General features: G+C 42.7%; 4 pseudogenes; 1 reads left to right on the forward strand and 3 right to left on the reverse strand.

Moving 5' to 3' along the window:
• Window positions 1–393: 393 nt before the first annotated feature.
• On the reverse strand, window positions 394–24,322 carry LOC129082263 (annexin A2-like; annotated as a pseudogene).
• On the reverse strand, window positions 21,773–21,935 carry LOC129082398 (uncharacterized; annotated as a pseudogene).
• Window positions 24,323–47,214: 22,892 nt separating the features above from the next.
• On the forward strand, window positions 47,215–107,569 carry LOC129082264 (actin-related protein 2/3 complex subunit 1B-like; annotated as a pseudogene).
• A 13,115-nt stretch (window positions 107,570–120,684) lies between these two features.
• On the reverse strand, window positions 120,685–122,063 carry LOC129082361 (heterogeneous nuclear ribonucleoprotein K-like; annotated as a pseudogene).
• Window positions 122,064–144,179: the final 22,116 nt, after the last annotated feature.

Consider the following 144,179-nt stretch of genomic DNA (forward strand, 5'->3'; position numbering starts at 1 on the left):
AGCTTCAGGTTCTTTATTTATAAAGTAAGTGTCTCAGCATCCCTTTACGGTTTCCTTAGCCTTGCCTACACTTCCACTTGTAGTCCTTTCACTAAGTAGAAATTCAGTTTATTCATCTTTTTATGATACAGTACACAAGAGGCAAAGTGTTTCACGTCATAGGTTTCAGTTCCTACTCCTTGGAATGTGCATTTCCTTGGCTAAACGAGAGACTAGATGGGAAAGCCAGGCAATGTTGAGGCAACTGATGTAAGGACGGGGCAGGGGGCAATGCTAACGTCACCCTCACTGGGATGGGCACAGAACAGGCTATTAGTCCACAAGCTGATTTTCCAGAATTGTTCGCTGGGGGTATAGGAGCACCACTCGTGGACGCTGGAGCCATCATGGGCTTCAGTCGTCCCCACCACACAGGAACAGCAGTGCTTTCCGGTAGTCACCCTTGGTGTCTTGCTGAAGGTAGTAGTACAGGGACTTGCCATACCGCCTCTTGAATTCAGACCTAATTTTCAACACGTCTACTTCACTGCAGGAGACCGCAATTCTGGTCGGGTCCTCCTCTCGAGTCCCCCGCCCTTCATGGGGCACAATCGGTCAGCAAAACGCAGGGGTTTGTTTTGGATACACTGGACCAGGTGCAGGAAAGCATTTTCCAGGGTTCCCTTGACCTCCTTCTTGATGTTCCTCAACACGTCATAAGGGCTGGAGTTCTTATACCTTTCAATCACTTTCTGAAAGTGACACACCACACGGTCACGGTGCTGATCCACTTGGGAACGTCAGGCCCTTTTCACTCCTGCATCCTGGATATCCCGGGCACCTTGGTCAATCAGTTCATAATCAATGCCAGGGCCATCTCTGCTTTTCTATTTTCTGCGAGGGCAACCGTCAGCTTGCGGAAGTCACCAGAGGCTCTGGAAAGAACATCCTCTCCAGATCATTTCTTGTACATTTCTTTGTAGACTCTGTTAGTTTCTTGCAGCTCCTGACTGGTCCTGGAGCAGATGATCTCAATGAAAGAGTTCTCATCAGCCCCCAGCTCTTTCACGGAGGCCTTCAGCCGGGAAGCATCATACCGAGCAGGTGTTTTCAATGGGCCCCCAATCACCCTCTCCAGGTGGTCGGAGAAGGCTGACCTCAGTGCTGATGCCAAGTTCCTTTCTGTTCCTCCTCTGGTAGGAGAAGGCAATATACTGTCTCTGTTTGTTGCTGTGGTTGGTCCAACTGATGACGATGGCGACCTCATCCACACTTTTGATCTTGATGGCTGTTTCATTGTTCAAAGCATCCCGGCTGGCATTAAAGTTCATGTAGGCTTTGACTGACCCGTATGCATTTGGGGGTGTAGAGTGATCAGCCTCCAAGCTGAGCTCGCACAGATTGAAAAGTCTAAAATGGTCACTTGTGCCTCCGGCTTGGAAGCGTGATGCACTACAGTGGAGAAACCATTCAGAGGCAAAGTCCTGCTAGGTTGGGGTGTATTTGAGCTTTCCCACTGATGACAGGCATCCAGTCCAAGTGCACTGCTGGAAATGTTGCCCTGAATTTAGTCTTTGGAGTTGCCAGAAAGACTAATTCATACAGGTCTGAAGTTGGACTGCATAAAAAAATAGGTTACGATAACTGAGGGGGCGGGGGGTCTCATGAAAGTCTCTCCAGGCTTTATTTTCTCATCTGCAAACAATGGTGAGAGCATGGATGGTTTGGAAGTCTCCTTCCAATTCAAATGATATCACTCTTTGACACTACAATATAGTAGGGAGAAAAATTAAATACTTTTGGAGATAATGAATCTTGGACTTAGAATTGTCTCTCAGGAATGAAATTTTAAGTTTCTCACCTGACCCCTTAATGGCAGGGCCCACAACTTGTTCTGTGAAAGCTTAGATAGCAGGGCCTTTGGGCTTCTTGGGCCATGCCTTCTTGCACAACTTTTCGGCTCTGCTCTTGTGGGGAAAGCAGCCACGGAACCCCACCATTCTTCAAGGAGAAAGGATGAACTTAGCATTGGTCGGTCAGCGGGGAATGGACGAATTCCGTAACTGCTCTTACCCAGGAAGATAGATCCCACACCTTCTCAAGAGCTGTGGGCTGACAATGAAAATTAGCTCACACCCTTTCTTTCAATATAAATAAGTGTAAGTTTATCAGTTGTGGTTACAATATCACAGGAAGGTGATGCCTTAGAAAATGTCTTTCGAATGTGTGTAGCTAAAAGGAAACAAACCCATGGCGATTCGGGTAAGGCTGAAATGAGCACCTTCCCTCACCTGAATGATCCATGAGGATGAGCCCCTGTGTGACGCAGACACATTTGGCAAGAGCTTGACTCCCCGCCCACACTCCTTTTTGCTTTGACTTTGTGTTTTTAGTTTAGAAGTCGAGGAGAACAATGTGGCATTAGGGAGACTAAAACTGAAGGGAGAAATGCTTAGGATTTGAGACCTGTTCTTAGCAGATGAATGGCTCCATCCCACTTTCCCAGGAATCACTGAACAAGGATACAAACTTCGGCATCTCTTTCAACGCCTGCGCCTGTGCGCAATATATGCAGAAAGCTGTGCCTAGCGTGACTCGGTTCTTCTGTCATCTCCTGCCTCCTTCCAAGGGAACTGAAGAGAGCTAGAAAAATATAAAAGTGGGGGGGGGGGTACTTGGCTCCAAGCCAGAACGGAGGAATTAACATGGAGAAGGGGGAAAAACAAAACAAAACAAAACCAAACCTTGAGGACAAGCAGAAGTACTCCGACACCCACCACGCTATCTTTAATTTGAGTGCAGAAATATGTCAGTGCACTTAATTAACAATAAGAACGTTACAATAACATTAATAACATTAACAAGAAGATGACAGGAAAAGTATTTCCTCCGCATGAAATACGGGACCGGGAAAAATCAAGGTGAAATTTCAGATTGTATAAGCATTTGTGGGGCTAATGACTCACAGCAGGAGGTCCTTGGTCCTGTACATGAATTTGAGTGTTTCATCCTTTAACATTTTAAATTCTGCCTTGTAATCACCATGTGGTCCTCTGACACCTGTATAGTCATCTGTCACTTGAGCAGTGATTTATTTATTATACTCCAAAAAATATTTGCAGAGTGAATGATGATTGCTGTGTGAGTCTCAGAGCATCACCTCATGTCCCTGAAACCTAGAAACTCACAGAATAAAGATTTGCCACGGAGCAGACCTGCTGAACACCAGCTTCAGGACGAGACTCCGTGCTCATTAGCTTTCCCTAGTTTTGCACACATTGAACAAAAGCTTAGCCTAATTATGAAAAACTTAGGTAATCTCCTCGCCTGCAGCAGCCCTGAAAACTTGTCACCCCAGCAAACATTGGATTACTGTTCAGCCTGTCTACCTCAGCCAAACGAGGGGGGTCGGGGTCTCAGTTCCAGTCAAGCTGTCTCTGTGCTTATCCTTTTACATCATCGCAGCTCCGCACAACGGTCTAGTCGTGTCTCCTTTCATCCGCTGCTTTCTTGGAGTATGGGTTTGTGAGCATCAGGGATCTTTCTTGGCAAGACCCTAAGCACCTTGTGATTTTTAAAGTGGACACTGGGTCACCCGAAGAAGCAAATAAAATCTGGCCTCGTTTTGACAGCAAGATGTAGAGACAGCGGCCCACAAAAGTGGCCCAAGCAAGTCCCGTGCTTCTGTGTCAAGGAGAGGGGCAACCTCAGCTCGTTTCCTCCTGGACGTTCTTACCCGGGACTGCTTTGTCTCACCAAGAAAAGAAACTGCATTTGGCCATCGCCTTGTTCTGTGCTGCATTTATTTGCATAATTGAATTTCTTCATTTTCCTTTGAGGAAACGGGCAAGGAAGGTGGGGGAAGGAAGAAGGAGAAGAAACTGCATCACGTGTTGCCTCTTTCTCAAGATGCCAAGAAAGCAGGTCCTGCCAGGGAGGTAGGAAATTTAATCATGTGTGCGGACGGTAAGTGAGCCTCATCCATGGGCTAGTGTGGGGTCACGCTGCTTCTGGAAAAGGGGACAACCCCTTGAAAACATCACCTAAAAATAATATTTAGAACTTGCAGCGAAAGGTAGCTGGGTTGCCTCTACTGCTACTGGCAACAAGGACATGAGAAGCTCAAACAGAATGATCATCAGGTAGCCAGCGAGGAGAAGGGGAAAAACTGAAAGCCATCACCTCTGAAAAGTGATGGTCAGAGAAAGAAACTCAACAGCGGGCTTGGTTTGGGGAAGTTACCAACCTCGGAACACTTCCCCAAATAAGGGGGGAGCGGTGGGTGAGCTAAGCCTGAAGATTCTCTCGAATGTCCCTCTTCCCATACGTCACATGATATTGAGAAAAGGGAGTAAATGGGGAAAAGGTCCAAAGAACCTGAGAGAGGAGAAGCCCCTCTCTCTGACTGCAGGGGCAGGATGGGGAGGGGCAACCCAGGCCTCCAAGCCGCCACCATTTTGTTTGTTCAAGCTGGAGGGAAAGCAGAGAAAAAGAAAAGGTAGAATCACTATATTCACAGAGAGCCAATAATTCTCCCAGATCAGTAGACACCTAATAGAGAGGGGAAGAGGAAAAAGAAACAAAGCCATCCACTCCCTGGAAGAAGGAGTGGTGGGAAAGGAGGAAAGGAGGACAGGAGGCCTTGGGAGGGATGACGCTTCAGCCCCTTCCCGGGACGGGTGAACGGCAGGAACCAACGCAAATGGAGGCGGAGGCTCCCGAGGCCGGCGAAAGGAGGCGTGCCCAAGCCCGAGGGGCCAGTCCAAGGCCAGAAACGACTGTGGCACACGATTTAGCCAAATTGCAGAATATACAGGAGCCTGGGGAGAGTCTTCAGCACAGCTGAGCTGCCCCGTCTTGAAGTGGCCACACCCCAGGAAGGTGGGAGGACAGAGGGGTGGCCATGGCCAGGCCTCGGTGCCTGCTGGGTGTGGACGTGGGCAGCTTTCATGGCGGTGTGGGGACCCTGGCACCCATTTCAGAGGTTGCAGCTGCCTCAGCAAATAAGTGAGGTGGCAAAGTAGAGGCTTCTTCAGGCCCCTTTCTCCTCTTAAACCTTAAGAAAATGGCAAGGAAATTAGGAACAGAAATGGAGATTCCAGCTAAAATAAAATAAGAGAACGCCTCTAATGACAAACCTCTCTATAGGTGAAGTACGGCGGCTGAAGGCAGAGGGAAGTCAGAAGCCCTGAGACCATGACATGACCAGGCCTCACATGCAGCTCAAGGAGCAGAAATGGGTCAAAACAAGCCAGTGCTTACCCTACTGTGTCAACCAGTGAGGCCTGTTGAGTTTCACAGAAGAATCTGATGAGAAAACCTTAGAGGAAATGGCTGTAGATGTAGGTTCTTTGACCATTCAAATCCTATAGTGGCCGCTATGAGAAACAACAGAGACGAAGACCGGGTGGGAGAGCATTTTCTTTCTGGTTGCCATGGGAACACGATGAACAGAGGACAACCCAATACATACTGTGCTTATGTACAGTTTAATAACAGTCTCAGTTCCGAGTTTGCAAGATCTCTTAGGTTAGACGCTTCCCACCTTTCTGTTCTGGACCATCATTAAGAAATACACTCTCTCTCTCTCTCTCTCTCTCTCTCTCTCTCTCTCACACACACACACACACACACGCGCGCGTGCGTGCACACACGAATATGTTTGTATTACTAACAAAATATTCACTTAGAAATACATGTTCTTATTACATATGATGCATTCTGATGTTCTCTATATAATTCTATTCTACTTTATTTTTTAAATGCAGCTGTGGTGATAGGGCCCTAAGGTGATACCCTATGACTTCCACCTCTTGGTGTTCACACCTCTGTAAAATCTTTTCCCCTTGACTGAGGGCAGGACACTGCCTTGTCGGTGTCAAAAGTCCTTTCTGACAATAGAGTATGCTACTCTCATGGTTACAGTACCCTCTGTATGACTTTGGCTTTTCAGACTAGAGTGAGAGGGCCTCCTTGCTGGATTGGCAAAGTGAATGGCCACATTGAGCAAGCCCATGGGGCAGGGACTGCGGGGGACCTCTAGGACCCCAGGGCCGGCTTCTTTCAACAGCCAGCACATAGCAGGGCCCTCGGCCACCAAGCCAAGGAAGCCACCCCCACCCACTGCCTGAGTGAGCCTGGAAATAGATGCTTCTCCTGCTGGGCCCTCAGATGAGATTGGGGCCCCGACCAACGCCTGGACTGCAGCCTGTGAGACCCCAAGCAGAGGACCCAGCTAGGCTGTGCTCAGACTCCTGGCCCACGGAAGCTGTGAGATAGCAAAGGTGTGTTGTTTTAAGCTGCTAAGTCTGTGGTAATGGGCTACGCAGCAATAGAAATTGAATTCAGCAAGTCACAACCCACTAGATGGATTTCATGACCCATTCATGAGTTGCAACCTGCAAGCCGAAAGACATGGACTTACTCAAATGAAAGCTACAAATACTCTTGGAATCTGCAGGAATCATTTGGAATGTGACATGGTGACAACAGCAAATCTCAAGTATAGTTGTTGCAGGAAGTTGAACATACACACCTAAAGAAGAGAACAAAACTAAAGATGCACATGAGTATTCAAAACTCTGATTGTGTTGTTTTCCTGAAATAGAAGAATCAAATCTGCAGATCTTAAAAAATATCATTATATGGGGAAAATGATATAGAAAACTCATCATAGAGCCATACCTGGTAAAGTAATTGGACTTTCCAAATAAAGAAACAATAATTGGGGCACCCACTAAAAAAGATCAACTGTCTTAGAAGGAGTATGTTAATAAGACTTGACTCAGACATCTAACCCACCACAGCAGAGCCTGCCAGAAGCTCAGGGAAATCTCATGTTCTCTTCTTCCTGGGCACACAGCATTTCTACACTTCTTAATACAGCATGCAGATAGGCGGGTCTTCTTTTAGATCTGGCCAACAGTAACGTAGTGGGGGTGATGTGTGCTGTCTTGGGCATAGGCTTTTAAAGAAGCAGCTTTGCCCACCCCCTTCCCTTCCTTAAGCTCCCCTCTGCCAGCTAGACACAGGCAAAACCTAGGCACTTTGGGCTAGTGGGTCCACATTTCGAGAGAAGCCTGAGTCACTGAATTACCGTACGAAAGAGTGCTTCACTGGCAACCAGAAACATCCCCTCCATAGTATTTTATGAAAAGAAATACATTTTCCTATATGTGGGCCATAATATCGCTGGGGGCCCGTTTTTATAGGTATGAGCAACTAGGACATCAGCGTTCAACACTAGAAGAGAGTGAAGCTGTGCTCATAGAGAATCCAGGAAAGAAAGCATGACCCAAGAATTGTACAGAAAATACAGGCCATAGAGGAAGGACAAGTGTTTTTAAAGAAGCAGTACACAAGAAAGTTTTATATAAAGTAAGATGATGGAGCTGAGACCAAAGATGTTTGCCATATGATTAAGTGCTAATGGAAAAAACTTATTCACTTAGAAAGTCTCAGGTGGATGTTAGTAAAATTAGATATCCACCTACAAGGCAATGGAGTTGGACGCTTTTCCTACAGCATGTAAAACAATTAACTCAAAATGGATCAAAGACTTAAACCTAAGAGCTAAAACTATTAAACTCTTAAAAGAAAACATAAAGGGAAAGTTTCATGACATTAGGTTTGGCAATGATTTCTTGGATATGAAACCCAAAACACAGGCAACAAAAGAAAAAAAAATGGTAAATTTACCACATTAAAATGAAAATGTTCTGTGTATCAGAGATCACAGTCAACCAAGGGGAAAAGGCAACCTATGGAATGGCAGAAATTATTGCAGATCATGTTCTGAGAAGGGGTTAATATGTAAAGAACTCCTGCAATTCAAGAACAACAAATAGACAATGTGATTAATAACAGGCAAAGGACTTGAACAGGCATTTGTCTGATGAAGACTGGCAAAGAACCAATTAAGCACATGAAAAGATGCTCAGCGCCATTAATGACTAGGGAGATGCAAGTCAAAACCACAATGAGATACTGCCTCAGACCCATTCGGATGGCTGCTATAAAAAACAACAGCAGACCCCTAGGATACTAAGTGTTGGCATGGATGTGGAGAAATTGGAACCTTGTGCTGCACCGTTGATGGGAATGTAAAATGAAAATAGTATTGTGGTTCCTCAAAACAGTAAACACAGAATTACCATATGATCCAACAAATCATTTTCTCTTGATGTGTGTGTGTGTGTATATCTCCCAAAGAATCAAAAGCTGGATGTTGAAGAGATATTTGTACAGCCGTGTTGATAGCAGCATCACTCGCAATAGCCCAAAGCTGGAAGCAACCCAAGTGCCCTTCGTGGATAAATGGATAAACACAATGTGGTATATGCATACAATGGGATATTTATTCAGCCTTAAAAAGGGATTAAATTCTGACATGTGCTACAACATGAAGAACCTTGAGGACATTATGTTAAAAGAAATAAACCAGACTCAAAAAAAGACAAATACTGTACGATTTCACCTAGACGAGGTACCTAAAGCAGTCCCACTCATAGGAAGCAGAATGGTGGTTGCCAGGATCTGGGAGGAGGGAGAATGGGGATTGTTGTTTAATGGCTACAGATTTAAATTTTGCAAGATGAAAAAGGTTCTGGAGAATGCTTGCGCAACCATGTCAGTGTTTTTAACAGTACTGAATTGTACATTTAAGTATGGTTAAGATGGTATAATTTATGTTATGTGTACTTTACCATAGTTAAAAATAAGTTTTAAGAACTCAGATGGAATCCAAAAGCAAAACCCAATGTGCATATTACAGGTGAGACGGTTCTCAATACAGTAACCTAAATATTGAGCATAAAAGGCGGACAAAGACATACCAGGCGAAGGAAAACCGAGAAAGCAGAGGTTACAATGATACTATCAGAGAAGGTTGCATTCGGGACAAAGAGTAGTCGATGCGATAAAAGAAGGGCATTTATAAATGACAAGTTAAAGCCTAATGTAGCAAATAGCCCAGCATTGGACAGTGTTACCTAAATGCTATGAGAAATACAAGGAGACATAGACAGAAATACGTTGGAACTAGGAGGCTTCAGTTCCCTCCTCTGAGTCCGTGGTGAATCGAATAGGAAATTTGATAACAATTAAGTCTAAAAAGGCCAAACGGACTTAAAAAGTAAAGTAGATCTAATTGATTCGTGAAGAACCTAGCCACTGTGACAAAGAATATGTCTCTTGTGACTGATTAGAAGACAACCAAATTAGCCATATATTTGGCTAGTCAACCCGTTTGAAAGTTTCAGTTGCACCGTTCATAAATGAGATAATTGTACTAGTAAGAGCTTTCAATTTTTAAAGTAAATACAAAAAGTTTTAATTAATTTTTTTCCTGTGTTAGTATACATCTTTTGCATCCTTCTTTGAACAGTTTTGCCCTGAACCACAAAGATGGCCTCAGTAAAAGAAAACAAAGGCTACCCTTGGCTTTTTCTGATCTCAGGTCAATAAAATTAAAATTAACTAATATGATTAGGAAAATACTCTGCTACCTGTATATTTTTCTAAAATCTCTTGAATTACATTTGGGTCAAAGAAGAAATTATGATAAGTTATCTGGTTGACAGAATGGTACCAATGTTAGAGCTAAAGCTTTGCTCAAAAAAAATCCCTGGAGTCAAGTATTAATTTTAGCAAGCAAAAAAATAATGAAAATAAATAACTTAAGCATTCAAGTCAAGAAGTTGAGAAAAGAACAATATTTTAAAAACTAAGGAAAGGAGAAGTCGGAAAGCAATAAAAATAGGGGAAAATGGTGAAACTTGTGAATTTAAAATCAGCTAAAATATATAAAAGAATATTTGAATATCTAGCAAATAAACTAGGTTATTTCCTAGGGAAAACTATAAATGAAAACTGTTTTAACAGTATAAATACCCCAAGCATCAAAAAATAATGAGAGGATGGTTTCAAAAGGCTACCCCCCATGTTGAGGAAAGGACACAGATGTTTTCACAAATGAAGTCTACAGACCTCAGAGAACAGATAAACCAAAAGATATTTAAAAGCTTCCCAAAGGATAAGGAAAGAGAATAAAGGTTTATAAAGAAACATTTATAAAATAGAGGACAATGTAAAGTTGGGTGATTAGTAATGTCGTTGCAGGCATCAAGCTGTTTAATTATTTCAGTTATTACACAAAGAAATATATATATATATACACTTCCCGTAGCATTGTTCTAGTGATCCATAGGTTCAGTGTGAGTGTCTTGTTAATTACTAATGGGAAAACCAATAGAATCAATGTCCAACTGAAAAATGCCAGACACAGAAGTTAAAGCAACAAGTGGAGACAGCTGCACGAAGGTCAGTGGGCAAGGGGCCGTCGGACTTTGAGTCCCAGTTGTGCCCTCAGGGCCGGTGGGGACTCAGGTACTCAGTTTCTTCCTCTGTAGAATGAGCAGCAACATAATACATCTGCTTCAGAGTGTCAAGTCCTCAAAGCAGTGCCTGGCACACAGTAAGTATTTGTTAAAATGAGCTATTAGAGGAATGGGAATTGGAGCAGCCACTATGGAAAACAGTGTGGAGGTTCTGCAGAAGAGTAAAAATAGAACTACTTTATGACCCAGAAGTTCCACTTCTGGGTATTTATTCAAAGGAAACAAAAACAGTAACTCAAAAAGATACATATACCCCATGTTCATTGCAGCATTATTTACAATAGCCAAGATATGGAAACAGCCTAAATGACCCTGATGGATGAACAGATAAAGAAAATGTGATGATGGATGGATGGATGATAGATAGATATAAACATAGATAGATAGATAGATTAAATATATAAAATCTCCAATGGAATATTACTCAGCCACAGAAAAGAAGGAAATCTTGCCATCTGTAGCATCATGGATGGACCTACAGGGCATTATGCTAAGTAAAATAAGTCAGACAGAGAAAGACAAATAGTGTATGATCTCACTTATATTTGGACATTAAAACAGCAACAACGACACAAAAACCGCATTCCTAGAAATGGAGAAATGGGGTGTGTGAAATGGGTGAAGCTGGTCAAAATGTATAAACTTCTCATTATAAAATAAGTAAATGAGGGGATGCAGTGGACAGCATGGTGACTATAGTTAATTTTACAGATGTTTTTGGACCTACAGTGGGGTTACATCCTGAAAAACTCCTCATAAGTTGAAAATATCATAAGATGAAAATGCATGTAATACGCCTAACCTACCGAACACCGTAGCTTAGCCCGGCCTACCTTAAATATGCCCAAAACACTTACGTTGGCCTAAGTTTGGACAGAGCTGTCTCGCTGCTGCCACCCAAGATCCCCAAAAAGTATCGTACCGCATATCGCTGGCCTGGAAAAAGATCCAAATTCAAAATTTGAAGTGTGGTTTCTACTGAATGCACATCACTTTTACACCATTTGTTGTAGTCAAAAAAATCACAAGTCGAACCACCACAAGTCGGGGACCACAGTATACAGAGGTATACTGTGTTGTGTTGTATAGTACTCAAAAGTACCTGCTAAGTCTGTAGGTCTTAAAAGTTCTCAATCATCATCATCATCATCATCATCTAGTAAGGAGCCTTCTCAGTTTAGTCTATGCCTTCAGTGACCTCATTTTTTCCAACTGAAATTTAGAACAGGAGTGATACGCAAGCCACTACTGAGGACAAAAAGCTCTAAAAAAACAAGAACAAAACCAAAAAACCCCTGTGATTCCCCAGACATTTCTGAGGGGTATAGAAGCCACAGGCTGTATTGTACAGGAAGGATGCCTTGGACACCCCACGTTGTCTAGTGTCCACGTGTGTATATTCCCAGCCCCATCTCCCACCTCCCATCTCCCATTTTCCACTAAATATCCTGTGTCTCCAGGAAAGAGGAGAAAGAACAGGCAAGGTAAAACGCAAGTCTTCATCAGCTTTTTCAGTCATGATGTGGGTAGATTGTTCTGGAATAGAAGTGATTTCATGTTAACGATCCTCACCAGAACCCATGAGAGCCCATGTTCTGGCCCTGAAGTTTTAGAGTGTATAAACAGAATAAACCAAAGGGAACCCAACTGACAACATTCTTCTCCCTTATAACAGGTTAATATTTCCACGGAGAGCCCTGGAATTCACTGGAAGTCTATGCCTTTGCTTCCTATGGTGGCAAAGGGAGTCAAGCCCTAGTGAGGGACTCCTAAAGTGACAAATGGCTCTAAGATGGTGTCTGTCCAGCTGGGTGAACTTCCGCAGGGAGAAACACACCCGGCACACAAGTGAGGGCAAGGAGCCAGTTCCCAAATTATTGATGCAGAGATGGGACGGGGGCGGCAGAAGGGGGAAAGGTTGTAATGTGTCGGACTGCCAGCTTTCTGACTCCTCATAGCAGGCAGTATTAATTCCTCAGATTTGGGCACACGCAGGGAGAAGGCAGCCACTGGCCTGCAAGAAGCTTCTGAAGCTCCCTGCACCGTCCCTTCTACACAAGCAGGCACACTCAATTCTTTCCCTTTCTGTTTCGTCTTTCTTTTTAATTTAATTTAATTTATTATTAATTACTTGATTGGTTGGCTGAGAGTGCCAAATCCAATTGCGAGCGCTTTCTTCAAACACTCTCTTACAGAGATTTTCACACATACAGACAAGTAGGGAGAAGCATATGATGAATCCCCGCATACATAGCACTAGCTTCAGGCATTATCACCATTGCACGCCCTCTTGTTTTCTCCGTTCTCCACCCCGTTCCCCCCTGCTGCCCAAGGTTTTTTGGAGCATTTCAAGACAAATGCCACAATCTCATTCTTCAATATGTCGTATGTCTCTCTAAAAGATAAGCACTTTAATAAAACCTAACCAAATACGTTATCATACTTCCCCAAATTAACAGTAATTCCTTGGTACCATCTAATACCCAGTTTGTTTTTAAATGCCTCAAATAATGTTTTCTTGCAGTCATTTTGTTCAAATAGACTCCAGACAAGGTTCACCTGGTACATTTGGCTGAGAAGTCTCTTAAGCTCCTTCACCATGCCCTATTTTCCTCCTTCTTCCTGTGCTCATGCCATATGTCTGGCCTGCCCTTTCCCACAGCCTACTAGATCTTGCTGAGTTGCATCCTCACGGTTGTCAAAAGTTCAGAAAAAAATTTGAAAGTAAAACCAATGAATCACTGAAGTAGTAATCAGTAAAAGTTTACTGTGCACGCACCAAAAAGTTTTGCAAACTGGGAGCACTCAGGCCAGAATGAGTGCTCGGAGACGGAGTAACAAAGCTGCCTATATAGCGTGGAGACAGGGACTGTTTATTCTTCACAGTGGCTGGTCTCAACATTAGAATTTTCTTAAATGAAAGGGAATTAGTGATTCCCTCGTATCGACCAGGGGGAACAATTTGTTCATTATTCTATTTTTTCCTAAGATGTAGTTGACATGTAATATATTAGTTTTAGGCATACAACATAGTGATTCAGCATTTGTACACCTAACAAAGTGATTACCACACTAAGTCTAGTGACCATCTGTCACTGTACAAGGTTATTATGAGTCTATTGACTATATTCCCTATGTTGTACTTTACATCCTTGTGACTTATTTATTTTCTAACTGGGAATTTGTTCCTCTTATTTCTTTCACCTTTTTCACCCTTCCCTCACCTCCTTCACCCCTGGCAACCATGTTTGTTCTCTTTGTCTGTAAGTCTTTTTTTCTGTTTTGTTTTATGAAGTAAGTCAGACAGAGAAGGATAAATACTGTATGATTTCCCTTACACGTGGAATCCACAAAACAAAACAGAAGCAGACTCATAGACGGAGAGAACAAACTAGGGGGAACAGCTTAAGTTTCACTTATGATTTTCAAAGGCATGGGCAAGAAGTGAACCAGGTCAAATGAGCCTCATTTGTCTTGCAAAATAAGCTAAATTAAGATTTGCTTGTGTGACTAAACTGGTTTTGTCTAGTCAGGGAATTTTCAACTCTGGTTTCCCTTTTCTTCAGTTTTGACACACTGTGACACATTCCTTTCTTCCCGGAGCTCCTGTAAGCTGGTGTTGGGAGTGCGAGACTTGTTTAGACTTGGTTGGAACTTTTAGCATGAACATTCCACACTCAGTGCCGGTAGTTTCTCTTGCACTTCTAATGCCTTGCTAACCCAGCTTAAGTGGATTTGAGGTTGATCAGTTGCAGGTCAAGGTGTGGTCAGCCTGTTCCCCCAAATCAGCTTCGTGGTTTTAGCAATCATGTTTTGCCCAAATCTGTTTGTTCACTAGTGGTTGCAAAATGGAGGTTTTTTTATTTTGACTTTTTGTTCTGCATTTGTTAGGTAGAATTCTTTTATAATTATTTGGTTAAGCTGAAATACAGTCCGTAGAGGAAACACAGAGTAAATACTTTCTTCTCATCCTCCTCCTCTTTCTTCTCCTTCTTCTTGTTTGTTTATGAGGACTTTCATTTTTATTGTCATTATAAACACACAGAACTTTATGCATCTGCTTTACTTCAGTACATTTCACTTATTGTCAGGGTCACATCAATTGTCCTGTCTTTGCCTGTGAGATCGTCTCCAGGTTGGGTCCGGCCACAGCTCCTTGGTCTCTGGCAATATCTCTCTGTTGGGCCACAATACGATGTCTCCGGGTCATCTTGCACTGTACCTGACCCAGAACAGCCGTTCTCTAGAAGACTCGATTCCTTTTAAGGGAAAATTTGCATTTGGAGACCATAGTATGAGGTCAGAGGATGGGGAGTGTGTGCACTGTGGCTGCGTTGTCTTTGATTTTAGGCTTTGTGTTGGGGGATGGGGTGTGTGTTTAAGATCACATTATGAGCCAATACACACCAGTACAAAGCAAATGTTAAGTTTTTAGGGGGCTTACTTAAGCCCGATTATAAAGATGTATGCCTTCTCTGTTGTTGAAAATCTTGGTTCCTAAGGAATTTTACATAATTATGTATTTGATTTCTCTCTATGTGCATATGGATATACATGTACATGAGCATGTGTATACATATGTACATATATGTGCTTCCTTATACATATTTGTCCCTGTGGGTGGTTCAAAGAACAATATTAGTAGTGCTATGAAAAGTAAGAACCTACGATGAAAGAAAAGTTTGTTCACTGAATGGCAGGAACCCAGAGTGATGACAACTGACCTGAAGTGCATGAAGAGTTATCAGGAGGAGTTCAGTGGCAATGACCATGACAAAATCAAGAGGAATGGTTCCAAAGGAGGGTGGGTTGAGTATTTACCTGACTATGAGATTGCTCTGAAACTGTGTTCTTAGAGGACTCCCGTCAGTAGGATGTGTCACAATAGACAGTTATTGGTGTCCTGGGTTTTAGGTGAGAAGTGACAGAAGGATCTTTGCAGCTGCTTTATGCTTCTAGGGGGTTTTACACAGAATACGTTTGAGTTGGCTGTCTTGATTTTTAACTGCTTAGTTAACGAAGGTCCACGACTCCTTCTTTTTGACTTACGGTGGCAGGAAAGAAGTGAAAGTGAAACGATGATTGTAACTTTCCTAACATACCTCACTTTTTTCCTGGGTTAACCCTGGCTGTCAGTGGGCAGATCTGTGTTGTTTGTTTTGGGAAAACATGCGGAAGATCAAGCAGGATAAGGTCACTTTCCAGATTCACTGGTAGGCCTCGCCTGCGGCCTAAAACAGATATACCCTTCTCTCATTTAATTCCCACAGCTTCACAGCTCCAGGGGTAAGACTCCATCCTAAAGTGGGGAGTTAAAAAATGTTAAGTGACTTGCTCACCATCACTGCTAATAAGTGACAAGTGAGTTCCGGTCCTGTTTGTATCTTGCCTGTTCATGTCCCCACGCCCCAGCCACCTTGCCCTGAGCAAGGTAGGAGACATCCAAACCGGGGTGGACCTCAAAGTCAGAGGAGCCAGTTGACAACTGGGAGCACAGAAGCAAGGAGGGCCGGGCAGGCATTTCTCTACCCACATTGTCAACGCAGCACCTCACCGGACTCCGACTCAGACCATATCGATAGAACTGAAGCCATTGATGGAAGCCAGATTCTCAGGACTTCAGATACAAAACTGTCATTCTCAACTGAGAAGCCCCAGGTTTTATTAATACACATCTGTACGCTGTAAAAGTTTCATCTCACGGGCTTTGCCAAGTTTGATCAACTCACCCTAGCTCTAGTTCCTTCTGACTCATCTTTTTCTCATAAAATTAAAACTAAAGCAAGAAACGAATTCAAGATTTTAGTATTTCTCAAACTGTGAAAACCTTAGACTGCAAACATGGAAAAGTTAGTAATTTACTCAATTCAGAAATTTATCTGGAAACTGATATGTTCAGTGTCTGTGCTTGTCATCTTCCATGACAAACCCTTCCTGTTCACTTTGAAAACTTAACAATCTGCCAAAGCTTTATTTCCTGGGAAGTTAGAATGTTTGGGAAAGCAGCACTTTTCTTTTTCTCTTTTTTATTTAGTCACGCGTAAATGTTTTTTAAACGGGATATACTGTTAAAAAAAAGAAGAAGAAGAAAAGAAGGTATCTTTAACAAACTTGGGGCTGAAATCGGTGGGTCCCTTTCTCTCCCCATTTTTCTATACCTTTCATTAATTCCTCTTTGGAGGTGAAAGCAGGAGAAGGGGTAGAGAGCTCCATGTCACACAGGAGCCTCACTTCAGACTAGGACAGTCATGTATTCAGTCAGAGCCCCAAACAGACCCATGCCTGGCCCCGTAGGAAGAACTGGAATCCCTCTGTACCAGGGTCCTGAGTGGAAATCGGCAGCATGCGCGTGAGTGTGGCTGACTCAGCACCATCACCGGAGTCCAGAGCAAGGTCATTAACCAATGGTCTGGTTGGGAGCCATGTACCTGAGGGTCAAAGTGAGATTGCATCATTGGGAGACAACCACAACTCAGGGCACGTAAGAAGTAAAATTCCCACAGGAGATAAGCTTATCCTCAATAATTACATGAGAAAGTCCAGCGGTATGAAAAATAGAAGTCCTGGGTCTGTTGTGTACAGCCCACGGGTTGTGCACCACACCGTTGCAGGTATGTCATTCACATTGACCACAATCAAGTTGCAAAACCTTAGAACGTGCATTCTAGAGAAATCCGGGGAAGATATTCAGTCCTCACATTGATAAAGGAGGGAACGGCATCCATGGAACAGGACCATTCAAAATAAAACATATCATTGCAGCAAAAACAGAGGTGAGTATGAAAAAAATTAGATCTCTTGATAACTAAAGTCTCAGAATTTGGACTAAATAGAGGACAAATCCTTCAAGTGAGAGATTTAGTAATTGGGAGCACAGAAAATCTCCCATAACTGAGCAGACATGAAGAGATGGAAATTAGGGGGGAAAAGTTGAGATATGATATATGTTGAAAGAAACGTCTGAAGGGAAGTTGTATTCGTCAGGATTCTCCAGAGAAATAGAAGCAACAGGAAGAGATGGTGATAGATAGAGATAGAAATAGAGATAGAGATAGATAAGGGGGGAGAGAGAGAGAGAGAGAGAGAGGTGATAGAGATAGAGACAGAGACATAAAGGAGATTTACTCTTAGGAATTGGCTCATGTGATTATGGAGACTGAGAAGTCCCACGACTTATGCTCTGCAAGCGGAGATGCAGGAGAGCCTGTGATGTGATTCAGAGTCTGAAGGCCTGAAACCCTGGAGAACTGATGACACAAATCCCCGTGTGAGGGCAGGAGATGGCAGATGGCGAAGGCCCCAGCTCAGGCAGTGAGGCAAGAAAAAAGTGTACATTCCTTCTTCCTCTGCCTTTATTTCCATTTAAGCCCTTGACAGATTGGATGATGCCCACCCTCACTGGGGAGGGCAATGTGCTTTACTGAGTCCACTGATCCAAATGCTCATGTCACCCAGCAATACTCACAGACAAGCCCGGAAAAAGTACTTCCTCTGGGTGCCTCATGGCCAGTCAAGTTAATAAAAATAACGTCATGAAACCGAGTGCTGGAGAGGTGACAATTGAAGGGATGAAAGCTGAGATGTTTCCAAAATTGAGGAACATTAGTTTTTAGATTAAAAAGAAATTGTTTTACTTAATTTTAAATAATAATAATAACAATAACAATAATAATAGTAATAGTACATTCCTAACCAGGCCCATCATAGTAAAACTCCAGAACTCTAAAGACAAACAAAAATTTTGAAAGATACCAAGGGGAAGAGGGCAGGGGAAAATGTGAACTAATCTACAGTGATGACTAGAATGCAAAATGGCACAGCCACTCTGAAAAACAGTTTGGCAGTTTCTTAGGAGAGTCAATTTACAGTTACCATCTGTTCCAGTTGTTGGTAATTTCCCAAGAAAAGTGAAAATATATTTTTACACAAATGATCATAAAGGCTTCATTTATAACAACCAAGAACTGGAAACAACCCCAATGTCCTCCCACAGGTGAAGACGTAAACCGTTCTATATCCACAAGGTGAAATAGTACTCAGCAATAAATAAAAAGGAGCCATCCATACCTGTAGAACACCAGTGAATCTCTCAGGCATTCTGTCAAGTGAAAGAAGCCCTCTCAAAATATCACCCAGTGTATGACTCTTTTTATGTGACGTTCTGGAAAAGGCAAACTCACAAGGAATGGAGAAGCAGCACCGGTTGCCATAGGCCAGGGGAGGATGAGGGGTGACAGCAAAGGATCAACATGAGGGAGTTTGTTTTTATTTTATTTGTTGAACTGTTTCTGTATCATCACAATGTTCTTCTTCTTTTTCTAAAGATTTGATTTATTTATTTTTAGAGAGAGGGGAAGAGAGGAAGAAAGAGAGGGAGAGGGACATCGATGTGAAAGAGAAACATCGAGAAACAGCGATCGGTGGCTGCTCATAAGCACTTCGACCAGGGACTGAATCCGCAACCTAGGCATGCGCCCTGACCAGGAATCGAACCAGTGACCTTTCGCTTTGCAGGATGATGCCCAACCAACTGAGCCAGAGCTGTCCTGGATCCTGATTGTGATGGCATTTACACAAATCTGTTACAGAACCATAGACCATCCCCCGCCCCCTCCAAAAAAGGTCAATAGGTAAACTTAAAATTTAACGAATTTAAAAAGTTGAAGCTTCTTGAGTGTGTGTCACGATGGGAATACAATACTGGATGATTCAACTTAAAATCAGTAACGGATCGTTTTCTCCTTAATGACCCAGAAGTCACAGACCAGCTAATGGCCAAACAACTGCAAAGCACTAGCCTGGGGAGGAGAGGGTGGTTTTCTAAAAAATTATGTTTTCATGAATATTCACCACGCTAAGTACATGTGTAGAGGAAATATTTCTCACGTCCTCTGAATCTCTCAAGTAGCTGTGGCACTTTGAGGTGGTAACACTTTTTTAATTAAAATTTACTATGAAATGATAACGAGGAAATGGTACCATTCCCAGAAACTTTCTTAAAATGACATTATTAAGGATATTTCAATTTAATGAAATAGAAATTTATTTAAGCATATGAAAAGCAATAGAAATATCTTTGGACGTGAAAACCGAGGATTTGAAAGACATACTCTGTGCCTGAAATTGAATATGAGGAAAGATCAAATTTGCACATTTCATGACAAGCTACATAAGCACAGTTCATGGCATTACTGGTACAGCGTCAGTTGGGAGAGAGTGAACAAAATTTGTTAAACACACATGCTTCCAAGATGCTTCATTTGTTTGTTCATTTTTCACTTAGAACTTAACCAGGAATTTTTCAAAATTTAGTAAACAAATAAATGTGCAAAGCATTAGAATGAAAAGTCAGAGATGAGGAAGCATGAGGGAAAAAATCAGAAGGAGAAATACACTTTACTAAGAAAAGGGGGACTCCAATGAATGGTGGTGCTAAACTAGTAACAATAACTGAAGAATTAGATTATTATTATTATTATTATTATTTTTAAAAAGACTTTATTTTCTAGACTTTTAGCTTTAGATTCATAGCAAAATTGAGTAGAAATTACAGAGATTTCCTGTATGCCTCCTGTCCCACCCTCCAGATGCCCAGCTCCCCCGCCATCAACATTCTCCACCAGAGTGGTACATTTGTTCCAGTTGATGAGCCTATATCGACGCATCAGGATCGCCCAGAGTACACAGTTTATCTTAGGGCTCATTCTTGGTGTTGTACATTCCGTGTGTCTGGACAAATGCATAATGTCATCATAATATAATTCGGAGTATTTTCCCTGCCCTAAAAACCCTCTGTGCTCTGCCTAGTCATCTCTCTCTGTCCCATACCCCTGGCAACCACTGGTCTTTTTACTGCCTCCATACTTTTGCTTTCTCCACGATGCCATAGCACTGGAATCATACAGCACGTAGCCTTGTCAGACTGGCTTCTTTCTCTTGGTAACAAGCATTTAAGAAGTCCCCAAGTCTTTTCATGGCTGTATAGCTCAACTCTTCTTAGCACTGAATGTTTCATTGTTTGGCTGTACCACAGTTTATTTTTCCATTTACCTCCTGAAGGACTTGTTGGTTGCTTCCAAATTTTTGGTAATTGTGAACGAAGCCATGATAAACATTTGCGTGCAGGCGTTTTGTGTGGACGTAGGCTTTCAACTCCTTTGGGAAAACACTAAGGTGTGTGATTGCTGGATCATAGGGCAAGAGCATGCTTAGTTTTGTACGAAACAGCCAAACTGCCTTCCAAAGCGGTTGTACCATTTTGCCTTCCCACCAGCAAGTTCCTGTTGCTCCACAGCCTCACTAGTATTTGGTGGTGTGAGTGTTCTGGATTTTAGAACACTAGGTGTGAAGAGCAAGATTATCTTTAGCACTAGGATCAGGGCAGCATCCCAAGGGTATGGCATCAGAGTACTTGTTGTAATCTCTAAGACCGTTTTTATGATTAAATACCTGCACACATCTTTTTGTTTGGTGGAATAACTTGTTATGAAACTACGATCGACTCATGCCAATTTGAGATAAAATCATTTTTTTCACTATAAAATAATCAACGTTCTTTTATTACATGGAAATGAAATATTACAACAAAAGGTATTTTTTAAGAAACTCAATGTAAGTGCAATGTTGTTTCTTCTCAGTACCCTCTGTCCCTGAATGCAAGTATCACCACGTTACCAGACGGGGACTGCGCCCCAAGCCGGCGTGCTGCGGACACACCAGAAGTGCGTGGGTTCTTGACTTTGTGTAGGAGTGATTTTGTAACATGGGTCCAGGTGATTTTGAGAGTTTGTTTATTAAAGCTGGGGACAGTGAAAGAAAGGAAGGGCTTGAGGTAGAAGAAGCAACGGGAGAGAGAATGTCAGAGAAAAATGGGGCCTTGGGCACAGGTTCCAGAGGTCAGCCCGAGAGGAGCAGATGCTGCCCGCTGCCCGCTGCCCGCTTCCCCCGACCTGCTGCCCGCCTAGTCGCAAGTCGCCTGCGGTTCCTTACAGCTTTGGGGGGAAAAACAGCAGAGGCACAAGGCATAGGTGTGCTCTGGCAAGAGTGCCCCGTGAGTCCTTTCCTTGAGGCTTTTTATTTTTGTTTGGCCTGCTGGAATACTAGTGGAGGTCTCTAGGAACGGCCTTAATGGAATATTCATTAACTTTTCAGGGACCTTTCAATGTGTTGATTCATCAACATGTGTGTAGAGGATCAGGGTTATTTTTCTGGTTAGTTATATTTTTGAAGAATCTTATTGAAGGGGGCCCAAGGGCCGAGGCCAGTCTGCCCCAGGACGGCCTGGAACGTGCAGACCATTTGCTTCTGTGTGTCCTTGGTGAGAGAAGATAAAACCTTGTGATTCATTAGCAGGCTGTAAATTGCTCATATTGTTGGGTCTTGTTTACTTGTTTTGTTTCAGTTTCCTTATTCCACTTGTCAAAGAATTTTCCTAGCTTCTTACTATCCTGCCTCAACCACACCCCATATGCTATAGGAAAAAAAAAAAAGAAAAAGAAAACATAGTTAAACTGATAACAGATACTACATTTGATCTTAGCCAAAAGGCCAAGAAGCGATAGCACACACAATGTTGAGTAATGATTTTCCATGATGTTTTAGGGAGTTAAAAATGTAAGAAACCAAGGATGTTGTGATTAACCCATCAAGAGGTGTTGAGTCACTGTAAAGAGGGCCTTTGATTCACGGAAAAGGAGAAAGTACCAGGTATCCCATGACCAATAGGAGAAGTTTTCACTCATCTATTTTAGGAGGCAAGGTGATTCTTGGAAAAAGAGGCTTAAGCAGAAAACCCCTGAGGCCATCTGAAGCCGTTTCCTCTTCTGCAAAATAAAAAGAGGAAACTCAAGTTGATGATGGTACTCACTAGTTTGCTTCTCTGTCGCATAAATTTCCATAATTCCTTATGTAAAACCAGGTATGACGTGATTAAGATACTCAAGACAGTGAGACGGGGCCAGTCAAGCCTCAGGCACTGGTGTAGAGCACGCTAGCACTGGCCATGGGAATGGAGGATGCAGCACCTCGGGTCATCCACACACAGTAGGATGGAAACTAGAGACCCCCTTGAGGTGTCCCTTGGGCTGCTGATGTGCCTGGCTTTGTAGCCTGGTGTTTCAGCCCACCAGGCATCTCCTAAAAAATAAATATTCCAGTGTTCAGTGTTTGCATGTATTTCAGAGATAACCTGGATTCTGACTATAGTTTTTTCTGAGAAAGATTTGCTTCCTCATAATCAGAACTTCATCCTGTTATTGTCAAAACACTTTGGAGAAATTGTGTCAAATTTGGTGGGGCTTTTTTTTCCCATTTGCTTGTTTGTTTGTTTTTACAAAACCAGGCAAACTATGTAGAAGCCTTAGTTTCATCATGATCAGCTTCTAGAGTGTGTGTGAGGTCACTTCAATACAAGGAATGCTAACAAAAACAATGACTGCATCGTCTTATAGTTCCTCTTAACCCCTAAGCCCTATTAAAAATAATTGGAATTATTCTGAAATGTTTCCACTCCTATATAATGAACTTTTGACCAAGTAATTTCATGGCACTTAAATTAGATCAATACCAGTGAAGGTGAGTTTGCCCAATATGGTAGCCATGTTAATGGGACGCCAAGTGCCGCCGGAATCAATGAAGACCAGACGTAGTTCATCTCTGTGACCACGGTCGATTTCTCAGAGAAGGAAATCAAGATAAAATCATTTCCCAAAGCCACACACAGAGGTGGTTTTTGTTTAAAAAACGTACTAGTTTTCTGATATCAAAGCTTCAATTTCTCAAGACATTAATTTGACCTACTAAAAACACCCATGAATTTTAGATCTTAAGGTAAAAATGCTAACATTACAACATGTCACTGGGTCCAATCTATTTCATTACATTATTGATTCATAGGAAAAACAGGAGATTTATAAAATCTACCTAAGAGATTGACCAGACATCCCTTCTTCAGTCTCTGAAGTGTATCTGAGAGACCTATTAACTCCTGTCTGGTTAGAAAAATAAAAGTTTAAAACCTAAGGTTTTATTGTTACTTTAGAGAATCAAACCCTCTGTTTGAAATAAGAAAACTGAAAGCCATTCTAGAAAGGGTGTTTCACCTCCCCTGGGACAAATGTGAGTTTCTTTCAGCTGGAAATCATAATAAGCTGTGGTATGGGAAAGACAACCGTGCTTTCTTCCTTGAGAGACATCATGACCAGGACCAAGTGCCTCTCGCCTGGGGCCCACCGTCCTGCTCCAAAGCCTGGAATGTCCAGCTCATATGGCCACCCCAGGTTTCCTTTAAACTTCAACTTCTGAAATTGGCTTGGAAGTCTACAAATGAGGACACATATAGTTTGCTTTCTTCACAGAAGTTTCCCACATCTCCCAGTGAACAATGATCTAATCTACCTTTAAGTTTACTGGGTACATCTGAGGTTGATACTTTTGCCAGAGTCTAGTGACTCAGAGTCCATTTGCCAAAGTAACTAACGGCGTTTTGGGGTGTTGTTGGTGTTGTTGTTGTTTTGTTTCTACAAAGCATTAACAAATATAATACCAACAACCCCCAATCTAAGGCACATTGCTTCCCTTGAAGGGCTGTATTCGTTTAGCGCGGCAACGACGACAGATGGATCAGGGACAAAGCATTCGCCGGCAGCCTTCGCTGAACCCACTGAATATACCGTCACCTTTGGAGTCAGGGCAGATGCACTGGCAGGATCAAGAAAACAAAATGGAGTCACAGGTGGAGTCCACAACCCGGGGTGGGCCCAGCTCCTGGCCCTGAGACGGGGTCTTTATGATCCTCAGCGATTGGAACAGAGACAGGACAGAAGGGCCTGTCACACCTGCACGTCATCCTGAAAAACAACCCCCAGGCCTGCTCTTCCCCATCGCATGGCCGTGGTTCCGACGTTCCCCTGGAGCACCCCGAATCCCGGCACTTGCTCACTCGCCATCCTCGCACACTTCCTGGAGCTCCCTACCTTCCCAGTTATTCCTTCCTCTTCCCCCCTCATTTCCTATCTGTTCCGCTTGCCCAGTGGAACCTTTGAGTGGACACAAAAGGCACCCAGTACCATCCCAGTCCTCCTGGAGCCTAGAGACTAATTATTAATCAGAGAAATAAGGGCCCACATGCACACATGCCCCTCACTCTAGTGATGTTCCAAGTGAGACGATTTGCTAAGACATAGGTGAACAATACAGGTGTTCCCCTTATGTGTTGCTGCATAGAAACCACCCACACTGTGGGGCCTCAAGACACAGGAGGCACTTTACTATCATGCGCTATGGCTCTGGGCCCAGTGAGGCAGCTCTCAGACTGCTAGAGTCAGACGGTGGGTCTCTCCTTCCCTGACTCGTCTGCCTGCGGAGCTGGGAAGACTCCAAAGCCAGGCGCCCCAGTGTCCCCATACTCTGTGGTCTCTCCAGCATGGAGCAGCCTGCGGGGTGGCTGTACTTCTCAGGCAGCTGCCCAGGGCCCGCAGCCCGCATCCTAAGGCAGAGGTCAGGGTGATGCGTCCAGCACTTCCCAGCCTGGTCTCAGAAGTTTTGCAGCATATGTCCCACCATGTTCCCTTTGTCAAGGGGAAGGGACGTCGCAACTGCTGCAGACGCCTCACCTAACCAATGGTTGCATGACGACAAGGTGCCGGCAACCAGGCACCTTGAAGGGGAGGACTGGAAAGAGCATGGAGCTTGGATGGTGACTGTCATGCAGTACACCGAGTAGGGAAGCGTTACTGCCACCAGAGGAGGACAGGGAGCAACCAGCGCAGGTGCACACCTTACGAGGAACTCTGGTCACCTATTGCTATGCAGGAAGCTGCCAAACCGTAGAGGCTTAAAACAACCATGAGTTTATCGTGGTGATATTTTGCGGGCCAGCCCTGGGGCAGGGCTCAGCAGTCAGTCCCGCCTTGTGGTGTCGGGGCCAGGCAGTGGAGTCCACTGGTGGCAATGGCCCCCCTCACCAGCCTTGTGCTGGACCCTTCTCCACGAGGACACGTGGCCCAAGGGGGGCCCTGCCAGCTCCCTCACCTGGCACAGCATTGATTCTCACTCTTCATTGGTCAGAGCTCTCGTAGGCCAGCCCAGATTTCAAGGAAACAAAACCCACCTCTCCATAGGAGAGAGTTAAGGCGTCTACAGCTGCCCCCAATTTGCCATACAGAGTATATTGTTAAACGGGGAGGTTGGGCAGGTACTAACAGTGAGGACCCTACCTGGCTGGGTGAGTTTATTCTACTCGATACTCCTCAAATATCCCACTGGCTACACCCACTGACAGCCTGTCCACCTATAGACGAGCTTGGGAATAAACCCAAAGTTGAGTGAGAGCCCTGACTGGTGTGGCTCAGTGGACTGAGTGTAGGCCTGCGAACCATGAAGGTCGCCGGTTCAACTCCCATTCAGGGCACACGCCTGGGTTGCAGGCCAGGTCCCCAGTAGGGGGCGTGTGAGAGGCAACCGATGGATGTTTCTCTCCCACCTTGATGTTTCTCTCCCTCTCTTTCACCCTCCCTCCCCCTCCCTCCAAAAATAAATAAATAAAATCTTTAAAAAAATTATTTGCTGGAGAATAATCTAGGTTGCAGGTCCTTGCTTTTCCATCACTTTGACTACTTCTTGCCAGTCCCTTCTTAGAATGGAAGGACAGATAAAGTGCTTCCGAGACAAGGTAAAGCTAAAGGAGATCATCATTGCCAAGCCATCATTACATGAAATGTCAAAGGGACTCACTTAAGAAAAAGAAGACGATCAAAACTATGAACATTAAGAAGATGACAAATTCATAACTATCAGCAACTGAGTCTAAAAAAAGAAAAAACAAACGAAGTGAACAAGGAGAACAGGAACAGAATCATAGATACGGAAGACCATTTGGAGGGTTATCAGCTGGCAGCAGGAAGGGGGAGAATGAGGAAAAGGTGAAGGGATTAAAAAGCATCATAATTGGTAGGTACAAAATAGACAGGGGTGGGGGGCATATATAGAATAGTATAGGAAATGGAGAAGCCAAAGAATTTACACACACGACCCACGGACATGAACTAAGGGGGGAGTTGCTGGAAGGAACGGGAGTATGGGTGGAGGGGGGGCAAAGGGGGGAAAAACTGGGACAACGGTAATAGCATAATCATAAAATACACTTTAAAAAAGTATCGAAGTTGAGTGAGAAGCCACACTCAAAAGTTCAAGACATTTGTTTCCCGCAATATGGATATTTGTGTTACTAAGAAAGCAATATTTTAAGAGCTTGCCACTAGTAGAGTCAATATCTCAGGAGCCACGCTCACCCACGCCTTCCTCCCACCCCCAGGTCAGCGCTGGGGTTTCCTGAAGATGTGTTGTGGGTGGGAGCCCCCAGGATGACGGGCAGAGCGACAGAGCAGGCAGAGTCCTCAGAGTGCTGGCCTTGGATTTTAGGGGGTGCTTCTCAGGCAAGGAAATGCCAGGTGAACAGACGGACCTACCACCTGGAGGTGTCTCCCAGACCCATTACAAGCAGTATTTGTGTATTTGCAAAGTTTCACTTTATCTTTTCTTTTAAAAACTGTTCCTTTTTAAATAGTTTTTTAAAAAAAGATCCACACTCAAGGATATGGGTATTGATTTTAGGGAGAAAGGAAGAGAGAAGGAGAGAAAGAGAGGGAGAAACATCCATCGGTTGCCTTCAGTACCTGCCCCTACCAGGGATCGAACTTGAAATGCTTTGGTGTACAGGACGACGCTCCTACTAAGTGAGCCGCCTGGCCAGGACTGAAAAATGTTTTCCAATTACAAAGCTAACATGCGTTCATGAAGCATTTTCCAACAATTTTTAAAAGCATGAGAAAAATCCTGAAATCCCACCTAGCTGAAACAGCCACATGAACTTGTTGTTTTCTGCCCTCACATATAGATCTCCACGTATGTACCCACATTCCTCACTTGGCAAAAATAGGGTCATATCACAGTTCCCGTTTCTGTCACAGATGACTCTCCTTGTACTGGCCATTTTGGGGGTCCCTCCTTTAAACTCATTCTGGCCCGTTCTTCCCCACCCAGTAAGCCCATTTCTTTTTCCTCATGCCTATAATCTTATGCTCATACATTAAAACATTTCTGTGTTTCTATTTTTTATTTTGCCAAAAAGGATTAATATTTTACAAACTCTTCTGTATCTTGCTTTTCTCACTCACAGTTTGGAGATATCTCCTCCCCAGTGAGGCAGAACTCACGCATTCCTTGTGAAGGTCACATCATATTTTGCGGGCCGTATATCCCACAATTTAATTTAGCACTACCCAACTGATGGACAATCACTTCATTTTCAGGAATCTTGCCACGTGGTATTTGTTGAATGATGCGGCAATAAATATTCTTATGGTTGGTGTTTTTAATTTTATCGCCTAGAAGCTCAAGTGTGGCCTAGCTGTATTACAGGAATGAACGCATTTACTTTTAATGCTCACTGTCAGATGACTCTCCAAAGGGAAACAGCCATTCACAGCTGCACCAGCAGTGAGTGTAGAATATTCCCTTCTACACATTTCTATCACCAATAAAGATTGTCATTTTTGTAAATTCTCATATGCTAATTGTAGCATAAACTTGACAATAATTCATTTCTATTTTATAGTTATTTATATCTTTCACTTAGCCTTATTATCAAGTGTTATTTACATATTATGGCATTAATAATTTATCTTGAAGGTGCGTTGCAAATATTTTCTCAATTTAACATTGGTCTTTTGACTTCTTTGGTATCTTTTGTTATTTTTATGTGTGTGTATAAAGCAGGTATATATATTTTTGAAGCTTTATGAAGTCAGCCATGTCTCTCCAGAGTTGTCTGGGTTTTAGTATGGGCTTAAAGGTCTCGCTGACCCTGGCTTTACCCATGTTTTCCACATATTGTGTATTTTACTTGTCTCCACCTGTAACTGTGCACATGATATAAACAGGACCCAACCGTGTTTTCCCAGACAAATGACTTCTCCTCTGAGCCAAGGTCGCCTGTGTCATGCTAACTGCCAGTGACCAGCAGAACCTCCTCTGTCTCACAGCTGACTCTACCGCTCTCTGCTCCATTCCAGTGTCTTTACAACACTGCCCTGAGTGTTAACTATTTTCTCTTTAGAGTCCAAATCCTACATTGCAGTAGCAACGTGGCAGTCTCACCCCAAGCTTGTTCCCACTTTCTCCTGAGCACAGTGGTCCGTTCCCTTGATGGACAGGGATGACCTGGGAGGTCACGTGGGGTGATGGCAGCACCCGGGTCGGAGAACTGCTCACCTGCAGTCCACACCCTGATTTCTGTCTGAGGAGGCGATACACTTCTGGCTTCTGCACGTCTGAATTTCGGGGCTCTCTGCTACTGCAACCTAGCTCACTCTAATGCAAGTGCACCCAGGACCACACCAAACCAAAGGCAGAGGGGCAGACAGCAAGATGGAAACGCTCCTCCCCGCTAGGAGCTGTGTGCCCTGGGGGCATGACAGGAAAGCAGAGTGGCTGGCCTCGCCCAGCCCTGCTGGACACAACTCCAAGTTTTGCGGTTAGTTTGTCTGCGTTTTGAGAATTTTTATGAGTTTATCTGAGCCAAACTGATGACTTAACATCAGGGAGCAAGATCTCAAATGCTCCGGAGAATAACAGTTTTGCAGTTTCTTTGTTGTTGTTTTGCAAGTGGGAGTTTTAGCCAGACGGGTGATTGGGAGCCCATAGCAGCATGAGGAGCAGGCTGGCAGCAGCCCTTAACCTGGTGCTGGCTGCTCATCCCAGTCTCACATCCACATCTCACAGTGATGTGCTTCTCTCACCCTCCCTTGACCTATAACGTTCAAGTTCTTACAATTGGCTTTAAGCGATTCAATATAGGATGCACTGGCACTAACCCAACTCTCCTCCCACTTCCCAAGCTTCACAGACAAGGGCCCTCCAGGTCCACCTCCCTCCCGAAGCCTCACAAGCGCCCACGCGCACACAGAGATGCAGAGCTGTGGGGCGCCTGCCTTCACCACCACCTCCCTCCTCACTGCAGTCTTGGGCATTCGCCAGGTGGAGTCCCCCCATGAGGGCCCTGGACCTGCCTTCTGGCCTGTAGACACTGCTCTTCCTCTTCCAACCATGCCTCTGATCTATTCCTCAGCTTCCGAAAATAAATGGAATTTCGGGACCTACTCTTCACGTTGCCCTCCCGCTCTCTTCACGCTTGTGGATTTTTTCCTACAGCGTCAATTCTCCTGAACCGTCTCAGTAACAAGGTCAGCCAAGTGGTGTGTAGGACAGTGGCTCCCGAACATCAGAACGCTGGGGAGAGGACCCTTTGTCAACCTTTTCATCTCACGCACGTATAAACTAACTATAAAATTCTGCTGCACACCAAAAAAATATGTTATTTGCTGATCTGAAAACAAATATGTATAACTGTGATTCATTCACACTGGACAGCTATTGTTGTGTTGTCCAGTGTGACAACCGTTGTCATGTTTTATCTGAAGATCTAAAGGTAAAGAGTTCAGTGCCCCTTTTAAAAATTCTTGCGGCACGTCAGTTGAAAATCGCTGCTCTAGGGCATCCAGCCTCAGAACTGAGAGAAAATAAACTTCTGCTGTTTGAGTCCTCACTTCCCTTCTCTGGTGCTTGGTTACAGCAGTCCTAGGAAATCAGCACACCACTCTCCAGGAGTGTTTTTTTGTGTTATTTGAGAGCCCTCAGAACTGCTGGCTGAGCCTCAGCCCTGAGACACTCATTCCCCCATCAGGGAGACCAGCCTTCCCGATGCAAAGCCCCAACTCCTGTGCTTGTCTTTGCTTGAATGGGCAGCTGTAAAGCTTCTGCATAAGTGACACTTTAATAAAGTAATGGTTGTCTACAGATGGGTAGAGTCACTAATTTAACCTTGAAATAGACCATCCTCTGAAAGAGCGGCTTTGCCAGATTTCTACTCTGCGGGGGATTTTGCTACAGAGTGTTTCTCAGGTTCCCACTCTCCTTAGCTCTTCGGGTCCACAGGCAGATGAGCCCGTGTTTGTTAAGTCACTCCTCTTGGCACAGAAACAATTTAAGTGAATATACATCACTCTGGCCATTTGTCGCACACCCAGTGCCTGGGAGCCGGTGGGATGACTTGCAGGAGTTACAGGAGCTCCACCAGAACGGGGCTTTGTATGGAAGCTGTGACAGGTGGGAAGGAGGGGGCGGCAAGATCGGTCCCAGAGAGGGCGGCCCCGAGTGTGCGCACCCGGCACACTCTCCTTGGATGCTGAGGCGCCCCCCTCCCCATTACTGCTCCCCACAGGGCCACCCTCAGCTGCGTGCACAGCCCTCCACGGTGACCGACAGCCCAGAGTGTCACTCCCTCAGGGCCCTCACCGGCACAGGGCCCGTTGGAGGCTCAGGGGCCTTTCTCGTCACCTACTGTAGATGTGCCCCACACTCATGCAGCGAATACACACCATTTTCTTGCAAAGCCTCTTGATTTCTCCTTTATTTTCAAGTAGAGAATGATGTTGATAGTTTTGGACTTGTGCACAAATTTGTTATAATGCCATTGATTTCTTGCAGGATGGTGAAGAGGGTTTTTAAAAATGTCTTTTTAGGGGAGGGTGGGTTGTTTTTCTTAAAGGTTATGAGGCTCTTCACAAAACTTTCCGCAGCTTCTAAATTCCCGCTTTCTGTGCCCAGGGAAAAGATAACTTTGCTTAGGCACCTAAGGAAGGAGAAGTTCTTCTGCCTTTTTCCTGGGCAGGGTCTGCCCGCATTCCACAGGGACATCCAAGATTTGCTCAAAGATAGAGACGCCAGTTTCTGGTGGGGCAAAGAAACCGTTTATTGTGTTACAGGGAAGAGAAGGACAGAAGGAAGGAAAGAATGAGGGAAAGAAGGGAAGGAGGAAGGGAGGAGGGAGGGAGCAAGGGAGGAAGGGAACACGGATTGAGCACCTACCCAGTATGCTCAATCTGGGGCTATGCCCCTTGTACACCTTCTCTCATTTAACCCTCTCAACAGCAGCTTCTGCTTTATTCTTCTTCCTAGCACTGCTCAATCACTACCAGAAGCTTTATATAGTAATTAAAAAAGTCCTCTCCTCATCACCTCCAAATGTGAGCTCCATGAGGACAGGGACTCTGTCTGTTTCACTCCCTGCTATATCTCAAGCACCAGAACTTCCCAGAACACAGAAAACATTGAAAAAGTTTTACTAAAAGTTGTTATGACTTAGGTATTATCAACATCTTCCGATGCTTAGGAAACTGAGGTTTGGAGAAGTTACAAAACTATCTGTGATGGTTAAAATTTTACATGTCACCTTGGCTAGGCTACAGTGCCCCGTTATTTGGCCAAACTCCAGTCTATGTCACTGTGAATGTATATTTTAGAGGTGATTAACATTCGAGTCAGTAGATTTTGAGTAAATCTGATGGGCCTCCATAATACAGGTGGGCCTCATCCAATCAGTAGAAGGTCTTGAGAGCAAAGGCTGAGGTTTCCCTCCAAAAAGGAATTCTGCCTAAGACATAGAGATGCTGACTGAGTTTCCAAGCTGTTGCCCTGATGAATTGGGACTGAAGTCGGCAACATCTGCTCTTCCCTGAGCTTCCAGGTTGCTGGCCTGCTCGACAGGTTGTGGACTTGCCAGTGCCTACAATCATATGAGGCAATTCTTTGAAATTAATCTCTCTCTCTCTCTGTCTTTCTCTTTTGATTTATAGATAGATTAATATATGATAGATAGGTAGGTAGGTAGGTAGGTAGGTAGGTAGGTAGATAGACGGACAGGGCATGATATAGGCAGATATGGGTATAGTACAGGTGTAGGTATAGGTATAGATATCCTATTGGTTCTGTTTCTCTGGAGAACCCTTACTCTCACAGCTCATACACCCGTTCAACGTTAAGGGTAGACGAATGGTCGATTCAGTCCTTACGAGTATCATTCACTATATCTTAGAATTGAGGAAGCTAAGGCTCGGAGGGAAGAGACTTGGCCCAATTCTCGCAGCTGAAAAGAGTCAGGTTTTGCACAGAGGTGTGCACAATCGTTGAGCCTGATGTTCCTCACTGATCAACTGCTCACTCCCCTGGTAGGAACAGGTGCAAGCCCATCAGACTCCATCGCCGTGACCCTCCCAAAAATATCCTCACAAGCACCTTGAGAAGGGGAATCCACAGTCACAATGATAACGATGACTACGACAACTAGAGGCAGCATTTGCCACGCTCTGTCGCCCTCCAGACACCCTTCTGGCACTTTCTTCCCCACAGTGGGGCTGTGGGGCCGATCAGATGAACAGAACACGGCCTTTATCTAGAGGGGATGCAGAGGCTGTATCACTTGGCCAGGCTCACAGATGTCAGTTACATCTGGAGACTGAGTTCTTTGGATTTTCACTCCCAAGAAGCACAACAGATGATTCTTCTGTGGCCATGCTTGTCACCATCCACTCACACACGATCGGGACCCGATTAAGCGGGGAGGTTCGTCAGCTGCCATCATTGCTTTCGGGTCTCTAGATCACCAGGCTACCCCTGAACCCTCAGACCCTCACACCCCTCCAGCAGTTCGCCAGGTGTCCTGGAGTGCGTGGTGCTGAGGGAGAGGTGCATGGGGCCCCTATGTGTGGACATCACTCTCAGTGGCCTCTGTCGCTGGAGGATGGCCATCACCTGACCCCTCTGTAGAGGCTCTTCAGTGGGGCAGCTTTGAACCCAGACCTCACTCCACTGCCGTGCACAGACATGAGCCCTGGAACACTCAGGAGTTTCTGGGGAGCTCCACACACACGCACACGGTGCCTACCCGTTGTCCTGCCCATTGCCAGAAATGGCCTGGCAGAGAAGGCATGTTTCCTGCTGCCGAGGGCTGCTGTCTGTCTCAGAAACCCCATATTCAATGACCAGCGTGCTCTGGACCATGTAGAGGTAAGAACTTGTTGAGGACGCCACCTGGAACAGCCAAGCAGGGCACAAATCATGCTCAATGGCAAGATCAGCTCCAGGAGGGGGGATTGCAAAGAAATTTCATTTTTTTACTCAGAGCTTTCAATATTTTCTCGAGTATTTCTTAGTGGGCGAATGTCACTTTTATAATCAGAAAAGGCATTTAAGGATGTTTCTTTTAATTATCCTCCAAAACTGAATATTATCTTTCATATTATTTTTTGTCCTCACCCAAGGACATGCTTATTGATTCTTAGAGAGAGGGGAAAGGAGGGAGAGAGGGGGCGGGGAGAGAAACATCAGTGTGAGAGAGAAACATCGATCGGTTGCCTCTCGAACACGTCCTGACCAGGAACTGTACCTGCAACCCAAAGCATGTGCGCTGACTGGGAATCAACACCGCAGACCTGAGCCACACTGGCCAGGGCTCAGTATCATCTTTCTTTTTAAGCATTTATTCATCTGACAGGCCAGGTGAGGGAGAAACAGAAACACAGAGAGAATTTCTTTGAATTTACACATCTTCGAGCACTAGTAAGGCGATAGATTTTGCATAGGGTTATTAGCTTTTTGCATTTCTTCTTCTGTGACTTCCATATTCCTGCATTATCCCACCTTCTTCCTTGTTTCTCCTCTTCTGATCAAGGTGTAAAACCTACTTGTATAATAATGTCTTTACTCCTTTGTCCATCACGTACATTGCAAAGGTATCTTTGACTTTCAACTTTGTTCACGGTTTTACCTCGGGGCACACATCTTTATAGGGACAAATCTCGTAATCTTTCTGTTTGTGATTTTCGCACTCGTTGTCAGGCCCAGCAAGGTCTTCTGCACCCTGAAAGATCATGTGGATGTTGGTGTGTATGCTATTTTTCCTAGTTTTATGTTTGTATTTTACCACTTACGTATTTAAACCATTTCAGATTCATTTTGATGTAAAACATGAGACGCCGATCTTTTTCCCTAAAGGTTGACTAACTGTCACCATCATAGTAGGGTTACGGCTTTCCACTAATGTGAAATTCTCCTTCATTGTTTCAGAAAGTTTAATAGAGGAAAAAGATGGTGGAGGAGTGAATGGGAGTCACGCGGATCTCCTCCCAAGACCAGACTGGAATTGTGACTAAACAGTGGAGAGATCACCTGGAAAACAATGGAACGATAGCGGGAGAAGAGCCTTGGAGCTGCGGACAGACAGTGGAATCAACTTCCACACATCTGAACGGGTGAGAAGTGCGGTGGAGGCTCGAGAGGGTGGGCTGGGCACCCACGGGCACCAGCACCAGAGGGGCATTGAAACGGCCAGTTGGATCCCCCTCAGAAGAACAGGGTCTGAATCATAAACCGGGACCCCTAGACTTCAGCAGCTGAAACCAGGAAAACACACAGACAAGATGCAACCCCGAAAAGCTCAGGGGCACTCTCTGCCAGAGACAGGAGGCTGGAGATGCAAAGAGACATTTAAAGGGCCAATGTAAAAACTTGCAGTGGCAGATGCCTTCCTTGATCTCTGGGTAGAGGTGGCAGCAGAGTGGGCTGGTGCCTGAGGAAAGATTGGTGAGGAAAACTTTGTGGAGAGAACTGAGACGGTGGCCAGCGGAGCCCCGGTGATAACTCACCTCCCACTCTGCGGCTACCATCTCACTCAGGCAAAAGTGAATCAATTAACCTGCCTTTTGCGTGCTCTGCACACAGCTTGTGCCTGTGTGGGCTGGGGCCTGAGTGCAGATTGGCTGGAAGAAATAGAGGATCCCTGGCCAAAGGGGACACACAGCTGCATAGAGACCCTTGAGGAGAGACTGGAGACGGAGGGGCTGGGGAAAGAACTGGAGGATTTTCCGAGAAGCCGGGAGCAGACTCCCTCCCCATTCCTAGGCCCCATTTTGCACAGCCAGGCCACGCCCCCAGAGAGGCAGAAGCGGCCAGCCAGCCGCTAGTGCGGGACTACAAGGTGGTCCGCAGGAACAGAGGATCCCTGGCCAAAGGGGACACAGAGCTGCCCGAGGCCCTCGGGGGAGAGACTGGAGACGGGATTAACCAGAGAGTCCGGGAGCTGACTCCTTCCCTTACTGTAGTCTCCATTTTGGGTGGGCAGGCCACGCCCTCAAAGAGCCAAAAGCGGGAAAGCACACAATAGAAGACCCTAAACTGACCAGTGCCAGGACGCGCTGGCGGGCCAGCGAGGGCATGCGCGGGGGCAGACGAGGACACGCGCAAGTGAGCCAGCATGCGAGTGCAGCGCGGTCCACAGAAATAGTGGATCCCTGGCCAAAGGGGTCACAGAGCTGCCCAGAGACCCTCAAGGAGAGACTGGAGACAGAGGCTTTGGGGAGTCCCGGTGCTGACTCTTCTGCAGTCCAGGATCTCCATCTGGCTCAGGCACACTACTCCCCCGAGTGACAGCACCCTATAAGGGCACGACAGTCTCGCCATCAGGAGGCATGCTCTGCCCTGTGGTGCCTAAGCCTGACAGATGAGGACAGAGTGACCAGATTGACAATCACAGGAGACAGACACAAACAGTAGATTCTCGAAGGCTCAAATAAATGGCCCAAGGTCAGAAAGGGTCAACAACTGACACCATCAGAGGCAGACCCAGAAAGAAAAGTAACGAAAATAATAAATAAATAAAAAGGCCCGCCTACCACCATGGAAGTTTAATCCACAAAGTCAGGAAATCTAGATGGATCAACGGAAGTAGAAGGAAAAAAAAAAAGACTCTCACATATATGGGAAGAAAAAGAAGTTCCCCCCAAATGAGGGGAAAGGAGGAATCCCCACAGAGAGAGCTAAATGAAATAGAGGCAAGGGAACTATCAGATACTGAATTCAAAACAATGGCTTTAAGGAAACTCAATGAGCTCAGCCAGCTCAAAGATAAGTATGAGAAACTGCGGAGAAACTATGAGGAACTTACGGCAAACTATATCAACCTAGAAAAGGACATAGGAACTATCAAGAAGACACAAGAGGATATGAAGAATACTATTTCTGAATTGAAGAACACAGTAGAAGGAATCCAAAGCAGGCTGGATGAAGCTGAGAATCGAATCAGTGAGATGCAGGATAAGGTGGGAGAAAGCTCCCAGAAAGAACAAGAAATGGAAAAAAGACTCCAAAAGAATGAAGAGGCACTTAGGGAAATGCAGGACAACCGGAAACGCAATAATTTCCGCATAATAGGGATACCAGAAGGAGAAGAAGAGCAAGGGATACGGAAGCTCTTTGAAAAAGTCATGATGGAAAACTTCCCCAATTTGAGGAGAGAAAAAAATCTCATGGATCCAGGAGGCACAGAGGGCCCCACTCAAGAAGGACCCAAGGAGGTCCACTCCAAGATACATCATCATTAAAATGGCACTATCAAAGACAAAGAGAGAATGCTCAAGGCAGCAAGGGAGAAGGAGAAAGTAACATACAATTGTATGTCCCGATACAGCTGGGAGCTGACTTCTCAACAGAAACACTACAAGCCAGAAGGGAATGGCAACAAATATTCCAAGTGATGAAAAGCAAGGGCCTACAACCAAGGCTCCTCTACCCAGCAAGGCTCTCAACTGAAATAGAAGGGGAAATAAGGAGTTTCCCAGACAAAAGAAGGCTACAAGAATACGTCTCCACCAAACCAGCACTACAAGATATGCTAAAGGGACTGGTTTAAGAAGATGAAAGAAAAGAGTGAGAAAGAGAAAAACACAGGTACAAAGAGAAAAACTGAATAGCTTTCTATCAGTAATAACTCTCAATGTAAATGGACTAAATGCCCCAATCAAGAGACACAGGGTAGCTGAATGGATAAGAAAACATGACCCACACATATGCTGCCTACAAGAGACCCTCCTCAGAGCCAAAGACCTACACAGATTGAAAGTAAAGGGATGGAAAAAAATATTCCAAGCAAATGGGCAAGAGAAGAAAGCAAGGGTTGCAATACTTATATCAGACAAAATAGATTTCAAAACAAAGGCCATTGAAAGAGATGAGAGGGGTGCTTTATAATACTTAAAGGAAGAATCTATCAAGAAAACATAAACGTTGTAAACTTATATGCACCGAACATAGGAGCACCCAAGTATATAAGGGGAATCTTGGACGACTTCAAAAAAGATATAGACTGCAACACACTGATAGTAGGGAATTTCAACACCCACTCTCAAAAATGGACAGATCTTCCAAACAAAACATCAATAAGGATATCGTGGAGCTGAATGACGCACTGAATCAAATAGACTTAACTGACATATGTAGAACCTTACATCCCAAAGAAGAAAAATACACATTCTTTTTAAATGAGCATGGAAGATTTTCAAAGATAGACCACATGATAGGACACAAAGCAAGCCTCAGCAAATTCAGGAAAATTGAAATAACGCCAAACTTTTTCTCAGACCACAAGGGCTTGAAACTGGAAGTCACCCTCAAAGAGAAACTTCAAAAACTTGCAAACTCATGGAGACTGAACAGTAGACTATTAAATAATGAATGGGTCAATAATGAGATAAGAGAAGAAATGAAAAAGTTTCTGGACACAAATGAAAATGAACAGACAACAGTCCAAAACCCATGGGACACAGCAAAGGCGGTCCTGAGAGGGAAGTTCATAGCAATACAGGCCTACCTGAAAAGGATAGAAACATTTCAAATAAAAGACCTAACACTACAACGTCAAGAACTGGAGAAACAACAACAAATAAATCCCAGAGCAAGCAGAAGGAAGGAAATAGTCAAGATTAGAGCAGAACTGAATGACATAGAGACGAAAAGAACAATTCAAAGGACCGACCAATCCAGGATCTGGTTCTTTGAAAAGATAAATAAAATCGACAAGCCTTTAAGCAGACTCATCAAGACAAAAAGGGAGAGGACCCAAATTAATAATATCAGAAATGAAAGAGGAGAAATAACAACTGATACCAGAGAAATACAAAGGATTGTCAGAAACTACTATGAACAATTATATGCCAAGAAATTTGAAAACCTCGATGAAATGGACAGATTTCTAGGAGAGTATAATCTTCCAACACTGAAGGAGGAAGAAACAGAAAGCTTGAACAGACCGGTAACAGCTGGGGAAATTGAAGCAGTCATCAAGAAACTCCCGGCACACAAAAGCCCTGGGCCGGACGGTTTCACAGGAGAACTTTACAAAACATTTAAGGAAGAGCTAACCCCTGTCCTTCTCAGACTATTTCAAAAAGTCCAAGAGGAGGGAAGATGCCCAGACTCCTTTTATAAACCAGCGTCACCCTGATCCCAAAACCAGATAAAGACCCTACAAAAAAAGGAAACTACAGGCCAGTTTCACTGATGAACATAGATGCTAAAGTCCTCAACAAAATATTGGCAAACTGCATCCAGCAATACATTGCAAAGATCATCCGCCACGATCAAGTGGGATTCATCCCAGGGGTGCAGGGATGTTTCAATAGCTGCAAACCAATAAACATAATATATCACATACACAAAAAGAAAGGCAAAGACCACATGATCATCTCGATAGACGCAGACAAAGCATTGGATAATGTACAGCACCCATTTATTATCAAAACACTCAGCAAAATGGGAATACATGGGGCATTTCTCAACGTAATAAAGGCCATATATGAAACACCTACAGTCAACATCATATTCAACGGACAAAAACTAAAAGTTCCCACTAAGATTGGGAACATAACAAGGATGTCCGCTTTCACCACTTCTATTCAACATTGTATTGGAAGTCCTGGCCACAGAGACCAGACAAGAAAAAGAAATAAAAGGCATCCAAATAGGAAAGGAGGAAGTAAAACTATCATTGTTTGCAGATGACATGATAGTGTACATAGAAAATCCTGGAGACTCGACCAAAAAACTCCTCAACCTAATAAGTGAATTTGGCAAAACAGCAGGATACGAAGTCAATATTCAGAAATCAAACGCATTTTTGTACACCAGTAATGAAATATAAGAAGAAGAAATCAGAAAAAAGAATACCATTCGATATAGCAAGAGAAAAATAAAGTACCTAGGAATAAATTAACCAAAGAGGTAAAAGACCTGTACGCAGAAAACTATACAACATTGAAGGAAGAAATTAAGGAAGACGCAAATAAATAGAAGCGTATACTGTGCTCATGGATTGGAAGAATTAACATCATCAAAATGTCCATACTACCCAAAGCCATTTATAGATTCAACGCAATCCCTATTAAGATACAATGACGTATTTCACAGAAACAGGACAGAGATTTCAAAAATTTATATGGAACCATAAAAGACCCCGAATAGCTGCAGCAATTTTGAGAAAGAAAAACAAAGGAGGAGGGATCACAATACCAGACATCAAACTGTACTACAAAGCCACTATACTCGAAACAATCTGGTACTGGCACACGAACAGACCAGTGGAACAGAAGAGAAAGCCCAGAAATAAACCCAGGTGCGGATGGGCAACTAATATTTGACAAAGGGGGCAGAGCATCAAGTGGATTAATAGCCTCTTCAACAAATGGTGTTGGGAGAGCTGGACGGCTACATGCAAACAATTGAAATTGGATCATCAGCTGACACCATACACAAAAATAAACTCAAGATGGATAAAAGACTTAAATATAAGTTGCAACACCATAAAAGTCCTAGAGGAGAACTTTGGCAGGAAACTCTCAGATATCTCACACAGCAATTTTTTCACTGATATGTCTCCTAAAGCAAGGGACATAACGAAAAGAATAAACAAGGATAAACATTAAAATAAGTAGCTTCTGCACGGCGGAAGAAAACTTCGGCAAAATGAAAAGGGAGCCAACCGTATGGGAAAATATATTTGCTAATGATACATCAGATAGAGGTTTGATCTCCAAAATATATAAAGAACCCACACAACTCCACTCCAGGAAGACAAACAATCCAATCAAAAAATGGGCAAAGGACCTGGACAGATGCTTTTCTGAGGAAGAGATACAGAGGGCCCAGAGACATTTGAAAAGATGCTCGGCATCACTAGCCATCAGAGAAATGCAGATCAAAACCACCATGAGGTACCACCTCACACCAGTCAGAATGGCCATCATAAACAGATCACCAAACAACAGGTGCTGGCGAGGCTGTGGAGAAAAGGGAACCCTAGTCCACTGTTGGTGGGAATGCAGACTGGTGCAGCCCCTGTGGAAAGCAGTGTGGAATTTCCTCAAAAAGCTGAAAATGGAACTGCCTTTTGATCCAGTGATTCCCCTGCTGGGACTATACCCTAAGAATACCAAAACGCCAATTCAAAAGAACCTATGCACCCCAGTGTTCATAGCAGCACAATTGACAATAGCCAAGTGTTGGAAGCAACCTAAATGCCCATCAGTAGATGACTGGATCAAAAAAAGTGGTACATTTACACAATGGAATACCACGCAGCAGAGAGAAAAAAGAACTACTACACTTCGCAACAGCATGGATGGAGCTAGAGAGCATTATGCTAAGCAAGATAAGCCAGGGGGCGAAAGACAAATACCATATGATCTCACCTATAAGCAGAACCTAACCAACAAAATAAAGATGCAAGGAAAATCAGACCAGCAACACTGAGAGAAAAAGAAACCGACAGAGACAAGAGGGAAGGAGAGAGGGGTGGGCGGGGGAAAAGGAAGGGAAGGGGCAAGACAAGGAAGATATAGCAAGGACTCATGGACAAAGCCAAAGTGGGGAAGCATTGCAGGAGGGAGAGGGGCGAGGGGAGCAGGGGAACGTGGTGGGGGAAGGCGGAGACAAATGTATTTGGAAAAATAGATATATTAACTTAAAACATAAAATAAAATTATCAAAGGGGTATACAGCTAAAATTATTATACAGATAAAATTGAAAATATGAGAAAGAAATCTGTAGAAAGCAAGACCAGGCAACTATGGCAAAGAATCCAAAAAATTTATAAAGTTTGAAATGTAGTCATTGAAATAAAAATAAATCTCAATGGCTTGGTCAAACAGTAAAAAAAAAAAAAAAAAAAAGACAGAAAGGAAGGGAGGGAGGGAGGGAGGGAGGGAGGGAGGAAGGAAGAAAGAAAGGAAGAGAGAAAGGAAGAAAGAAAGGAAGAAAAAAAGAAGGAAGAAAGTGACTTTAATAAAGCCATACAAGTTTTGTGTGATTCTGAACTTCCTTGTTTGTCTCACTTATTTGTTGGTCCAGAAAAAGTACCATACTAATCATAATAAATTTTATTATGTATACTAAGTAGTTCCTAAGAAAAGTCACATTCTTTTGTTGTTGTTGTTGTTGTTGTTGTTGTTTTGAATTTCCAAGCTTTCTTCTATATTAATTTTTTTCTAAATTAATTCTAATTTAGAAAAAAATTCTAATTCTAATTCCAAGTTTCTCACTGGGTTACCTTGAGTGAGATATTAAACCTCTCTGTGCCTCAGCTTTTATGTATGAACCGTGGATAATGAGTAGCCATGTCATAGGATGACTGTGCAAATTAAAGGAATGAGTGTTGGTCAGTGTTTAGAATAATGCCTGGCACGAACTTTTGGACTTTTTGTGAAGTTCCGCTACATAAACTTTGATTTGCAAGTTTGTAATTTCTCAATTTACAAGCAGTAGTTAGGCTTCACATTCTTAAAGGGCATGCACTTCCATTTCAGTGAAAATTAATGGCTAAGAACACAGACTTTCCGACTACATGGTTGGGGTTCATTCCCAGCTCAGAAAGTTTCTCACTGGGTTACCTTGAGCGAGATATTAAGCCTCTCTGTGCCTCAGCTTTTATGTATGAACCGTGGATAATGAGTAGCCATGTCATAGGATGACTGTGCAAATTAAATGAATGAGTGTTGGTCAGTGTTTAGAATAATGCCTGGCACGTTCTTAATGGATGCTAACTTTTCCTATTTGTTACTTTCCTCCTAATATTTTGTAGCGTGCTCCATGTTCGCTCCACAGAAGAACACTGGAAGTGGTTGAATGAGTTACTATGGAGAGAAGACAGAGCAGCACGTGCCCCACAGTAAATACTCACTTATACTGTCTTTTTAACACCAAATGGTGGAGCTACCTCTTACTACCCCCTCCCTGTCACCCATCAGGACCATTCCGACTTGAGTAGTGTGGGAACAAAATACAGGAGAAACACTCCTTTGGGACAATGGCCCCCATTTCCTGGACACTAACCCCCACCACCTAGTTGCTTGTATTTCCAACCTCAGTTCAAGTCTCTTTGAGAATACATAGTCCTGGCGAAAGAGACACACGGCCCAGGAACTTCAGCTACTTCCTTTCATTTTAAGTTTCATCCCCGGCTAAGGCTGTGCTCTGCGAGTTTCCACTGGAATGGAGCTCTCCCACTTCATGAATCCACGTGTATAAACGTTGTAAGAGAAACACGCTGCAGCCTTTGCGTGCAGTTGTAGCTGCAACTCTTTTCACTACAGGAAAGTCACAGCATTAATCTTCAACCCAAGATCAACCAATTACAGCACTCGGTGAGTTAACGCTAGGTACCATAATCAGCACCAGAGTGCACATGCCTCCTGCCAGTCCTGTACAATTGCAAGTCTCCAGATCAAAGATATTTCCTGCTCCATGTTTGCTTCCCACTCATCTTCATTTGTAGCTTTTAAGGATTTGTTGGGCCCTGGCTGGTGTGGCTCAGTGGACTGAGTGCTGGCCTGCAAACCGAAAGGTCGCTGTCTTGATTCCCACTCGGAGAGCGTGCCTGGGTTGCAGGCCAGGTCCCCGGTTGGGAGCAAGCAAGGGACAACCCATCTACGTGCCTCTCGCACATCATTGTTTCTCTCCCTCTCTTTCTCCCTCCCTCCTCCCTCTCTAAACATAAATAAATAAGATCTTATTTTTAACAAAAGGATTTGTTGGAATATGGCTAATGAGCAAGAGCAGCCAGCCACGCACACCTGGACTGTCATGGATCTCAAGAAAGAGTTTCTCTTCCCATTCATTTCAAACAAAAATGAACAGAAATTCACACACACACGCAAAATTCTATGCATGCTAAAACTTGAAACTCTAAATTCTAATGGCAGCTGGTTCATGGATCAATGTGATCTTCGTTAAGTCAATCTTCCTAAACTTAATTTTCACTGTCTGAAAAGGGTCATAATAATAGTCTCACTGTGGTTTCGATACTTTATACATGAAAATACTTATGCAACCTCTGTCATTTCTCCATAAAGGTTGTATTAGTTAACTATGGCTATAGAACAAATTACCCCAAGGCTCATACAGTCTCTGAGTCCAATTATTTGAGAGTGGCTCACCTGGGCGGCTCTGGCTCAGTGTCTCTGATGAGGCTGAGGTCCAGCTGTCAGCTGGGGCTGCAGTCTCATCTGAAGGCTTAACTGGGGCCGGGGTCCACTTTGAAACTGTTGTCACCAGCCATCGGCACCTCACTGACTGTGCCCTGGAGGCCTTGGTTCCTCCCCACACGGGCCAACCTCTGGGGCTGCTCATGAAATGACAGCTGGCTTCCCCTGGTGCAAGTGAGTGGGGGCGGGGGCAGCACCACGACAGAAGTTACAGTGTTTCTCCTGACCTAATCATGTAAGTGACATGCCATCACTTACACCATATGCCAATAACCATGCAGACCCACCTGGGCCATGTCAGAGGGGACTCCACAGGGTATCAGAGCCAGGGGGTGGCGTCCATTGAGGGCCACCGTGGATGCTGTCTACCCCAAGTACCCTAGAAATATTTAGCTAGGTAGGAATAGGTAGGGAATAGCGACTAGTGTTGAAGAAAAATCAGAATCAGTTACATTTTGCAAAGTCTGACGTCAGCCACGACTCGCCCTAGCCTTTATCAGCAGCCAGGTCCTTCACAGTGTCCTGCTGCCTGCCCAGTGGGAGAACTTGATCGTTATTACCAGAGCCATGATCCCAGTGCTGTAGAAATGATGAAAACACACCCATATCCCCTGATCCAGAGAATCACTCAGGGTCCCCAGAGCCTTCTGATCAGCCCACCTGTGGCTTTGCTGACCACACCACCCATCCCAGTGAGCGCGGGTGAGCGGGGGGCGTCTGGCCTCTCAGGGATGGAAACCAGGGCTCTGACCACAGGAACGAGCCCTCAGATTGCCTGTTGATGACTGCCCAGGGCAAAACCGGCGTCACCTGGCCTGACTGGCGTCTCTTTCTGTGTTGCTGGGCAGGCATGCTAAGGGAGGTGGGGGGAAAGGTCTTGGGCCAAATAACACAGGAGACTTAAAAGCAATTTGGTTTAGACCTCAAGGATTTCCAGTCCTGTCTGAGAGAAAAGAATGCCCAATGGCCACACTGAGAGGGGAGGCAGTAAGGGAACCATTAGGAAAGCTAAGTTCTGCAGCACAGAAGACTGTCTTTGGACCTAAAATATGCCTCTGCACTGTCCTCTGTTTTCCTCTCGATCGTTTTTAAAATGAAGATTTCTTGTTCCAGGATGAGTCCTTAAATTCAACAGAGATTTTCAGAAGATCCTGGATTTTGAAATGACTGAAAGCTGAGAGATAATGTTATAAAAAATGCTCTGATTAAAAAAAAACAAAAACAAAAACAAAAACAACACTGTACTTGCCCCGTGTCTTCTTTGAAAATTCTAATATGAGAAAGTGAGGGCAACTGAAAATCAAGTCCAATAGGCTGCATGTCTCCAATGCCATGTTGAAATGTTCAGGGATGCGTGAGCAGTCTCATTCAGACCCACTCCTAACCTCGAGCTGCAGCAGAACCTTGTGGAGCCCTTTGTGGCCACACAGCTGAACGGAAGACACAATCTGCCTCAAATAAGTTCCCCTCTGCAGAGGCAGGTAAAACCACCCCCAAATAACTCACCCATGCTGAGGCGAGAAGTCAAGATGATCTGGGGATCCCAGGGGAGAAAGTATTAGTAGCTATCGGGAAGGTTCGTTTATCCTACCTCCATTTTGAGACCCGCTATGTGGCCAGCAGTGTGCCGGATGCAAAGGAAAAACTTCAGTCCCAGAGGAATGGTCCTTCATCCCGCAAAACTGACAGGAGGAGAACCCAGGATCACAGCGCCAGGACGTGCACAGGAGCAGATCCGTGTGGAGGGCGATGCAGTCGGATCACAGGGAAGCCAATTTTCTCTAAGGGGCTAATCAAGCTCTACAGAGGGCGTCGTGTCTGGAGGGAGTGCTGAAGGTGAGGCGAGGGTGCCAACTGGCCAGGGGCAGGGAGGATGTATAGGGAGAGCATTGCAGAAGTTGCTGCATGTACAGTGATGTGAAACATAACGCATCTCAGCATGTTCCAAGAATTACAAGGGCTTTACAGTTGTTGGATTTATAGAATCCAAGGGAGAAAGGCAGCCAGCAGAAGGGCTCATAGACATGTGAAGGATACGAATTCTTTCCTGCAGACAATGGGCCTCTACTGGAGTCAGGGAACAAACCTCTGAGAATTTGAACAAAGCTAAGGCCACACTTCCCAAAATGTTGCACACACAGATACAAGTTTGCCTACAATTTCAGAGGGGCTTTGGAGCCCTGGGCCGTGAGGACAAGAACCCCCCTGCCTCGGAACCCCAGAGACTCACTGCTGGAATTCAAGCTGCAGAAAGACTGCCAGACCCTCACTGCAGAACCTCGACCCAAGGGGCAGAATGGGGGCTGGTCACTGTGAACCAAAGCAGAAGCCAGTGGGAGGCTGGTGCACAAGTCTCCGCACTAGTGAGGGACGAGAGCCCAGCCCGCATCCAGCGCGATAACATTTCCTCACTTCTAACATGTCGAGTGCATTGCCGATTTAGTACCAGCTATTGGAGGGAGGAAAATAACAAAACGAAACAGAGAACTCCAGAGTAAATGCAGTTGTTTTGTAATCTAGTGTTTTTCATCGAGGATTTTTGGTTGGGGCAATGGAAAACAACTCTGATTACTTTAACTCATCCTGGTAGCCCCGGGTGTCTCCAAGAAATAATGGGGAGGCTTGCACACGAGACATGAGAGGGTGGGAATGGGCAGGAGCCCCGCGCACTCAGGCAGCTGGAGTCCTGTGCTGGGAAAGCCCTGTGTGGCCCCCACCCCCACGGCTCTCTTCCTTGGGAGTGCGTATTTTGTACTTGGATCCGGTCCCCTCCCCAGTGATGAGCAGCCCCAACCAACCTCCATGGAGTGGTGAAGAGCAGCGCCCTGAAACAAGGAAGGAGGGTGCAGCACCACTGTCAGAAAACATAAAAGTAAAAAAATAAAAAGACAGAATGATGGTAATTTAAAAACAACAGATTTGCACCAAAGTGACAAAAACACACATGAGCTCAGACCCTTACATTTTCTTCTTCTTCAGTCACAGTAGGAGATCACTAAATATTTGTTGAACTAGGTGCTGCTTCAGCAAATATTTAGTGATTGCCTACTATGCGCCAGGCTGCTGGGAATGACCGCAGTGAAAAAGTAAACAAAACCCCTGCCTGCTCCAGGCCTTGCGCCCCAGTGGAAGGTGGACTCACACATCTTCAGGGTCAGACTCTATAGATCCTGGTTGTTTCTGGCATTCACAGGTGTGTCTGGAGTTAAAGGATATTATCATAATCTACCCACGTTTTGGACCTCTTTGTCACCGTTAGGATCACCAGTACAGTGCTGAAGTCCATCAAAGAACCTCTAATTTCACCCATATTTCCTATTTAGTTGAGTCCAAAACCTCACTGTCTCTCTGTCCGACTACCTGTTGCTTGAAGTCACCTGGAGCTTCCTGAAGAGGGAATTGGCATGCCCAGGCAGAGTGCGAGTCAGGCATGGGAGACACACACGTCACTGTCCTCTACCTTCAATTCTGATACTGGGTGGTGCACACCCAGGCAGTCTTACATGCCGAACGTAACTTGCGATGATGCGTCGTAGTGTGACTTTTCAGCTAAAATCATGGACACCCGAATTTAAGTTTAACTCCATCTATTTGTGTCCCCACGAACACAAACGATGGAGCTGTTGCTCCCGCAATGACGCCACAATTCACCTCCTGGCTGGTGGCAGCATCTGGGTCTCAGAAATGTCAGATCGTGAACAATCGTGGGTCTTAGAATAGGCAGTGCAGCACAGTCAGGAAGTAGGTAGCCAGGAGAACGTATCAGGAACAGGCTGAGAGAAATGTTCAAGGGTGAGTCACATCGCGCTTCTCTTTTGGCCAAAGTCAGGTCGATAGAATCCCCATGTTTCCAGCCTCACAGAGCTGCAGGCATCGCAGAGCAGGGAAGTGAGCAGTCCTGCTCCGACAGCTTTCTCAGGCGCACCAGCACCCTGTGATGATTGGATGTGATGAGGCAAAGTGCACTCATCCCCCATCCTCCTGCTGAACCCACCGGGCCCCCAGCCAAGTGTCCAGACCTCGCGTCCCTTCCCTTCAAAGCCTGGCAGCCCCCAGCTCTGAGCACAGACTGAAGGAGGCACAGAGTGGCGGGAGGGGTCAGCCCGCCTGACCCAGGGATGAGGACTGTCTAGGGTTTCTGGGGGCCTGCGGAGTTCCGGAGGGCTAGGGCAAACTGCAGAGTAATCGGGGCGGCGGGAAGACTGAAATGCAAGAATAGTCCTCGTAGGCTCCCAGGACAGGCTCTGCAGACTGGAGGGGAGACATAGATGTTTGTCTGGTTGCATAGTTCAGGCGTGTGAACGTCAGACGCAAGAAATCTGCTCCTCAGTGTCTTTCCAGAAACTATGACCCCTGGTGCTCCCCCTCCTCTCCGCCAGACTTCCAATCTGTTCTTTATTATTTCACGTCACGTGCTTCTGGGGACTTTGTTAGAAACTCCGGTCCTGCCTTGTGCCCCAGTCACCCTGCAGTTAGTGTGTTCCTCTGAACGTCGCTGAATAAACTGCTCGTTGCTTTTAGGACTGGTCAGATGTTCTCCTTCTCCCTGCAGAGGAGAGCCCCAAACGGGCCCTGTCTGCACAACCTATCCACGCAGTGGGAAGTCCCACTGGCCATCCCTCTGCTCCTGGCCACATGGGTCTCCACTGCTCCCTGAAAAGGGCGCATTTCCCACCGTTCTAGAATTCTCGATTGCGTTTGCACCTGTACTTAGGAGGCCAGCCACTGTGCCCTGTGCTTCTCACACTGTTCCGACCAGCTGTTCCCAAGCAGGAGGGTTTCAGCGGGTGAGCGGTCCCCCCGCCACGCTTCCTTGGTGTGCAAGGTGGGCTGAGTCCCAGACCGACGTCCACGTGTTCCATGGGAGCTGGTGACACAGGAGCCACGCATAGGTGAGCTTGTCTGGGTCAGTTAGAGAGTGAGAGCACCAGCTGGACCACAGGAGGCGTCAGGAATCCATTGAGGGTGCACCTGCACTGGGGTGGCCTACCAGCCAGGGGAACGTGTGTGATGTGCTGCTTGTGAGGTGTGTCTCCTACCTGTGTGGCCCCTTCGACATGAGCCCCAGGCTCTGTCCTGCGTCCAGGAGGAGAATGCCAGGGGCTTGAGAACTTGGGAGGGGAAAAAAAGTTATGTCTTTGTTTTCACTGTTTTGTAACCATGTTTCCTTCCACTATGACTGTGGGTAACAAACCACAACAGCCTCTGTGCCACTTGGTGCTCTGTCAGCATTAGAGGTCTCAGTCGTGTCATCTCATCCTGAATCACTGTGTGAGCTCGTCACTGTTAACATTATAGACACCCTCAGACCCATTGCTCGGGCTTATTCGCTGTGTTAGTAAAGAAACAGCCATATTACCACACCACAAATCTGTGCCTTATCCTCTAAATGTGATTCTCAATAAAATGGACCTTCCCTGTGATCACAAGTTCTGTTTTAAGCATTATCCTGAAATGGGGTCATGCAGTGGCCTCCTACAATGTGCCCCCCATATTACTGGACCTCACCAGCCCAGCTCCACCTTCCAATTGCTTGGCAAGTACCTTGTGGGTCCATGAAAGGCCATGTGCCCATGAGCACAGGGGGCAGAAGGCGTGGGAGCCCTTCCCAAGGGTTGGGTTGCTGTAAACGGCGGCTGTCTCACCTCACCTCTTGGGTGGGTTTCCCTCCAGATTGATTTCCGCCCTCCCCCGGGCTGCACTACACCCCTGGCTACCCCCACCCATACAAGTGACCTCAATTTTCTGTCCCTCGGTCGGCTTTTGTAGGATGCAGACTTAGGGTGCGGGCTGCTCCAGGCTGCACGATCCCAAGCTCATGGCCATTAGCCTAAAATCTGACCTTTCTCCAGGGGTGTCCACGGCAGCATTTCTCCAACTGAAGTGGGGAGGGCATGATCTCAGAGGGTCACAGGTCCTCCATAAGGTCTCTAAAGACCGACAACATCATGTGGTTGATAATCTTTGAAAAAGTGTATTATTACGTCTTTGAATCATTTACTCGACCGCTGGTAACCTGGCGCCGTTAAGGAGAGGTCCCAGTGCCGCAGCTGCAGGTATGTTTATGATCGAGTTGTCCGGAGGCAATCATAACACAGATACAAAGTGCAACTGGTACATTCCAGCCAAGAGGAAACCAAAAAAAAAAACAAACAAAAAAAAACCCACCAAAAAAATCCCCCATAAAACCAGCAGGCTTGGAGAAGTCCTAGTAGAAAAAAATAAATAAACAATCGCATCATCACACAATCAGCACGGTTCAGGTGTGCAGGTTCAGAGCACACACCATTGCTACAAGGGCCACAGTGACCTCCAGGGCCACGGCTGAGTTAGAACAAACAGAACGTATTGCTTTTTCATTTTGTTTCTATTCAACTCACAGTTTTTATAGGGTTTCATTAGAACTAGTAGCATAAGGTGTTTTATCAAATTGGTACACATTTGTTCCAGTTATTATTGATGTGTAACAAATCACTTGACACTTGGCGCTTAGAACAGTCAGTCATCTTTGTTTCTTCTTCATTCTGTGTGTTGGGAATTCAGGAAAGGCTCCACTGGGCGGTTTCCAGTGCAGACCGGGAGTCATCCGAAGGCTCACCAGAGTCACACTTCCAAAACAGCACACTGGCCTGCTGACCGTGGGCTGGGAGTGGAGCCAGGGCCATCCGTTAGAACACCTAAAGTCACCTTCCCAGCACAGAAGACTCAGGCAGGTCCGATGGCAGCGGAATGGCATTTCTGACCCTGCATCCCCAGCGGCTGCTCCACTTCCACCCCCTCTCCCAGCCCACCCAGACTCAAGGGAGGGGCACTTATGTCGCATCTTCTTGGGAAGAGTGTCATAGAATTCAGGAGCCGTGTTTGAAAAGCTACAATATTCAATATTATAATAAACACAAGACAAGTCAACAATAGAGACCCTTGGAGGGGATGCTTACGTTACTCGACTTTGGAAGAACCTGGACTGGGGAACACAGGCAACTGACTGGAATCCTACAGTGTTCTGAAGGGCTGGATCTCCTATCTCCCAGTCCAGCTGAGGGTCAGCGAGCTGACCAGTTCTCTAGAAGGCTTCCGTGGGTCCTCTTAAACCTAAAACCGTGGGTGGGTCAGAGAGTGGCGGTGTAAAACAAACTGCATAGGAGGGGAAAGTCTTTCAGAACAAGTGTTTGGATTCCCCCTTTCAAAAAGGACATGGTCAAGAGGAAACTACAATACTCCAATAGTTTTCTAAAACTCTACAGTATATTCGATATTTTCACTTGATTTGTCTCATCTCGTTGTATTTCACCTCTAACTAAATGTATCACCAAAGTAGAAGCCACCACTTAAGGTATGCCTGAAAGACTCTGGGCAGAATCTTTCTTCTCTCATGCATAAGAAATTAGAGGGAGGAAAATTCATCAGAAAGAAAAAGAAAAAGAAAACTCACCAACTAAGAAACAAACAAACAAACAAACGAACAAGCAAGCAAACAAAATGTGCAGGATTATTTGGTTGGTTTAGTTTTCCTCCGTAAAATAGAAGACACGTTTTTCATTTTCACCACTAATTTTTTTGATTTGGGTGTTTTGAGTATGTGGGCTCTCTCCTGCTATTGGCTTCCAGTGGGTAGAGGCCAGGGGTGCTGCTAAACACATTTCAATGCATAAGACTGCCCCACAGCAAAGAATTATTTGGCCAAAATGTCAATAGTACCAAGAAACTTTGCAAACCACTTTAACATGTTCGATCAGTCACAGCACCTCCTCCATACACCGCACAAATCCTTTTTTGTGTTTCAGTTGCGTTTTTACCTTCCTTGAAATAATGAAGCCTAATACGGCAAAATTTTGCGTACTTTTTTTCCATCGTGAATCCTAAAATGGTTGCACAAAAATTCACCATTTTGATAAGCTTTTTTAAGCGCACTCTGAAATGACTGCTGTCACAGCACAATGTAACAAAGTTGTTTCAAATGAAGTTGAAGACAACTAGGCACTACTAGGGCCATCGTACTGAAAAAAACTAAACGAACTTTTTGGCCAACCCAATAAATGCACCCAGTCTAAGAAACCAGGGGTCAAGTGAGGACCGAAGTATTCAGACCACAGCCTACAGCAGAAGTGGCAAACTTTTCCTGTAAAGAGCAGGTCGTGAATATTTTAGGCTTTGCAGACCAGGCCTACCACTGCAAGAGCTAGAAGGAAAGGATGGGATCGAAAAGTCATTCACTTCTTTATCTAAGGAAGAAAACGCATCACCTGCCCCTGGCTTGCCAAGCCCTACTCTGAGATCGAGGACCCAGTGGACAATCATCACTGCCCAGGGGGTTCCCCTTCAAGCCAGGAGACAGATGGGGATGACGTTAAGGACCTTAAGGCCTCAGACCAGACAGGCTGTGATAAAGCAGCGACTTCATTCAAAGAGACTGGAAGCCTCCAACTCAGAGAGGAGCAGTGGCCACTTCCATTTACAGGGTGTGTGGAAGCTTGAAAGGGAATTAGGAAGGGAAGGCTGTGGTGGGAGTGGGGCAGGGGAGAATTCTGGGACTTTTGGAAGGTGGATCAGATGTGAGGCGAGTTGTTGATGTGGGAGAAAGGACGAGGGGAAAGAGAGGATGTGGAGGAGGGTGGGGAGGATTTCTGGAGAGAGGAGCTGAGTGGGGCTGTAGGGGCTTAGACCCAGAGTTCTTGGTGGGAGCTCAGAAGGTTCCAGATCAGTAACTCAGGGAAGACAGGGTGGGGCTGCAGAGGCAGAGAGGATGGCCACGCAGGGAGGGAGCACTGAGGACTCTTTTTGCACTGCTTCTGGGCTCCTGGGAAGAAGCCATTAAGGACATTGTGTAGCGACTAGGAAGGGGCCATGTTGGAGGTTTGGGGAGAGACAGAGGGGGGCACACAAAGAGTAAACACGATTGCCATATGCCATGGGGTGTGATGAGGCCACACCAGGATCATGGTCACTGTTATGAAACCAGCGTGTGGGTTGTATGTTCCTGAGAGCTGGAGAGCCAGGGGTTTCCAGGTGGAAATGACATGAGAGAGGAGAGAGGATGGCTGAGGTAGGAAGTGACATCATGGGCTGCATGTGTCTCTGAGTCTGGGTGAGGATCAGGTGGTCAGGAAGAGGCCGTCAGGGCATCTCTGTGAATTCGGAAATCCTAGGAACCAGGACAGGAGTTGTGTTGGAGAGCAGAGCATGTGCCAGGAAAGGGGGCACCGGCCCGGGGCTCTGAAGACAGCTGCAGCAAGGAGAGGATGATGTGGGGAGCATCCGTGATGACAGACTCACCACCGGAGGCTTTAGAGATTCTCTAAAGGAAGGGAATGGTCTAGAAACAGCATCGAGGAGTGAAGACACAGTTCCCACACCCAGGCTCTGTGGAGAGGGCAGAGGAAGGGTGTCCTCTGGGGCAGGAGCCACAGGGAAAGGGGACCTTCAGGCACAGTGCAAAAGCAGGGTTTGCACTCGCACTGTGTTAAGAGAATTCAAATAATTTATTATGATACTAAGAGCATCTGTTGATGTCTTCCTATAAACCCATAAAAATAACTTCACATATAGGCACTGGCCATGTTGCTTATTGCTGTGACAAAAAAGAAAAAAAATCTGACCCAGAAACATCTCTATACTGACCCATGGGATCCAATAGACCCTTGTGTCTTTACATTACATTAAATACGTTGGGTAAGTCCTTTTGGCAGGCAGCAAGTTTTATCCCACGTAGTGTGCTGTCCATTGGCCACTAACAGGAGTCATTTTGTTGTGGGAATGACCGGTTAAGTGAATTTGGGCAGAGAGGCAAAAGCCAATCATGAAATAGACTTTGCATGTGAAGGCGAGCCTGCTCCAAGACAGAGGAAAAAAATGTATAAAACGATTTGTGAGACAGCCTCGAAGGATACAATTATTATTCTTAAGTTTTTCACTTTGCCTTCAACCAAACAAGCATTTATTGACAAAGTATCCTGCATCAGGATGTAGGTAGAGCTCTGGAGCAAGGCATATTCCTCATCAAGATGTAATGTGGTTGCCCTGACCAGTGTGGCTCAGTTGACTGGGCATCGTCCCACGATGCCAAAAGTCACTGGTTCGATTCCCAGTCAGGGCACATGCCTGGGTCATGGGTTTGGTCCCTTGATGGGGTGCACACGGGAATGGGGTCCAACCGGTCAATGTTCCTCTCTCATGTTGATGTTTCTCTCTCCCCTTTTCTCCCTCCCTCCCTCTTTCTCTGAAAAAATAAATAAATACATTTTTAAAAGAAGTATAGTGTGGTGACTTCAACAGCAAAGATATGAACACAGTGTTGTGAGAACTTGGTAGAAGTCTGAGCTTCTACCAGGGGTAGGGCAGGATATTCCTAGGACCTTGGAAAAACCTAACAAGCTGTGTTAGTCAGCTTGGGCTGTGTAACAAGGCTCCACACACTGAGTGGCTTAGGCAGCAGACATCTATCGTCTCCCAGTCCCGGAGGCTGGAAGGTCCAAAATCAAGGGGTGGGCAGGGCTGGTTGCCCCTGAGGCCTCTCTCCCTGGTGTGTAGACTGCTGTGTTCTCTGCGTCTTCGTGTCGTCTTCCATTTCTGCGTGTCCATACCCTAATCTCCTCTTTTTATGACACCAGTGATATGTGAATAGGGCCCACACGGATGCCCTCATTTTAACTTAATTACCTCTTTAAACCCCCATCTCCAAATACAGTTAAATTTTGAGCTTTGGGGGTTGAAACTTCAGTGTGTGAATCTGGGGGGACATGTCAATCTGTGATGGCCAGTTGATTCCAAACCAACAGAAGTACTTGCACTGGCTGTTGGTCTGTTTCCTCCCTGTAGAGAAATCTCATGAGACACACACAGTGTTCTGCTCAGAGGTTGGGCCTTAAGAACGACGTCACAGAAGGATGATCCAAGCAGTATTTTCCAACCTGCAGGGCACAGCCACTCGTGGATCCCGAAATTAAAGTAAGTTAGTAGGTTAACAGCCACCTTTTCTAATGGAACCTAACAGGACAGAATAAATCAGAAGAGAAAGATAAGGAGATGAGACGAGATGTAGTACAGTAATGGCAAATATTGTGTCATCTGACTTTCACTGCAGCGTTTTGCATGTCGACACGCATGGGGGTTCATGCATGCTGCGTGTGTACAAATGGACCCCGGTGTGGAATGTTTTCCTTTTTTCGCTGTGGCTTGTGTTGGAAGATGTTTTTGAAGCTCTCTACACTGTGTGAACTTGAAAGCATATTGATTCTGCCTTTTAATGTATATATATGGATCTTGGTTTCTTATCTGTTCAGCTACCCAATGTGTTTTGGTTGGAGCATTTAAACCTTTTACATTTCAGGTGATTATTGATAGATATGTATTTACTCACATTTTTTTTTTTTAGTTTTTTTTTAATTAATTTATTTACTTTTTAAATACATTTGTCTCTGCCTTCCCCCCACCTCTTTCCCTTGCCCCCTCCCACCTTCCCTCCCTCAGCTCTTCCCCTTTGGTTTTGTCCATGAGTCCTTGCTATATGTTCCTTGACTTTCCCCTTCCCTTCCCTTTCCCTGCCCCCCGCTTCACTGTTGTCTCTGTTGATTTCTTTTCCTTTCAGTGTTGCTGGTCATATTTGCCTTGCTTCTTTGCATTATTGGTTAGGTTCCGCTTATAGGTGAGATCATATGGTATTTGTCTTTCGCCCCCTGGCTTATTTCGCTTAGCATGATGCTCTCCAGTTCCATCCATGCTGTTGCGAAGTTTAGTACTTCTTTTTTCTTTCTGCTGCGTAGTATTCCATTGTGTATATGTACCATCATTTTTTGATCCAATCATCTACTGATGGGCATTTAGGTTGCTTCCAACACTTGGCTATTGTAAATTGTGCTGCTATGAACATTGGGGTGCATAGGTTCTTTTGTATTGGCGTTTTGGTGTTCTCAGGGTATAGTCCCAGCAGGGGAATCGCTGGATCAAAAGGCAGTTCCATTTTCAGCTTTCTGAGGAAATTCCACACTGCTTTCCATAGTGGCTGCACCAGTCTGCATTCCCACCAACAGTGGACTAGAGTTCCCTTTTCTCCACAGCCTCACCAGCACCTGTTGTTTGTGGATCTGTTTATGATGGCCATTCTGACCGGTGTGAGGTGGTACTTCATGGTGGTTTTGATCTGCATTTCTCTAATGGCTAGTGATGCAGAGCATCCTTTCAAATGCCTCTGGGCCCTCTGTATCTCCTCCTTAGAAAAGCATCTGCCCAGGTCCTTTGCCCATTTTTTGATTGGATCGTTTGTCTTCTTGGAGTCAAGTCGAGTGAGTTCTTTGTATATCTTGGAGATCAAACCTCTATCTGATGTATCATTAGCAAATATATTTTCCCAAATGGTTGGCTCCCTTTTCATTTTGCTGATGTTTTCTTTAGCCGTGCAGAAGCTTCTTATTTTGATGAGGTCCCACTTGTTTATTCTTTCCTTTATGTCCCTTGCTTTAGGAGACATATCAGTGAAAAAATTGCTGCGTGGGATATCTGAGAGTTTCCTGCCAATGTTCTCCTCGAGGACTTTGATGGTGTTGCGACTTATATTGAAGTCTTTTATCCATCTTGAGTTTATTTTTGTGTATGGTGTCAGCTGATGATCCAATTTCAATTTTTGGCATGTAGCCATCCAGCTCTCCCAACACCATTTGTTGAAGAGGCTGTTATTGCTCCATTTTATGCTTCTGCCCCCTTTGTCAAATATTAGATGTCCATAGAGACCTGGGCTTATTTCTGGGCTTTCTATTCTGTTCCACTTTTCTGTGGGTCTGTTCTTGTGCCAGTACCAGATTGTTTTGAGTATAGTGGCTTAGTAGTAGAGTTTGATGTCCGGTATTGTGATCCCTCCTACTTTGTATTTCTTTCTCAAAATTGCTGCAGCTATTCGAGGTCGTTTATGGTTCCACATAAATTTTTGAAATGTCTGTTGTATTTCTGTGAAATACGTCATTGGTATCTTAATAGGGATTGCGTTGAATCTATAAATTGCTTTTGGTAGTATGGACATTTTAAGGATATTAATTCTTCCAATCCATGTGCACGGTATATGCTTCCATTTCTTTGTGTCTTCCTTAATTTCTTCCTTCAATGTTGTATAGTTTTCTACGTACAGGTCTTTTACCTCTTTGGTTAATTTATTCCTAGGTACTTTATTTTTCTCTTGCTATATCGAATGGTATATTTTTCCTGATTTCTTCTTCTCCTATTGCATTGCTGGTGTACAAAAACGCCTTTGATTTCTGAATGTTGACTTTGTATCCTGCTGTTTTGCCAAATTCACTTATTAGGTTGAGGAGTTTTTTGGTAGAGTCTACAGGGTTCTCTATGTACACTATCATGTCATCTGCAAACAATGATAGTTTTACTTCCTCCTTTCCTATTTGGATGCCTTTTATCTCTTTCTCTTGTCTGACCACTGTGGCTAGGACTTCCAATATGATGTTGAAAAGAAGCGGTGAGAGCGGACATCCTCGTCGTGTTCCCGATCTTAGTGGGAAAGCTTTCAGTTTTTGCCCGTTGAGTATGATATTGGCTGTAGGTTTTTCATATATGGCCTTTATTACGTTGAGGAATGCCCCATTTATTCCCATTTTGCTGAGTGTTTTGATCATAAATGGGTGCTGTACCTTGTCAAATGCTTTTTCTGCATCTATCGAGATGATCATGTGGTTTTTGTCTTTTCTTTGATTTATGTGGTGTATCACATTTACTGATTTGCATATATTGAACCATCCCTGCATCCCTGGGATGAATCCCACTTGATCGTGATGGATAATCTTTTGAATGTATTGCTGGATGCGGTTTGCCAATATTTTGTTGAGGATTTTAGCATCTATGTTCATCAGCGAAATTGGCCTGTAGTTTTCTTTCTTTGTAGGGGCTTTATCTGGTTTTCGGATCAGGGTGATGCTGGCCTCATAGAAGGAGTCTGGCAGTCTTCCCTCCTCTTGGATTTTTTGGAATAGTCTGAGAAGGACAGGGGTTAGCTCTTCCTTAAATGTTTTGTAAAATTCTCCTGGGAAACCGTCTGGCCCTGGACTTTTGTGTGCTGGGAGTTTCTTGATGACTGCTTCAATTTCCCCAACTGTTATCGGTCTGTTCAAGCTTTCTGTTTCTTCCTCCTTCAGTGTTGGAAGATTATACTTTTCTAAAAATTTGTCCATTTCATCAAGATTTTCAAATTTCTTGGCATATAATTGTTCATAATAGTTTCTGATGATCATTTGTATTTCTGTGGTATCAGTTGTTATTTCTCCTCTTTCATTTCTGATATTATTAATTTGGGTCCTCTCCCTTTTTTTCTTGATGAGTCTGCTTAAAGGTTTGTCCACTTTATGAATCTTTTCAAAGAACCAGCTTCTGGATTGGTTGATCCTCTGAATTGTTCTTTTTGTCTCTATGTCATTCAGTTCTGCTCTAATCTTGACTATTTCCTTCCTTCTACTTGCTCTGGGATTTATTTGTTGTTGTTTCTCCAGTTCTTCAAGTTGTAGTGTTAGGTCTTTTATTTGAAATGTTTCTATCTTTTTAAGGTAAGCCTGTATTGCTATGAACTTCCCTCTCAGGACCGCCTTTGCTGTGTCCCATAGGTTTTGGACAGTTGTCTGTTCATTTTCATTTGTTTCCAGAAATTTTTTTATTTCTTCTCTTATCTCATTATTGACCCATTCATTGTTTAATAGTGTACTGTTCAGTCTCCATGAGTTTCCAAGTTTGTGAAGTTTCTCTTTGAGTTTGATTTCGAGTTTCAAGGCCTTGTGGTCTGAGAAAAAGTTTGGTATTATTTCAATTTTCCTGAATTTACTGAGGCTTGCTTTGTGTCCTATCATGTGGTCTATCTTTGAAAAACTGCCATGAGCATTTGAAAAGAATGTGTATTTTTCTTCTTTGGGATGTAAGATTCTATATGTCAGTTAAGTCTCTTTGATTCAGTGTTTCATTCAGCGCCACGATATGTTTATTAATGTTTTGTTTGGAAGATCTGTCCATTTTTGACAGTGGGGTGTTGAAACCCCCTACTATCAGTGTGTTGCTATCTATATCTTTTTTGAAGTCATCCAACAATTTCCTTATAAACTTGGGGGCTCCTATATTGGGAGCATATAAGTTTACAATGTTGATGTCTTCTTGATAGATTCTTCCTTTAAGTATGATAAAGTGCCCCTCTGGGTCTCTCTTTATGGCCTTTGCTTTGAAATCGACTTTGTCTGATACAAGTATGGCAACGCCAGCCTTTTTCTCATGTCCATTTGCTTGGAATATTATTTTCCATCCCTTTACTTTCAATCTGTGTAGGTCTTTTGCTCTGAGGTGGGTCTCTTGTAGGCAGCATATGTGTGGGTCATGTTTTCTTATCCATTCAGCTACCCTGTGTCTTTTGATTGGGGCATTGAGTCCATTCACATTGAGAGATATTACTGATAGAAACTTACTCATCTTTTCTCTTTGTACTTGTGTTCCTCTCTGTCTCATTCTTTTCCTTCATCTGCTTAAACCAGTCCCCTTAGCATATCTTGGAGTGCTGGTTTGGTAGAGATGTATTCTTTTAGCTTTCTTTTGTCTGGGAAACTCCGTATTTCTCCTTCTATTTTAATGGAGAGCCTAGCTGGGTAGAGCAGCCTTGGCTGTAGGCCCTTGCTTTTCATGGCTTGGAATATTTGTTGCCATTCCCTTCTGGCCTGTAGTGTTTCTGTTGAGAAGTCAGCTCCTAGGTGTATTGGGGCCCCCTTGTATGTTACTTTCTCCTTCTCCCTTGCTGCCTTCAGGATTCTCTCTTTGCCTTTGACATTTGCCATTTTAATGATGATGTGTCTTGGAGTGGACCTCCTTGGGTCCTTCTTGAGTGGGGTCCTCTGTGCCTCCTGGATCCATGAGAGCCTTTCTCTCCTCAAATTAGGGAAATTTTCCATCATTACTTTTTCGAGGAGGTTCTCTATTCCTTGCTCCTCTTCTTCTCCTTCTGGTATCCCTATTATGCGGAAATTATTGCGTTTCAGGTTGTCCTGCATTTCCCTAAATGCTTCTTCATTCTTTTTGAGCCGTTTTTCCATTTCTTGTTCTTTCTGGGAGCTTTTTTCTACCTTGTCCTCCATCTCACTGATTCGATCCTCAGCTTCATCCAGCCTGCTTTGGATTCCTTCTACTGTGTTCTTCAATTCAGAAATGGTATTCTTCATATCCTCTTCTGTCCTCTTGATAGTTTCTATGTCCTTTTCCAGGCTGATATAGTTTGCTGTAAGATCCTGATAGTTTCTCTGCAGTTTCTCATAGTTCTCTTTGAGCTGGCTGAGCTCATTGAGCTTCCTTAGAACCATTGTTTTAAATTCCATATCTGATAGTTCCCTTGCCTCTATTTCATTTAGCTCTCTCTGTGGGGAGTCCCCTTTTCAACTCATTTGGGGAGAACTTCTTTTTCTTCCCATTTTTGTGAGAGTCTGTTAAGTATTTTTGTCCTTTACTTTTCTTTCTGGGCTTGCCTCTGATGATGTCAGTTGTTGACCCTATAGGGCCTTGGGTTGTTTGTTTGAGCCTTTCAGGAGTCTAATGCCTGTGTCTGACTCCTGCTTGGAGCAACTCTGTGACCCCTTCGGTCAGGGCTGGGCTATTTTTTGGGATCTCTCTGCACTCTCAGGAGAGCTCCTTGAGCACGTTCCCAGCGCGGCAGGGTCCCCCACCTGCCTGGGGTTGCATGTGTTTGCCCCAGACCAGGGGGCTTATTCGCGACCTCCCGTGCTCATCTGACCTCCCTGGCACTCGAGCTTCGCGGCACTGGTCAGTTTAAGGTCTTCTATTGTGTGTTTTCCCCGCTTTTGGCTCTTTGGGTGCGTTGCTTGCCCTCGCCAAATGGGGACTACGGAAATGGGAGGAAATCAGCTCTCCGGTTAATCCTGTTTCTGGTCTCTCCTCCAGGGATTCTGGGCAGCTCTACTTATTTTGTGGGCTGCTCCGCAATCGCGACGGGTAGGTCAATTTATGCCTGCCCTTGCCCCTCTGTGCAATCCCTCGCAGGCCGTATGGGTGCCAGTCTGTGTGAGGCCTTGCCAGCAGGTGCAAGCGTTCGCCAGCCTGCGTGGGTCACACACACGCTCGCCAACCCTCGCCAGTCACTCGGCGCAAGTGTGCGCGCCTGCTCTGGGTGTTTTGGGGGTGTCTATGTTTGCTTTTCGGCTTTTGGCTCTTTGGGGGTGTGGCCTCTTCCCGCGCAATGGAGACTTCGGCAAGGAGAAGGAGTCAGGACTCCCTGGTTCCTCCTCCCGTTCTTTCCCCAATGCCTCCGTTTCTAGTCTCCCCTCAGGGGCCTCTGGACAGTTCTGTGACCCCTTCGGCGGAGGATCCAACCCCTGTGCGGACTGCGTTTCAATCACAGGCAGTCTGGTTCATGCGCGCCCCGCTTCTGCCTCTTTGGGGTCGCGCCTTTCCAGCCCACAATGGAGACTACCGAACAGGGAGGGAGTCGGGACTCCCCGGTTCCTCCTCCCGTTCTTTCCCCAACGCCACTGTCTCCAGTCTCTCCTCAAGGCTCTCCCAGCCAGTCTGCACTCAGCCCCGCAGCTCACAGGCGCACAAGCTGTGTGCGGAACGCACAAAAGGCAGGTTAATTGATTCCCTTATGCCTGAGCGAGATGGTAACTGCAGAGTGGGAAGTGCGTTATCACCCGGGCTCCACCGGCCGCAGTGTCAGTTCTCTTCACAAAGTTTTCCTCACCAGTCTTTTCCCAGGCACCAGCCCACCCTGCTGCCGCCTGTACCCAGCGATCAAGGAGGGTGGCTGCCGCTGCAACTTTTGCGTTTGCCCTTTAAATGTCTTTTTGCATCCCCAGCCACTTGTCTCTGGCAGAGAGTGCCCCTAAGCTTTTTGGGGTCGCGTTTTGTCTGTATTTTCTCGGCTTTAGCTGCTGTAGTTTAGGGGTTCCTGTTTATGATTCAGACCCCATTCTTCTCGGGGGGACGCTAACTGGCCGTTTCAATGTCCCTCTGGTGCCAGTGCCCGTGCGCACCCAGTCCACGCTCTCGAGCCTCCACCGCAAATCTCACCCGTTGGGATGTGTGAGAGTCGAATCCGCTGTCTGTGGCACCAAGGCTCCTCTCCCACTATCGCTCCACTGCTTTCCAGGTGATTACTCCATTATTTAGTTGCAATTCCAGTTTGGTTTTGGGAGGAGGTCAACGTGACTCCCTTTCACTCCTCCACCATCTTTTTCTCTCTATTTACTCACATTTTATTGTTAGATGATTTTCCTCCTTTTTTTTTCTTTCTCCTTTTTTCTTCTTCTTCATAAATCAAGCCCCTTAATATTTTTTGAGGTGTTAGTTTGGTGTTAACAAGCTCCTTTATCATTTATTAGTCTAGGATGCTCCCCAATATTCCTTCGATTTTAAATGATAGCCTTGCTGGATAAAATAACCTTAGTTGTAGGTCCTTGCATTTCATCACCTTGAATATTTCATACCAATCCGTTCTGGCCGGAAATGTTTCTGTTGAGAAATCAGATGACAGTCTAACTGGTGCTTCCTTGTTTGTCACTACCTGATTTTCTCTTGCAACTTTTAGGGTTCTTTCCTTGTCTTTAATCCTTGCCATGTTAATTATAATGTGTCTCAGTGTGGGCCTCACTGGGTTCAACTTGTTAGGGACTCTCTGACCTTTCTGGACTTGTGTGTCTTTTTACTTCACCAGATTAGAGAAGTTTTTGGTCATCACTTCTTCAAACAGATCCTCAATCCCTTGCTTGCTCTCTTTTCCTTCTGGTAGTACGATGATGCTGATGTTCTTATGTTTCATGTTGCCCAAAATGTTTCTTAAGCACTCCTCATTTTTTAAAGTTATTTTTTCTTTTTGCTGCTCTGCCTGGATGCTTTTTCTACTTTGTCTTCTAAATCACTGGTTTGATCCTCTGCTTCATCTAATCTACTGCTATTTTCCTTTCCTGTGTAGTATTTATTTCAGATATTGCATTCTTTATTTCTAACTGGTCCTTTTTTATGGTTTCTATGTCTTTTTTCAAGCTGTTTAGTATCCTCATAATCATTGTTTTAAACTCTCTATATGATAAATTGTTTGCCTCCATTTCATCTAGCTCTTCTGGAGAATTCTCTTGTTCTTTCATTTCAGGTCTGTTTCTTTGTCTTCCCATTTTGGCTGCTTCTTTGTATTTGTTTTTATGTATTAGGTATATCTGCAAAGACCCTGGTGTAGGCCTTTGTCAGATGCTGCTTGTGACTGGCCCTGGGCAACCTGTTTGGAGCTATCAGAGATCTGCAATATGTGGTTCCCTCTTCTGAACCTGTTTGTGTGCAGAAAGCACCGCATTGAAATGTAAAAGAAACAGATGGACTTGGTTTTAATACTATATTTCATTTAACCCAAAATATTCAAAATATCATTATTTTGACATGCAATTGACACAGTAAAGTTCAATAAGATTTTTTTTTTCATAAGAAGCCCTCAAACTCTGATGTGTATTATATACTTATAGCACATATCAAAGTCAGCAAGTTACAGTGCAAGTTCTTTGTAGCCACATGTGACCAGCAGCTACCAGGCATGGGTGCCACCTCAAGGATGGGCTCTGTTTGTAGACTGTCACACACCAGGCCAAGTATGCTGCTGATCAACTGGAGGCTCAGATGATGGGTTCTAACAGGCCTTGGATGTGTCTTTGTTGTTGAAGCTATTATAAAAGCATGTACATTACATATCAGAGTGACATGCAATATGAAAGGGGAAATCCAGAGTCCCATCAGCTTGAAACAAGACTGTTTAATGTGTGTTTCCTTCCTCTAGAGCCATGAGGGAAGGCTCCTGTACAGGAGGACCTTTGTACCTGAAGATGGGAGTATCTGTCTGAAAATGGTCATGTCAACACAGGTTCCACACCCCTCTGCAGCATATACAGATCTTTGGACAAGTCCACCCTTGTGACCTGTTTGAGTTCTGTGTAATAGCAAATTATTTTCTGAATGTTTGTGCAACTGAGAGAAGGGAGAAAGCAACTCAAAGTTTATTGGTCCTTGGCTTTGTCTGCCACAACAACTGGGATCTCAGTCTAGATGCTTCTTTTATCCAGGCCCTGTGTGCAAAAACATGAAGTGGGTGAAATGCATAATGTCTTGGGTGAGCCCCTTTCTGGTGACGTGATTAGAACTGTCCACAGATAACATTAATCTAGGTGAAATCAGTTCTATTGGTGCCTTTGACTGGTTAGGATTTTAGGAAGCATTCCTTTCTTTTGAGAATTCATTCCTAAGGTACAGGGCATAGGATTCCTGAATAGGGTATTTGGGAATTATCTCACACAAATTATTTTAGAAATGCTGTTTTAAATAATCTGCAATTTCTAGTATTAAGAAAGCTTGTTATATCTCTCCCCAACCCACCAAAATTTGTGTTTATGAAATGAATGTAAGCCAGTAAGGAAGGAGGAAGCAGAAAGCTAGATTCTATAGGACAAAAAGGACACATGCATTTGAAGAACACACATACATGGATGCTCATGAGCACTTTTAATGGGGATGCTAATGGACATATTGGTAGCTGCTGTCAACGTAAAAAACATTCAGGCCTGTAGAGTTTTGTGAGTTTATTTGAGCCAAACTGACAATTGCCAGGAAGCAAAATCTCAATGGATTGAGAAATGCTCCATGGAATGGCAGTTTAGCGCCTTATTTTATACATTACAAACAAAAGAAAAGGCAATACTGGCTGGTGTGGTTTGGTGAATTGAGCACCGGTCTGCAAACCAAAAGGCTGATGGTTTGATTCCCAGTCAGGGCACATGACTGGGTTGCAGGCCAGGTCCTTTGTGAAGTATGTGAGAGGCAACTGGTTGATGTTTCTCTCCCTTTCTCCCACTCTTCCCCTATCTCTAAAAATAAAATAAAATCTAAAAAGAAAAAAGAGAGGGCATAAGGAGATTATTGGAAATCCACTGGTGATAGATTAGGAAGGTGGGAAAAAGAAAAGAAACTTCTGGGATTGGGTAAAAAGTAAAATGACAGAAACTTACTTTTACACGGGTGGGTACGGGATAGTGAATGGTCAACAATTAACATGATAACAGTAACAATGAGGGAATTTGTGGTCTGCCTCCTGGTGCAGTACCTGTGCTTTGAGGGATCCCCAAAAACAAAATTTGACATTCCAAAGATATGTTATCATAGATGCAAAAAAGACAATAGACAGGCTCAGTTAAGGTAAAAACTGACTTTTGTTAGGGGAAAAGTACCAGCCAGGAATATGACTACCCACCATGAATTGCTTTTAGTTAGAAAATTTTAATTTCAGACTATTCTATATTGTTACTTTAGTTCTCTGAGTTCGTAAGGCTGCCACACAGGCCCCCCTGAGCTTGTCAGATTTCACATGTGGGCACTTTTCTTCCACACAGCCATTAACCTCAGTCACACAAGGCCACTGCATGTGCACTTAATGGCAGTAAGTAATGCTTTAGGGGCCTAATAGCCCAGCTCCCTAGTGACCTTCCATGACACAGAGAAGTGATGGACATATGAAAAAATAAGTGTTGTATGGAAAATTTAGAAGATGGTATTAGTGACCTGTATACTTGCTGAAAATACAGATTTGGGGCCCAAACCAGGAAACTCTTACTTGAGCAACCACTGTGGATTGAAGTGAAACTTCCAGTACCAAGGAGAAAGAGAAGGAATTTGGGGTTCTGTGTGCTCCCTGCTTCTCACAGATCCCAGCTGTCTCTCTGTCCTTAACATCAAGGAGGACAGGGGTAGATCTGGGAAAAGGCAGATGTGTTTTCTGTTTCTTGACTGTGAGTTTTCCTGACCCTAGATTTCAGAGTCACCCTTCTGATGGCAAATAAGGACTACTTTTCTTCCTGGGCATCTGTCAGTCATTATTTAATTAAGCACATTGGGAATGCATCAGCACATTGTGAAAGTCTTAAAGGGAAAAATACTTCAGTGGATTTTAGTCTCTATGAAGTGATCATCCATGTATCAGGTTGTCTGTGAATGAGGACGTGCTGCATTCCTCTCTCTTGTAGTTTAAAATATGATGTAATCAGAACATGGACAAAGACATAAATACATTTTCACAGTGGATGTGTTACAGGTGGCAAATAGGCACATAAAAAGATGTTTATCAGAGAGATGCTAATTAAAACCACAATGAGATATCACTTCACACCAGTAAGAATGGCCATGATAAACAAATCAACAAACAAGTGCTGGTGGGGTTGTGGAGGAAAGGGAACCCTAGTACATTATTGGTGGGAATGCAGACTAGTGCAACCACGCTGGAAAACCGTACGGAATTTCCTCAAAAACCTAATAACGGAACTGCCTTTTGATCCAGAGATTCTACTGCTGGGATTACACCCTAAGAATCCTGAAACATCAATTCAAAAGAGCCTATGCACCCCTCTGTTTGTAGCGGAGTTTTTTACAATAGCCAAGTGCTGGAAACAGCCTAAGTGCCCGAAACAGCTTAAGTGCCCATCAGTAAATGAGTGGATTGAAAAACTGTGGTACATTTATACAATGGAATACTATTCAGTAGAAGAAAAGAAGGAACTCCTATCCTTCGCCACAGCATGAATGGAACTGGAGAGTATTACAGTAAGTGAAATAAGCCAGGTGGCAAGAGACAAATACCATATGATCTCACATAAAAGAGGAACCTAATGAACAAAACAAACAAATGAGCAAAATAGAACCGAAGACATGGAAACAAGGAACAGACTGACAGGGACCAGAGGGGAGAGGGGTGGAGGATAAGAGAGGAAAGAAGGAGAAGGGCCTAGTTAAATAAAAAGTATAAATGACCCATGGACATGGACAATAGGGTGGAGATTGACTGTGGGAATGGGGGTGGGTGGTTGAGGCAGGGGAGAACAACAGGGGAAAATTAGGACAACTGTAATAGAACAACAATAATAAAAAAATATGCTTAATGCCATTTGCTATGAGGAAAATTCAAATTAAAACCACAGTAGAGTGTCACTACAGACCAACAGAATGACTAAAATAAAAAATATTGACAACACCAAATGCTGGTGAAGATGTAGAGAAATTTAATCTCGCCTACATGCTAGTGGGCATTACTATGGAAAACAGTTTGGCAGTTTTTACAAAACTAAACATGTGCTCTGGCCAAATAGCTCAGTTGATTAGAATGTTGTCCCAATGTAACCATGCAAACTGGGATTTGGCTGCTTGTCACCCTTATATGTGACCCAATAATTTGTGAAGGAAACAGGTTTTTCTTAACAGGGTTCCAACTTTAAGGCGGATGACAGCACTCCTGCTCTGAGACTTTCTCTTCCATGAGACCCAGAACTTCTCTTGCTATCCAAAAGACTACATGCCAAAATCATGCCCAGAAGTTCCCCGTTTCCTTATCTGTCCTTAAGCCAGTTGCACAAACGGATCTCCATCCTCTCTGGCATGTGCACTTACGGGTTTCAAAGTTGCCATCTCTTTGAAGCAGCTCTGTCTTTCAGGACCTGGGGTGTGTTGCCCTCAGTCTTGATGTAGTGGTCCAGAATCCATGTGCCGTGCTGCACTGGATCATGGTGTCTCAGAGGCTGGAGCCCAGGGAGGCATGTCTCAGCAAGGGACCCTGCCTCCGGCAGTGGGCTTCTGTCCATGCAGGGTCTAAGCTTCTAGTGGGCCAGGTGTCTGCCTTGTCCCATGAACACTCCTGTCCATGTAGGAAGCAGGGCCAGAGGCCCAGAATGTCAAAATACCAAAAGCCCAGAAAGAGAGCTTGCACCAATCCCCAAAGCCCCATACCAAGAGGGTGATTTCTCCATACCAAGTACCTGTACCGAGAAAGCAAGCCTTTCTACAACTTTGCTTTTAAAATGCCCTCCCAAAATCCCACATGCACAGGAAGCCAGCTTTTCCTAAAGTGCGTCAGTGTCAGCCATTTCTCTCAGTTCCCCAGTGTCTTTGACCTTTTTTCAGTTGCCATCTTTAGTCAGGGCAAAAGCTTCCAAGCCATGCGCACGCAAGCATCTGTTTGTCCAGAGTAGGGCATCTTGCCCCCACAGCTTGCACAGGTGCTATATGAGCTTCCCCCTACAACCTGCTAGGTCAGGAGGGGCTCTGTCACCACACTTCTCACAGTCATTTGTCTTTGTTTACAGTTTTTCCTGGCAGCAGCCTCCTCCTGCAACCTCCTTCTTAGGGAAGGCATGGGCTGCATTAATCTGCCTTTGTTATGCAATGTGCTTTAAGCACCGTGTCTTATGCTCCATTGGCTCCTCCCTGCTTTGGAGAAGGTGTGGTATTTTTAATCTGCTATCTGGGCAGCCTTATTTCCCCCTTGCCTCTTTGCAGGATTTGGAGGTAGGGTTCCCCTGTTTTCCAGGGGCCTCTTGTCCAACCTACCCCTTACACTAATATGCCAAGGTGGCTGGTTTAATACCTGGTCAGGGCACATACAAGAATCAACCAGTGAATGCATTCCCTCTCTCCCTCTCTTTCTTTCAAATCAATAAATAAAAACAAAATTAAAAAAAAAACAAACTAAACATACAATTACTATATGATCAAGCAAGTAAACACTTCAATATTTATCCCAGAGAAGTGGAGATTGATGTTCACACAAAGCCTACATTAAAATCTTCACAGTAGCTTTTTTTATAACAGCCAAACACTAGGAACAACCCAGATAGTCTTCAGAGAGTGAATGGTTACACAAAGCCTGGTGCCTCCTTACCGTGGAACATTGCTCAGCAGTCAAAAGAACTATTGGTTTATGCAACAAATTACAAGGGAGTTCCACTGAGTGAAAAAAAAAAAATCCAAACTCAAAAAGTTACATACCACATGCTTCCATTTGTATATCATTCTTGAAATAACAAAATCACAGAGATGGAGACCAGACTAGTGAAGTTGAGTGAGTACCCAGGGTTAGGGACTGGTATGGGAGAGAGAGGCAAATTCACATTAATACAAGGGGGCCTGAAAGTAATAGAAATGTTCCGTATCTTGACTGTGTGGATGTCCATCTCCTGGCTGTGATGTCATCCTGCTTTTGTAAGATGTCGTTTTCGGGAGAAACTGAATAAAGGGTATTCACTGCATTAATTCTTATAACTGCATGTGAGTTTACAATTTTCTCTAAATAAAAGGTTAATTTAATATGATAAGGTGTCACTATTTTACACACTGTAGACCCACATTTATACTATTTGCTTACCTCTGCAGGCATTCAAATTTCTGAATTCTTCTAAATGACAACTAAATGGCCAAATGATTAATTGACCATTTAAAAGAGGTTATTACTTAATATTTTTTTTCCTTTTTACCTCACTGAATTATTTCCTCTTATATATATCACCAAGGATATAGATTTGGAAGTACTGTATAACTTTAAAAAAAATATGTAAGGATCATTAACAATTAGGAATTGAGACTCTGAAATGGTTTTGCTAAACCTTTTATCATAGAATGGCTAAGGAGGAAAAGTAGGTGGGTACCATGGGCAATAAGACCTAAAGGTTGGAAAGAGACTGTCACCTAAATGAAGCAATGACAGTAAATGAAATATTCCAAGTAAGCAAGATTGTGCTCAATGATGATGCCTTCAATTTGCAAGCAAGTACCATTAGGGAGTCAAGGATTGAAGTCTTTAGGCTCACACAGATAGAAGACAAAGAGTAAAAGCCAAGTCTGCAAGTAAGGAGAATCACAGCCTAAAATGCTATCTTCCTTGTCATCTTTCCTAATGAACATAAAAGACCAAAGTCAAAAATAAATCCACAGGCAATGAATTGAGCAAGCCATCTCTACAGCTGAACTGACCTAAGGAGCTCCAAGTGAATAACAAATGAATAATGAAACACTTGAAAGGCTAAGACATTTGTATAATTATGGAACCTGCTGAGAAAGGAACAGTTGTAATGAAAGCCACAGGGAAAATGTAAAACAGAGCATTGTGGGTAATCTTCTAATCACACATTTTAACAAGAGAAAAGCCCTTTCAGGCTTGTTCCTTTTATTCCCCTGGAAACTCAGGGTTGAATTTCCAAAAAGCAAAATTATTAAAATCAATGAATATTCTTTAGAATTTGTCTCTACTCATTTGGAAAGACAAATGAAGGATAAAAGTAATAAAGTTCTATAGTTTTCTGTAAGGGATGTCCTGAGCTTGGAGCACTTTCTGATCTAGAAACTAATATTATTACACTTAACAAGTCAATGGTCTCAGGCCTCTCCCTGATTTCCTGGGATGGTTCTACCCTCATTTGTTCATGGCCATCATTTATGCTTCTCACCAGCTCGACTGAGTTACTCATTCACAGCTTCAGGTAGTGCTTAAATTGTCTGCCATCTAATGCAAAGTACCAGGGATGAGCACTGGTTCCTCACCTTTGTTCTTGACACCCCATCTCCTTCATGAAAACAATTTTAACTGAGGAGAAACATGATAGCAAACCTGCACCATTTTCTTTCTCTGTGAGTCACCACAATACCTCCTTTATCTTTCTCCTTTTCCCAGTTAGCTATAGATTCCTGCAAAATAAACCCCAAAATCAGTATTAGAAGCAATATTCTCTTTACTATGTCCTTTGAATTCTGCAGCCAGAAATGGAATCAGGGCCCTGAGAGAATGGCTTGTTTGCCCCATGGGGTCTGGGATCCCTACTAAGGGGACTCAAATGCAGAGTGGAATCACCAGAAAGTTTCTTAACTCACTCATTCTGTGCCTGTACTTGGGTGACAGGAAGGCTGGACTCAGCCAGGCCAGGAGCCCCTGCATGTAACTTCTCTCTGGACCTGGGGCTTCATACTAGCATGACCACCTCAGGTTGGGTGGACTTCTTACCCAAGGGCCCAGGCTCTGTGAATATCTAGTAAAAAAAAAAAAAAAAAAGCTGAAGCTGCATGACCTTCTACTGCCAGTATCAGAAGTCTCACATGTTCCCCTCCACCACATTCTATGGGTCAAAACAGCAACAATCCTTTTGGATGCACAGGGAGGGCCATAGACTGCACCAGTGGGTGTAGGAGGAGCTGCAAAGCATTTGCACCAATTTTTAAAACTTCCACACCTCTCAGAGGTGCTCTGGGTTTGACCTCCTGCACCCCTTTGGACCTGTAGTTCTTTCCTTCTTACCACCACCCTATTCCAGACCATCATCTCCCACCTGGATGACCTTGATACCCTCACTGCTCTCCCCCAACACACTCTTATTCTCTGCTCAGCCATAACTTATTCTCCACCTAGCACCTGGGTAATCATGAAAACCCAAGTTTACTTACCAGCCTTCAACACCTCAGAGGTTAAGAGTCCATATGTAGGTCCTCAAAGCCCTGTGTGGTTTATTCTCTGATGACATATCTTGTCATCCAACCCTGAGCTGCCTCTCCTTCCTGAATGCCTTGAGGCCTTTGCATAGGCTGGTTTCTCTGCCTTGAATACTCTTCCTTGCAGGCTCCACTCACCTGCACCCAGAAACGCCCTACTTATAATTCAGCTCTCAGCCTAACACCACTGTCACCCAGAGGACTTCTCCACCCCCAGAGTGAGTCTGAGCCCCTGTGATGTGTTCTTACAATACCGTTTTTTTCCTTCCTCTCTCCTCATTGAATCCATGCCTCTGTAATGTGACTTTGCAGATTACTCCAACAAGAGGTTGAGTCTACACAATGGACTTGGCCATGGATTTGCTTTGGCCAATGGGGTATTAAAAAACATAATACAGCCCTGGCTGGTGTGGCTCAGTGGATTGAGTGCCAGCCTCCAAACCAAAGGTCACTGGTTCAATTCTCATTCAGGGCACATGCCTGGGATGTGGGTCAGATCCCAAGTTAGGGGCATGTGAGAGGCAACCAATTGATGTTTCTCTCTCACATCAATGTTTCTCTCCCTCTCTGTCTCCCTCTCTTCTGGTCTCTCTAAAAATAAATAAATAAAATCTTTAAAAGAAAAAAATCCATAATACAGGAAGAAGTTTGAAAGGTGTGTGTACATCGGGTTTGCTCTCTTGCTGAGACTGGAACCCCAAGGCCACCAACTTGAACCAGCTTGCTGCATGCCAGGAGGTCACAGGGAGAAGAACTGAGGCTTTTTGTGTCATAGTTCGAGGTCATCCTGCATCAGCCAGCTGTTACCCTGCCCTCTGATTGATCCCAAACACGGGAGAGAGCTGAGCAGACACCAAGCAAGATGGCCCAGGCTCAGTAATCAGATGCAGGAATCAGAGGTTTGTGGTTTGGAACTACCACACATTGGGGGAAGCTAATGGATATGCATGTACTTTGATACTTTATAACAGGAGCAGTCTCACCAGACTTGAGCTTCATAAAGGCAGAGGCCAGGTGAACTCAGCTCACCATCTCCAGTGTTGTAAACATTTGTGTTTACAACAGCCTCTGACACAATGTAGACTCTCAATACTGATTTATTGTTGTGTTGCAGCCTCCGTAGGCTGAGCAGGTCCACTTGAGAATCAGGTAGACGGAAGAAGATGTGTGGAGTCTTGGGGATGCTTGACATGCCTTTATTGGGGAATGTCACACAGGCCACAAGCCCAGGTCTATGTTGGCACCCCAACTCTCTCTCTCTCTCCCTCCCTCTCTCTCTCTCCCCTTCTGTGTGTGTGTGTGTGTGTGTGTGTGTGTGTGTGTGTGAGAGTGAGAGAGAGAGAGAGAGAGAGAGAGAGAGAGAGAGAAATCCCTACCTCCTTGAGTACTAGCACAAACAAAGCCAGCTTCAGGCCAAAAAGTGAAGTAACCTGGCATGACCTGTGCGTGTGAGCCTACTCAAAGCTACAGGGCAGTTATTGCACCCAGGCTCAAAACTGTGAGAACACTGCTTTATCTGACTCCTTCAAGGTTGTGAGAAGCTGTTCCCCCTAATTACCCAAGCACCTGGGTAATTAGGAGGAAGCCAAACTGCCTCCACTTACCCTACAATTTTTAAACAAATTAAGTGAACAAGTCATTGCCTCCACCATAGAGACAAAATTGTCTGGGTTTCCAATTATTAAAAACAGGCTTTATGTTGTTTCTTTTTTTGTTTGTTTTTCGCACTCTCTTTCCAAGTTCTCCTTGGGTCACTTTCTAAAGTATGGAATATTCCTTTTCAAAGCAGCCCAACCTCCCCAGTATTTCTGCTCTGGCTCCCTGCCCCTCCTGTTGGGTGTCTATGTTGTCCCATTAAGCACCAACTGTGATGCCAGGCTGTGGGAAGAGCAGCAAGTAACCTGATGTGACTCTTTCCTCAGGGAACACACAAGTCCTAAAAAGACCAGAGGGCTGCCGCAAAGGTAGCCTCCCAACAATCTCCCACATTTTTTTCAGCCTTTGGTAAAATAGAGTGAGCCCACTAGAGTTAGAAGGAAGCAATGGCATCTGCATGACTTGGTAACAGCATGCACTGCAGAGGACCAGGGAACTTTCTGGGGTGACAGCAACATCCTGAATCTCCACTATACTGGTGATTACACAAGTGCACATATTCGTCAAAACTTAGAATAGGTGCAATTCATTGTACATAAAGTACTCTAAGTAAAGGTGACTTGTAGAGCCTCCATGTAGCCCTTCTCTCTTTCTGGGTCCCTCTGTGCTAGCTGTGCTCCATGTCCTCCAGGTTGAAGCACATGGAAGGATGAGGGGAAGGTGGTGACAGCTTGCTAACTCAGAGTAGCTCGTGGGGGTGCTATAGAACTACCCCTCAGCTGGTCTGTTCTGACTGCCATGCTCCCAGGGGCAGCAGTATCCCCCCAGCCCACTGTGTCCCAAAACTCCAAAGACCCTGTAGAGTGTCCCTCAGCATGAGTAATGACAGGCTTACAGCACATGTTGTTTCAAAGACATCGGTCTCTCAAGATTTTGCAACCTTCTTCCTTCCTGATCCTGCTGTGAAACTCTCTGTAAATCTTACTTTGCCTGGTAACTCCCTTGGGGATGCAGCTCTGTGGGGCCCTGGAGGTGAAAAAATGCTGGTATCCCATTTTAAACGATGACTGTCCTTGTGGTGTCTGGCTTCAAGTGTCCAGCTCTTGTTTGTCATACTTTTGCTTTATACCACCTGCTGTCCACTCCTGTGAAAATAGCAGCCAAATCTTCCTTTGGTAATGAATTTTCCCCCAAATCAATCATTGTGGTTATAGAAAAGATGACTCCAAAGAAAAATTCAGAGAGCAGCAGGACCTGGTCTGAGGGGCAAGAGGTTGCCTTTGCAGGTATCCAAAGGAGAAATTCTAGCAAAAGGACCATTATGGACTGAATTGTGTTCCCCCCAAATTCATATGTGGAATTTGTGACTACACTGGGGGATGGGACCTTTAAGAAGTTAATTAAGGTTAAGTGAGGTCTAGCAGTGGAGCCCTGATATGATAGGACTGATGCATTAGAAGAACAATAGACACAACATCCTCTCTGCTATGTGAGAACACAACAAGGAGGTGACCGCCTGCAAGCCCCACCATGGTAACGCCCTGATCTCAGACTTCTAAACTCCAGGACTATGAAAAATAAATGTGCATTATTTAAGCCACTTAGCCTGTGAGATTTTGTTAGAGCAGTGCCAGCCAACTGAGATAGAGAACAGGCCAACCAGTGCCAAAGCCCCTGAGGTCATAGCATAAGGGGCAAGCAATGTCATCACAAAGGCCATAGCCAGGTGACCCTCATAAGGATGTCATGATGGGCTTTTATTCCTAGACAGGAGGTGTAGGTAGGTTTTGATGAGAGCAGGACACTCTTACCTACATTTATAAGAACCCCTTGGTACTAGAAGCAGGAAGGAAGACCTGTAGGTACCTGGGCAGTGCTGGAAGGGCTGTGAGGTGGGAGGCTGGTTTTGGTCTCAGAGTGGAGGCCTATTCTAAAGGGATGGGGTCTGAGGTATGAGGGAAGAAATGGACACAAGGTTGACACAGCTCTCATCCTGAACAACTGGTAGGTTGGAGGTGTCACACACTGATCGAGAAAGGCTAGGGAGAAGTGTGTTTGCAGGGGACCCATATGTTTGGGTCTCTGTGACAGGTTCAGGTAGAGATTCTCAAGGAAGCTCTTGGGCATGAGTCTGTGGGGTGCTGAGGGGTCTGGCAGATTTAGGGGTTTCAGTTTGCATTTCGATTAAGTCTAGGGTCCTGAGGCTAGGTCAGGGTATTGTGGCTGTACCAGCAAAGGTGGCTGAGAGGAAGCAGATGGAAGGATGGAGAGTGAAGAGTGGGGTCAGAGAACCCAGCCAAGTGGGCTCTGGAAAGAGCAGGTAGTAATGACAGCATCTTGTGTTTTCATGGGATTGAGTCTTGGGTGCTGTTATAGGCTGAGATGTGTCCCCAAAATTCATAAGTTGATGTCCTAAGAATGGGACTATTTGGGGGATAGGGTCTTCTCAGAGAGGATTAAGATAAAATGAGGTCACTAGTGTGACCCTAATACAACATGACTGGTAACCTTATAAAAAGAAGATACAAATGCACAGAAGGGAGACCATGTGAGGAAACAGAGAGAAGACGATCTTTTTTGTGCAAATGACCCCTTGGTTGCTGGCTTGAAAGGGCAGTTTCAGTGGCCTGGTGGGACCTGGGCCCTACCTGGAGGGGGATAGACACTGGCGATGGAGATATCTAACAGAATGTTCTAGGTTCTAGGGGGGTAGGGGAAAGCAGAGTGAAAGAACCACTTTCACCAGACTGGCAACCTCTATGCCACCTGCAGGCTCCTGCAGGGATGTGGAGAAATGTTGTGAGCATATGTTCACAATATTGTCTTTCCTATAAGTCAGACTGGCAACTGCTTCGCTAGCTGCCTAGTGAGCAGCCCAGCACCAAAGAATAGATAAGAGTCACACAAGGTAACTATCCCGTTCACCCAGCTTTTATTGAATTCAGGTTCATTCAAAGTAGAACATCAAAGTACATTAATATTCTACTTACATTCTAACAATCTAAGAGAAATATAACACACACAGAGCAACCAATGGGGGATAATGAACCTGAGTCTCAGAGTTTCGGGCAGCAGGTCTGGGAGACAGTACAGTGGGCAAGGAAGCTGTCAGAATGTTGCAAGGAAAAGCTGGTCTCATAGGTAGGAGAGGGTACTGTCTGGATCCAGCGAAGCAGAGCCTCCAGTGGCCAGTGCCAGGGGAGATCAGTGTGGCATGGAGCAGCACTCTGGTGTGTGGAGCCCAGCTGTCTCAGAAGTGGCCTGGAGCCTGTCTGTCATATCCTTAAGGGTGATGTAGTCTACATCCTGAGTTTCTTGATAAGTAACTTGGTTCTGCTGATGGCAAGTGGGGAATTTCCCCAAGATCCTATCTATGGGTGGTCCCACTCTGCAGACATGGCAGTTCTGGTCACGTGTATGGATATCTTCAGCATGTCTCCTTGCCAGATGTGTCTGGAGTGATTTAGGTAGTATCCTTCTTGAACCAAAGTGTCATGGCTCACTAGTGGCCATCTTGGTTGACTGACTGAAGTCATTACTTTTGTATATTTTATCCTATCTTGATGGGACCAACACCGTTTTACTGGTTCTGCTCTCCACAAAGATGCAGGGACTTCAGGCTCAGGGGTGGTCCAGAGCCCACAGGCAAGGCGAGAGGATGGGTTCGGCATGGAGGGGCATCTGTGGAAGTATTCTGTTCATAGCTTCTTTTTCTTCTGTGGCGGAGGAAGCAATGTTATCTGTGAGGATGAGAGAGTTGGTTGAGGAAGCTGAGAATTAGCGCAGATATAATGTTGGAGAAACAGGGAGAAAACTAAGGAACTGAGGAAGGGCCACCAGGAGAGATCTAGTCTGAACATACAATGACAAGGGAGGTTGGGTGGGGGAATACCTTGGCCTCTAGATGCAGATGGATAGGAGATGAGTCAGGACCAGTGTCCTCAGAATGGAGTGTTGTGCCCGGGGGCGGGGGACAGAGGGGAGGCACATCAGGACCTGAGAAAGATGCTAAATTGGCTGATGACCAACCATGAGCCTCAGAGGGCTCTGGGAGGAGCTGCAGGGTCTGAGCTGGGCTCAGAATTCTAGGAGCAAGAAATAGCAGGCTTCTCTCTAGCTTGGCTCAAGAGTAGAAAAGAATAATACAGGGCTTGTAATTACACCATATTGCAATGTAAATGGGCGTTTAGTTACTGCAAATTTTTCTCCATGCACATGCAACAAGCAAAGTGTTTCAAGGTGGGAAAGGAGGGAGGGGAATACTTGCACTTTGAGGGAGGAGAGTGAAGCATAGAAAATCAGCTAAGATTGGGAAGGCTCCCCCTTGGCCACTAATGGAACCAAAGTTGCTGAAATAGTTCCACTTCACAAAAACAAATCAACAGAGACATGGATGTGTGCTTTGACATGATATAACTCTCAGATTTAAGAGCCATTGATTGTATCAGAAGAAAGAAGAAGGAAAATGATCAGAGCTTCATTTTCCTCTGAGTGCCACACTCTGGGTATCTGGCATAAGATGGTAGAATGAAATTTCCCACTTTCCTCCTTGCCCTCAGTAAAATCACCCAAATGAGAATAAATCCATGAGGTGTGGGAGAGGGAACAGAGCAGAGGGAGAAGACCATCAGCCTTTGAAGACTTTAACAGATTTCAGGAAGATGGAAGGTGGTGCACACTTGCCCACAAGTTAGAGGATACAGGCAGATCCTACAGGATGGGGGTAAGGGTGGGGGCAGGGCAGGAGGCCAAACCTGGACTTGTGGAACTTCTTTAATGAGTGAGTATATGCTTCAGCCTCACTGCCTCTCTGCAGAAACTTGAGCAAGTTTCCCCTGGCCCAAAACCCCAAGACTCTTCTCCAAAGAAGTCTAAGGACTGTCCCAGATGTGAGCAATGGCACCCAGTATCACCCTCCCCACTTGGCCATTTGGGGATTCTAACCCAAATCCTGTCCCCTCCAAGCACAAGGAGTTCCAGTGAGCTTTCCTGTTCAAGGGGAGAAACTAGTGGAAATCAGAACAGCAAACACAACAACAAAGGAAACCCATCCCAGCCATATGCACATTCAACCAATCCTGTGAAGGAAATGGAACACCAGCCTACAACTGAGCTGGGAAGGGGCTATTTCTACACAGTTATGATCATGCTTATTTGCTGTGTGTTGAATCCACTTCTAGACAAAAACCAGAAAATACATACCTGGCAAGGAGAACAGACTAAAGGATGTTTCCTTTGCTGATATAAAATTAAATGTATATTTGGGTGAAAGGAATGTTCTAAATCTGCACTGGAGTGATGGTTACACACCTCTATAAATTTATAAAAAATAATTATATTGTACACTGACAGTAGGTGAATTTTATGATATGTAAACCATACCAGCTGTGAAAATAAAAAAAAAAATCTATTACTAAAAAAAAAAAAAATACATGCCTAACTAGAAGAATGTGGGATTCATATGGTAGGGAAAAAGACAGAGGGAAAGGTAGGGATGCCCATACCCACCTGTTTCAGCAATTACTACAACAGAATGACAAATTCAAGTTTAAGCATACTGTTTAAAGCTCAGTAGTTAACCTAAAGAAAACTGATTGTAAACATATTACCACAGCAATCTAGAGGAAAAGATTGGGGAATAAATCAGGTAAACTTTTATGTTTTATAATGGAAAGTCATCACAAAAGGAATCAAGTTTGAAAAATAAACTGAGTATATTATTTCTTATTTAAAATTTTGAGTTTTGGAAGTAACCACCAGAAAAAATAAAAACAGTAATGGTTAAAGTTTTGCCTTTAGGAAATTCATATGCATATCTGGATTGAATAATAGTTGGTATTACCACAGCAGTAAGGATGTTGAAAATGATGTATCACATTCTTACTGCCCTGATATGTGCACAGTTCACATGTGCATGGTTGTGCATGTGCTTTCCTGTGAGATTCATAAAATGAAAAAGAAAACTAGCCTTAAGACAAAATTACAAAGAACGCCAATATATATTTATAGGGACCAGTGACATGGAATATTTTTTTAAAGAAACATTAAAATTGGATTACCTGAAATGATTTATATTTACCAAAATAGTTGTTCCAGGTCATACTACTTTTATACCTCAAATATCTTTAAATCTCTATGACTTTTATTGTTTAATCTGCTGCTAAAGGTCTTGTAAAACTAAACTTTAAAACTTTTAAATGTGGCTTTAAAAACAATCCACATCCAAGTGCATCAAAAAAAAAGTTGAATTTTATAAATGCTATAATAATTCCTGCTTCAATAGTGAACCAAAGGACCTTTCATTAATATTTCATTTCATGTACTGAATCATGAAATTAGTTACCTTGAGTCCTTGGATATTCCTGAAAATAAAAACAGAATTACTTCAAGATGGCGGAGGAGAGAGTGGAAGTCACACTGACCTCCTCCCAGGAACAATCTGGAATTACAACTAAATTGTAGAGAAATCACCTGGAAAGCAACTGAACAATAGCAACAGAGAAGCCTTAAAACCTCGGACAGACACAGGAACCAGCTTTGGCACAACCTAACTGGTAATGAGTGCTGTAGAGTCTTGAGAAGGTGGAATAGGCACCCATGGGAGGCAGTGCCAGAGGGATATTGAAATAGCCAGTTGGATCCCCATGAGAAGAGCAGAGTCTAAACCATAAGCAGGGACCTCCAGCCTACATTATCAGAGCCCAATAAGCACTCAGATAGCAGCAAGCTGTGAAATGTGGCAGGGGGCTCTCTGCCAGAGACAAGTGGCTAAAGATGCAAAGAGCCATTTAAAGGACCAACACAAAAATTTGTAATGGCAGCTGCTTACTGTGGGCTCCCATGGAGGCAGGGGCAGAGTAGGCTGGAGCCACATGAGGAGAGACTGGAGAAGGAGGCATTAGGGAAAGATCTAAGAAAGTGGACTGCAGGTTCCCAGTATTAACTCAACCCCCATTCCGAAGCTGCAATCTTGCTCCAGCAGACCACTCCCCAAAGCAGCAGCAGTGTGAAAGAACACAATAGCCACGCTTTCAGTATGCTGGGCCCCATGCTGGTGTTGCACAGGCCTAGGTGCTGAGTACAGAACAGCAGTCATAGATAGTACATCCCTGGTTAAAGTGGACACAGAGTGGTCTAGAGACGCACAAGGAGAATCTGGCAACAGAGGTATTGGGAGAGAACTGAGGGAATAGCCAAGGGGATTCTGGTACTGATTCCTCCCCAGTATGTCAGCAGCTATCTTGCTCAGGCAGACCATTCTTATGAGTGGCAGCAGCATGAAAGGACATGATAGCCATACCCCCAAGGAGAAACTCTGTCCCACCCTGACTGTTGAGGGCACAGTGACTAGATTAACAACTGGAGGAGACAGAAACAGACAGTAGATGCCTGAAAGTCTCTTAAAGACTGCCTAAGGTCAGATGGGGTCAACAGCTGACACCATCAGAGGCAGATCCAGAAAGAAAGAAGAAAAGAAAACAGCAGTCTCCAAAACAGCTCCTGGATTGGTTGATCTTTTGAAATGTTCTTTTCGTCTCTATGTCATTCAGTTCTGCTCTAATCTTGACTCCTTCCTTCTACTTGCTCTGGGATTTATTTGTTGTTGTTTCTCCAGTTCTTGAAGTTGTACTGCTAGATCTTTTATTTGAAATGTTTCTATCTTTTTTAGGTAGGCCTGTATTGCTATGAACTTCCCTCTCAGGACCGCCTTTGCTGTGTCCCATAGGTTTTGGACTGTTGTCTGTTCATTTTCATTTGTTTCCAGAAACTTTTTGATTTCTTCTCTTATCTCATTATTGACTCACTCATTGTTTAATAGTCTACTGTTCAGTCTTCATGAGTTTGCAAGTTTTTGAAGTTTCTCTTTGAGGTTGATTTCCAGTTTCAAGCCCTTGTGGTTTGAAAAAAAGTTTGGCGTTATTTCAATTTTTCTGAATTTGCTGAGGCTTGCTTTGTGTCCTATCATGTGGTCTATCTTTGAAAAACTTCCATGCTCATTTAAAAAGAATGTGTATTTTGCGTCTTTGGGATGTAAGGTTCTACATATGTCAGTTAAGTCTATTTGATTCAGTGCGTCATTCAGCTCCACAATATCCTTATTGATGTTTTGTTTGGAAGATCTGTCCATTTTTGACAGTGGGGTGTTGAAATCCCCTACTATCAGTGTGTTGCTGTCTATATCTTTTTTGAAGTCATCCAAGATTCTCCTTATATACTTGGGGGCTCCTATGTTCGATGCATATAAGTTTACAATGTTTATGTCTTCTTGATAGATTCTTCCTTTAAGTATTATAAAGTGCCCCTCTCATCTCTTTCAATGGCCTTTGTTTTGAAATCTATTTTGTCTGATATAAGTATTGCAACCCCTGCTTTCTTCTTTTGCCCATTTGCTTGGAATATTTTTTTCCATCCCTTTACTTTCAATCTGTGTAGGTCTTTGGCTCTGAGGAGGGTCTCTTGTAGGCAGCATATGTGTGGGTCATGTTTTCTTATCCATTCAGCTACCCTGTGTCTCTTGATTGGGGCATTTAGTCCATTTACATTGAGAGTTATTACTGATAGAAAGCTATTCAGTTTTTCTCTTTGTACCTGTGTTTTTCTCTTTCTCACTCTTTTCTTTCATCTTCTTAAACCAGTCCCTTTAGCATATCTTGTAGTGCTGGTTTGGTGGAGACGTATTCTTGTAGCCTTCTTTTGTCTGGGAAACTCCTTATTTCCCCTTCTATTTCAGTTGAGAGCCTTGCTGGGTAGAGGAGCCTTGGTTGTAGGCCCTTGCTTTTCATCACTTGGAATATTTGTTGCCATTCCCTTCTGGCTTGTAGTGTTTCTGTTGAGAAGTCAGCTCCCAGCTGTATCGGGACATACAATTGTATGTTACTTTCTCCTTCTCCCTTGCTGCCTTCAGGATTCTCTCTTTGTCTTTGATAGTGCCATTTTAATGATGATGTATCTTGGAGTGGACCTCCTTGGGTCCTTCTTGAGTGGGGCCCTCTGCCTCCTGGATCCATGAGACTTTTTCTCTCCTCAAATTGGGGAAGTTTTCCATCATGACTTTTTCAAAGAGGTTCTGTATCCCTTGCTCCTCTTCTTTTCCTTCTGGTATCCCTATTATGCGGAAATTATTGCGTTTCAGGTTGTCCTGCATTTCCTTAAGTGCCTCTTCATTCTTTTGGAGTCTTTTTTCCATTTCTTGTTCTTTCTGGGAGCTTTCTCCTACCATATCCTGCATCTCACTGATTCGATTCTCAGCTTCATCCAGCCTGCTTTTGATTCTTTCTACTGTGTTCTTCAATTCAGAAATAGTATTCTTCATATTCTCTTGTGTCTTCTTGATAGTTTCTATGTCCTTTTCCAGGTTGATATACTTTGCTGTAAGATCCTGATAGTTTCTCTGCAGTTTCTCATAGTTATCTTTGAGCTGGCTGAGCTTATTGAGCTTCCTTAGAATCATTGTTTTGAATTCAATATCTGATAGTTCCTGTGCCTCTATTTCATTTAGCTCTCTCTGTGGGGAGTCCCCTTTTCAACTCATTTGGGGGGAACTTATTTTTCTTCCCATTTTTGTGAGAGTCTGTTAAGTAATTTATTCATTTATTTATTTATTTTAGCTTCTGCTTCAATTGGACTGTCTAGAGTTCCTAACTTTGTGGATTAAACTTCAATGGTAGTAGGCAGGTCTTTTTATTTATTTATTATTTATTTATTTTTCTTTACTTTTCTCTCTGGACCTGCCTCTGATGATATCAGTTGTTGACCCTATATGACCTTGGGTCATTTGTTTGAGTTTCCCAGGAGTTTATTGTCTATATCTGACTCTTGTTTTGGGCAGCTGTGTGACCCCTTCGGCCATGGATCCACTATTTCTGTAGGTCGTTCTGCACTTTCACTCCAGCTCCTTGAGTGTGTTCCCCAGCCTGGCAGAATCCCCCCCGCCCATGCCTGGGCACACGCATGCTTGCTCCAGCCCAGGGGTGCTTATTCGTCCGACCTCGCGCACTCGTCTGGCACCAGTGCCTGGTGGGCGCCCCTGCACTGGTCAGTTTATGGTCTTCTATTGTGTGTTTTCCCTGCTTTTGGCTCTTCGAGGGCGTTGCCTGCCCACACAAAATGGAGGCTAAGGAAATTAGGGGAAATCAGCTCTGGGACTCTCCGGTTAATCCTGTCTCCAGTCTCTCCTCCAGGGTCTCTGGGCAGCTCTTTGACCTCTTTGGCCCAGGATCCACTATTTCTGCAGACCACCCTGCACTCAGGGTGTGCCTGCGCTGCTTTACCCCTGCCCTTGCCGACCTGTGCACTCCCTTGCAGGCTCCCTCCTGGGCACCAGCCCGCGTGGTCATGGGTCCACACACGCACTCGCCAACCCTTGCTGGACACTTGGTGCGTGTGTGTGCGCGCCTGTACTGGGTGGTTTTGTGCTGTCTATTGTGTGCTTTTCAGCTTTTGGCTCTTTGGGGGTGTGGCCTGCCCACGCTCAATGGAGACTATGGAAAGGGGAAGGAGTTGGAACTCCCCGGTTCCTCCTCCTGTTCTTTCTCCAATGCCTCTGTTTCCAGTCTCTCCTCAGGGGTCTCTGGGCAGTTCTGTGACCCCTTTGGCCAGGAATCCACTATTTCTGTGGACTGCGTTGTATTCGCATGCCATCTGGCTCCTGCGTGCCCGCTTCTGCCTCTTTGGGGACGCACCCTGACTGTGCAAAATGGAGACTACGGAATGGGGAGGCAGTCGGGATTCCCCGGTTCCTCCTCCTGTTCTGTCCCCAACGCCTCCGTGTCCAGTCTCTCCTCAAGGTTCTCTATGCAGCTGTGTGACCCTTTTGGCCAGGGATCCTCTATTTCTTCCAGCTTGTCTGCACTTAGCCCCCCAGCTCACAGGCGCACAAGCTGTGTGTAGAGCACACAAAAAGTAGGTTAATTGATTCCCTTATGCCTCAGTGAGATGGTAGCTGCAGAGTGGGAAGTGAGTTATCACCAGCGCTCCACTGGTCACTGTTTCAGTTCTCTTCACAAAGTTTTCCTCACCAATCTTTTCCCAGGCACCAGCCTACTCTGCTGCAGCCTCTACCCAGAGATGAAGGAGGGTAGTTGCCACTGCAAATTTTTGCTTTGGCCCTTTATATGTCTCTTTGCATCCCCAGCCACCTGTCTCTTGCAGAGAATGCCCCTAAGCTTTTCGGGGTTGCATTTTGTTTGTGTGTTTTCCTGGTTTCAACTGCCGTAGTCTAGGGGTCCCTGTTTATGGTTCAGACCTTGTTCTTCTCAGGGGGATCCAACTGGCCATTTCTGGTGCTGGTGCCCGTGGGTGCCCAGCCCACCCTCTTGAGCCTCCACCTCACTTCTCACCCCTTGGGATGTATGAGAGTTGAATCCACTTTCTGTCCGTGGCTCCAAGGTTCCTTTACATCTATTGTTCCATTGTTTTCCAGGTGATTTCTCCACTATTTAGTCACAATTCCAGTTTGGTCTTGGGAGGAGGTCAGCGTGACTCCCATTCACTCCTCCGCCATCTTCAAAATCTCCGCCTCGTGTGCTGTCCCATTGGGGGCCAATGGCCCCTGCCTCGCATCCTCAAAGAGCACCTGCAGCAACAGTGGCCAGATCCAAGCCTGCCACTGCCGTCACTTAGAGCTGCTCATAATAGAGACGCTCACCGGATGTTTCCCAGGCACCCACAGGGGTCTCAAAGTCCATTTTGAAATAATAGTTTGGAAGATAAGACTTGAACCTCAAAATCATTCATTCTAAGTACCAAAATTCAAATTTTATCATAAACAATTTGTTATATAAGTTTTTCCACAAGGAAGATGGTAGGGTCCTTCCAGAAGCTAAGTTGTAGTAGAAATAAATGCTTGCCAGTTGTGTGAACTCCCAGCTACACATACAAACATACTTCACACCAATGAGTGTAGCCAGCAGTCAGAAGGTGGACTGAAGTTAAGGTGTGTTTACGAAAAAAATATTGACTTTGCCATTTGTCCAGGAACCTGAAACTAACTGACTTAATAAAAGATACTTAGTCTTAGAGCAAATGAGAGCCAATTTTACTTCAATGTTTACACTGAGTCACTCTCAGTACAAGTGTCTGTTCTGTTCAAAATTTTATAAAGACCAGACACAATGGCACAACATCTGACGATAGAGACTAGTTTGTTTTTATTTAATTCTAAATATGGGGATACCCAAGGGTCCTTATTTTAAAGAAAGCAGTAGTCTTGCAAAGTCTAATAGACGATTTGTGTTTAGAAAGCATGAAAAAAATGTGGATTTTACCAAAAATAACTGTCACCCACCCCACAGAAACTATTTTCCACCTGTCCTGAAAGACAACATACAACAGAATTCTTTTTTTGAAGTGGGGACAGCCCTTCTATAAGACAGTGGTCCCAAGATATGTCATTCATTCCTTCACTGGTCACACCTTAAATTCAAATTTCTGGGTCTTTATCAATTTTACATTAAGTCGTGGGGAATTGCTATTTCAAAGCTATTCAGCTACATATAAAATGTATTACAACTGTATTTTTGTGTCTGCATTGCAATAAGGATGCCCTGATTTTTTAAAAAAAGAAAGAAAACAAGTAAACAAAAAACTCCACTTGCCCTTGCCCAGCATCCAAAGAAGGCAGAGGAATGGAGCTTCAACTTGGAAATGCATGCTCAACCATCCCAGCATCTGTCCTTCATTCTCCTGTTTGTTTTGAATTCACCTTCTGCCTTTGCTTGCTGCATGGTATTGGATAGGTTAAGTTGCCTTTATGACCTTTACTTCTCATCTGTAAAGAGAAATAATGCACCTCCTTGTGTGGTGAGAAGAGAGATGCTGGCACTGTATACCGCATCCTCAGGATACTCCATGAATGGAGTTATGATCGTTAAAGTAATGGTTCCTCGAGACATAAAACTCTCTCATTCATTACCTCTGATATTAAGTACACTCCATGCACCACAAAGCAGTCAGGTCATCTAGAGTATTGACTGATGTCCCAGGAAAAGTTTCAACATGGGGTTCCCTACCATATAGAATTTTTCCAATAAGCAAATACTTGATTTATGTGGATGCTCTTTTTGAAAGATCGCCCTGTGTCTTTCCCCCTATGGCTAATTTTTTGTCAACTTGGCTGAGCCATGAGTACCCAGATGTTCAGTTAAACATGATCTGGGTGTGTCTGTGAGGGTTTTTCTGGTTTAGATAAACCAGAAAATCAGGTTACACTCCCCAATGTGGATGGGCCTCATCGAATAAGTTGAAGGTCTGCATGAAGCAAAAAGCCAGAGGAAGAGAGAATTTTTCTCTCTCCACTTGATTGTCTTCCAGCCAGCACACTGGTCTTGTTCTGCCTTCAAATTTGGACTCAGACTAAAACTACACCATTAGCTTTCCTGGATCTTTAGCTTGCCTACTGCATGTCTTGGGACTTCTCAGTCTCAAAATCACATAAACCAATTTCTTATAATAAATCTCTTTCTTTTTATATATCTTATTGTTTCTGTCTCTCTGGAGAACCCTGATTAATAAAGAGGAATAATATGTATTAATTTTAAATACTTAGAATACCAAAAAGGTTATGAAAAAATCACCTATAATCTCAATTCTCAGAAATAACCAGAAACATTTTATTACATTCCCAACCTTTTTTCTATACATAATTGAACAATATCATAATATACAGTTTTGTAATCTTTCACATTATTAAATTTTTAAATGATAGATAATTTTTATTTTTAAAAAATGCACAAGTGATACAGGAAAAAAAAACACAAAGAAGAACATAAATATTATCCTAACCCAACCAGACTAAAGCAATTCTAATTAGCACTGGGAGAACAATTCTATGTGTGCCTAAATGTAGGTAGAAGAAAAGAAAACTTTTTGAAAACATAGGATTATGTTATGCATGAAATTTTTAAATAAAAATGTCAGATTTAAATTTTTTTGAATTTAATAGAAAATAAAACTAAAGTAAAATTTCAGAAGTTTCTTAATCAAATAAATTTCTTAAATAAATGATTAATCTGAAGATGAAAATGTATACTATTAGAGATTGAGGATGTATTTTAGTTGCAATTCTTTTTTTGCAAACCTCAGAAAACAAATGGAGACTTAAGCAGAAAGAGCTATTTTTCAGAATGTGCAGAGGCGAGGGCAGGCCAGACACAGAAGTTAGGGGCCCTGCCATGCCTCTACTGTCAACCCATTACCAGTGGCAGATGAACTCAGCTACTCCACAGAAGCAAATTTCTGTAGAAATTAAATCTGTAAAAAAGAAAACATTTATTTCCATTAAGCCCACAATGAGATTACATTTAGATGAAGGATATGGGCTCATTTCTCTGACATATTTTAGTTGAATTATCTCTCCTCTTATATAAAGAAAGAAGAAGAAAGAAAGAAGGAAAGAAAGAAGGAAGGAAGGAAGGAAGGAAAGAAAGGAAAGAAAGAAAGAAAGAAAGAAAGAAAGAAAGAAAGAAAGAAAGAAAGAAAGAAAGAAAGAAAGAAAGAAAGAAAGAAAGAAAAAGAAAGAAAGAAAGAGGAAGGAAAGAAGGGAAAGGAAAGGAAAGGGAAGGAAAGAAAAAAAGAAAAGAAAAGAAAGAAAGAAAGAAAGAAAGAAAGAAAGAAAGAAAGAAAGAAAGAAAGAAAGAAAGAAAGAAAGAAAGAAAGGAAGGAAAGAAAGAAAGAAAGAAAGAAAGGAAAGAAAGAAAGAAAGAAAGAAAGAAAGAAAGAAAGAAAGAAAGAAAGAAAGAAAGAAAGAAAGAAAGAAAGAAAGAAAGAAAGAAAGAAAGAAAGAAAGAAAGAAAGAAAGAAAGAAAGAAAGAAAAATGGGTGTGGAACAAGGTTCAGAGTGGGGTGTAGTCTGGGAGGCCCCAGGGCCCCCAACAAGCCTAGCCTGGGGGCTGGGAAAAGCAGCAGGACAGAGATTGAGTTATTCTGCATGTCAATAGCAGGCTAGTTTAAGAGTCTGCCTGGGCCAAGGGGATGGGTGTGACTTTGACCTGTGATGTAGTTGGGAGGTAACACCCACCCCCCCTTACAGCACCTGCAGGAGTGCTTGGAGATGGTTCACTCCACACCATGGGGCCACACATGCCTGGACTAACTATGGCAGCCAAGAAGGCAGAAAATATGGGAGTGCTAGCAGGTGTAGCTGCATGTGGGAGGACTGGGAAATGGGGTCACAGAGGAGGTCCCAGGCTAGGATTTAAACAAAAAGGTGGGTCACCATTTAGGACAGAGACAATGTGGGATCCTTTCAGGGCCATGTTGAAAGGACTCTCGCTGGCCACCTAGGAGAAGGTACCATGATGTTTTGGATTAAGAACTGGAGATTGTGGTGACACAGCTGAAGGTGCTGGGAACTGTGGGAGGTCTGTCCAGCCAAGCCATGATGACTGGGAGGAACTGGGAGAAGTGAGCTTTGGACTTCTGTTTTTTTTCTTCTGGAAGGCAGTACTTTTGACTTGCATGATCTGAAATTGGTCTGACTGGGCAAAGGAGGGAGGGCAGGATTGTGTGTTTGTGGGTGCATCTTTGTTTCTAAAGGGAGTGAGATATAACAGCAGAATTCCGCCATTATTCTAAACCTGTATAACTTTGAATTAAATAGTTCCTTTCCTTTTTATCAAACTCTGGCATTGAGGATCACAGTCCTTAATACCGCGGCAGTCAAAGAAGAACCATAGAAGTTTTGTTTTTTCAGACCCTAGAGCAAGTGGGTGTTTCTGTAACACTGAAACTCTAATTAGGACAAATTTTCATCTAGGTCACAACTGGAGCATATTACTTTTAGTGTCTGGGAAGTCAATTTCTATTTTATAATGAGAAATATTACAAAAATTTCTTGAAACTTTGACAATGTTTCTCTCTCTCTCTCTTTCTTTCTTCTTTCTCTCTTTTTCTTATTTTTGGAGTACTTCATAGAGCTGTTACTTTATTTATAAGCAGGCGATATTTAGCACTTTGAACAGAGTTTGAAATATTGGCTCTTGGCTCTTGAAAAAGGCATGAAGCTTAGGAATGAGATGCCAAAACTTAAATATTTGTTGGGTGTCCCCTCAAATGATTATAAAGGGATGCTTTAAGGGCCTTTGAGAAAAAGAAGCCACACAGAGGGGGCTGAGCATGAGAACCTGGTCCCTCTGCTGGTGTGTAGGGTCTACAGTAAGGTGGAGCCTCCTCAGCAGGAATCAGGAGGGTCTTCTAAGAGGTTTCTATTTCTAGCTCCTGTTACAAGATTGAATTCTAGGCATCTTGATTCACGGGGAAGTACTTGAGAAAACTTAGGCAAGTGGATGAGAGATACTGCTGGATTCAGTGTAGCCTCCTACAGCACATTCTTTATGCCTGAATGTCCACTTCCCTATACCCTAGGGAAGGTTGGGGCCCCTCAGGGTGGATTTTCTAAGTGGCTAAAGCCACCATAGTTCAGTGCTGAGAACACCAGATACAGCACAGTCCGTCTTCCCAGAAACAGGCATTATCCTCTTCTCCTCTGCTTTAAAGATGCTCAGCCAACTCTGGATGTGACAGGCAACACTGAGACCACAAAACCAAAACAGGACACTAATTTGTTATTTCCTGGTCAGTTTTGATTTTCATTCCTTTCACCACCATTCTCTTAAAGAGGTGAAGTTTTCCTTCATTCTGCCCAGTCCTCCAAGAAGCCACATGAAAAAGAGATGATTCAGTCAGAGAAGGGTTGAAATAGGGCCCTGCCACACCTGTGGCCCCCAAGGATTTCCACAAAAGGCTCAGGATCCTATCTCAGGACTTAAAATTTAGGGGCTTTTTTCTCTCTATGAGCAAGCATTTCTTAGAACAAGCTAACATTGTAGATGAAAAATGGAGGTACATATGAAAATTTCCTTTTTTTCTTTTTTTCTTTCTTTCTTCTGTTACAGAAACATTTGCCACCCCCTGTACATGGGGGCCTTTTGTTACTCTGGGTTCTTTATGCCCAGAAATATTTACAGAATATAACCTACCTCCATTTTTCTGTATAGCATATTCACCAAATATTATATGGTCTTTGGACACCAAACACCCTGAATCAATAATTCAATCAGAAAAAATCAAGATGGTAGAGGAGTGGAAGTCACACCAACCTCCTCCCAGGATGAAGGTGAAATTACAGCTAAATTGTGGAGCAATCACCTGGAATGAACAATTGAACAAAAGTGAGAGAGGAGCCTTTTAACCTTGGTCAGACAGAAGAATTGGCTTCAGCACAATCTAACTGGTAGGAGTGCAGTAGAGACTTGAGAAGGTGGGTGGTCTCCCATGGGTGGCAGCACCAGAAGGATATGGAAACGGCAAGTTGGATCCCTCTGAGAAGAGCAGAGTCTAAACCATAAATAGGGATCTCCAGTCTACAGCACCAGAGCCCCAAAAATTGCACAGATAAGAGCCAGCAAAAGGCGGCAGGGTTGCTCTCTACCAGAGATGGGCAGCTGGAGAAGCAAAGAGCCTTTTAAAGGGCCAACACATAAGTTTTTGTTTTCAGCCACTTACCCTGGTCTCCTGAAAAGGCAGAGACAGAGTGGGCTGGAGACATCTGAGGAGAAACTGAGGAAGGAGGCTTTGGGGAGAGAACTGAGAGAGTAGCTGAGAGGATCCTGGTGCTACTCACCCCCCATATGGCAGCAGCTATATTGCTCAAGCAGACCACTCTGCTGAGAAGCAGCAGCATGAGAGGACCTAATAACCCTGCCACCAGGAGGCTCTGCCTAGGCCCAGTAGTGCTAAAATCAATGGCTGAGTGTGGAATGGCAGCCACAGATAGTAGATCCATGACTAAAGGGGTCACAGAGTGTTCTAGAAACACTGGAAGAGAAACTGGAGATGGAGACTTTGGGGAGAGAATGGAGAGAGTAGCTGGTGGGATCCCGGTGCTAACTACTCCCCACGGCAGCAACCAACTGGCTCAGGCAGATCATTCCCCTGAGTGGAAGCAGCATGAGAGGACCTAATAACCCCGCCCCCAGAAGGGACTCTGCACCTCCCTCTGGTGTCTCTAAGCCAGCCAGCTGAGTGCAGAGTGACTAGATTTACAGCTGAAGGAGACAGCCACAGACAGTAGGTTCCTGGAAGTCTCAAACAGACTGCCTAAGGTCAGACAGGGACAACATCTGACATCGTAAGAGGCAGATCCAGAAGGGAAAAAAACCCAGCAGTCTCCTACCATAAAAGTTCACACCACAAAGTCAGGAAATCTAGGCAGATCAATCTAAGAAGCAGAAGCAAAAAAGAAGAGGCTCACAAAAAATGGGAAGACAAAGATACACCACCCAACTGAAGGGAAAGGAGGAATCCCCAGAAAGAGAACTAAATGAAATAGAGGCAAGTAAACTATCAGATATTGAGTTCAAAACAATAGTTCTAAGGAAGCTCAATGAGCTCAGTGAGCTCAGAGAGAATTACAAAAAAACTACAGAGAAACTACGAGGAATTTACTGCAAACTATATCAGCAAGAAAAAGGACATAGAAACTATCAATAAGGGGCAAGAAGAAATGAAGAATACAATTTCAGAATTGAAGAACATAGTGGAAGGAATTGAAAGCAGACTCGATGAAGCTGAGGATCAATAAACGAGCTGGAAGATAAGGTAGAAAAAAGCTCCCAGAAAGAGCAAGAAAATGAAAAAAGACTCAAAATGAATGAAGAGGCATTGGAGGAAATACAGGACAACCTGAAATGTAATAATATCCATATAATAGCGATACCAGAAGGAGAAGAAGAGGAGCAAGGGATAGAGAACCAGTTTGCAAAAGTCATAATGAAAAAATTCCTGAATTGGAGGAGAGAAAAAGTCACACAAGTCCAGGAAGCACAGAGGATACCATTCAAGAGGAACCCAGGGAGGCCCACTCCAAGACACATCATCATTAAAATGGCAAATATCAAAGACAAACAGAGAATCCTAAAGCAAGCTAGGGAGAAACCAGTAGTAACATACAAGGGAGCCCTGATAGGGCTAGCAGCTGACTTCTCAACAAAAACAGTACAAGCCCGAAGGGAATGGCAAGAAATATTCCAAGCAATGGAAAGCAAAGGCCTGCAACCAAGACTGCTCTATCCAGCAAGGTTTTCAATTAAATGGAAGGAGAAATAAGGAGCTTCTCAGACATAAGAAGGCTAAAAGGATACTCCTCCACCAAACCAGCATTGCAAAATATGTTAAAGGGACTGCCTTAAGAAGAAGAAGAAAAAGAATCTATGAATACCCAGTTCCTTTCACAGTTGCCAATACTTGATATTACCAATATTTTTAAATTCTTATTAATCTGATTGTACCAATGTTGTATTTTAATTGTTCCTTTAATATTTGTTGAAACTAAACTTGTTTTTGTATATTTCTTACCTATTTCTATTATTTTTTTAAAAAAGCTTTGAATGACTTTTTGGTATTTTTTTATATCCATTTTTTGATGAAAGGTTTGTAGAATTATTTTCCTAAAAACAAAAAATAAAAAACTATTAACTCTTTTATAGATGTGTTGCAAATACTTTCCTATTCTATTCCTTGTCCTTTAACTTTTTTTCATGAATATTACTGTATAGTCTTAAATATTTAAAATAGTCATATTTTCAATATTTTACTTTATAGCTCTGGGTTTGAATATGTTACTTCAGGGTAAGAAAAATATTAGTTTGTATTTTTTCCTAAAACTCCTTAGATTCTACATATTGATTTTTAACTCATCTGAATATTTGTTGTATAATGTGTGAAATAGGGTTCAATTTCTGAAGAATAAAGAAATTGTATTCTTCATTTTATTTCAAGGAAGAATAGCCCATGCATCTTATGTTGAATAAGACTTATTTTCCCCATTGATTTGAAATATCAATTTAATCATATATTACATTGTTAAAATTATAGAGATACACATACACACACACACACATTGTTAATCATATAATACATTGTCTGCACTGATGTCATGTTCTTTTAATTGCTGAGACTTTATAATGATTTTAAATTTTTTAATATTTTATAATTGACTTTGGCATTTAAAACAATATAAAATCAATCTGCATTTAAAAAAGAAAAATTAAGAAAGAAAGAAAGAAAGAAAGAAAGGAAAGAAGGAAGAAAGGAAAAAGAAAGGAAGGAAGAAAGAAAGGAAGGAAGAAAGATGGAACTCCTATCTTTTGTAACAACATGGATGGAATGGGAGAATATTATGCTAAATGAAATAAACCAGCTGGTGAAAGACAAATACCATATGATCTCACCAAAAGTACAATCTATTCAACAAAGTAAATTAATGAACAAAATAAACCACAAGCAAGGAATCTTGGAGCAGGCTGAAAGTGACCAGAGGGGATGGGGAAGGACGAAAATGGTGGAAAGAAGGAGAAAGAACTAAACAAAGAACATGTATGAATGACTCATGGACATGGACAACAGAGTGGGAATTGACTCTGGGAGCACAGGGCAGGGTGGAATGGGTGGTGAGGGCAAAGGGGGAAAAATTGAGACAACTGCAATGGAATAAACATATTTTAAAATAAAATTTAAAAAAACTTTTTAAAAAGCAAAAAAGAAATTCAATCAAAGGACAATCTGTTACCTAAATTATGTTGAAAAAACTGGACAACCACATGCAAAACAATGAAACTGGATCACTATCATACACTTTACACAAAAATTAACTCAAAATGGATCAAACTCTTATAAGAACACCTAGGTGGGTTAAGCTCCTTGACATCAGTCTTTAAGATGACTTTTTGGATTTGAAAACAAAAAAGCAATAAGAGCAAAAATAAGCAAGTGAACTATAACACACTAAAAAGCTTCTGCACAGTAAAGGAAACCATCAGCAAAATGAGAAGGCAACCTACAGAATGGGAGAAAACTTTTGTAAATCATATATCCTCTAAGGGGTTAATATTCAAAATACATAAAAAATTCATCAGCTATACAGCTCAATATCACAAATAATCTAATTAAAAATGGGCAAAGGATCTGAAGAGAGATTTTTCTAAAGAAGACATACTATGGCCAACAAATGCATGAAAAGGTGCTCAGACATTACTAATCGTCATGAAAATACAATAAAAACCACAATAACTTCCAGTCAGGATAGTGGTATAGGCAGACATGGCTCACCTCATCCAACCACCTGTAAATCACAACTAAAATATAGAGCAACCATCACTCAGAATATTCAGAAATCAAGTTGAATGGAAGTCTGACAGCTATGGAATTAAAGAAACCACATCCATCCAGTCTTGTAGGAGGGGCAGAAATGCAGAATGAGGGGTCCCACATCCACATGCAGTGGATAAATATTTGGGAGGGATATCATGGGAGTGAGGAGTCCCAGCCCTACACCAGGGCCCACAACCCAGGGTTCCATTGCCAGGAAAATATGTACCCACAACTTCTGGCTTCCAAAACCAGTGGGGTTGAGTCAGAGAAAGAAACTTCTGGAGTCCCAAGCAATTCCTCTTAAAGAGCCCACACATGGACTTACACAGACTCACTTCCTATGAGCTACGGCACCAGGGAAATAGTTTGAAAGGCACTAGTGGCAACAGGGAGAAACTGAAGTGTTTGGAGAGCACAGACCATTGTCCCTTTTCTGAACCCTTCCCCCATAGAGTCCCAGAGCTGGCAGACAGGTGCCATATCTGAGACTCCATCAACCTGGCTAACACTGTTTGCCCCGCCTTGGAGATCACCAGAGATTCTGACCCACCCAACTTACAGGCCCACTCAAGCTTCTTTTCTATAGGAATGGCTGGTCTTGGTTCATGCTTCATAAATCCTCTCAAACAAGCAACAGCCAACCTCAGTAAGCCCCCATCCCCTATACCTCTTGCTAAGTGATCCCAGGCCTGGCACTAGCAGCAGCCATCCTAGATTCACACCTTGGCTTCACCCAGGAATCTGCAAGCCCAGCACAAGGAGCATCCATCTCAAATTGCTTTATAGCACAGGCAGGTGGCCCCAGGCAAAACAGGTGGGGCCTGCATCATCCAGGAAACCCTAGAGCCTGCACACCCAATGGACGACTACAGACCATGTCAGAACAGCACCATGCTGCCCCACACAGCTGAACCTTCATGGAAGGTGGAGGAGGGTGGTCAGTGGTAACAGCCAATCCTTGTAGCTGCCTCTCCTGGTTAAATCCCTCCCATTGACCTGCCAACAGCAACTAAGGCTCAACCAGAACATGAGAGTATACAAAAAGGGCACACCTCAAGTATCCGGCTTGGGTAATATGGAGAGGCTGTGCCACTGGACCCTACAGGACACCTACTACATTAAGCCACACAACCAAGATACAGAGTCAAAGCAGCTATACTTAATACATAGAAACAAATACAGGAGGGCTGCCAAAATGAGGAGACGAAGAAACATGGCCCAAATGAAAGAACAGATCAAAACTCCAGAAAAAGCTAAATGAAATGAAGACAAACAATCTATCAGATGCAGAGCTCAAAACACTGATTATAAGGATGCTCAAGGAACTTAAGGAGGACCTTAACAGCATAAAAAAGATCTAGTCAGAAAGTAAGGATACACTAATTGAAATAAAGAACAATTTATAGGGAAACAACAGAAGAGTGGATTTAACCAAGAATCAAATCAATGATTTGGAATATAATGAAGCTTAAAAAGAACCAATCAGAAGAAACAAGAAGAAAACAAGAAGGAAAAAGAATTCAAAAAATAAGAGGATAGTGTAAGCAGCCCCTGGGGCAATTACAAGTGTTCCAACATTTACATCATAGGGATGCCAGAAGAAGAGGAACAAGAAATTGGAAATCTATTTGAAAAAAATAATGAAAGAAAACTCCTAATTTGGTGAAAGAAATAGACATGCAAGTCCAGGAAGCACAGAGAGTCCCAAACAAGATGGATGCCAAGAGGCCCACACCAAGACACATCATAAGTAAAATGACAAAGGTTAAAGACAAAGAGAGAATCTTAAAAGCAGTAATAGGAAAGCAGTTAGTTACCTACAGGGGAATTGCCATAAGATGGTCAGCTGATTTCTGAAAAGAAACTTTGGACGCCAGAAGGGATTGTCAAGGATTATTCAACTCCATGACAAGCAGGGACTTACAGCTAAGATTGCTATATCCAGCTAAGATATCATTTAGAATTGAAGTGAGGACCAGGAGCTTCCCAGCCAAGAAAAATCTAAAGGAGTTCATCATCACCAAACCAATATTATGTGAACTGTTAAAGGGACTTACTTAAGAAAAAAAGATCAAAACTATGAACAATAAAATGGCAATAAATACATATCTACCAATAATTGAACCTAAAAAACAAACTAAGCAAACAAGAACAAAGACAGAGTCATGGATTTGGAGAGTGTTTTAATGTTTACCAGATGGGGTGTGCGGTAATGAGTGAAGAGGTGAGGGGATTAATAAGTACAAATGGGTAGTTACAGAATAGCCACAGGGATATAAAGTATAGTATGGGAAATGGAATAGTGAAACCACCTACACACATGACCCATTGATATGAACAATCGTGTGGGGATTGTCTGAGGGAGTGGGGGGTGCTAAGTGGAGGCAGGCAAAAGGGAGCAATTGGAACAACTGCAATAGCGTAATCAATAAAATATAATTTTAAAAAATTAAAAAATAAATTTAATTTTATTTAATTGTATTTAAGTTAAATATATTTATGTTTATTTATTAAACTATAAAAAACACAATAACATGCCACCTCACACTTGTTAGAATGACTTTTATTAAAAAAAGAAAAAAAAGAAAGATGCATTGGCAAGGATGTGGAGAAAAGAGAACCCTTGTGCACTGTTGATGGGAATATAAAGTGGTGTAACCATGATGGGGAAGCAGTGTGGAGATTTTTAAAAAAATTAATAATAGACTTACCATATGATCCAGCAATTCTGCTTCTGGGTATTTATCTGAAGAAAATGAAATCACTAACCTAAAAGATATTTGCACCCTGATGTTTATGGCAGCATTATTTACAATAGCCAAAATATGGAAATAATCTAAGTGTCTATTAATAGAAGAATGGATAAAGAAGATGAGGTATATACATGTAGTGGAATAGGATTCAGCCATGAGAAAGAAGGAAATCCTGCTATTTGAGACAACATGAATGGACCTTGAGGGCATTGTGCTAAGAAATAAACAAGAAAGAGGAAGACAAATACTGTATGATTTCATTTATATATGGAATTTTTAAAAAAAATGAACTCAGGAATACAAAGAACAGATTGGTGGTTGCCAGAGGTAGTGGGTTGGGGGTGGGTAAAGTAAGGAGGTAAAAAGGTACAAATTTCCAGTTATGAAATAAATGTTATGAGGATATAGTGTACAGCATGGTAACTATAGTTAAATACTGTATTGTATATTTGAAAACTTCTAAGAGTAGATCTTAAAAGTTCTCATCACAAAAAAAAAAATGTATGTGTGGAGATGAATGCTAACTAGACTTATTGTGGTAATCACTTCAATATATGTGTATATCAAATCACTATGTTGTACACCTAAAACTAATATAATGTTATATCTCAATTTAAAAAACAATAGCAATTAAATCAGCCTTGGTTGTTTAGTTATTGTCTGTCATAAACAATATGACATTCCATTTCTGTGCCTCTTGTATCTAAGGTTTTGTCTTTTAACAGTAAGTAGCTCCACAGGGCTCAGAGTCCAACCTGGAATTAAAACAAAGCACATTCTTTGACATTTTTTTAGCTTGGGGTTCTCCTTTACTTTGAATTGAATGGCTCTTGATGACTATGTACATGTGGAGGCATGGAACCAGAGGCAAAACATGGAACAAGCCATTTTTGAGGGTCTGATGAATGCACTTGTGAACTTGAGCAAGCTGGTATGCTGGTCAGGGTATGCACAATTAACCTCTGTCCGACTTAGCCATAAGCAATTAACAAATGCCTAATAGATAAATAGTTTTCATTTGAGGGACATCTTTACATAATCCCTGAATGGACTCAGAAGCCACTCGTGAAAAGGCACAGGAAATGTAAGTGAGAGAATGGACAAAGAATTGGACAAGAAGTTACAAGAACCAGGTACACAGAGGATGACTGTGAGGGTCACAGACAACTTCCTTCAGTTGCACAAATCACCTACCAATCTTGCATACAAAGCTTTATGGTCAATAACTGTTTCTTCCTTTCAGAATTTCACACACATGCTTTGTGACCCCCTTCCAGACTTCTAAACTCGCCCCTGAGTAGGTGCCAGGACAGCTGATCAGCATATGCCCGGTGTTGTCCGCTGTTTAAGGTTCACACCAGTACACCTGAGACCTACATCCCTCCATGATGGTGTGTGACTTTTATAGTAAAAGAAATAATAGTATAAAAAATGAAAATATAAAAACAAAAAATAAGAAGAAATAATAATATAATGCTTGGCTGAAATGTCTGTATTCCAGAAATGTGCTGTTTCATGGTACATTTTAATAACAAGAGTGATCAAAGAGATTACTATGTGCCCAACATGACATTTATGCTCCTTTGGGAGAACCTTGGTGGGGGGTGCGGGGAGGCCATAGTGATGCTCTCAAGTCTACCTTAACGTGAACAAAAAGTAATACTTTCAGGTAATAGTGGTAACCAGAACAAATCTTAACCCAAAGTGCTATGAGGTACATAAGGACAGAGATGAGGAGGAAGTGAGAGCACATTAGCTGGCAAATGCTATAATGGGACCATTGTCCTCCTCCCCAATGACATCTTATATTTCAATTCTTTCATTAGATACAAGATGAAAATCCAACTACATTTGTCTGTTCAATTTGGATAACCTAGCACTCAGATTCAGAAATAGAGTCAGTAGTTATAAAAGGGACTGAGAGAGATAAAAATGAGGAGGAATATAAAGAAATAAGACTTTTTGAGTTCATCGTGGGAGATGCTGGAACAGGGTTTTTGACTTAGACAAAGTCTCTATGCCAGTGGTTCCCAAACCTTGGCATGCTTCAGAATCCTCTGGAAGTAGAGCAGTCAGATCAAATATAGGACCCCCATTAATTTTGAATTTTGGATAAACAATAAACCATTGCTTTGGTATAAGTATGTTCCATGAGATATTTGGGGTATACTTATACTAAAAATTATTCATTCCATATCTAAAATTCAAATTTAACTGTGTCCTGCACTTTTATTTGCTCTACCTTGCAACACTACCTCGAGGGCCTGTTTAAACACTGAGTGGCAGGCCCCACAATCAGGTTCCTGATTCGGTGGATCTGGGGTGGGGCCCAGGAATCTGCATTTGCAGGACATTCCCAGTTGATGCTCATGCGGCTGGTCCAGGATGCACTTTAGGAATAGCTGCCACAAAGGTCCTCTTGGTGGTGATGCTGTTTCTGCATCTTTGGCACCCATGCCCCAGACCACTCACAGGAAGGATGCTTCCTGATCCTGCTGTTCACCCGCTGCCACTTCACCTCTCTGCCTTCCTGGGAAGCCTGCTTGCCTCTGTTTTCAGGCAGAAACACTGTGTGCTCCTGTGAATTAAGATGCAAAGAACTCATTATACCATGAGGGGCCGCAGTTCTAAACATGTCTGTGCTCACTGGAGTGCTCAGTACAAAAGCACTAACAGGGAGGTTTGACGGTTTACAGACAGTTCGAATACAGTCCTGCCCACAGGTGCAGGCACACAAGAATTCTGTTCCAGGGAACTCTGCAGTGTTTGCTACATATGAGCTTTCTCATACTGCAGGAAACACCACTGGTTTTTAATCAAAGACATTGTGTCTCATCAGCAACAGTGATGTAGCTGCTGCTAAACATTTTAAATTTAATATCATCTTGTTCATTAGAAGTAGAATGCCTATAAAGGACTCTCATTCCCCTAAATAACCAAAAATACCCTACATGAGTAGTTAACAACTGACTGGAGTTTGTCCCCTTTGGGCGGCAGGGCACCTGGTACGGTTGCTGAGTCATGAACTCACTTTCTGGCAGAGGCTTCTTCAGGTCACTCCCATCTAGAAACTGTGTGTATTAGTTTTGTAAGGCTGCCATAACACCCTGCTCTCTATACCCCACCCCTGCCAAATTCATGTATTGTGACTGTATTTGGAGATACTGTTTTTACAAAGATAATTAATGCAATGTGAAGTCATTAAGGTGGGCTCCACTCATATATGACTGGTGTCCTTATATGATGAGATTAGGACACAGACATGCACAGAGAGACAACCATGTGAAGACACAGAGAGAAGATGGCTGTCTGCAAGCCAAGGAGAGAGGCCTCAGGAGAAGCCAGCACTGCTGACACCTTGATCTCGAACTTCCAACCTCCAGACTGTGAGGAAATAAACTTCTAATGTTTGAACACCCAGTCTGTTTTATTTGTTACACCAACCTAAGCTGACTAACACTTTGGGAATGCAGGTTTTCTTTTACAAGGAAGACTGAGTAACACCTATACCCTAAGTATGACAATTAAAATGTAGGATTCCAGCCCTGGCTGAGTAACTCAGTTGGTTAGATCTTCGTCCCAATACACCAAAGTTGTGGGTTCAATCCCTGGTCAGGGCACATACAAGAATCAACCAATGAATGCATAAATAAGTGGAACAACAAATCGATGTTGCCCTTTCTCTCTCTTTCTCCCTCCCTTCCTCTCCCTCTCTTTCTAAAATCAGTAAATAAAAAGATGTAGAATTCCATTTAAAATTCACCTGTGACTGTGAATTTAAGGTTGTCTTTCTCAACACATTTTACTGTCTGATCCTTTGATTCTTCTCTCCCTCCAACCAGAGACCACAAAAAAGCTCACATCTGAGGGGTGGACCCTGGGGGTGCTTAGTGAGCAAGGATTGTCCAAAAAGTCACTACTGCTTCTGCAGGCTCTGAATGTGCCAAGAATCTTCCTTAAAGATGATCTGCTTTTTAACTCATTATTTTTATTCCTCCTAGTAACATGCAAAATTTATTTCTCCTCACCTTGGCATTGATAAAAGGCAATATTCTTTGCATAATTTGAAGTATGATAAAACATGCAAAAAAAGATTTCTGATAAACATTCCTTGCTAATTGTTTAGAAATCTTGTATCAAAATAATTTTACATTTATTTCCATGCCTTTTATTTTCTCTAGTAGATTTTTTTTCTCCACAAAGGTGCATTATTTTTTAAAAATATATTTTATTGATTATGCTATTACAGTTGTCCCATTTTTTTCTCTCCTTTATTCCCCTCCACCCTGCACCCCTGTTCCCACAGGAATCCCCCCAACTTAGTTCATGTCCATGGGTTGTACATATAAGTTCTCTGACTTCTCCATTTCCTATACTATTCTTAACCTCCCACTGTCTATTTTGTACCTACTATTTATGCTTCTTATTCCCTGTACATTTCCCCCATTCTCCCCTCACTGCTTCATCTCCATTTCAGTGATTCTCTTCCTGTTCTAGGTGTTTGCTTAGTTTGTCTTTGTTTTTCTTTAGGTTCAGTTGTTGATAGTTGTGAGTTTGTTGTCATTTTACTGTTCACAGTTTTTGATCTTTTTCTTAGACAAATCCCTTTAACATTTCATATAATAAGGGCTTGGTGATGATGAACTCCTTTAACACGACCTTATCTGGGAAGCACTTTAACTGCCTTTCCATTCTAAATAATAGCTTTGCTGAATAGAGAGATCTTGGATGTAGGTCCTTGTCTTTCATGACTTTGAATACTTCTTTCCAACCGCTTCTTGCCTGTGAGGTTTCCTTTGAGAAATCAGCTCATAGTCTTATGGGAAATCCTTTGTAGGTAACATTCTCCTTTCTCTTGCTGCTTTTAAGATTCTCTCCTTATTTTTAATCTTGGATAATGTCATTATGATGTGCCTTGGTGTGTGCTCCCTTGATCAGAGAGTCTTTGGGACTCTCTGAGTTTCCTGGATCTCCTGGAAGTCTATTTCCTTTGCCAGACTGAGGATGTTCTCCTTCATTATTTTTTGAAATAAGTTTTCGATTTCTTGCTCTTCCTCTTCTCCTTCTGGCACCCCTGTGATTCGGATGTTGGAATGTTTAAAGTTATCTCAGAGGTTCCTAAGTCACTCTTCATTTTTTTGACCTCTAGTTTCTTCATTTTGTTCTGGTTCAAAGTTTTTCTCTTCTTTCTGCTCTCAATCTTTGACTTGAGTCCTGGTTTCCTTCCCTTTCCTGTTGGTTCCCTGTATATTTTTCTTTATTTCATTTGCATTGCCTTCACTTTTTCCTCTATTTTGCAACCATACTCAACCATTTCTGTGAGCATCCCGATTACCAGTGTTTTGAACTTTGCATTTGGTAGGTTGGCTTTCGCTTCATCTTTTTTGGAGCTTTGATCTGTTTTTTCATTTGGGCCATATTTCTTTGTCTGAGCATGCCTGTTATAATGGAAGGGGTGGAGACTTATGTATTGGCTAGGGCAGGGCAACCCAGGTTGCTGCACTGGGGCGCTGTATGTGGGGGCAGGGTTCCAGGGTGAACAATACTGCTTGCTCAGCTCTTGGCCGGCTTTCAGTTACTTCCTCCAATACCCACAAGCAAATTGGGCTCTTCTAGTGCTGATTCCTGGGTGGGTGAGTTTATGTATGTTCTAGGACCTTGTGGGTCTCTCCAATGAACTCTCTTGTGAGGCTGGGAGTTTCTCCTGCAGCCACAACACCCACAGATTTTTACAGCCAGAGATTTTGAGGCTTTCTTTTCCCGCACTGGAACCCTGGATTGTGCAGTCTGTTGTGCTCCCTGGCTGTTCCTTGCAATGTATCTGCATGTAAATGTGGGACTGCCTGGTCCACCAGTTGCCACCTGCCACACATCCTCTCTACCCTCGCTGGCTGTCTCCACCCTGGCTTCCCATCTCCATCCTCCCTACTGGTCTGGATGCATGTTTCTTCTTTAACTTCTTGGTTGTCAGACATACATACAGTTTGATTTTTCTGGCAGTTCTGGCTATTTTTTGTTTTTAAATTTGTTGTTCTCCTTATTTTGGTTGTGCGAGGAGGCAAAGTGTATCTACCTACACTTCCATCTTGGCTGGAAGTTGAGGGTTTATTCACAAGGGTACATTCTTGATAATTGCTTCCTCCATGCTGCTGCACAACTACTAGAAGTCATTGATTTAATTTATAATATAATTATATAGCTTGTACCAAACATTTAATATTTTTGTACAGAAATTCACAGGGTATATAAATAATCAGATCCATCACAAACTTTTAGAAAATTTTGATCATGCAGTCTTCTATGTAGTTAATAAGTATTTTACTTGTAATTCTCACTTTTAATGATCACATTGACTTGCTTCATTAAAAGCTACAATTTAATTATATTAATTTACTCTAATATATAGTTACATTTTGTTAGCTTTCTTTCTCCCCAAATAGTAAACATTTTCTTTTAACATAGCTGAGACATGCAAACTCTTATGCTTATTTTGCTGGCAGTTGAAAGTATAATTTAAACAAAAATAGCTCACATTGCACTATGCAAAAAATAAGGAGGACAGATGGTTAAGAAATTAATATCACAAGTAAATGCATCCTCTATGGACTCTGACAGGTTGGAATAATAAGAAAGAAAAAATATGACCCTTTCATATTCCTCAGCTCTATTTTGCATATGCTGGTCACATTGGCACCAAATGGTCTCTAAATACAAAGACTTGTAGTTCATTACTGCTTTATTCATTACCAGTTTGTTCCATTTAAAATTTTATTACATTTGAGGTCTGAAATACTACAGCAGAAGTTGAGTCATGACAATTTAAGGAAAAGGTCCTACTACAAAGGAAAAGTATCAATGGGCAGTGAGGAGGGTACCTGTTGCACAGGTGGCCACTGCCCAGCAAGAGGAAGAGCTGGACCTGACAGCCAGTCAGTAGGCTTTCCCACTGAGCCACCTGGCAGAGAGGCTCTGGAATAGACAGATGAGAGGCTTTGAGGCCTTGGTGGAAGCATCATCATCTGCAGCAGCTGCAGCAACTCCACCTGGGAACTTCTTAAAATGTAAATTCTCAGGTGCCACAAATGCTGTTGGATCAGAAACTGTGGTGATTTTCTGCCATACGATCTTTGGCTTTACTTCCTTGTGTTTATGCTGAGACCAGAATCAGTAGGTTGTTGCAGGATTATAGGACATGTAGCACATGCATGAGGGAGAACCCTCACCCATCCACCCCAAAGAATCGAAGAGACCATATCCAACCATTTCCCTCCAAACTGTATATTGATTACTTGGCCAGGGTAATCTTTGACTTCCAATTTGAAATAGGAGTCTCATGACTGCAAAATGACTCCAGAACAATAGTTTTTAAGTGTGTTGCCACTAGATCTCTTTAATTAGGGAATCTGTAATTTCATTCTTCTTATGTAGTTTTCCTTTTCCTTCTGCCATTATATAGTTTAAAAATGACATTAAAGAATAACAAATTGCATTTTTTAATGAACTAAAAAGCAAGAAATGACAGATTCATAGATAGAGAGCAGACTGTCAGCTGTTGGGGTGATTACTGGGGGGCTGAGGGGTGGAAGTGGAGGGGTTAAGAAAACTATTTTACCAAAGGGAAAAAACTCATAGACATGTCCAACAGTGTGGTGACTGTCAAGGGGAGGTGGGCAGGGGAGGCGGAAGACAGTATAGGGGGTATGAATGGTGATGGACAGAGACTTGACTTGGGGTAGTGAACACACAATGCAGTGTATAAATGATGTGTTATAGAACTGTACACCAGAAACCTGTATAATTTTGCTAACCAGTGTCACACCAATAAATCCAATAAATAAACTGAAAAAGATTGCATTTAAAAAAAAATTCTTTGGGTACAAAAGTGAGACTTCCATATATAGAAACAGAACTTTTTTTAAAATCAGGTCTAATAGAGAAATGGGTAACACATTTAAGACACTGCCCAACTGTCCAAATCTAATAGTTACTCCTTTTTAATACCTGTTTTGTAATCACAGATGTGCCAGGTAAATTTAGATATGTTGATTTAAGAGGCCAAGCAATGTGAGGGAAGGGAAACAACTGATTTTTCTTTAAAATAAAACTCAAAGAAATGGAAACTTATTTCTGCCTGGAAGGATTGCTTTACTGCTCAAACTCCATCAGGAGTCTCACTGGAGAGCAGGGTTCTTTGAGTCAGGAGCAGGTGTTTCTGCCTGTAATAAAGCTGGGTCTTGGCAGGTGGGGCAGGACTGCTTCCATGGAGAAGAGAAACGGGCAGTCACCTGGCTGCAGCTGGAGAGTGACCATGAGAACATGCAGGGTTCCATTTTTCTTGCAGATGGCAGACTAAAAGAAAATTGATTCATAAGTGAGTTAGCTCATACTGCTGTGCCAATTCCTTGCCCGGAGGATTAATAGTCAAAGAGAGAGGAGAGACTCTGTCTTTCTGTGATCTTTAAAAGAGAGACCCAGGGATGTGGCAGTAGCAAGTAGCCTAGTTTGGGATCTCACAAAATCTCCACATAAAAACAGAGAAGCTAGAAAACAAAATTTTTTTAAAAATTAAGTTTTTTTGTAAGTAAAAAAGTTTTTTTGTAAAAAAAGTTACAAAAAAAGTTTTATTGTAAGTGAAACTAGGTGACAAGCTATCTTCACAAACACCAAAATAAAAAAAGGGTGAGGACAAAGCACCCAACACCTGAGAACTTCAGGCACTGGCAGCTGCACAGGAGAAGCAGAGGGCAGACACTGGCATCTCATGGGCCAAGCACAAAAAAGCCCTGAGGAACCACCATGATCACCACCAGACACAGGTGGCCACTGAAGAGCAGGAGACTTGCCCAGTGCCCAAATGAGAAAGACAAGGGACCTGTGATGAAGGCTGCAGGACAGCAAGTCTCTCAGAACTGGGTAGGGGTCTTCCATCCAGGGCAAGCCTCATACTGAAGGAAATGTGGCACGTGGGATTGGGCACACAGGGGGCAAGAGAGCTAAGGGAAAGAAAGGATCATGATAAAAGAGGAGGATGAGCACCAAAGACAGGATATCTCAGAAGAAAGGCTACACAACTCAAAATCAATAGGAGGAAAACCAGAGGAAGTGAGGACAAGCCTCCATATAAAAGTTCAGGAGAACTTTCTTGACCAGTTAGTTGGGAGTCCTCCACAAAGTGAAAGGTCATTGGTTGGACTCCTGGTCAGGACACATGCCTGGGTTGCAGGTTCAGTCCCCAGTCAGTGCCTACAAGAGGCAATACATTGATGTTTTTCTCATGCATGGATGTTTCTCTCTCTCTCCTTCCTCATCCCTTCCCCTCTCTCTAAAAATAAATAAATAAAATCTTTTAAAAACAAAGTAAATAAGAGTTCAGGAGAACTAATCTCCCATTAAGTTGAGCCACTTACTCTGTAGATTGGGCATCTTTCTGCAAATCAAAAGGTCCCCCATCAGATTCGTGGTTAGGGCCCATGCCTGGGTTGTAAGCTAGGTCCCTAGTTGGAGGCTTGTGAGTGGCAACCAATTGATGTTTTTCTCACACCTGGATGTTTCTCTCTATCCCATCTTTCCCCTCTCTCTAAAAAAATAAATTAACTAAATCTTAAGAAAAAAATCAAGCCACCCAAAGTCTATGAGGTTAATTCTCCTACAATATTACTAAAAGAAAAAAGCAGACAAAAGGCAGATGCCTGCCTTAAGTGCCTTTGCAGGAAATGTTCTCTGTGAACTTAAAATGGGAAATTCCTTTTATCTTCCCATTACTAGCTTAACACTCAGATTTCAGTCTATTTATTATTTTTATCCTCATCTGAACTGTTTTTTCCCATTGCTTTTAACGAGAGAGGAAGAGAGAGAAAAAAAAAACATTAATGGGAGAGGGAAAAGCATCTATTGGTTGCTCCTGTACACACCCAGACTGGGGATTGTACCTGTCCAGGCCCCAGAATGGGGATGGAACCCTCAACCTAGGTATGTGCCTTGACTGGGAATTGAACTATAACCTTTGGGTAGGGGATGACGCTCCAACCAACTGAGCCACACTGGCTAAGACCAGATTTCAGTTTAAACTGAAGCCCATTGGAGGAAGTGGCTGCAGTCCCAGGGCCCGTACGGCATGTCATCTGCCCAGAGTCTGTGGCAGGGCACCCAGAGAGGCTGAGAAATTACGGCTTACCCAGCTTCCTGGTGGAGTTCATCGGCTGCCATGCCTGGAACAATGACTTCATGCAGACTGACATCTGCCCCAACCATTAGAAGATGCACAAGCTCAAGGAACACTAGGGGCAGGTGAAAGGCATTGCCAGGCCCCCAAGAGTAACTACATCTAGACATATCAGACAGGCCTCAACGCCTACATGTAGACATTAAAGGACCGCTGCTCATCATCCTGTGGATCAACTTGGCTGCTCATTGCGTGCGCTGGGTCCCCAAAGAACAAGTATGGTGTGGGCAGTGGCTCCTGTGTCATCTCCATTTGCTTTTTTCAGCAGGAAAATGACTGGTGGATATGAAAGTACATCAAGATGCACATTTGCACCACTGTCCTCCATCTGCACAGGCACCCCAACAATGAGCTCTTGGCCAACAGTTCCTGAGGCTTCAGGTGCTGGATCTTCTCAACCTACACCAGGAGGTGGAGGAGTGCCCAGCACTCACTCCCCAGGACTGCAGAGTGCCCTTCAGGGAGCTGAGGCTTGAGTCCAGCAGTAGTGGCAGCTGGGTATATGCCATATGAAGCCAAGAGGCCTGGGTCAGCCGCAAAAGCAACATGCGCCCATCCAGCCTATACTGACAAAAAGGTGGTCAAAATGACTCTGACCCAGATCTGAAATGCTGCTGCTGCTGGCGCTGACCTTCACCACAGAAAACAGTCTGGTGGCCATGGGCCACGACTGCTTCCCGGTGCTTTTTACTTATGCCAGCGCTGTGGGGATGCTGAGCTTGGGTGGGCAGCTGGATGTGCCCAAGGAAAGCTCACAGCGCTAGAGCCTCGACAAGAATGTGAGCTGTGAGGGCAGTGTGACCACTGGGGTGGGCCTGGGCTAGCTGCATAAAAACAGCGTTGGCCACATCCCGGAGCTCAGCTTGGGCAAGGCTAAGTGCATGCAGTTCAGCACTACTGTCATGGATGGCAGCATGAGCATCTGTGATGTGAAAACATTAGAATCAGCCTTGAAGGATGACCCCAAGATCAAATGATCAGTGAAGAGAATGTCGGCCTCATCCCAGAGCAGGAATGAGAGAGGCTAAGATTCTCTTTTTTCTAGGGTATTATTTTGGGTCTCAACAGGAGAAAGGGAAGATATAATTAGGAAATTCTGCTTACCTATTTGAAAGAACAGTCCCTTTTTCTTAAAGGAATACTTTCATTTATTGAAAAAAAAAGGAATACTTTCATTTATTAAAGAAAGAAAAAGAAAAAGAAGTAAAGAAAAGAAAGAAAAAAAGAAAGAAAGAAAGAAAGAGAAAGAAAGAAAGAAGGAAAGAAAGAAGGAAAGAAAGAAGGAAAGAAGGAAAGAAAAGAACTGTGCTGGTCATGAACTACTTTGAAATGGAGAGGTAATAAAAATGGAATTGTTAAATAATAAATAAATAAATAAATAAATAGCAAGTCATCAAAAGCCCTACTCATAACCCCAATCTGAATTATTTAGCTCTTCTCTGGCTGGCTCAGTGGACTGAGCACTGGCCTGCAAATCAAAGGGTCCCAAGTTCTATTCCCAGTCAGGGCATATGCCTGGGTTGTGGGCCAGCTGCCCAGTAGGGGGCGCTCAAGAGGCAACCACACATTGATGTTTCTTTCCCTCCCTTACCCTCTCTAAAAATAAATAAATAAAGTCTTTAAAAAAAAGTTTTAAATAAGTTACTTAGACTTTATCACATCACATTTTTTTCACTCTCTGAATATATATCAATATGTAATATTTTTACACAAATTTTTTACTGAAGAACATGAAGGAAATATAAACACATAGATTGAGTCTGGTCAACAATTTCCTTAAAATAACCAACAAAAACCAGATCTGGGCAACAAAGGATGGACTTTAGTCACCATGCAAGAGAGTCACTACACATCGCTCAATTGCTTATTCAGAGCTACTTAACATGCAATGCAGTTTGCCAGGGAAGAAGAGGAAGAGGAGAGTCTTGATGAAGAATCTGCTTCAAAACCTCAGGTATATGTCCTGGCTGGTGTGGCTCAGTTGGTTGGAGCTTGGTCCCATAGATCAAAGGGTCAGGGGTTTGATTTCCGGTCAGGCAGGCATATAGCCAAATTGCAGGTTCAGTCCCATCACATCGATGTCTCCCTCTCTCTCTCTCTCTGTCTTTTTTTCAAAGCAATGAAAACAAACAAACAAAAAAAACAACCTCATGTACTTGTTGGTGACACGTCTACTACACTTCACAATAGAAATGTACACGCTTAGATAACTCAAGGAGCCCTGGGGATCAATTCCTCTTACTCCACTGGTCAGAATGGTGGCTAATGATTCCCGTTGTCAAGGAAGTCTTGAAATAAACTCCACTTGCTGATGATCCAGTGGACTCCAGACACATAGAAAATGCTGTTAGTAATTCATGGTTACTGAGTTTAGCATTGGAATGGTTGCCCTCAGCAACTGCAAATCCCAATAGCATCTCTTTAAACTAGCGCAGGAGGGCCTAGCAGAAGTCTTCTTGATAGTGTTTCAGGAATAATACTGTGTCCCTGGAAGATACACAGACACCAGTTCTGCCAACAAGGTCTTAAAAGATGTATTGATGACATTCCTACCCATTGTGATGGTTTGTCATCATAAACAAAACAAAGACTGAGGATTTTGCAAAATTATAGTGTTTTTATTGTAAACTAAACCCTATGATAATTCAAAGTTTAACCATTTTTCTTATTGAAGCAAATGAATGTACTCTCTTGCCCTTCAGCCTTGCATGCTGCATGTAGCTATAAAATGAAGCAGTTCTCAATCTCCTCGACACCCACACAGCTTAGTAACACTACCTACTATCCTCAGCAAAAGGCTAAAATGTGATAAGAAAGGCTCTGGTTTCATGGATGTGAGGTAAAGTTTAGGATAAAGATGACACACAGAAAAAGAAAACTCAAATGTAAATCTATACAATAAGTTGTTGAGATAACCACATCCTAGTTGTCTGTTCCCACTCAGCCCTGAGAGCACCAGCAGCTAGGTTTCCTCCCAGGTACAAAGAGAAGATGTAAGGATTCTCTCTAGAGAATTGATCAGCTAAAAAGAAAAAAATATATAGATATTGGAGGTAAGAGTCCCCTCTATTGAAATGGTCCATCTGCACTTGAAACAGAGAAGCCCACACTCAGCAACCCCCTATCCAAGCTCTTGGTTTTATTTTTAGTACCTCACTCTTAAACTTGACTATTTGAGGATCAAGTAGTTGGAGAAAAGTTCTAACCTGAAAGACATCAACCCAAATAGTTAAAAAAAAAGTTTTAGGTGCAAAAAGGACACAGGTGAGAGCAATGAAAAAAAAATCAAACCACTACAGTATAGTGTGTTCAAGCAATAAAAAAACATTGACTCCATGACACAATAATGAGAAGTTATTCAAATAAATTTCCAGAGAACCAGAAACAGCACTGTAAAATAACAAAATAGATATTTAAAAAAATAAGTTGAAGAATCAGAATGAAAAAATTTTAAACTTCACAAAATGAGACGGTAAGATGAAAACCACGAGAAGACAATAAAGAAATTAGGAGATTGGTTTGGGAAGCCAAAATCAAAATAATAGAGTCTAAAACTGAGGGTCAAGTAAGCAGAAAAGTTACCAGCAAAGAAGAAAAAGAACATTTCTAACACAAAAAGACATGAACTCCCATAATGAAAATAGCCAGTAAATGCACAGCAAGATAGATATAATCTGATATGTACACAAAAAACAACACAAAGGAAAAAAGAAAACTTTAAAAGACTGGTTTTAATCAGAAAGGTAAATAATGAGTTATGTACAAAGCATTGGGGATCAGGATGATACTGAATTCTAATGAGCAAACTATAAATTAAACGATTATGAGAGTTGCCTTCAGGATTCTGAGGGAATATGCCTTTCCAAAATATGATCTCAAAAAATTAACTCCATGCTTAGAAATCTAGTGGAGAGTATGCTCCATGAAATAATAGAGAAAAAACCCAGAAAAAATAATGATACAAGTTCTGGAAAATGTGGGCTATGATATTGGGAAGAAAGTCCTAGGAGGATGGGGAAGGAAAAGTCTACAAAAACAATGAGAAGAGAAGCCTAGAGAGCAAGTAATACAGATGGGAGCAGGGCGGCAATGAGGCCTCCAGGAACAATATCTCCGAAGAAAAGAGGGAGAGGAGGAAAGGAGAAACAGAATATTTGATGTGTTTGGTGGATATAGTCATCAGAGGGATGGGAAATAAGGAAATGATTTATGCATAGAAAAATTGAGCCTAGAGAAAGGAAAGTTCTATCATAAAGAGAACATATTCAGGATACATTATCATAATAATTTATATTTATCATGATAATATAAACAGGATAATTAAAACAGAAATTATGATATTTTATGATGAAAGAATGGAGAGAAATATTGAGGAAGTGCCAAAAATTACATTCTCATCTGCCAGAGTAAGAAGTTTACAGACTAATATGTAAAACTAGGTATCAGTAAATAGCATTATAAGATTATCATATATAAATATAGACACAAAGCTCTAATGAACCTTAAAAGTTTTAAATCATACCTCTAAGGAACAGGAATTAGCAATGTGGAGGGTTAGAGCAGGACACTGCTGATTTTCTTAATAAGTATTGGAAAAAGAATTCTACACTCAAAATGGGTAAATGTAATGTTATAATAAAATAAAAGCAAACACTAAAAAAAATCCTCCAATCTTCTTGACATTTACTGTCTGATATTTAAATCTGAAATCATGCTTAGAATGGCTTTTCCCCACCACAAAACTTTTAGAATACTGAGTATTTTTCTAAATCTCATCCATCTCAAGTTCACTTTACACTGGTGTATAGAAGAGACCTATTTGTTGAGATTTTATTTTCTGTTATGCTTTGTTGTTAAATTGACAAAGAGGAGACTCCTTCCCCATCCCCACCCCATCAGGCATGATTCTCTGCCAAGTTGTCTTAAATAACATTATATTGTGCTCCAAGTGCCCACCTGGGCCTGGGCCTCCTTGGTCCCCACAAAAAAAAGGGGGGTTTAGAGAGGGAGATGGCCAGATGGGAGAAGCTGAGGGCATTTAAGGATGTAGGAAAAAAGGACTGTGATGAAAGGATGTGAAGGACCTGCAGTGAGAGGGATAGTCAGGAGCCTTAGGTTTCTGACCTGAGAACCCAGACAGCAACTTTATCTTGAGTGTTGCACCCTGAGATGACCCACTCCCCAGTGTGTTTTAACAGTTTCCCATTCATCGTTCTGCCTGTTTCCCTGGAATCTTATCTTTGGTAGCTCAACCTAGAGGTTTCTTTTTGGGGGTTGGGGGAGAGGGATGAAAGTTTCCTCTAAGAGGCTAATTATGGTTAATCATCTTAAACATAGTTTTATTTCTTTTTAAGATTTTATTTATTTATTTATTTATTTATTTATTTATTTATTTTAGAGATTGGGGAGGGAAGGAGAAAGAGAGGGAGAGAAACATCAGTGTGTGGTTACCTCTTGCTTGCCCCCTACTGGGGACCTGGCCCACAACCCCAGGCATGTGCCCTGACTGGGAATCGAACTGGCGACCTCTTGGTTCACAGGCCTGCACTCAATCCACTGAGCTACATAAGTCAGAGCTTAAACACAATTTTAAAAATCAATAATCTTTGAATCCATCTCATTTATTAAGTTCTTTGTTGGGAAAGCTTTTATCTGTGTCTAATAAGCCATGCTCAAGGCAAACCTTGTTCCTTTGTTTCCTGGGTCTTCATGTTTAAGCTCATCTTCAAGAGGACTATGGGGGCATTTTGATATTTGCCTTGCTGTCATCATCCACTAACTTTTCAGCTACATGTTGAATAAACCTACTTTGAAATTTCTCAATATTTTCCAACTTCTTTAAAGTTCTGAAAAGTAAATGGCCATTTAAAAAACACATAAAAAAATTTATAGGGACACTTTCCCTTTTGCCTCAGGTTTACTATGGCTCAGTACAGCCATACGGTGCTGATCTTACCTTTATTTAATGTTTTCTCCATCATGGGTTTTGGAGTTTTTGGTGTTTTTTGTTTTTTTTTGGTTTGAGTTTGTTGTTTGTTTTTTGCATTACTACTGAATTTTAAAATATTACATTAAAATATTATTCACCTTGAGTACTGAGTTGTTTGGCATCCCCTTAAATCTTGACCCCAGGGGAATGCTTCCTTCTCCTCACCTTAATCCCAGCCCTGCTCTGTGTGCTGTGTGCATCCAGTCATCCACACTCCCACTCAGTTGGCCTCTGACTAGCCTTTCCTGCTCACCTGTGAATCTTCTTGGGACCATGGAGGGAGGCCTGCGAAGCAGCCCTCATTACCTACTCCACAGATTCCAAGGTATGCTTCCCTATTCCCAGCTGCACTTTAAACAGGGCAAGGGAGATCCATTTGGGGCAGTTAATTAGTTCAGCTGGTCATCCTGAATGTTCACTGTGTGCAAGGCTGTCTGGGAAGCTGGTCCTCCCAGAAGGGATATGCTGACAGCCCTGACAGGAAAAGGAGCTTGATGTGTTTGAGGAACAAATATTAACCTTATTAGAATTTTCCCTCCTTTACTTAACAATGTATTTCTCTTTTGGCTGGTATAAAAATTATGCCATGAACATCTCTGTATTGAACTCTTGGCTATATTTCTAACTATATCCTTAGAAGTAGCCCAGTAGCCCTGGCCAGCTAGCTCAGTTGGTTAGAGCATTATCCCAATACACCAAGGTGGGATCCCTGGTCGGGGCCCATATAAAGATCAACCAATGAGTGCATAAATAAGTGGAACAACAAAGCAATGTTTCTCTCCCTCCCTCCCTTCCTCTCTCTCTCTAAAATCAATTAAGAAAACTTTTTAAAGGAGTAGCCTAGAAAGAAAGACTTGTTGAATCAACTGGAAGTAAAGCTTTTAAGGCCAATGCATAGTTTCTTATTGCTTTCTAAAAATTGTACAAGTTTACCACATATAATATGAACATAACAGTCCTATAGAACCTCACCTGAGTCTTAAATACTTCTAAAGTTTTGTTTATTAGATAAGCTAAAGATGACATCTCATTATTTTTGTAAAAAAATTGTATTTGTATTTTATTCTCTTTTTGTGAAAGATCTGCACCTATTGTCTATAAGGATTTTGTTGTTTTCTTATTAAAAATGGTTTCTTATCAAAACTGTGTATATGTTAATGTTCTCTTTCTCATTTTAGCCTTAAATATGTCCCTCAATTTTTTACATTTTAATTCCTCATGATGATTTCTGATATTAGGATTGTTCTGTTTTTACTTCACTTAGTAGAAACTATCACTATTTTGAGAGTTCTTTCAGTATTTCTAAGACTAGAAATCCTGAAACACTAAATCGCATCCATATATTTCTTTACTTTTTTTATTTTTAAACATTTTTTTAAAATTTTTATTTATTTTTAGAGAGAGGGGAAGAGAGGAAGAAATAGAGGGAGAGAAACATCAATGTGTGGTTGCCTCTCCTGCAACCCCCGACCCCACCACCTGGACCTGGCCTGCAACCCAGGCATATGCCCTGACTGGGAATTGAATAGGCGACCTTTTGGTTCCCAAGCCAGGGCTCAATCTGCTGAGCCACTCCAGCCAACGCTATTTTTTTACTTTTTAAATAATGTGGTGGTGGCCTGGGAAGGTTCAATTTATTTGTAATCTACTTGAAATGATGTTTTTGGTTTATGAAGTGAGGTAAGATCTAACTATATTTGTTTTCTCCAGATTTTCCCAGACCCAATAAAAAAAAGACCTCTTTCCCTATGGGTAGCAAAGACATGTTATTTTGCACCTGTTGTAGGGAATGAGTGAGTGGGGTGGTGGGGGCGAAAGTTTTGAGAAGGAAGTAAGACTTTGTCTCAAGCTAGAGTATTCATATACTTCTCACAGATAGGACTTTTCTGAATTCCAGTCCCAGTGTTTATCAGCTGGGTGACCTGAGGAAAGTACCTTTTTTAGGCATTTAATTTAATTTTATTTTATTTTATTTTATTTTAATTTATTTTATTGTATTTTATTTTATTATTTTATTAAGATTTTATTTATCTTTAGAGAAAGGGGAAGGGAAAGAGACAGAGAGGGAAAGAAACATCATTCTGCAAGAGAAAAAACAGTTTCTTCTCACATGCCCCCAACCAGGGACTGGGCAACAACCCAGACATGTGCCCTGACTGGGAATCAAACCACCCACCTTTCGGATCACAGGCTGGCGTTGAGTCCACTGAGCCACACCAGCCAAGGCTAGACCTTTTATTGTAATTGGTTTACTTACCTATATATAAAGTGGGTTAATTATCATGCCTGCCTCATGGATTGCATTAGGGATTAAATGCAATGATATATGTAAAACATTTACTAAGTTGCCAGAATATAGTAGTTGCACCAAAAGAAATGTTATTTAATAACATTATCCTCGAAGACAACGTTCGTCAACCAATAAAGCCACCCAAATTAAAGCTTATGAGACATCTTATTAGGTACTATGATGAGAACAATATATTTCAATGAATAATATCGATCTATGGGAGATAAAAACTAAATGGAGTAAAGAGTAAGGCTGGATGGAACTGACTCTCCTTTCTGGAATCAACTTTGACACACTTTATCTTAATGTTTGTTCAAAAATTTTTCTTGAAAAGATAGCCTATTTTCCTGTTGTATTGCTAATTTACTTGTGTTTTTCTCTTAGTGAAAATTGTTCCTTGTGTACTCTTTGGGGTTATGGTCATTTCTTCCTTGTGTTTCTGTTGTGACTTCTGTGTGAGTTGAAGTGACAATGGAAGGAGAAATAATAAGAGTAAACACTTACTCAAATCAGACTACATCTTAACTTTTTTTAAACCTCAGAAAAATATTGACAGTTAAATATTATTAGATCCATTTTTTACAGATCATAAAGTTCAGGTATTGAATGACCATTTTATTGGCCATTTTAATTTTTTTAAGTCATGTTTCCTCTATTACAGTTGTTTCAATTCCACCCCCCTTGCTCTCCTCCACCCATCCCGCCCCCAACCCCGGCTCCCACAGTCAATTCCCACTCTGTTGTCCATGTCCATGGGTCATTCATACATGTTCTTTGTCTAGTCCCTTCCCCTTCTTTCCACCATTTTCCTTCTTCCCCATCCCCTCTGGTCACTTTCAGTCAGCTCCATGTTTCCATGCCTATGGTTTATTTTGTTCGTTAGTTTATTTTTTTGAATGGATTCCACTTTTGGTGAGATCATATGGTATTTGTCTTTTACCAACTGGCTTATTTCACTTAGCTTAATATTCTCCAGTTCCATCCATGTTGTTGCAAAAAGTAGGAGTTCTTTATTTCTTTCTTTCTTTTTTTAAATGCAGAATGATTTTATTTATTTTTTAATGTCAAAACCCATTATAAACTATTAAAAAAATTAAATCCATTATAAAATTTCAGCAATTAAAACAACATGACACCTGCACAGAAATAACCAAGTAAATCAGTGAAGTAAAATGAACATTCTAGAAACAAATGTACATATCTGTCTAACAATGATTCATATTGTTATTTGATTTGAAATATGATTCAATTGATATTTCAAATCAATGGGGAAAATAAGGCTTATTCAACAAATAAGGTGCATGGACCACTACTACTTGAAATAAAAAAAAAAAATAGAGCTCTATTTCACACTTTATACAAGAACTATTCAGGTGAGTTAAAAATCAATTTGAAAAATCTAAGGAGATTTTGGAGAAAATGCAAAATATTTTTTAACCCTGAATAACTTATTCAAACCCAGAAGCTATAAAGTAAAATATTGACAATATGACAATGTTAAACATTTAATACTATACATTAATATACATATAAAAAAGTTAAAGGACAAGTAATAGAATAGGAAAGAATTTGCAGCACATCTAAAATAGGGTTAATAGGTGCTTTGGGGGTTGTTTTTTTAGGGAAAAATTTCTACAAACCTTTAATCAAAAAAATGGATATAAAATACCAAAAAGTCATTTAAAGCTTTTATAAAAATAGTAGAATTAGGCAAGAAATATACAAAGACAGGTTTAGTTCCAACAAATAATAAAGTAACAATGAAAATAACACATCATTGTCATGATCAAAGTAATAAATATCAAGTATCGGTGACTGTGAAGGAACTGGGTACTCATAGACTCTTTTTCTTCATGTTCTTAATGCAGTCCCTTTAGCATGTTCTGCAATGCTGGTTTGGTGCAGTTGTATTCTTTTACATTTCTTTTGTCTGGGAAACTCCTTATTTTGCCTTCCATTTTAATTGAGAGCTTTCCTGGATAAAGCAGTCTTGGTTGCAGGCCTTTGCTTTTCATGACTTAGAATATGTCTTGCCATTCCCTTCTGGCTTGTAGTGTTTCTGTTGAGAAGTCAGCTGCTAGCTGTACCGGGCTCCCTTGTATGTTACTACCCATTTCTCCCTTGTTGCCTTTAGGATTTTCTTTGATATTTGCCATTTTAATTATGGTGTGTCTTGGAGTGGGCCTCATTGGGTTCTTCCTGAATGAGATCCTCTGTGCTTCCTGGACTTGTATGACTTTTCTCTCCTCCAATTAGGGAAGTTTTCCATCATTACTTTTTCAAACAGGTTCTCTATCTCTTCCTCCTCTTCTTCTTCTGGTATCCATATTATATGGATATTATTATGTTTCAGGTTGTCCTGCATTTCCCTAAATTCCTCTTTATTCTTTTTGAATCTTTTTTCATTTTCTTGCTCTTTCTGGGAGCTTTCTTCTACCTTATCTTCCAGCTTGCTGATTCAAACCTCTGCTTCATCGAGCCTGCTCTTGATTCCTTCTACTGTGTTCTTAAATTCAGAAATTGTATTCACTTCCTCTTGTCTCTAATTGATAGTTTCTATGTCCTTTTTCATTCCAATAGAGTTTGCAGTAAGTAGTTTCTTGTAGTTTCCTTGTAGTTTCTTGTAGTTTTTTGTAATTCTCTCTGAGCTCACTGAGCTCATTGAGCCTCCTTAGAACCATTGCTTTGAACTCAATATCTGATAGTTTACTTGCCTCTATTTCATTTAGTTCTCTTTCTGGGGATTCCTCCTTCCTCTTTGATTGGGGGGATATTTCTTTGTCTTGCCATTATTATGAGACTCTTTTTTTGCTTCTCCTTCTTAAATTGATCTGTCTTGATTTCCTGATTTTGTGGTGTGAACTTCTATGGTAGGAGACCCCTGTTTTTTTCTTTCTGGATCTGCCTCTGATGATGTCAGACATTGACCCTGTCTGACCTTAGGCATTCTGTTGGAGACTTCCAGGAATATACCATCTGTGGCTGTCTCCTTCAATTGTTAATCTAGCCACTCTGCACTCATCAGTCAGGAGTAGACACTACAGGGCAGAGCAGAGCCCCTCCTGGGTACATGGTTATTGGGTCCTTTCACACTGTTGCTGCTCAAGGAAATGGTCTGCCTGAGCAAGATGGTTGCTGCTGTGTGGGGGATGAGTCAGCACCGGGATCCCACCAGCTACTCTCACTTATCTCCTCACAGCCTCCCTCCCCAGTCTCTCCTCAGGCATCTCTAGCTCATTCTGTCCCCGCCTTTGCCAGAGACCAGGGTAAGTGGTTGCAAATAAAAATTTATGTGTTGGCCTTTTATTTATTTATTTTTGTGCATGTTTTATTTTTTTATTTTTATTTTTTTAATTTAATTTTAATTTATTTTTTCAAATACATTTGTCTCTGCCTACCCCCCACCACTTTCCCTTGCCCCCTCCCTCCTTCCCTCCCTCAGCTCTTCCCCTTTGGTTTTGTCCATGAGTCCTTGCTATATGTTCCTTGACTTTCCCCTTCCCTTCCTTGTCCCCGCCCCGCCTCCCTCCTTCCCTCTTGTCTCTGTTGATTTCTTTTCCTTTCAGTGTTGCTGGTCTTATTAAATGGCTCTTTGTGTCTCCAGCCACCTGTCTTTGGCAGAGAGCAACGCTGCCACTTTTCGCAGCTGGTTGTTATCTGTGTACTTTTTGTTCTCTGGTGCTGTAGGCTAGAGATCCCTACTTATGGTTTAGACCCTGCTCTTCTCAGGGGGATCTAATTGGCCGTTTCAAAATCCTTCTGGTGCTGACACCCATGGGCACCCTTCCCACCTTCTTGAGTCTCTACCACACTCCTTAACAGTTAGGTCGTGCTAAAACTGACTCTTCTGTCTGTCCGAGGTTGTAAGGCTTCTCTCACACTATTGTTCAGTTTTTCGTTCCAGGTGATTTCTCCACAATTTAGCTGTAATTCCATATTGGTCTTGGGAGGAGGTTAGTGTGACTTCCATTCACTCCTCTACCATCTTGTTTTTCCAGCCATTTTAATTTTTATTTATATGACTAATCACAAACTTAAAATTATTTTATTATGGCTCTTTTTTTTCCTTGCAGATTTCATATCAATTTTTTTTGGTATCATAATGGTTCAAATCTGTTTCCTGATGCTGTCCATTGTCAATTTAATTTTACTTCTGATGTTTTTTTCATTGAGAATAATTTAGCAAATAATCTAATTATTTGGATTTGCCCTTATGATTATTTTCCCTTTGCTTAGAAATTTCTTTCCCTATCTCAGGTAAGATGAATAGCTCTTTGGATTTCATTTTCATTGTTTTCTAGTTGCTTTTTTACTTTACATTTTTCTCCTTGACACATCCAGTATATACACATTTTAGTCAATGGTATGGTCTACAAATCTAATCTGTTGGATTTTTTTATTCTAAACACTTTTAAAAACAATCACTTCTGTATTTTTATTATCCACTCTTGTCCAAGGAGGTAAATATCACCTTTATCATACCCTCACTTTGTATACATACTGATATTTACTTTAATTTTTTTTTAGTTATTTGTTCTTTTGTCCATTCCATTACTACTTTAGTTATTGTAACTTTATAATACATTTACAATTTGTAAATACAAGTTCCACTTATTACACATTTTGTCGTTGACATCCTTGCTGGAAGAAAATGAGGTCTTCTCATAGATTGACAAGAGCGCCAATGGTATTTATTGCATATTAATTCAAAAATGGCCTCTGGCAAATGACAGGTTGTTTAGCTCCCTTGAGTAAAGGGTGAGGAAAGGCAAACGCATGGATATCCACACAGGGGCTGAGGGAAAACGAACATGAGGCTGGCTGCCTTCTCATTCTACCCAAGACCTCAGTTGGGAAAATTTATGCACTTGCTTCATAGGATGGCCAGAAAAGTCAACAAGCACTCTCTAGTCATTTTTATCTATCACCCTGACTGATCACTTATGCTGTTGTTTACAGTTGCCCAAATGGACATTTCATATGTTTTTCCCTGTTTGCTTCATTTCGCTTGTGGGTTTGAAATATCCAAATATTCTTACTACTAAATTTAATTGGCCAATTTCTTTTTTTTTTTTTTTGCCAGATTAAGTGAAGCAACACCTTCACCAATAAAATTTTCCTTAATATGTTCTATTCAAAAAAAAAAAAAAAAAACCTCAACTATCCTAACTACCAGATGTGAACATATTCTTTTCACTCTGCAAGTCTTCCCAAGTCATCTCACTCACTTTAGAAGTCTGTGAATCCTGAGGATAAGAACGGTCTTTTTCAACATTTTATTCCTGGAACCTAATACATTACTTTTCATATAATATCCACCCCACAATTAACCAATATTCTATGAATAAAATATTCTAACTTTTTTTAGGTTCACTAAATTTATTTTAAAAATCATAAAGCCTTTGTACTAAAGAGCATTATATTGTGCTCAATGCTCAGATGTCAGGGACATATAGAATATTGTTACTTTTCTTCCCCACCCACCCCTCCTCACACCAATGCTACAGTGACCATAAAGCAACATGTTTACAATAATTGTATAGGGGGGATTTCCTTTTTTAACCACCCAACAATGAACAAATATTAAAATTCACTCACTCTGCTGTTGTTTCAAAATTTCATTGTTAGTTTTTTGCATGCCCAAACCCAACTCAACCTGTTTGTAAGGAACTAAAACATTGCATCTGGTGAACAGCAAAGATTTCACTACATCTCAAATGCAGAACACCTATGAAGCAGAGAAATGTTGGTATTCTTAAACAGAAGCAGATTTTAAAAAAAAAATGCAGGACTCCTTCAATTCTTCACTAGTCTTAGAAAAACCTTCCAGAATGTTGCCTCTCACTGGTGTGCAGCAAATACTGTGCATTCTATATCTGGTCCTGTGTTTCAGTAATGGTAATGACCTCATTTTTGGACCCTTCTAAAGGTCACCCATTTTGATCCAAACTTCCAGCTCATGACAAATTTGTTTATCCTTCTGACAACTTTTGCCAATAATAGATCCAACCAAATCTTTAGGAATAGTTACCTATGCAGTTTTTCCACCAAGTTAGTTCCACCAAGATCACTATGTGAGCCACGACCCCCTGTATAGAATATTAGGAGTAGTCATATCTGGAACCACCCTGTGGTTCATAAGCCATCTGCAGTTCTGAAGGGCTCCCAAGTTTCATCAATAATGAAACCACCAATGCCATCAAACGATCTCCAGGTCTTTTCCTTTTGTCATAGGCCATTAGCTCTCCTCCTCCAGGTGATTGTGGTGGGGAGGAAGAAGAAGATTCATTTAGAGCTTTGCTACCACCTGGCTGCCTCACCCAGGAGGAGGCGGAGGGGATTCTCACTGAGGGCTCATATCATTATAATCTCTTCTAGATGAAGGCATTGGACACCCACCTTGACCAGGAAGCTTTATGTGAAAATCACCTCTTCCTCGCATGGAAAATCCCATGGGACATCCATGGCTGTGATCAGACATCATTGTAAAGGCACCATAATCATAAGTTTCATCATAAATATTGGGATCATAAGGCTGTGCACATCTTTGATGGGAGACTCTGATACAACACAGATCAAGGATGATCCTTATGCACTCTACAACCATATCAGGTTTTCCTCCAATAATAGCAACTCTGTCAGTGAAATGAGGGTAGTATTTCTGGAAAAGTTTGATTATGGTCTGAGCATTCTCTTGAAGTGCTTTGATTTTAGTCTCTTTGACCCCCAAAATTCCTCCTGCCAGACTCTGAAGAATAAACAGTCTCAACTAGCAAAGTTGCTTCCCTTATAGCATTGATAATTTAAGCATTCCACAGCACCAGTTTTGAGGGGGAGCTGGCTGGAGGCAGTGGGTGATGCCAACTGCAGGCCTTCTTCCAAGGTAGGGATGATTTTCTTCATAATCTCTCCAGTTGTTTAAATATCAGCACTGACACTTAGGGCCACTGCTATCCAGAACTGAAACACTGGCATTGTAGTCTGTATGCAGAGTCTTAACATTCTTGACTCTTTTTCTAATCACTGCTCCAGCATTCTTGCTCTAAGGCAGAATGCATAACTCAACCATCTCATCAGTGTTTCTAGATCTTTTAAAAGTTTGTTCCTTTTCCATATCTTCTCCAGGGCATTTACCAAATTCGCCACCACTTTTGGTGTTGGGGACGATTTCTTCTAGCTGTTCAGTTACCATTTTCTTGAATTATATAGGCGCACCAATTGCATGAGGTCAGCTTCCATGCTACCTCAACCAGTCACAGCTAGACAGAGAAAAGCACAGCTCCTCTCTCTCCCCAGCCTCCCTATGCTCTCCCATTTTAACTTTTTAAAAATTAACCAGTGCGGTATGGTTCCAGTGTTTCCTTAGAACTGATCAATTTGTGACATATTTTTAAACACTTGAGAAAGCAAGTCATGAGTGAGTCAGCAGAAAAAAATAAAGATCATAATAATCCTAATAACTGCCCTGGCTTGTGTAGCTCAGTAGATTGAGCACTGGTCTGTGAACTAAAAGATTGCTGGGTTTGATTACAGTCAGGGCACATGCCTGAATTGTGGGCCAGGTCCCTAGTTGGGGGTGGGTGAGGGGCAGCTGGTTTATAGTTCTCTCAAACATCAATGTTTCACTCCCTCTCTTCCCCTCTCTGTAAAAAAAATAAATAAATAAAACCTGTAAAAATAATTAAATTAAGTTATGGAAAAACCAAAAATCATAATAATCCTAATAACTTTAAATAATTAAATTATCAGATATGGAAAGGAAGAGACTGCTATCAAAATTACCAGGGAATACTATACTTACTAAAATTAGAAACCCATTGGATGGATGTGTAAAGATTGCTATTTAGCCACTCAAATCTGCTGTGTAATAAAGAATAGGGTAAAAGCTGGGAAAATGCTTGGATTACATTTTGTGGCCTCATTGGCCACTGTGTGTGTCCTTGTGACTAGTCTTTATGAGGGCTGCAAGGAAATGTGGCATGTTCCTCCTCTGGGCTAGGGTACTTAAGAGGGTGAATGTATAAGTTCTGGGCTTCATTTCCCTGTATCACTGGATGCCCTAGAGGACCTAAAAGCACTATAAACCATGAAAGAGGCTTAAGCTAAGAGAGAGATAAAAAGCACTTTTGGGGGTATTCAAGGTTGCAACCAGGGCATGCAGATGCAGGTAACAGTTTGAACAGTGCTCCAAAACAACAAAGAAGTGAAGAGCTTATGAAGGCTTAGGTTCTGTGTATCATTCCCAATCTGGCCCTCTTTATGTAAATGAAGGATTTTGGTTAGGTTAATTGGGATTGACTGAGTCCAACATGCTAATGAAGGATGTTGGTTGGCAAAATGGGTTGGCTACCTTCAAAGTAGAGTGTAGATAATCTGGTCATCATGATGAGGAAGAAAACAAGGTCCAGGTATGGCTGAGTAGTTCAAAAGTTTATGAAGAAACATGTTGGGTGGAACCTCTGTAAGACACGCTTCTTCATGGCCTCCCAGGTCCAGTTTAGTTCCCTTGATATAAATAACTCTACCTTGACAATCTCTGTTCATAGTATTGAGGGTTGGAAGGAGCCTGGGGAGAGGCAAGCTTCCAACCAATGTGGACCATTTTGTGAATGAGAAATGTATTTCTTTTGTGCTTAAGTTATCAATTTGTGTGTGTCTCGTTCATGTAAGAATTTGATTTCCATGATTAATACAATTAACTAAATAGAATATTAAATGTGTTTGAAGAAGGAATTAGTGAGCTGGAACACAGATTCAAATTTTCCATATTGCAGCACAGAGACAGATGAAATATATAAAAGAAAAGACGCAATCGATGAAAGATGTATGGAGGTCTTTGAATTAGTGTTTCAGAATTTAAAAAAATAATAAATGCAATTGAAAAGAAATAATTTTAATAGAAATAATAGCTTAAAAATTTCCAGGCTTCATTAAAGACATAAATTTTGAGATTCAGGAAGCAAAATCAACATCAAGACATAGCATAGAGACCTGAAGAATGGTGGAAAAAAAGATCAACAAAAGATTGATATTTAGACCTAAAACAGACTTAGTATCAATAGAAGATAGAGGAATAATATTTTCAAAGTCCACTAAGAAGTGTATGCTCTTCTTAACAATTATTTAAGAGTGAGGGTGAGAAATGAAGCACTACCAACACACTCTTCCACCAGTGCCTGACATGTCTCCTACTATAAGATAGTGGCTATCTAAGAGCAGGAGCAGTTTTTTTCTTTTTGGTGTCACTTAGGCAGTTATATTCATTCAGATAATGGCATCTGTTATCTTCAATTGTGTAATGACAAAATAAAAAAAATAAGGGTGAAAAATAAAATATTCAGACAAACAAAATTGAAGAGAATTTGCCACCAAAAAACTCTCACTAAATGGTCTTATAAATTATGTGGATTTTATCTATTATCTATCTATCTGTCATCTATCTATCTATCATCTATCTATCTATTATTTATATTTTGTAGAAAGAAAATCTTCAGAAGGAATTACAAGAACTGGATTACAAGGAATGCTAAACAAAGAAACTGCCAGCCTTGCCTGGTATAGCTCAGTGGATTGAGTGCTGGCCTGTGAACTGAAATGTTGCTGGTTTGATTCCCAGCCAGGGAACATGCCTGGTTTTCCGGCCAAGTCCCCAGTCGGGAGCTGTGAAAGGCAACCAATCTATGTTTCTCTCAAACATTGTTGCTTCTCTCCCTCCCTTCCTCCATTTATTCTCCTCTCTCTAAAAATAAATAAAAATTTTTTTAAAAAAGAAAAGAAACTGCCAAACAGATAGATAACTCTAAAAAATTTTACTATAAACAACAACAACAAAATACTCAGCATTTATAATCTAATCGTTGAGGGGGTTTTTTTGTTGTTGTTGTTTTTTTTTAAGTAGCATAAAGATACTAGTCAAAATTCCTATGTAAGCTGTGTGGGGAGATGATGGAAGGAGGTGTTTTAAATGTAGAAAAGAGACACTTAATGAGTTTATTAACATGTTAACCTCAGTAAACATGTTCTAAATCTTAACTACTGTAAATATATATAACTTCTAAATTGGTGGAAAGGGAAGATGGAATTTTGAAAAAATGTTAATCAAAGGAAAGCAGAAAAAGAGAAGACGGGGGAACATCAAGGTAAATTGGAAGCACAATATAGAAGAGCAGAAATAAATCCAAATATAACTGGTAGTCTGAAAACACAAAATTAAGTTACATGTTGTTTATAAGAGAAATGTCTGCAGCATACAGAGAAGAGAAAAAGGAAAATATTGGACAAACACACCAAATAAAGCTTGTCCAGGCATTTATATTAAACAGCAGCTTTTAAGGCAAAAAATGTTAGTAGCAGTTAAAAGTTCGAATTACCAGGAAAATATAACAATTTTGAAAATATGTATCCAATAATACATAAATCCCCCAAAAATATGAAGCAAAAGGTCATAGAAATCCAAGGAGAAATGGAAAAATCTATGACCATAGTAAGATATTTCTCAATGCTTTATGAATTAAGTAACAGAAAGTAAATATTTGAACAAAAAATATTGATCTATATACAGATATATATAAAACACCTTACCTTAAATTAAAAAATGCACATCATTTTTCAAACATTTATGGGAAAATATACAAACACTGGTCATATTCTGGATTATAAAACTACTTTTCAACAAATTTCAAAGTATTGGTGTCATAAAGACTATATTATTTGATCACAACTCAGTTAAAAATAAAATAATAAAATCATACTAAGGAAACAATACTCATATTCTTAGAAACTAACCAGTAAATAACTCTAAATAAGTCATAAGTTAAAGAAGGAATCATAATAGAAGTTGAGAAACAACTTTAATATATATTAGAACTACATACTAGAAGCAAAGCAGTATATAGAAATAAATATACAACAAAAGAAAATATTTTTGAAGGCAAAAAATTATAAGAATACTAGTAGAAATAGATTAAAAATGGAACAAAAATGTATATTGACCCCTAAGAGGGTCAATAAAGTCCAGAGTTGGTTCTTAAAAAGAGAACCAAAAGATTAGACAAAACAAACAAACCAACAAACCTCCAGGATGATTGTTCAAGAGAAAAGGTAAGATACTATATTCCTTCAATATTAGGAGTCAGGAGAGAAACAAAAACACATCAGAGAAGCTGTTTTTTTAAAAATAATCATAGCAATAGTTAACACAGATTGTTACCATGCACCAGATATAATACTAAATGTTTTTTAAATGTTAACCTTCACAACAGCCTATTATTTTTCCCATTTTTTTCAAATGAAGAAACTAAACACAGAGAGAATCAGTGACTTGCCCAGATTCAAACATCACTCAAATGCTCTAGTTGTGATTGAACTCATCACCCTACCCACACACTGTCAATCACTGCAGCGTAAAAATTATTGTCAAAAGAACATGTGGGGTCAGAGATATTGTGGTAGCTGTATTTGAAAAGTAAAGTATTATTCCCTCAATAGAAAACAAAAAAACAGCAATCAACTGTGGAAGCTGGAAAAATCAAGAGTAATAACTGATTTTGCAAACCTAAGAAAGTTGAATTCTAAGCCCAAAGTGAGTTCTTTTGAGAGCCATGTTATTTAAGACACTGCCAGCTCACTAGATCTCTGACATCCAGCCTATCCTGGACGTCTATTCTGTGGAGAGGAACTTTGGGTTGAGAGCTGACCAGAGCACTTGAGTATGAGGACATCTTACTCAAAAAGGGAGGGAATTAAGTAAATACAAAATGATTGCTGAGATTCCCAATTCTCTTGGCCCACACAGTGCTAAAATGCAGAAATCAACCTGCCAAGCATGAGACTAGATAGTACTTTCTGGAGAATCTGAGCAGCACATAAGGGAAACTCCAGTAATATTAACTCATGGTTTGGGTCCCAAGATCATCTTGTTAGTGTAGGTAGCTAGATATTAATAAAGGAAGGGAACAGAGGGAATCAGGTATCAAGCATAATCAACTAGGGAGCTAAATGAAACAATAAGCTTGCTTCACTAGGAAGTTGCAGCATTCATGGGCTCCTCAAGTGATATTACCCTTGCCCCACCAAGGGGATTAACACCCCTCCCTCCACCAGGTAGGGAGAAAGGACCAGCTTTCCAATCCTTGCAGGGTAGAACTGGTCTGTTACCCCAAGATTACTGGGAGAGGGATGAAACAGTAAAGGGGAAATTCCTCTGCTGGGTGCATGCCCAGTAATATCCAAGATGGCACAGAAAGAGGCACTTCTATTTTGAGACATGCACATTAGGAACTAAGGAGGTGACCATAGTGGGAGTGTCTAGCCTGGGTAAAGCATTGAATTGTATAAGGGAGACAGAATCCTGAAAAATCTAGGAAATGGATTGGTTAGGGGGAGGACTCAAAATTAGCTTGTGAAGAACTGGGAAGCTAATTGGTTAGTTTGAAAGGGTGCCTGGTCCTTCCCAGTGCAAGATTACTTAATCAGAGCTTTGCCAAGAAGCTCTCTCTCTTGCTTGGTAACAAGCCCAGTGTATTCACACATTCTTTCTCTCTACAGCAGTCATGCAGGACTAGCAGTCACTTGTGTCTTTGCAGCCATTCAGATTCCAAGCACAGCGCAGGGATGGGCACAGCGCCAGCCAAAGCACAGCCAGGAACACAGACTAAGCTAACTGGATAAGGCGACAGACTGATCTAGACTGAACCAATGGCACAGAATCTCCGGGCTTTGATCTTTCTGCGGGTTGGTGAAGACAAGGCAGAATTTTTTATACAGTGGAACGGAAGGCAATGAGACACTGGAAGCCCAAGGGCCGTCCTTTGATTTTGCTTCCACAGTAAATCTTACCACTAAACTTCATACTTCTATGCATGAGTCTTCCAAAGTGCTTTTCTCGTGACTCTGTGAATGGACATTACTTCCACTAGCAGCAATCCGAGTGAATGTCAAAGTTAACAAGCTTCACTCACTTAGAGAACCTCCAGTAATCTTTTTATTTCCTACTTTTAATCATGAGGAGACAACTATGCAGAAAAATGAAGCCTCTAAATACAAGATAAAAGAAAAAATAAAATACAAGATAAAATTCAAAGCAAACAAATAGAATCAACTTGTAAGAAGAAAAACTATGTATAAAGAAGAAAAACCTTAAAATTATTATTTTATCCATATATATATATAATCCTTTTGAGGATATTATGCATATATAGCTACACGTATTTAGGGCATATATGGATATGGATATATATCCATGAAAAATACAAAGAACAATATTTTAAAAAGCATTTAGAACAAAAGAAAAACAGAAGGTAATTAAAAACTCAATAGAATGGTTGAAAGAGAAAGTTCAGAAAATCTCTCAGAAAGGAGGATACAAAGAAATAGAAGTACACAGAAAATGTTAAAAAATCAGGGATTAATTTTAGAAAACTTGAAGTCATGTAGAATTTCCAGAAAGAGAGAGAGAGGGAGAAGGAATTTGGGGAAGAGGGAAGGAAGCTGAATGCAATACTGGCAAGATGCATTATTTTGTCAGTGAGCTAATATTAGCAACAATTGTTTTTAATGGTTGTGTTATCAAAATGTCATTCTAAAGCAGAGCTGGTGGTGATGTCACCTGTGGGGGTTAAAAAATATTAATACTTTTCCTCCTACCTTCTAAGTTTTCTGGCTAGGATAATAACCAAAGTAACAGAGACAACTTAGGAGAAAATCAAAGATTAATGCATGTGCATGGTAACTATACATAGGTATAATAATTCAATGAAAATTCCTAAAGCAGTGAGGGAATATTTGATATATAAAACATTTTTGGACAATGGTGAATTGGGGAAATGTGGTATTCAATTTCAGAAATGAGAATGGGAAATTTACTGGGAGTTGTGGAAGAGGGGAACATAGTAGGGGGAACCCCCCAAAATGGAATTATCTCCTGGAGGGTGGGCCCCTTTTAGTACAGGCGGCCCCAGCTAAGTGAGTGATCTAGGAACCCATCTCTATCAGTGTACCAGCTGGTATTGTTATGAGAGGCTGCATTTGGCTTCAATGACTTCTTTTGGGAGACTCTTTCAACATGTCTGTTCATTTCATGATGGGTGATTTATGAACACACCCGCACACACTGCACTGAGTGTTCAGCAGTTTTTGACCAAAAAAATGTCATGATGCCCAAGCCCTACGCACCCCCATTCACCTGATCTTGCCCTGAGCAAATTTTTTTCCATTTCCCTGGATGAAAAAGTCCTCAAAGATAAACATTTTGCTGATGTGGAATATTTAAAAGAAAAAGCAGCAGAAGCACTAAGGCATCAAAATGGATGAGTTCAGACTTCAAGATGGAGGAGAAATTAGTGAGGTCATGCTGACATCCTCCCAGGACCAATCTGGAATTACAACAAAATTGTGGAGAAATCACCTGTTAAACAACTTAACTGAGAGGAGCCTTAAAACCTTGGCCAGACAGAGGAATGGGCTTTAGCACAACCAAACTGATATAGAGAGTGGTAGAGGCTTGAGAAGGTAGACTAGGCACCCACAGGCAGCAGTGCCAGAGGGATATTGAAATAGCCAGTTGGATCCCCCTGAGAACAGCAGGATCTAAACCATAAACTGTGATCTCCAGCCTACAGCACCAGAGCCCAAAAAGCACACAGATAACAGCCAGCTGTGGAAAGCAGCAGGGCGCTATTTGCCAGAGACAGGCAACTGGAGACACAAAGAGCCATTTAAAGGGCCACGGCAAAAATTTACAGTGGCAGTCACTTACCCTGGGCTCCAGTAGAGGTGGGGACAGAGTGGGCTGGAGCAGCCAGAGGAGAGTCTGGGGAAGGAAGCTTTGGGGAAAGAACTGAGAAAGAGGGTGGCAGGGTCTGGTGTTGACTCACTCCCCATTCCACAGCTGCCATCTTGCTGAGGCAGACCACTCCTCTGAGCATCAGCAGCATGAAAGGACACAGTAGCCCCACCCCCAAAGACACTGCTCCGACCAGGCCTTGCAAAGGCTTGGGTGTTGAGTACAGAGTGGCAGTCATGGATAGTAGATTTCTGGCTAAAGAGGATACAGAGTAGTATAGAGATGCTTGAGGAAAGTCTGGAGACAGAGGCATTGGGGAGAGAACTGAGGAAATAGCCAGGTGGATCCTGGTGCTGATTCCTCCCCCATACAGCAGGAGCCATCTTGCTCAGGCACACTACCCTACTGAGCGGCCCCAGCGTGAGGGTACAAAAGAGTCCCGGCCTGAATGCTGAGGGCAGAGTGACTAGATTAACAACTGGAGGAGACAGAAACAGACAGTAGATTCCTGGAAGTCACTTAAAGAGTGCCTAACATCAGATAGAGTCAACATCTGATATCATCAGAAGCAAATCCAAAAAGAAATAAAAAATAGTGGTCTCCTACATAGAAGTTAACATCACAAAATAAGGAAATGAAGACAGATCAATTTAAGAAACAGAAGCTAAATAGAAGAGTCTCACAAATAATGGGAAGACAAAGAAACACCAGCCAGTTGAGGGGAAAGGAGGAATCCACAGAAAGAGAACTAAATGAAATAGAGGCAAGTAAACTATCAGATACTGAATTCAAAACAATGGTTCTAAGGAAGCTCAGTGAACTCAGTGAGCTCAGAGAGAAGTATGCAAAACTAAAAGGAAACTATGAGGAACTTACTGCAAACTCTATCATAATGAAAAAGGACATAGAAACTATCAATAAGAGGCAATTTCTGATAAAGAACACAGTAGAAGGAATTAAGAGCAGGCTTGATGAAGCAGATGATTGAATCAGTGATTTAGATGACAAGGTAGAAAAAGCTCCCAGAAAGAGCAAGATATGAAAATAAACTCAAAAAGAATGAGAGGGCTTTGAGGGAAAAGCAGGACAACCTGAAAGGTAATAATATCCATATAATAGGGATACCAGAGGAGAAGAGGAGGAGGAAGGGATAGAGAACCTGTTTTAAAAAGTAATGATGGAAAACTTCCCTAATTGGAGGAGAGAAAAAGACATGCAAATCCAGGAAGAGAAGAGAGTCCCATTCAAGAGGAACCCAGGGAGGCCAACTCCAAGGCACATCTTAATTAAAATGGCAAATATCAAAGTCAGAGAGATCTCTAAAAGCAGCAAGGGAGAAACAGGTAGTAACATACAATGGAGCCCCAATATGGCTAGCAGCTCACATCTCAACAGAAACACTACAAGCCAGAAAGGAATGGCAAGAAATATTCCAAGTAATGAAAAGCAAGGGCCTGCAGCCAAGATTGCTCTACCCAGCAAGGATCTCAATTAAAATGGAAGGCAAAGTGAGGTGTTTCCCAGACAAAGGAAGGCTAAAAGAATACACCTCCACCAAACCAGCATTACAAGATATACCAAAGGGACTGCTTTAAGAAGACAAAGAAAAAGAGTGAGAAAGAGAGGATCACAGGTACAGAGGGAAAAAATGAATAAGTACCTATCAATAATAACTTTAAATGTAAATGGATTAAATGCCCCAAGCAAAAGCCATAGGGTAGGTGAAAGGATAAGAAAACATGACCAACACATATGCTTCCTACAAGAGACCCACCTCAGAACAGAGGGCCTACACAGACTGAAAGCAAAGGTATGGAAAAAACTAATCCAAGCAAATGGACAGGGAAAAAAAGCAGGGATATCAATATTTATATCAGACAAAATAGGTTTCAAAACAAAGGCCATAAAAAGAGTCACAGAAGGACACTTTATAATATTCAAAAAAAGTGGTTTTTTATACCAAAAATGAAATACCAGAATCAGAAATCAGGAAAAATATCCCCTTTGCTATAGCAACAAGAAAAACAAAGTACCTAGGAATAAACTTAACCAAGGGGGTAAAAGACCTGTATACAGAAAACTATACAACACTGAAGAAAGAAATTAAGGAAGACACAAATAAATGGAAGCATATACCATTTTCATGGATTGTAAGCATTAATTCATCACAATGTCCATACTACCCAAAGCAATTGATTGATTCAATGCACTCCCTCTTAAAATACCAATGACATAGTTCAGACATAGAACAAATGTTTCAAAAATTTATATGGAACAATAAATGACACCAAATAGCTTCAGCAATTTTGAGAAAGAAAAACAATGTAGGAGGGTTTGCAATATCAGACCTCAAACTACATTACAAGGTCACTGTAATCAAAACAGTCTGGTACTGGCATAAGAACAGACACATAGATCAATGGAATAGAATAGAGAGCCCATAAATAAACCCATGCTCTCTGGTCAATTAATATTTGACAGAGGATACAGAAGCATAAAATTGAGTAAAAATAGCCACTTCAACAAATGGTGTAGGGAGGGCTGGACAGCTACATGCAAAAAATTTAAATTTGACCACCAACTGACACCATATACAAAAATCAACTCAAGTTGGATAAAAGACTTAAATATAAGTCACGACACCAAAGAAGTCCTAGAAGAGAACATAGGCAGGAAACTCTCAGAAATCCCACAGAGCAATATTTTCACCAATATGTCCACTAGAGCAAGAGACTTAAAGGAAAGAATAAACAATGGGATTTCATCTAAATAAGAAGCTTCTGCACAGCTACAGAAAACATCAGCAAAATGAAAAGAGAACCAATTGTGTGGGAAAATGTATTTGTCAATGATATCTCAGAAAGGAGTTTGATCTCCAAACTATATAAAGAACACACAACTCCACTCCAAGAAGTCAAACAATCCTATTAAAAAATGAGCAAAAGACCTGAACAGACACTTCTCCAAGGAGGACATACACAGGGCCCAGAGACATATGAAAGGGTACGCAACATCACAAGCCATCAGAGAAATGCAAATTAAAACCACAATGAGATACCACTTCACACAAGTCAGAATGGCCATCATAATTAAATCAGCAAACAACAAATGCTGGCAAGGTTCTGGAGAAAAGGGAACCTTAGTCCACTCTTGGTGGGAATGCAGACTGGTGCAACCACTGTGAAAAACAATGTGGAATTTCCTCAAAAAACTAAAAATGGAACTGCCTTTTGGCCCAGTGATTCCACTGCTGGGATTATACCCTAAGATTCCTGAAACACCAATTCAAAAGAACCTATACACCCCAATGTTCATAGCAGCACAATTAACAATAACCAAGTGCTTGAAGCAACCTAAGTGCCCATTAGTAATTGAGTGGGTCAGAAAACTATGGTACATTTACACAGTGGAATACTATGCAGCAGAAAGAAAGAAAGAGCTACTACCCTTTGTGACAGCATGGATGGAACTGGAGAGCATTATGCTAAGTGAAATAAGCCAGGGGGTAAAAGATATATACCATATGATCTCACCTATAAGTGGAACCTAATCAGCAAAGCAAGCAGGCAAGGAGAATATGACTGGGAACCTTGAAGGAAAGAAGAATCCAACAGGGCCCGGAGAGAGGAAGGGAGGGAGGATAGATGGTAGTGGGGAGGACAGGGAGAAGGGTCAGATCAAGGAACAGGTGTGAAAGACACGTGGACAAAGCCCAGGTGGGGAAGGATTGAGGGGGAAGGTGGGGGTGGGTGGGACAGGGGAGAGTGGTGGTGAATAAATGGCCACAAGTGTATTTGAAAAAATTTTTAAAAAGAAATACATTTTAAAAAATGGGTGAATTTTAAAAAACTGTTTTGAGCAGTAGAAAAAACAATTCAATAGGTATATTTATCAAATGAAGAGTACTTTGAAGATGACTGAAGGTTAAACATGTAAGAATAAATATTTAATTTTTAACAAATAAATTCTCTTTTGGGGTCCCCCCCTTGTACATAGCAGGGAAATTCTTGCTAGACCACTGAGAAACAATGGTACACAGTGGGTATTAGCTAATAGGCCCCTACCAGAAGTCCTCTTATTTACCACGTATCATTCACATTAGGCTAAGGAGAACATCCTAAGATCTCCTTCCTGAAGCAGGTTTTTCTCTCTGAATCTCTTGGGCAGAAGTGGGCACATGTCAGAGTCTAAGTTTTGTTTCTTAATAGATAGCTTAAAGGTGCCAAATATTCTCTCTTCTGTTGAGACTCAGTGTAGCAAAAATGGCACTGTTTTCAGCTCTTCAAAATCTGAGCTAGCATTCAAGCCTTATCCTCTAACCAGTGTGATAGTGAGGCAAGAGATAGTCAGGAAACAGGAAATTCCAGAGGTGCCCCAGGGCTAAGATAAAGAACATGGTTAAAGGGCGGAGACCCTGTTCTAAGACTGGTAGCTTCTGTTTTCTGGAAAAGCACTGAATCCTAGTGAATCAGGAATGAACCAGAAGATGCTACCTGACTGCTGCTTCATCATAATAGCATTATAATAAATTAGCATTGTGGGACCCCCTTCCCAGTAGCCAATCAAGGAAATCATGGGAGACCCACCCTAAGGAATAAAAGCCCTCTAGTCCCTGAGTTCGGGGCTACTGCTGTTAGGCTCTGCTCTGCTCTTCTCTCCTCTCTTCTGCTCAGATTTGACCTGCTCCCATGTTCTGTGTGGCTTAATAAGTCTGCTTTCTCTCACTTCCTGCCATAAATTCTGTGTGTTCGGTTCAATTTTTTATCCTCAATCACCAAGAACCTGGTTACCTGTGCTCACCTGTGACAATAGGATCCCAAACCTTTTGGGACAGTCAGAGCAGAGGCTAGGATGTGCTGGGATAGATGGTCATTGTAATGACTCCCTCCCATCACTCTGATCATCCATCCCAGGTTCCCTTCTCCCAAATCTCCATGGCTGAGACGTTGTCATTATAATCCGATGGGTATTTTCTTTTCTCAAAAAAAGGTGGAAATGAGGAGAGAGTAGAGAAAAAGAAATCTTCCTTTCATGAAAGAGAAAAAATAAAATGGGAAAAGGAAGAAAAGAATTTAAAAAAGGTAGGAGTGTGTAAACAATGCTACACACACACACACACACTTATATTCTAGGTTCAACAGTGTTATCAAACATAAAGAGTTCATCCAACTGGCACTAGCAGAATCAAAATGCTAAACACAGAGAAGTACAGTGGAAAAATATTATTATAATATTATAAAATTTATAAATATTATTCTATCATAAATGGTACCACCCAGCAGAATGAGAAGTTTAAAAGCCTGAACTATGATGGTTACAGATTACATAGGGCAAAATCACAAGTCACCATGGGTTGCAGAATTCAGAGTTGTGCTGGGAGCTTATTGATTGGAGGTTAGGTAAGGGTAATACTTCTACTTCCCAACTGTACCATTTATTTGCTGGTTGTTCTAAATTAATAGCAAACATATTCTCAAAAATCTGAACAGGCAATCTCAACCCATCACACAGTATCACAGGTGTCTCACATCACCTAGCACTTACTGAGGCAGGTTAGTAAGGAGCTAGAAAAGTCCTTGGCAAGTGAAATAAGCATATTGAGACAGATATCTAAACAAACTGGCTGAGCAATTTACAGCCACATAAGGTAAGTCACTAGGGCTGAAAGCCCCAGGCATTTATCAACAGGCAAAACTGACACTGGGACCTCGCCCCCAGGATGGCCTTTACTTTCCTGTAATATTGCTGGTCAAGTGGTTTAGGCCGCCTGACTTTTCCTCCCTAGAGATAACATCTAAGACTCAGTAGTATTTCAGCTCCAGGACTAGAAAAAAAGAAAAGTCAGGTGGGCGACAATGCCAAGACCAGCTGTGGTAACTAATGACCCCTGGTTCTGACCAGTCAGTGGAGACCATGACCCTGAAAGGTCACACCTGGAAAAGTTGGTGAATATTCTATTGAGATTGGCCCTAAACTCCCCTAAACTCCCTGCTTTTAAAAGCCCTTATAACGAGACCCAGAGCTAATGCTTCAGCTCTCCTTTCTGGGAGCATGACCGTGCCTTTCACTGATCCCTCTTCTTCCCCCTGCAGTCATGTGTCTCCTAAACTAAGAGATCCCACGAGATTTGCAACTGGGAAACAATGGGCAGCAGTAGCTCATCCCGGGCTAACCCCTGAACCTTTCTCCAAGGCTCCCTTTTCTCTGACTTCCCAGTGAGCGGACAGCAGCCCCACCTAGACTCACTTCTTTCTTAAAACATTTCTAGGGAACAAAAGCAGACTACTGCCCAGGCTTCTCTCCTGTTGCTTCTTCTACCCTAAGTCCTTCCTTGTTTCATTCTTCCCAGCTTTTTTAAATGTACTCTCGAAATCACCTACACAAAGCCAAGAACCCACACACTATAGGCCAGCCCAAGGCAGACCTGCTCCCAGCCTGTCCCTTTCCCATGACAGTAGTACATCCCAAGCTTCTTTCAAATAACTTCACTCTGTGAGGTAGGCAGGTGTGGTTATCTATGTCCATTAGATTATTTTACCTGGCAGAACCAAGATGCAAAATGAGGACTTCAGATGAAGTTACAGGGTGATTTTGACCCCTCCTAGCTGCCATATATTCTCTCCAGAAAACCTACAGGCCCCACACTGAGTTTCTTGTGGGTTGATTTCACCTTTTTTTCTTCTTTCCATTCTCCAAATCTCTCTGGGAACCAAACATAGGTGAAAGCACAGGGTCTCCAACCACCCCATATCTCTGTCCTGTCATCCCTTGTCTCCCACCTTCCAGACAGGCAGGGGGCCTTCCTGGCAGGCAGAGCTGCTGGAAAGATGCATAGATAAAGGGAGATTCCCAGAAGTGAAATGCATTTCAGGGATTGTGACTTGTTTCCTGGGGGTAGGAAAGAAAATGGCAGCTCCCTTGGTTTTGTTCTTTTGCCCTTCCTTTCTTTGCCCCTGGACAATCCAGCTCAGATGGATGGGTTCTGCCCCTGAGTCTGTCTGACCAATCACAGCGTATACTGAACCAAACCAGTTCAATTTAAGAAGGCTCATGTGATTCATCTGAATAATGTTGATGTGCATTTACAGGCACAAGTAATCTGAAGAGGTTTGATAAAAAGGAGAAGGAAGTTGGATTTGGCTAATTATCTGCTCAGATTCTTTCTCTGTAAAATGGAGGATTTAATTAGTTAAATGGTTCTTGCCCAGATGTTGAAAACAAGGCCATGTGGCATTAAATACTCATTTAGGACACTTTGAAATGCGTACATAGTAGTTCATGCTAGAGAAGATCCATATTATTTTTCATTCTACTTTTGTTAAACTTTTTTCCAATTTTCACTGTTATAAACAAAGTTCCTTTATGCATGTTCTTAAATATTTGACCACATGTGACAAATATTTTTATTTTTAATCCAATATAATAGGTATAAGATGGCATTTCCCTATTTTATGTTGTGTTGTGTTGCCCATTTATAGGGCAATAAATTTATTGCCCATTTATAGGAACACTTTCACTTTGCTGGGTGCAATTCATTATTTTCTAAACTTATTCAAATCTCTGCCATTATAAATGTTGTCACTACCCACTCCCCACCCCCAGTTTGACACTTGCCTTTCACATTTTGTTCATGGTAACTTTCTTTCCTGCATTAATGTCAGAACAGTCTCTTTTCTCTTTTGTGTTTATTTTTATGCTTGAAACTGTTGTCTTAGTTTGAATGGGCACTCGTATTGTTATTGGACAGGGGCCTGGTCCTGAGTGGGCCTGCCTAAAGCCAGCTGCAGAGTGTGGGTTCTTGACCTTGTGTGGGATTTTACAACATGAATCCAAGTGACTATGAGGATACATTGATTAAAGTTGGGGACAATGAAACAAGGAAGGGCTTAGCATAGAAGAAGCAACAGGAGAGCCTAAACTGGGCTGCCTTAGCTCACTGGGAAGTCAGAGAACAGGGGTCTTTATGGACAGGTTCAGGGGATTATCCTGGGCAACCGCCCATCACTTTTGAGTTTAGGAGACACATGCCTGTGGGGAAATAAGTGGGAGAAGAAGGGAAAGAAATGGCTTGAGCTGCTCCCGAGAGGAAGAGTGCTTGCCCTGGTCCTTTGTCTTGAGGTTTTTGTCTCTCTATTGCAGGCAGGAATCTTAGAGGGAGGTCTCAGGGGAGGGTTTCAGTAGAATATGCACCAGCTCTCCAGGTGTGTCCTTTCAGGGTCCTGGTCTCCACTGAGTGTTCAGTGACAGAGCAGGGTCTTTAGTTGGTCCTGCTGTTGCCCACCTGGTTTTGCTGTTTTCCTGGGCCTGGAGCTGAAATACAACTGAGGCCTAGAGGTCATCTCCAGAGAGGAAAGGCCAGGGGAGGAAAGGTTACCCTGGGGGCAAGGTCCTTGTTTTCCCAGTTTTGTCCCCTGCCGGGCACTGGGGGCTTTCTGTTCTGGTGACCATCTACACCTGGATGTAAATGGCTTGGTGATTTTGTTCAGCCGTCTGTCTCAGTTTTTCTATTCCAAATTTCAAAGGAATTTTCCTAGCTTCTTACTAACCTGTTTCAATATTCCATCCTATAACTAAGAAAACTAAGGTCTAAGAGAAAAGCATTGCCCAGATGCTACATCTAGAAAGTACGGGGACTGCAATCCAGCCTCACCCCAATCCTACCTTAGGCTCTACTCCCTGCCCCTCACATTTACTCTGATCAGCTGCCTGGCAGACAGCACAGAGGAGCCTGGGAGAGGAGGGAGGCAGCTGACCAGGAGGTTGCTAGTCTGAGAAGACCAGGGGCATAGAACACTGGTGAGCCTCCCTTCCAGTGGCATATCCCAAAGAATTTCCTACAAAATACCAATTCCCTAGAGAACTTCTCCCTGGTGAAAACAATTTTCCTGCAAGGAATATAAAAAAAGAAAGAAAGAAAATAAGAAACAGCTCCTTTTGGTCCTTTTGCTTCTGTGGGAAGCTTGGAATCACCAAGGTCTTATTTCAGAGAAAGAACATTATTCACTAAGCACCTTAGTGCAGGCAAATTCTGTTCCCCTTGTATGGTAAGTTGTTAGTAACTCAGTCAGTGCCTTCTTTCTAGTCTCTACCACAATCTGGCACATATAAGGGCCAATTCATACTTGTGAATATATTCCAGTGTGGATTTCACACATTGTAAGGTATTTTAGAGGCAGAAAGGCTGAGTCAGAGAGGAAACCTCCATTCCTTAGGTCAGCATTCATTCTATGCTCCACCTGAACAGGACAGCCATGGTGTTCCCTATCACATAACCCTGCCCACCTCCCTCCCAGTCCTGGGAAATCTATAACATCCTCTTACAAACAGAAACATGTTACTCCCCTATGTAGTTGAGACTATCATCTAAGAAAGGAAAATGGAGGCGTGATGCCCCGCAATTGTAAGCTAGAAAGTTGTATACTGATCAACACCTAAGTGGTTTGGATCAAAACCTGTGGTGCTGATGTAGAACCAGTTATAGACTTTTTAGGCTATGAGGCAGAGGCCAGGGGCTAGGCCTCTCCAGGCCTCACCTGACAATGGGAGACAAGGAGATGGATGTGGTGACAGCCAGAGGCTGGGTCATCATTCACCAGTCCTGACAGTTGGTGAATGAACAGGTCCTTTCTTCACAAAATAGAGAACAAGGAAGGTGAAATGTGATGAATATCATTTCTACCTACAGAGCACCTGGGCTCAGCTGCTGGTTTTTCTTAAATTCAGACTGTGCAGGGAAACTTAAGTCCCCCAGATTTCATCTCTGATTTATACCAGATCTTTGGTATAAATTGCTTAAAGCTCGCTTCCACTTCTCTGTAACATTGAAGGTATGGCCTCTCAAATGAATGGAAGGGTTCTTTATGATTTCCCCAAACATGAGGGATCACCATTAGTCCTCCTAGCCAAAACCGCCTCTGATCTGGCATGCTCCCCACCCCTTCTCTCTGCATGGATGGGTGGGTGTTGGATAGGCCCTCACCAGATTTGACCTGGGGAGAAGAGATGTTCCCTTCACAGTTCCAGTCTCTCCTCAGGCCTGCTCATTTCCTGCCTAGGTTTGCATCAGGCCCTCCCTGCAGGGTGAGTTGGGAGAGGAGTGCTGGTTTTCAGGAAACTGCCCAGCAGCAGGAAGGAACTCAGCATTCAGAAAAAAGCCACATGTGGCTGGACAGAGGGAGGTGGGAAGAATTTGTCTGGGAGCACAATGAAGGCCAGGCAGAGGGCAGCGGCCACCCTACACACACAGAGGGAGGGTTCATTTGAGGTGCATAGAAATGGCTGAGGTCTGAATGTCACGTTTTATTGCTTGCCCTGGATAGAGTTCCACACAGCAGCCCTTCACCCTGACCCCCTAACCCCTTTTCTCTAAGAGGTATAGAATATTGTAAGTGCTTCACATACACAAGTCAATAAAAGGCAGGACAGATAGATTTTTTAAATCCTTTTTCTTAGGTCCTCTGCCCCTGAGGAGATGTCTGGGAGACCTCTCCATGCCACAGTTCACCAGCCTCACATGCCTTTTTCAGTTTTGCCTAGTAGTACATACACAGAGGAATCACAGCTGATTTACTCTTTCCAATGACCTCACGCCTACTTGGGTCCTTTCCACTGTTAGTTGTGGTAGTGTCTTCAAGGGCTGCTCTGGAAGCTGTAGTGGGTAGGGGCCTGGGGGCCTCAGGGCCTCCCACCAAGGTCCTGACTTGGAGGGAGGGGTAGAAACTGCTCCTGTTGCCCAGCAGGCAGCTCTGCTAGCTTGATATGAGGACAGAGAGGATTTGGATCAGCAGGATCCCGCCAGTGTTCCTGGGCTGAAGGGGGTGGCGGCGGGGATGGCTGCTCCCAGGCCCTAGGGTGCTGGGATAGCAACTGCTGGGGTGCTGCCCATGGCTCCAGAGCAGACAGCGGCTGCCAGCCCTCCCATGGAAACTGTTCACCAGAGGGAGGGTGCTGCCCCCACCTTTGCAGAGCCCAGTTTCCATGGGTCGTGTGTGGTCTGGGATACCCCAGATGAGTCCCTGAGTCACCAGCTTCCTGCTGTGAGAAAGGCTGTTGGGGAGCAGAAAGTGGGCTACCTAGAGCTGCAAAGCTGAAGCCCGAAGACAGAGCACAGTGGAAATCTCCAGAAGGTTTCCTCACTGCTACTGGAGTCTCCAGGTGAGGGGAGGCCACATTCACACCCAAGACACCCCCATGCCTTGAGAGGACTGCTTGACCAGAAGAACCCTCCAGCTCCCAGGAGAATCGGCCAGTGTAGCTCTCGAGAGTTACATTTGAGTCACTTCTGGGGAGAAGACTGTGGTAGCTAGAGCAGCCAGGAGTACAGAATCCACCCTGATGGGATCCTGGAACCAGAGAGTCTGCCTCCCCACTGGGCCTCCTCTGGATCTTCTTTGGTATTCTAGCTCTGTGGTTCTGAAACCAGACCTGGGGATAGAGAAAGACAAGAGAGAAAAAATATTTTCTAATTAAGCCCAGTACCAAAATTATCACCAAGTAGCATGTGACCTGAGGTTAAAGAGTTGTCAAATAAAACTTCCAGTAGAGTTAAAAATAAAAGCAAATTCTTGTCTGATTCAAACTATTCACAGTATTTCCTAATCTACGTTCTGGGCAAATCTCCCCAAAGCACCCACCTTGTACCCACATGGGCACATGCCAGCACTGTCTCCTTTCCTCCTGCCCTTGCAGTAGTCTCCTTCCAATTCAGGACTAGCTGCTAAATATGCTTCCCAAAACAGTACATAGGATGCCCTTCTGGTTGGTAACACCAGCATCCACGGCATGCCCCAGCATGCCTGAAGCCCAGCAGCCAGCAGGGTATTGGGTGCTGGCTTGTCACCAGTATCAGTCCCACTTTCCTCCCTCAGGGCCTTTGCAAAAGCTAATCCAATCATCCATCAGCAGCAAACTATCCTGGTCCCTCTGGGCCTAACAGCTCCTGCCTCCCAGGTGCCTCTGAGCCAGCCAGTGAACTTCAGGGCTTCCCATCCTGGTTCCTAGAGCCATGAGCTGTAACCACACCGGTTACTGAATGTCCAAGGCCAGCTCTTTTGTGTCTGGTCTTAAAGTATCAACTATGTCTCAGGGTTGTAAAATCCTGACAGGCTGCCTGCCCCTCCCTCAGAGTCAAGTTCCCTGGCCAACTGGTAAGATCCTAGTGTAGGCTTCTAATTCTAACTCAGGTGTCACTGGTTTAGGGCTACCACTAAGTTTCAGTATCTCAGTTCACTTTGGAAAGTTTGAAAGGGGGGGGTGCTCTGTAGGAAAAATAAAGAAATTCATTTGGAAAAATTCAGTTCAGGTTAACACTACTTCCAAACATAGGAAGCCCCAAAGCCCTCACCATCCAGATTTATCTTTCTGTGCGTACTGGGTGCTGCTGATAAACCTTCTCCCCTCTGGCCTGTGGTTTGCTTAATTATTTCTAGGGTTACATAAAGTTTTTTAAAGTAAAATGCTTAACAGAGCACATGGTACATAGCAAACCCTCAATGGATGTTCATTCCCACTCCAGCAGCCTGACCTCTCCCACCACCTTCATCAAGCACCTCGAAGGGGGCTGGATAGGAGATGGTGGGATAGGGGACCCTGAGACCTCAGGCACTCTGCTACACAGAAAAAACACCTGGGGAGACTTTGAAACTTCCTAGCCCAGCTGGAATCCAGACTTTAAGACATAAAGCTCTCTGGCTGATGACAACAACATTCAGTCCAGGGCAGGGACATGTGTAGGTCAGGGGTCAGAATGCTGGAGTCACCTGAAGGTTTAAAAACTTCTGCAGCCTGCACCCCGCACCCCTTCCCAGAGTTTTGAATCAAAAGTTTTGGTGTGGGACCCTAACAGTTCTGGTTTGAAAAACACTTAGGACAGAAGTTTCAATCCCAGCTATACATCAGAATCATCTGTGGAGCTTTCCAAGTAACATATGAATATTCCAGGCTCCACATTGCATTTTGGACCGAGGATCTCAAACTCATCCCAGCAGGCTTCCTATAGGCAGGATCAAGTCCTCCTCCTCCACCCATTCCAGTAAGCCCTGGGGTTGGGGGTTGAGACACAGAGGACCAAATGATCCACGACCCCTGGGACCCTTGAGTCCCTTCTGGGACCCTGTGAGGTTAAAACCATTTTCTTCACCAAATAACACTCAGACGTGATCTGCCTTTGCCCTTTACTCTCCAGGGGCTGGACACCAAGGGCCACAGATGGAAGGCAAAGCAGCTCTGACATTGCAGTCTCGTGTGCTGGTGGTACTGCTGTCATTCCTCTCATTAAACAAACTTTCTGGCTCTGAGAATTGGGTGCCTTTCTTAAGAAATAGGTTAACATGTAATGTTTTATTATGGTTATTTTTAAATTAGTCAATATTTTAAAATTTCTCAGTTTCAATTTCTAACATGGTAAATATTTGACAGGTATACCCGTCAGAAACCAGTTAGATTCCACTCCTTGCCAAAACTGTAACCTAAACTAACAAATCTCTCTGATCTTTATCTTCCCACCCCTGTGACTAAGATTAATGCCTCCCTCACAGGAGCACTGAGAGGATTAATTCAAAACTTTAAAACCTGTGGTCTAAACAGGCTCACAATCCTTGCTGGTTCCTCATCCCGCCTCTCCCTCCCGTCAAGGAGCACAAATTTACACTTCACCTGGATTCTTGGCTCTGGAATCTGGATTTGTTTGGCTAGTTCCTCTCGGACAGTGATATCAGGGTATGGGTCCTTTTCAAAGGCCTCCATAAGAACTTCGTTTTGGTTTTTGTTGAACTTGGTCCTCTTGCGCCTCCTACCTCCTTGGGACCCTGGGACAGATGCACAAACAGCATAAGCATAAGAGACATTAGTCTTAGGCCTCATATTTAGGTATACTGAGACTTGCTCACTGTCCAGGGCCATGCGGATCCTTCAGCCCCCTATGAGAAGGAATCTGTTTGCAGGCAGAGATTCCCTTGGGCCCCTTTGTAGAGCTGTCTTTCTCTGCCATTCTGAGATTCTGCAGCTGGAGTCCTGTACTCGGCAGAACCAGCTCCTAACTCCCCCTTCCCCTCAGCTTCCAACAATTTTGGAGGGGGCGGGGAGTGGGGGGGCGGTGGTTGCCATATAAACTAGAATCACAACTGCCCTGCATGTCTGGAGACTGCCACCAGCACATCCAGGTCTACCAAGACTCCATTAACACATTTCTAGTTGTGTTAGGACCCAAAGTCCACCAAAAATCAGATGCCAAATAACCAGAACACAAGGAAATTCCATGTGAAAAAAAATTAACATTGGGGAATTCCTATACATTAACAAGTATTTTTCCCTTGCGACCTGGGGAAGCTCCTCAACCCTCAATTTCAGCTTTGGGTCCCTTGAGTCCATCAGAGCTGGGCTCACCACTAACTTGTTAATTCAGTTGAAAATGGAATTTCTCAGTGGAGAAAAATAGGCAAAATACAAGGCCCAGGTGAAACCGGGTTTCCTTCGCCTCCCAGCCATCCTCAGAGTTCACAGAGGCTGCCTTGCCCGGCAGAACGGAAT

This window comes from Pteronotus mesoamericanus, unplaced genomic scaffold, assembly GCF_021234165.1.
Source record: "Pteronotus mesoamericanus isolate MK-2021 breed Mesoamerican mustached bat unplaced genomic scaffold, CSHL_Meso_final scaffold_125, whole genome shotgun sequence".
NCBI classification, from domain to species: domain Eukaryota; kingdom Metazoa; phylum Chordata; class Mammalia; order Chiroptera; family Mormoopidae; genus Pteronotus; species Pteronotus mesoamericanus.